Below are 121,896 nucleotides of genomic sequence, written 5' to 3' on the forward strand. Positions count from 1 at the left end.
GTTGTCACTTCTAAAACTCTGGTGAGGTGTTTAGGTTTATGGCTTGTTAGAGTAACATTTATTAGAAAAACAAGTTTGGGAAGTGCTGGAGGCTGAATAATATAAAAGTAGAATAAATAAACATGCAAATGATTCAAATTATATTGGCAGCGAAGTGTAAAAGCAAATGTAAAGTGTCATTGAATTGCGAGTGTATCCCAGTGTAACAGCTGTGTGCTGTATTGGTACATCAGCCTTTTCTTTCAGCCCTGCAGGCAAGCAGGTTGTTCACTGCAAATATTTTTTTAATTAATTTAACCACACGAAGGCCAAGCTAGGTGCCTCTTTCTTTGTTGTCAGCTGTGTTTCATGTTTTATCTGATGCCTTGATAATGGCTTTTTAACTGTGCCCTAACGCATGTTTCAACAAGCATAGTTGCCTTGTTGTCTGTTTTTGCTATTCCTGCCAAAAAACAAAAACAAAATAGAAATGTATGAGTGTGTGTATAAATACATATGTGGGTGTGGTCCTGATTGTCAGGAAGAGATTTGTTACAGGTCTGTGATGGGGAGTGTTGAAATCATTTTGAGCGTCGACTTGAACTGTGGCTGCATAAAAGTGGTATCGCTTGTCATCGGAAATCTTTGCATTAAGCGTGTTTCATCTTAATGGAGACGGTTGCAGTGAGGTTGGCATAATTTATTTCTGGTTTGTTACAGTCTGAGTGTCTATGTTTGAATGAGATAAGATGGAAAAAGAATCGCATATCAAAACACCACATTACTAATGTCTGTTGACTTTTTTGTTCCTTATATTTTCCTTTTGAATTTGAATTTTTTTTTTTTTTTTGTCACTCATGTAGTTTAATGTTGTTGTGATGATTGGTAGATGTTTTAGGAATGCATTCTCCTCTTGCATAATAACTTGTTAGTCATCTCAGGAAAGTCCTGGCTCCTCTCCTTGTCTTTATCTCCATGTTGGCTGTGTGTTATTATTATTTTTGGCTGCTTTCAATACTCTGTGCGGGCGGTAATTTGGTGAAAGTTTATTGTTTTTAAATGGGAATCATACTTAAATTGTTATTGACATTTGATAACAGTAGTAGACTCATGCATGTGGGTGTTTTCTCTCATTTTGGTGTTTTAGTGATGATTTTTCATCTCTCTTTGAGTTTCCGTCTGGGATTTATTTCGAAAGTTGACATAAAGTTGTTTAGAGCAAAGGTGTGATTTTTATCTTTATGATAAGTTTTCTTAACACCAGGAAGTGGCCACGGTGGGTGTTGTCTTTCTGTTTTCATTGTGTTTCGTGTTTTATTCCTGGAAATGACGTTCTTGTGTGTGTTTGTGTATTCCTGTTTGTCAGGAAGAGATGTATTACACTTGTTTAAAAGGAGCGGTATGATAGACTGATCATATATCCAGCATCGGAGCGAACTCTTCACCACAAGGTTTGTTCAGTCAGTTATTTTTATTTTTAACTAAACCCCTGTGATGGGGGGTGTTGAAATCATTTCCAGCATCGTCTTGAACTCTGGCTGCAAAAAGTGGTATCGCTGTCATCCCAAACAGTTTTGTTTGCGATTTGGAAATCTTTGCATTCTTTGCATTTGCATTCATCTTAATGGAGACGGTTGCAGTAACGTCGGCATCATTTATTTCTGGTTTGTTACAGTGTGTCTACGTTTGAATGAGATAAGATGGAAAAAGAATCGCATATTAAAACACCACCTCAGCATCTTTTCAATCCGCTGCACAGTCGTTGCACAAATTCACATTCTTTTCTTTCTGCCTCTACAGGGACAAACAGATCTGAAAGAAGCAGAGAAGCTCCGCTGGTAGTCGTGAAGATCCTGGTCGGCAGATTACCAGCATGTCGGCATCAAACTGTCTTCTGACTGAAGAGCAGCTTTTGTGCTGCGTCTGTCTGGATGTGTTCACCGATCCCGTCACTCTGCCATGTGGACACAACTTCTGCAAAAGCTGCATCATGGAGCACTTGAATTTTAACTCCCAGCGCCAGTGCCCCATGTGTAAAGAGCATGTGGAAAAGAAATACAAGCTGCGGGTGAATACTTTCATATCTGAGATGGCGGTTCAGTTCAGACAATCAGCTGGAAAGAAAGACAGAAAGATCCCCAAGCAACAGGCTGCAACACCAGCGAATGTTCCTCAGGATGTTCATGCTGGACCTAAATGGACATCCCTGAGGTCCTGCCTCTTCATAGCAGTTGGAATAACATGTTTAGTCTTCTTTATTATCAACCTGTACTGTCATCAAATCATTTCCAGCATAAAAATGTACCAGCTCTATGATTTTTTGCAGAAGGTGGTTGAAAATGTTAGTACTGAACAGGACAAACCTCTGGACTTGTCCTATGTGGGTCCGGGTGACAGATTTCACGAGGGGCTTTCTCTGAGAGAAGAATATGAACTAAAAAAGAAAGAAATTTGGGAAACAGAGGCTAAAATTCACAAGATGGTCCAGGAGAGACGGCGTCGCGTCCAGGAATTCAAACACTCTGTGAAAGTCGGAAAGGTAGGTGCAGATGGGGTGATGGAGGAAGGAGTTCAGGTCTTCACTGCTCTGATTAGGTCTCTGGAGAGAGCCCAGACAGAACTCGTCGAGATGATTGAACAGAAGCAGAAAGCAACGGAGAAAGAGGCCAACGCTAACATCCAAGAGCTGGAGCAGGAGATCTCCGGGCTAACAAAGAGGCGCGCTGAGGTGGAGCAGCTCTCCCGCTCCAAAGACCCCCTCCATTTCCTCCAGAGCTTCTCAGCCCTGAATTCTGCTCCTCCCACCAAAGACTGGACGGACGTGAGCATTTGTCCAGTTAGATATGATGGCATCACAAGGGCCGCGATAGTGAGAGCTTTGAATCAGCTGGCGGAGACGGTCAGGGAAGAGATGCAGAGGCTTGAAGACGCCCAGTTTAAAAACCTTCGGCAAAACGCAGCGGACGTGGCCTTGGATCCGGACACGGCACACCCTGCTCTCGTCCTGTCCGATGACGGGAAACAAGTGCACTGTGGTGACGTTTGGAGGAAGCTCCCAGACAACCCAAAAAGATTTCAACCTGCACTTAACGTCTTGGGAAAGCAGAGCTTCTCCTGTGGGCAGTTTCATTATGACGTCCAGGTTAAAGGGAAGACCAGGTGGACGTTAGGAGTGGCCAAAAGGTCCGCCAACAGGAAGGGAGACATTATGTTAAACCCAGAAAATGGCTACTGGACTATATGTCTGAAAAATATTAACGAGTACTTTGCACTCGCTAGCCAACCCGTCCCTCTCCCTGTGAACAATCACCCTGACAAGGTGAGAGTGTTTGTGGACTACGAGGAGGGCCTCGTCTCCTTTTATGACGTCGATGCTGCAGTTCTTCTTCACTCATTCACTGGAAACTCCTTCACAGAGGGTCTCTACCCATTCTTCAGTCCTGGGCCGAGTGACAGCGGCAGAAACTCTGCCCCTTTGATCATCTCATCTGTAAATCTCAGGTGAAGCTGAACATTGTTGTTACTCCCCTAACCAGTCACTGAGAGTTTCTAGACGGTTGCTATGGTATGTTGATCTTTATGTTCCTTATATTTGTCTTTCGTACTTGAATGCTTTTACAGTTGTGATGACTGGTAGATGTTATAGGAATGCATTCTCCTCTTGCACAATAACTTGTTACTCATGTCAGGCAAGTCACAACTTTCACCATCCTCTTCCTTATCCTTATCTTCATGGCGTCCGTGTGTTATTGCTTTTAATACTCTGTGTGGACGGTAATTTGGTCTATATATATTATTATAAAATGCGAATCATAATTAAATTGACATCGACATTTGATAACGGTAATAGACTCATGTTTCTGGGTGTTTTCTCTCATTTTGGTGTTTTAGTGATGATTTTCCATCTCTTTTGAGTTTCTGTCTGGGATTTATTTCGAAAGTTCTAACTCGCCAAACAAAAATTGTCTACAGGTTTGTACTAGTGTTCTTTTTGTCAAAGTCATGAGGAATTAAGGCCAGATAAAGGCAGGTAAGGAAGTGATGAAGTGATTACCAGATCACGGACTTCCAGTTATACTTTAGGCCCCTCCTGTCACCTGGCAACCTGACAACGACAAATGCTATTTTCTGATTGGTCGATGATTAATCAGAGCAGCCTGCCTTCGCTTCTTCTATTCGTAGATTATCTTTTAAAGTCTATGTGTGGCGAGTTTTATCTTTTTCACAATCCCAGTGCATCCCAGTCGTCACTTCCAAAAGACTGCTGAGGGGTCTAGGTTTATGGCTCGTTAGTTTACCGTTCATTAGAAAAAACGGTTGTGCTTCTATTTAAAGTCTAATCCCCCACCAGTCTTTTGGAACTCATTCCCTGAGTCCAGTTCTCCTGGTTTCAGCTCAGTTGCAGAGGTAAAATAACATAAAAGTAGAACAAATAAATGAGGAAATGTTTCAAAAAAAATATTGCCAGTGAAGAGTAAAACAAAGGCGTGATATTTTCATGATTAATGTTCTTAACACCTGGCAGTGGCCAAGGTGGGTGTTGTGTATCTTATCTAATGTCTCTGGTTGTCTAGCCGTCCTTTGACATATTTCAACCATGCGTAAGTTTTGCTGTAGGTGTAGTTGTCGCTGTGGTTTGGCATGCAGCCAGTAGAGTGATTTGAGATTATGGCCTTAGGGATATTTCACTAACCCACCGATCCTGTCATGCTGCAATATGGGAACAACGTCTGCAAAAACTGCAACATGGAACACTTTCATTTTAACTCCCAGACGGTTACTATGGTCTGTTGTAAGAGATTGCGTTTGTGATATTTTGTATCAACATTAGTGAGCCATAAGATTATGAATCCACTTCATCTTTGCTGTGGTAATTCTTCGACCCAAAGAAAGAGAAAGGGAATTTGATATCCTGATTTAAAATCGATAATAGGGGCTGGTAGTCAGCAGCATGAAGATGTTTATGTTTATCTGTGATCCATATGCTGAGGTATTTGAATTTTTTTTTACTGTTTTTAGTGGGAAGCAAATATAATGATGTTGCACCATTACTTGTGCCAACAGGCACCAGCTTTGCCAAATTCTGTTAACAAGATCATTTGGAACTCTCAAATGTGGTTGTGATATATATGTATGTATATATGGTAGCATGTCGTCTGCATAAAGAGAGATTTTTTGCTCCTCCCCCATTTGTTGCATTCCTTTGATATCAGTATTTTGCCTCTGAAGCTAGTGGTTCCATTGCAACCTCAAAAAGAGGCAGTGACATCATTTAGGTAAGGTACCACCACCATTAGGCTAATCACATGCTGTCCCATCTCAAGTCAAAATGTCTGCTGTGAAAAAGGTGTGTGGATTAGTAACCGGCCCAATAGGACTGCTCCTTTCTCACATTTCAGTGGACATTGACCTGGTGTCAAATCATTACACTTCATCCTCAGGGCATCGTAACTATCTGTACCAAACTCCACGGCGGTAGATTCAAGATATTCCAAACTGCGGCCCGTGGTACATTTTTAATGCTAGACGTATAATGATGTATGACCAACATGTGGAGCTTTGCACTTGACTTTAAGTTGCACTGTTTAGTTTTAACTGTCGGTGGCGCTAGCATCTTTAGCTTCTCCCTAAAATAGGATTAGTCAAAGAAGAGTTAGAAAGCATCGCAGAAATCAAGGGGAAGTGTGTCTGATTATTCATTCATTAATACACAGGATAAGATATAAGATAAGAAACAAGCAACCAACCAACATGTTTTCATCAGGCTAACCCAACAACGTCTTCTTATTTTTTAACTGTGTGGCAACTTTGATTCCTCCAGAACAAAACCACTTAGTGTGATTCTGCTTTCTGTGATAGAAACTTCAGGGTCTTTGCTTTTAAAAGAGACCAAGACCATGAATGAGCTCCGAGATGTTCATGAACACCATTCAATTTACTATGGCTATGTTCTGAATAGCCATTTTTCTGCAAAAGGCTGGACTAAGAGATTAATACCATTCGTTAATAACTTTTTATTTCTTGATAAATTGGTGTTGGTCTGTATTTTACATGTTTTAAACGACATGTTGCATGTGAAGCACTTCGGTGCAAATGCTTTAAAGGTGCTATGTAAATGAAAAAAACTTGGCTAAAGCTCTACAACTGTTTTTATCGATACTAACAAAACACAGGAAAATGCCACAATAGCCAGTTCAGAGGTTGTCAGCTCTTTCCCCGACATGTGAAACCTTTCTCAGATGGGAAAAGGTGGGAAAGGAGTTCCTCAGTAACTCAGGGTTAAATAGCATTCAACAATGTTAGCATGTCTAGAAACTCAGACACCACAGACACTAATGGGTGTCCCAAATCATTCTGGTCTCTTCATGAGGCTGATATCTGAGTCCCCAGAGGATGAACTACCTTTTCAAAAATATCTACAACCCCTTCAGAAATTATTCAAGGCCCTCCACAACTTTTCTACAGACTGCTGCTAATATCTCCTCAAGAAAAATGAAACCGAGTGAGAACATTTCTGTACGTTCCACTGAGACCTGAAGTTTAGGGCGACTTTCCTTCATTGTTTTCAGGTGAATCGAGCCACTTTCTTTTCTGTCGACGGCAAAAAACCGTGACTGAGCCTCACGGTGTTTCACTAAATGAGTTTTCAATTACAGAGAGACAGATGAGCGTATCAGCATTGTTGTTCCCGTCGTTCACCCCGCCAGCTTCATTAACTCCCTGTTCCTAAACCTCGTCTCTCATCTTCTTGACCGTGTCTGTTTAAATTAGCTGTCAATCAGCCAGCATGGGCCCCCCGAGCTGCAATTACCCCGACATTATTACCTCAGCGTATACGACTGAGGATTAAAAACACTCTGGGACTGTCGGGGTGCTGTGATGGGAGCGTGAGCTAAAAAAAAAATGATGACAGAGTTAAAGAAAAGCCCTGATATAACTGAAAGAGAGGCCGTGTTTATTGTAACAACTATTATTAAATGTACAAAAAAAAAAAACAAAAAACATCAAACTATGACTTCCTAACTTTGAAAACTACACAGAAGGAAGTATTTCATGGCCCTCTCCGAACTTTTCAAGGGCTTCTAAAACACCTCAACAACTTCTTTGAAGGCCCCCAGAGCATTTAGTATTTTCCTCGCAAACTCCTCAAGAATAATGTTCTCAAGTTCTGCCACAGGCGACTTAAAGGACAGTATCCTACGGGACCTAATACTTAGAGTCTCAGAGACTCCTTCAAACAACCATAGCACTTTTGACAAACATCTTATCGGTTCTTCACTCATCATCGTCTCTTCAAAGGACTTTTCCTCAAGAACCAGGTCAGTGATGTTGGTTTCCCTAAAATCCAGTGGTGGCCCTTCAATGCCCTCCAGCTTTATTCAGAACACCGCTTAATACGATAGTTATGAGAAGCCATCATATGGATACGCAATAAAACAGGATGTTGCATCGTAGCCAGGTATCTCATACAGAGAGATGAATGTCATTACTAAATCGAGAAGTCTCTTCTCCCTCACTGCAGACACATACGTCAAATCCAGCAGAAGCATCAATGTTGAGTCAATAAAATGGCAAAAATATGTATAAAAGATGTAAATATGATTAATTTTACTCACCAGATCTTGAGAAATAATTTTGAGTTTTCATGTGAGCCAGGGGTACTGCTCCTAGCTAGTGGAGTTAATGTCTGACAAATCTTTTTCTTTGACAGGTCCACTAGTTTCCGAGTTTCCCGACTTTTTGTAATGATGTCCAGCTTTTCTTGACAAGTCTGTCTTGAAAATGGTTTTGGTTCTTCTCCTCCTTCAGCCACTGTTTGGTGACAAACCAGCTATTAAATCGACGCAACTATATTTTTGCTTGTCCACCTCGATACTCTGGCTAACACTCTCTGGCTGCTAACAGGCCCTGGTGTCCTCAACTCAACATCTGATTGGTTAAAGCAACAGTCTGATGAAAATTTATTTTATGCTTCAGGACCTGAAGAACTGATTCTGAAGGCCTCTAGACAGATTTCTTTGAGCCTAGTGAGAAGTCATGGCTGAAATGTGATTGGATAAGAGCTTTTATATAAAGCAGCACAACCAGGGGGAAGGCTATAATTAGGTATACATGGAAAATTTAATTAACTGTCATTCAGATATTTTTATTTTATATTTGGTGAGTTCTAAAACACCAAGGACCTCTCAACTTCCTTAAGGACAATCCCGCCCTTTTCAAGGATGCCAAACACAAGCTCCAAGGATCAGAAGAAAAAGAGACTACTACTCGGTCTGCAGTTAGTTGCTGTTTTGTGAAGAACATGCATAATTTTCTCGAATAAATAAAAGCCCAAGTGTTATATGTCCATTTAATTGGTGTTGTTGATTGGGTTCCCTTTGTCTACTCAAGAGTTTTGTGTAAATCCGCTGATATTTTGAATAATTTCTTGTGCAGAAAGCTCTTTATACACATTCCCCGAGAGCTTCGACAGCCTCTTTAGTGAAACTCTCCCACAGGATCAACTCCTCAAGTCTTTCAGTGACTTCAACCACTATTAAAGAGAGAGCGGGAACCACCTCAAGGACGGTTACAACCTCTTTAAGGACACTTACAATCAATTCAAGCGCAATTACAGCCTCCACATGTTTATAGCCTCCCCAAGGAATTCCACTTAACAACTTAACCGGCATCATAGAGTAGAATCGTCTTCTTTATTAATCAGTCAATCAAACTTTATTTATAGAGCACTTTTCATACACAAGATGCAAATATAAAAACACAGAGGAAACACTATCCCACACTCACCACTATGAAGTTAAGGAAACACTAGATATATAGAACACTAGATGTATAAATTATAATTCAGTAAGTACCTAAGAGATTACAAAATAAATAGTGGAGGTTAATGGAAAGGTACTATAATATAATTTCGTTGTGCAGAGTTGTAAATTTATAATATGTTTGAGGATAATCTTTATATCCTCATTGTCTTATTCTTTATATTTCCTACATCAAGATACCCGGTCATTAGCTTACTGTGCATTAGCCTCTATGACCCCAACAGTTCCCTACACTTCCTATGTTGAATCTTTCAAACTGTGTGAGTCCATGTAAAAAAACACCCTTTTGTCACATTCACAAACTCAAGCTTTTTGATGAGGTCCAAGTTCACGAGCTGTGATGTCACCGTATGTCTGAAGATAATTTTGATATTCCCACTGGCCTCATCTTTTCAAATTTCTTACACTGAGTTACTCATTCTTAAAAAAATAAATAAATAACATTCAATTAAAAGCTATACTATTAGGGTAAAAATAATAAAATAAGTTAACGTGAGTTAAAATCCAGACTAAAAAAAAAAAAAAGTAAAATGGTGAAATAAATTAAATTCAATTAACAACCAGACTGAAATGTAAATAAATTAGTTGAAAGCAAGACTGAAAAGACTGAAAAGGGAGGTCTTTAGATTAATACCACAGAGCAGTTCATCTCTGTTCAGGTTTAGCTGCTGAATTAACTTCAAACACTTTTATTTCCACAATGGGCTCGAGTCTAAGTGATATTTTATGTTTTTAGGTTTAGGATGATGTTATTTTTCAACTTCAGTTGGATTGTAGTTCTGAGTCACGACCAGCAGATGGTGCCAAAATACCATGAACCCAACCTGGAGTGACTGTCTTCATATATTTATCTGACCTTTAGGTTTTTGTTGTTGTTGTTTTTATTCATTTGTTCAAAACAACAAACTGATAAAACATCCAGAAGAGGTAGATTATGCAGGTAAGATCAGAAAATCCGTCTGGGTTTTTAGAAAAACAATAATCCACGACATATAATAATAATAATAAAAATAATAATACACAAAATAACCAGTAGCCTTTAAATAGTTTACAGCATAAAATCAATATCCAGAAAATAGTAAGATGATTGAGTCATGGTGGGATATCTTCTTACTATAACTACCCATCTCTTAATTTCTTTTTAATCAGGATCTAAATCAGAATTAAAATAACTCACCAGAAGACAGGATGTCTGGAAACAGTTTGAAGCCTTAAAAATATTCGGTTTGTTTCCAAGAGAGTCAAGAGACGTGTGAACTGGTTCCATGTTATTTTTGGTGACAGTTGTTTGATTTATTAAAGAGTCAAAAATAACTGTGCTCAGAATTTTCCCAAAATGTCACATTTGCTTTTTTTAAACACTAGGGGGCGCCATAGAACAATTTATTAGATGCCATGCTGCCTTAACGTTGTGTTCCTATGGTGAAGAAACCAAACCGAACGAGTCGATTATAAGAACATAAGAGCGGATTTTTAAGCATTAATCAGTTGTTGTCGCTCTTTTAATCACTTCAGGTTCCCTCCAAACTTCATCAGGAACATTTGCAACCTTTTGAAATCTGCATCACCATCCATCCACCCGCAGCTTCCACAACGTAAAGTCTACAAAGGCTGCTACAGCTTCAAAGAACGCCCTTTATAACTTCTTTAAGGATTCCTGTATCTCCACAGAAACCTTCTCAGTGGTTCAGACGATACATACATGAAGTCTGCAGTTTACAATCTCTTCACAAAAACCTTCTTGTCATCTAAAACAAACTTCAGGACTACTGCATCCTTTAGGACCTGAGGAAATTCACATCATGTTCAGTGGTGCCTTTGACTCTACCGCAGAAACCTTACAACCTTGTCAACAAGGCCTACAACTTTATTAATGACCCATTCAGACTCTTTCTATTATTTCTGCTACAAAACCATCGCACTTCATCAAAGATACAAACTCCTAGACCCTTCTACTACATCCTCCAGGACTCAAACATCTTTGCAGCCTCCATCCTGTGCTACCTCCTCAACAACTTCTATGATCTCTTCGAGGACTTATGTTGGTGTCTACAGTCTACAACGTCCATTTACATAGCAGGAGTTAGCAGAAGGCATGCTAACAGGCTAAACTAAAATGGAATGGCTGAAATGGTTAAAACAGATTTATGTAGGTATCTACAACCTAAGCAAATATTAGCAAATGAAATGCTAACAGATTAAACTAAAACGGTAAACTAGACATACAGTCAAAAGTCCAGCTAGTGTTTGCTTAGATTGAATCAACAAAAAACTGGACTTGTGTAGGTATCTTCTTCTAATGTTTGTGTAGCTTGAATTAGCTGAACGCCAACAGGCTAAACTAAAATGGTTAAAACAGACATACAGTATGTGTCTTCAGCTAAAGTTTCCTTAGCACAAATTAGCAAATGAAATGCTAACAGGCTAAACTATATTAGTAAAAATAGACTTACCTAGGTACAGTATCTCCATCTGATGTTTGCTTCGCTTGAATTACTCATGCCAACAAGCTAAAGCCAAGAAACTAATGTTTCTTTAGCAAAAATTAGCAAATTAAATGCTAATTAAAATGTTAAACTAAAACTAGACATGTAGTCACAAATTGTGACTGGTAGTGTATGTGTCTTCAGCAAGTGTTTGCTTGGCTTGAATTAGCAAAAGGCATGCTAACAGGCTAAACCAAAATGGTTAAAACGAGACTTGTGTAGGTATCTTCTTCTTGTGAAGCTTGGTTTAGCCATGCTACGTGTCTTGTTGTAGGTGTCTTCACCTAAAATTTCCTTAGCACAAGTTAGCAAATGAAATGAAATGCTAACAGGTTAATAATAGTAAAAATAGACTTACGTAGGTATCTCCATCTAATGTCTGCTTAGCTCCAATTAGCCATACCAACAAGCTATACCAAAATAGTAAAAAAAAATAGACTTATGCATGTGTCTTCAGCTAATGTTTGCTTAGCTTGAAAACGCCATGCTAACAAACTAAAGTAAAATGTTCAAAAGAATAAAATAAATCTAAATTTAAATGCAAGCATTGTCAATGTGAGCGATGTTAGCATTTAGCTTAAAACACACATATCATGCTTTTTTCAATATCTAGCATTTTGCGTTATTTATTATTACTTAAAAATTCCACATTTAAGCCAAATATAATATTTATATATTTATTAGCCTAATAGCGTAATCATATTTGAACATTTTTGGAAAACAAGACAAAACTCAATTTTTAGCAAACACATTTTTACATATATGTTTTTTGATAATATAACTATAAGTTAAAAAAATGGCTCATGGTGTTAAGCTAACGAAAAATAAGAAAGAATCCATCTTTGTCTTCGGTTTACACGTTACACCCAAACTTTTCCTCGGAATAATTAATGAATAATTTTCACATTTAGATAAATAGATGGATAATAAACGTACATAGACATCAAAATAACATTAAAACAGTAAAACAACAAAAGTAATAAACTGAATCTGCAAAATGATGCAAAAACAGTAGAACCCATGAACTTCGGTCTGTTTGCACCGGATGAATCGTGGCTCTGTTTCATTCACAAACCTGTTGAATCCTCCCCAACACACACACACACACACACACACACACACACACGCACACACGCACACACACAGTCCTCTAAGCTCCGCCCCTCCCGCACGGAGCGGACGGAGAGCGGCTGGTGAATAAGTAACATGCCCTGAAAGAAGCGTCAGCCTCCGGGTTAAAGTGTCGCTCCTCGTCGTCGGTGCGCAGGTGTTTTGTTTCCTCTGCAGAGACACACTCACCAGGAACAGGTCAGTCTGTGTTGCTCTAACGGGCTTTTAGTTGCTGACAATCGATCAGCAACTATCGCTCATCTGCTCGATAGTTGCTCACATTTCTCTGAGTGTCCCCTCAGCATTTAATCATAGCTGAGCTGTTTTAATTTTCCTCACTTTGTGTTTGTTTCTGATGCTTCATTGTGCCTCAAGACATTTTAACATCTTCTTGAATAATAATATTATTTTTTGTAATTTCCCATTGTGTGATTCACAGATTCTCAATCTCTCCATAATATTCAGTAAAATATTTCTGTATATGTTGTTTTATTTGTTTACAGTATCAGTGACCTGAATTTTATGGTAAAACTTTAACTAGTACAATCGTAATATCTCAGTGATGCCAAAACATTAGTTAATCATTTATTAGCTTTCTTTTATTCTTAGCTTTTAAATTTAGATATTTAGTATAAAACATTTGGATCCAAAGTGAAATATTTAGTTTTCATTTGTATCTGCACAAATCGACGTTCTGCTCATGAGAGGATTTATTGGTCTCTAATTCAGAGTTCTGTGTCTAGAAATGAGGCTCAAAGAAATTAATCTCGACTAAATTCAAACGTGTGATGAGCAAAATAAATGTGTTCTGATTTTTATATGAACAAAAAAAAAAAAAAAAAACGTCCAGTTCTGGGTATGTTTTTGAATCAGTGGGCATCATGGAGGGACTTTTAGGCAATTAACCGCTGAATTCAACAAATCAGTGAAGTAAGCATAAACCTTGACAAACAAATAAGACGGAACAAAAGCTACCGAACCGGCTGAGGCCATTGAAGTCTCCTTGATGTGTCATTGACAGTGACAGTAACCTGTTTGTACACTCGTATATAATTGAAACCGCGTTCCTGAACGACGCCAGAGAACTGCAATTATGGTTTTACAGTTGAGACATTTAACCTGCGGTGCCCAACAGGACCTTCAAAAATGTCTCCAAGGATCTACCTAGAAACACCTCAAGAACATTCATAAAATCTACAGCCTATCTAAATATGCTTATGAACTCCTACATCTCTTCAACAACCTTCTCAAGGTTCAATGCAGTGCCCACCAGCATCTTCTCAAGCGTATTTGAAGAACCCAACACCTACAAATGCCTTAAGAATATAAGGATTAAAACCCAAAACCTTCCTGAAGACGCCAACATCTGTCTTAGGAGCTCCTACATCTATTCAGCAACCTTCTCATAAGCTCAGACAACCTCTCCATTGACTACAGTGCCAACCAGGACCCCAGAACCTTCTTAAAAGAACACCTAGAAACACATATGTCCTCCTTAGGATCTCTTCACCTCTTTAATAACCTTCTCAAGGTTCAATGCAGTGCCCACCAGGATCTTCTCAAATGTATTCAACGAGCCCAACACCTACAAACACCTTAATAATATGAGGTCTGGCTCCTGAAACCTTCCTAAAATCCCCTCCATCCTCCTCAGGAGCTCCTACATCTCTTTAATCTTATTAATCTTCTCAATGGCCTAGACAACCTCTTCATTGACTACAGTGCCACCCAGGACCCCATTACTGATTCAGTGACTTCTAAACCTTCTTCAAAGAACACCTAGAAACACCTCAAGGACTTTTAAATACGCCTATGTCCTCCTTAGGAACTCTTCACCTCTTTAACCACCTTCTCAAGGTTCAATACGGTGCCTACCAGGACCTTCTAAACGCCTCTAAGGAGCCCAACACCTTTGCCTACATCCGCCTTAAGAGCAACCACATCTCTTCAACAACCTTCTCAAGGGTCCAAGCAATCTCTTCATTGACTACAGTGCCCACCAGGATCTTCTAAACATCTTCAAGGATCTACCTAAAAGCACCTGAAGGACGTCCATTAACTCTGCTACCTACCACAGATGCCTCAATCTCTTCATTGGCTGTAGCGCCCACTAGGATCTTCTAAAACATCACCAAGGAGCCCAAAACCTCCAAATACCCGAAGGACCTAAGGTATGACTCCTGAAACCTTCCTAAAGATGCCAGCATCTGTCCTAGGAGCTCCTACGTCTCTTCCACAACCTTCTCAAGGGCCCAGACAACCTCTTCATTCACGTGTTAAACTTCTTCAAGGTTCTACCTAGAAGCACCTCACGGACATCCGTTCAGTCTGGAACCTACCTAAAGGCCTACATCCTACATCTCTTCGACAACATCCCCAAGGGGCCAGAGAACCACCTCTTTAACAACCCTGTTATTCCCAGTCTAGGGGTGTTTAGGACACAATTAGTGCCCCCATCCATCTTCCATAGGTCTCACGTAGGACACAAGGAGTTAAATATCAAGAAAAGTTGTTCATTTACAAAAATTAAACAAAATGAAAGTAAGTGAATGATCAAATAAATCAAAAATAACAAACAAAGAGAGAAAATGATAAAACTGGCAGTCCACGCTAACAGAACCGTTCGGGAGCGGTGCTGCCATCCCCGGCTCGCCGTCTTAGCTTCTTATTTACCCGATGGCTCCCTGTTGCAGCCAATCAGGATCCAGGACCGGGACCTCTCGCACCAATCACCTTCTGGAAACAGCACACACCTGAAACAATGCAAATTAAAACAAAGCAGCCAAACAAAACTCGTGGATATTTACGACCACAGTCATAACACGAAGTTAAATACATAATGCCAACCGAGATCTTCTAAAACGTCTTAAAGGAGCCCAACGCCAACAAAAACGTAAAGAATATGAGGTCTGACCCCTGAAACCTTCCTGAAGACCCGTACGTCCTTCTTACAGAGTCCTACTCCTCTATGATGCTGCTTTGAGATGCAGTAACAACTTTAAATCACGTCATATTTTTAACTATTTCCCTCATAGATTTTCTGTTTTTTGTCACTTCCACAGCCGCCGGTGCAGAGATGACAGTCCTCTTCCTCCTCGTCTTCCTCCTCCTCCTCCTCCCGAGTCCTGCCTCGATGCTGGAGTTTCGGTATCACAATAACCAGAACATAGAGCAGTACCTCCACCAGGTCAGCACCTCCAACCCGGACATCGCTCACCTGTACAGCATCGGCCAGTCGGTCCGAGGTGAGGACGCTCCTTCCTTCTGTCTTCTGATAAATGTCACTAACAGGTACTTCATGGTCCATGGTGTCAATTTTAAGATGCAGGTTTCTTAAATAAGATTCAGGTTTTATAATATGAGGGAATATACACTGATCAGCCGTAACATTATGACCACTTATTATCAGGTTGGGATATATAATAGAGAAGAAGATGAGAAGCAGGAAAAAGGTTCAATTGGAGAAATTTGAGAGACAAGAGAGAATGAGGTGGAAGAAGAGGATGATGAAGCGGAAAAGAAATAGTAGAGTATAATGAGGTGGAGGAGGAGGAAGAGGAGAAGAAGTGGAAGGTTTTCAAGGATGGAGAAGAATCAGAGACACGGTAAGAAAGAAACGAAAGAGGAAGACTCTCATGTTTGTGGAGGTTCTGGTGTTCAGCATTAGTTTCAGTGGATTCAACCTTTCATTTGTGGTTCGTGGAACCGTTGAACCAAAACATGATCCTAAAGTTTTGCCATGCTAAGCTAGCTAGGCTAACACAGAAGGACCGTGCATCCGATTCCCTGGTGTTTCCTAATGTTTCCTGCAGCAGCCCCCGTTCTGCATGTGGAGCGAACTTGAAAGGTGGACGCAAACGGGACAGGGAGGGTGACAATGAAGTGTCAGGTGTCAGGTCGCTATGGCAACCAGGACATTGACCGCGATCGTATGACGGGACAGTTAATTTAATCTGGGACGTCTTAATCTGACTCCACACACACAAACACAGAGCTAATCTGGGCTAATCAGAGACGCCAGCTGGCCCACGTCCAACCTGAGTCATCCCGTCTGTCGCCACCCAGGAGTCTGGGATGACTTCTACTGTTACTGTGTTAGTCTTAGTGCCCTGCTGAGGCCTGCAGAGCTTCATTCACTCATCCAGGCGCCTGGTCTGCACAATCGTACCTTTCCACTGCTGAGGGAATTCATTTCCCTGCATCCAAACCAGCTTTAGCCTCCAGTTAATAAATCTTTACTGAGAACTTAATCAAGAAGCAAAAGTAGCTGTGTTTTGTGTTTAGGCCATTAGTTTTTATCAAAATAAAAGCGGTATTTCTGAAATTGCTCGTACATGTTTCCATTTAAAAGTGTTTTTCAAATGAGCTTTAACTCTGGTAAAGTCTCCTCTTTACTCGATGTCCCATAATTCTCTTAAATTCTCGTCACTTTGAGGAAGATGGACTTCAGATGAACTGGTCACATGACCCCCTGCGTTATCTCTGGTGATTAGAAAAACGTGTTTCCGTTGCACTTCTGCGATAAACTTTTATATTGATACGTCTGAAAAAACCACCTCATGAGAGAGTGAAGATGTTTTAGCTTTAGGTATTTGAGAAGTTTTTAGAAATGTTTTCATCACCTGTTTTTTATTGAGATATTTATTTAAGATTTTCTGAGAAACACTTTTTGGTTTATTTGCAGACGAAATTCTATATTTTCTCTTGTGGTTGAACAATCCTGAGACAACTCATTTGACTAATGACTCATTTTCCTGTATCCAAACTTTGTCGAGAACCTGATTAAGAATAACAATCAAAGAAATTAATCTGGACTAATATAGAATTTATTTTTAGACAGTTAACCAAGACATAGCTGAATGGATTCAATGAATTAGTCTGTGAAGTGAATAAAAATCAGGACAGAGGCTGAATCAGAAAACGAAAAGCTGCAGGCTGTGGACACATTTTTAGAGTTTCTCTTGCAGCTGCACGTTTGTAGCTTTTACTCCAGAGAGAAATCATTTGAATACTGACTCATTTTCCTGCATCCAAACTAGAGGAATCCGCAGGCTCAGAAATCCCTGTAGAGAATGTTGTTGACTGAAAAAGCTGCAAAGAAAAATTTGTCCCAGTAAACTATAGTAAGATATTAAGATTAATATGAACAGCTGATGGTACTAACAGCACTAAAACATCTGACTCATCCGGCTCTACTTTGACTTTTAGACAATTAGGTTGACTTTAAGTCGTTAGACTGTGAAGTGAATATTGGATTAGATTCAGGTTTATTGTCATTACACATGTGCAGGTACAGAGCAGCGAAATGCACTTCAGCATCCAAGAAATGCAGTAAGCAGTAAGTGCATGTAGCATAAATAAAGTCGTGCAGCTCAACTACAAATCCTCTGCAGATTCTCTGAAAACAGACAAATCAGAAGTTTAGAGCTGCAGGCTGAAATATGTTGAGTACCTTTAGCAAATAAAATAAATGGGTAAATATTATCTATAAAATCTGTGGAAGACAGATGCAATAGAGCTAAACTCTTTCTAGAGAACAATTCCTCCTCAGCAACTGGATAGTCGTCCGACCGGTCAGAGATTATTAAGTCGTAAACTAATTACTACAGATGACGAGTATCACTACTGTTATACTCATTAAGCCCCGCCCCAAAATGATCAGATTGGCTACTTTCCACTATTCTGTTGGCATCCTATAAAACCCCAACTTTAAATAATAGACCTTCTCTAACCTCAAACTACTAACCGTTTACCCTAGGGTTAACGCTAATGCTTCACCCTAGGGTTAGAACTTTAACCTTTTAACCCTGGGGTTAGAGTTAAACCTTGGGTTAAAGTTCTAACCCTAGAGTTAACTCTAACCCTTCCCCCTAGGGTTAACCTTCTAACCTTAGGGTTAACGCTAACTCTGCGCCCTAAGGTTAACGCTTCACCCTAGGGTTAGAACTAACCCTAACCCTAACCCTAACCCCTAACCCTAACCTTCTAACCCTAGGGTTAAAGTTCTAACCCTAGAGTTAGGTCTAACCCTTCACCCTTGGGTTAACTCCACTCTTAGGGTTAAGCTTCTAACCCTCACAGAGAAGGAGTGAAGGGTTAAACCATAACCCTTCACTCCTTCATGACTGAGGCCTTTTAGTAACTTAAAACCTCAGTAGAAACATGTAAATCCAAACGTTTAAATTCTCCGTTTACTCCCTCAGGTCAGGAGCTGTGGGTGTTGGCTCTGGGCGTCAACCCTCGCCATCACGTCGTCGGCATCCCAGAGTTCAAATATGTGGCCAACATGCATGGAAATGAGGTGAGGTGCACACAAACACACCCATTGGGTATAATATTGTGTAGGTCTTCCTTGTGGTGACCCATCACAGAATGGACAGGCTTCTAGTTTGGGATCCAGTGAATATGATGTTCGTCATGTTGCTTTGAGTTGTTCCTAAAGTGTTTTTGTGGCTGCATCCTGCTGGGGATGGCTGCTGCCATCAAGGAGTGTCATTTCTATGGGGTGGGGGGGTCCTGGTCTGGTCTGGTCTGGTCTGGGTGCTACATGTCTAAATAACAGTCACACCAATGAATAACCAGGTCCAAAAGATTTCCAGCTGAACACTGAATTGTCACAAGATGAATTAAAGGTTATTTACTTACTGTCACTGGTCATAATGTTCTGGCTGATCAGTATATACATGAAATGCCGTCGCCACCCAACCCCAGTAGAGGACCTCTCCCCTTTAACAGGAAGCAAAGTCTAAAAAGAGACTAAAGAGTTCAACAAAAGCCTTTCAGGAGTCAAACACAGGGTTTTGTGTGCAGACGACAGAGTGTGTGGTGGCCAGTGTTACTCTCCATTATCCCCAGATGAACACACACAGTGAACACACACAGTGAACACACAGGGCGCTGAGTCAACAGTGAAAACATCTGTCGACATCAGGAAAGAACTTCAGCAAAAAAAAAAAAAAAAAAAACAGAAGGAGGAAATGATTTATCTGTTAAAAATTCATCAAACAGTCGCCACAGGAAAAGAAATAGTTTTTTTTTTAGTAGATGCTTTTCTGTGCACAAATAAAAATACATTTGCATATTTTAATATCTCTAGGAATATGTTGGTTAACCAAAACGTAAATAACTAAAATACAGACGTAATGATCAATATTTGTTTTGCAAAAAAACTAATGTTGGAGCTCATTCAACTCTCAGAATCTCTCTAAGTGGTTTAGTCCGGGAGGAATCAAAGTTGGAACACAGTTAAAAAATAAAAAGGTGTTTGGTTCGCCTGATGTAAAATGTGTTGGTTGAATCCTATAATGACTTTTATCAGTGAAACCGGAAGAAAATGACATTTTACATCATGCAGCATTTACTCAAACACACCTGGAGTCCAGAGCTCTGATTGGTTCAAAAAGACCCATAAACCACCCAGAGGAACGTTAAAGGGTTAAAAGTCTATTTACATCGATAGAAAAGTCCAAAATATGATAAATCACAAATATTAAAAGTTAAAAAGAAATAATGACGTTAAGTGCTCGAGTGTAATGGAAACTCTCGGCGGCTCCCGGTTGCCGCGGTGACTGTGGAGGTGCAGATGAGTGTGAAAGTCCAATGAAATGTCCTCAAATAGACAAGTCACGCTCGGACACACTCATTCACACACACAGCAGACGGCAAACAGGATCAGCGGAGTGTGTCGGTTCAGAAAGAAACCAGCGAGAAAAAAAAAAGAAGCCTTTTCACTGAATCCAGACACGAAAACGTCGGAAATTTTAAGCTCAATGAAAACGCTGAAAAGGTGTCGTGTAGCGTTTATTTGCTACTGTGGGTGTTTACGTGAATAGTCGTCAGCGAGGTTCCTGTATGATAAGAGTTTATATCCTGTGAGGTCGACAAACACTTTTAACGACTTTGTTTAAACTCACACAATTATGAGATTAGGTTTGATACAGAAGCCGGTTCTATTTTATGTCACTTCCCCATGGCAGTGGTTTAAAAACCCAGGATATTTGTACAAAGAGGGTTTTTCTGTGATCGGCCATGGGAGCGACTGTGCACAACTGATATAGAAACAGCAGTTTGATTATTAAATAGCCCACATGTGACAGAGAACACAGCGTGTAAACATGGAAACTAGTCGGACTGGTCTCAACAATGTTATAAAAACAGAATGAATGAACGATTAAAATCATTAGCTACAGGTTTCAGTTAGATTACGTTTAGTTTCAATTACGTGACATAGTCAAGAATAATTGGATGAAGTTACATTTGTTATTATTGTTATTGTTATTATTAATGATTATATTGATAGGAAGCAAAGTGTTCAGATATTATTAATCTATTAAGAATGAGCGGGATAAAATGAGTCTGTTCTTCCTCCCACTCCTTTGATTTTCAGATATATTGAATCTGTCATTTCCAGGTTGTTTATTTTTCATTGTGTGTTATTTATCCTCATTATGCCCATTTGAGGATGAATCAAACTAGACTAAACTAAAGTATGAACAAAAAACGACTAAACTAATTAAAGTAAAACCTAAACTAAACAAACTGAACTAAACAAACTAAAACCTAAAGTAAACTAAACATGAAACTAAATGAAACCACACAGAACTGAACTAAACTGATCTCAAAATTAAAGCTAAACTAGACTAAATTAAACCAAACTAAAAACTAAACTAGACCAAACTAAAACTTAAGTAAACTAAAAACGAAACTAAACGAAACTACACAAAACTAAACAAGCTAAAGTAAACTAGACTAGACTAGACTAGACAGATTAAACTAAGGCGGAGGCGTCAAACTCATGTTAGTTCAGGGTCCACGAACAGAACAACATGATCTCTTCAAATAATGACAACTTCAGATGTTTCCCTTTGTTTTAGCACAAACAAGTACATTACGAAAGTGTTTACATTTAATGAGCTGCACTGTTACAAAACCTTTTATGAACAACCAGATGTTTCTCAAGATGTGTCTCAATATTGAGTTACGTCCACAGCTCTTTACTAATATCGTGTGAAACCTGGGAGAAGTAGTTACTTTTATTGGAAAAGTTGCAGTTAATGTCTTCAATGTAATTTTTGCACTTTGCATATTCATCCCGCGGCCCAGATTGGACCCTCTGACGGGCCGCTTTTGGCCCCCGGGCCACATGTTTGACACCTGTGAACTAAGGAATAGGTAACTAAAGTAACTCATTCATGTCTGAATACCTATAGCATGGTACAAGTAATAGGTAACAGTTAGCTAGCTGGGCAGCTAAAATGAATGGAAAACTGACATAGCTACAGCAACAGTGAGACCGTTTGAAATAGCTATTTAAATATTTAGCCAAAAATTAAATATAATCAACAGCCATTTTTAATAGTAAGCAAAAAAACATAACCGCGGCTAAATGTTTAGCTAACTTTAAAAAGCTGCCTCAAAGCAACTCATTGACATAGCTAGCTAAAATCATAGCATTTAAAGTAGCTAGCTAAACGTAATTGATAACTAGGCCTGTTTGTAATGGTTAAAGCTGATGTATAATGGTTTGAAACGGCTAATTAAACCATTTGAAATAAATAGCTGGAATTAATGTTTGAAATAGGGAGAACTGTTTAAAATAGCTAGCTAAATTTAATAGCAAACTGATTTAAAGCGCTAACTAATGTACCCTTATTATAGTTCTTGATTATTTTTTTCTGACATGTACAAACTTTTGAAAACTACAATGAAGTAAAAGAACAAACGCAGACGTGATAAAACCCAGTTGTGTTCAACAGTTTGATAATCTCAGAGGAATCAAAGGCAGGTCGGAGCGTTGCTCAACTGTTAATGCAATTACTTAATTGCATAGTAACTGACATCGGTGATGACTTCCACGCCTACATTGTGCACGGCGTCGTGTTCAGTCAGCGAGCTCCATGCATTCCTGGCACATTACGAACTGTGTTGTGTTGCGCAGGAATTTCCAGTGTGCAGCGCGGGACATTCTCTGCCTGTCAGTAAACTAGAACCTGATGAGTGAGGACGTATCCTTCATCAGCGCCGATCAGTCAGTCGGGAGCAGGAATGCAGCGTTCCTGCCTGGAAGCTAAACCCTGCTGCTGCCTCAGCAACGTCAAGTCAAACAGACGACTCAGATTAAAAGAAATTCCTCCTGCATTTGACCTTTTCACTCATCTCCAGCTTCCTTAGAATCACACCCGTGTAGTTTCTCTTCTGTTGGACACATTGGTGTGAACGTTGGTACATGCATTAATAATCCCCAGAGGATGAATCCTGGTAACGTTGATCAGACCTTGACCTTTTCTTGTAGCACTGCCACTAGGGATGAGTACTGATACTCTGTACCGTGATGCTAACGGTGCTAACTCTAATGTCTCAGCCTCCTCAGCTCTATGGATGGATTCAACAACGTCTAAAACCAAACATCTGTCAAAACTTTGTCTGGTCTTCAGCTCTAAAGATGCAACAAGGAGGAAACACCTGGAATTAGATTCAACATCCGACCACACACAGCATTTTATTAAAAAAAGTCCCATCCCTACCAGTTTAGGATGAGTTAGCAAACACTGTCATTATCTTATGCAGCGGCCTTTTTGTTCTTCGATGGCAGCGACTCCGTTCATCCTGATCAAAGAGGCTCAAATGACAAAAGAATAAGAGGAGGAAATTCACAGATATCACCAGGAAGGACTATCATGGTCATGTTTCTGCAGAAAAACTTTCATATTGGATCATTTATTTCTTAGTCCTTCTGTATTTATAGTCTGTTCAACTTGCACGTCACAAAACGCCATAAAAACAAAAAGACACCTTTTTTTTGGGGCAAAGTTTGTATGTTTTCATTCTTTAAGCACCAGATAAAATCTGAACCACACCCCTCTGTAGCTGTGGGGGGATAGTTTTAATGTTGTGGCCGATCAGGTGATGTTGTCAGGGTTCATGTGACTCAGTTTTCCTTTGGCTTCTTCAGTTTATGTGACGCTTTGACTCGTCTCTACTTTCTAAACATCATCTTACATCTGCTAATACACAACAACAACAGCACGTACCCCATGAAGACCAATCACCCCGTCACTAATGAACCACGGAGGTGGTAGGAAGTTTGACAAATACATTAACGTGCTCAGTAAACATGTAAAAGCCAGTTTAGATCCGTTACAGACTCACGTCACTGGTTTTCCTTGTGGTTCAAGCCTCGGATTGACTCACAAACGCTTCTATTTACCAAAACAAATCCGCTGAATACCAGCAGGCGTGTTGTCGACGTAAAAAAAAAACAAAAAAAACAGGGCGTGTGAGGTAGTAAGGGAAGAGTTTAGGCAGCGATGGATGGAAGTGGAAAAGCAGAGCGATGGCCGGAGGCAGAGCCAGTCCTGACATGTGAGCGAGCAGCTTCCTATTCAAACCTTCCACCTCTCCCACCCTTCTCTCTTTCTCACTCCTGAGGCTTTCATTCATTCATTCATTCATTCATTCGTTCGTTCGTTCGTTGGTTGGATCGTGCCCTTGCCCTCTGGCTTCCAGTAACCGACTGTCTCAGGGAAAAAACAAACCTCGACTCATTTCCTGATGGCAGTTTGGTTCCTCACTTCCTCTCTGCAGCTTTTTAAAGCCTTCGGTTCTGTTTCCGTCTCATACATGAATATTTCCTTACTTTTTCTTATACTGTCGGGCATTTCTGTCGACGTGACAATAAACTCTTTGAGTCTTAGAGTTTCATCAAGAGAGAAAATAAAAATAAAAAGACGTTGGAATGAAATTTGTGCAAATGTAAAACCAAACAAAACAAAACAAGCAAAAAAATCAAGGACCTTAAAGTTTCTTGAAGACATTTTCTCCACCTAAACTTCTCCACGTCATTGTTTCTTTCATTCTGTTCCATCTTATCTTCCACTCTTTACCCTTGTTTTTCTGCTCCTTTACGCTGCTGCAAACTCCAATTCCCCCGTTACAGGACAAATAAAGGTTTTCTCATTCTAATTTGAAGTAGCTTCTTCAGTTCTGGGGGTGGAGGTGGAGGTGGTGGTGGGAGTTTGGGGGTTTGGGGGGGTCACACTGGTTTCCTCCTCCTTTACTGGCTGGTTAGAGCGTAATTAATTGGAGGAAACAGTCACTTAGAGCTGAAGACTTGGATGAAGCGACTGAAACGTGCTGATTGTCAACAGGCAACAAGGAAGCAGCGACGAGGCCGTTGAGTTCACATACTTCAAGGTTTTTAGTGAGTGTAGGAGACGGCGTTAAGACGCCCGACACAGCTCTGCACATTAAATCCCGGAAAGTGTCGAGTTCGTAACGTGACCATATAATTCAGAGTTAAGCGGAACTATCCCTCCGGGCATCAGGGAGGAAATAAAGCGTCGGCCTGTGATCTGTCTTTGACGTGTCCAGCTCCATCTTCCGTGACGTTCACCAGCGTCTACGGCCGAGTCACGTCTGCATCAGCGACTCGCTGTGGTCCGGTGGAAGCTACAGAAAACTACAGACTCTGACGCTGACGCTGGCGTTTCTTCCTTCTTGTCAGTTCAGGGCGGTTTGTTTTATCCTGATTTCTCAAACTACAGAACGTGTTCGGCTTTTAAATTCAGTTAAATTTCCTGCTGAGTTCAGTGATATAACGTGTTCAGTAACAGATCTTCTGGACATATTTTCTTATTATCAGGCACTAATATATATATTTTTATACATATGACTTGTTTTTTGTTGAGAAATGTTGAAGATGTCATTCAAAGAAAACATTTAACTAAGTGGGGAAATATTTTGGTGTGTGGTCTCGGCACAAAGCTTCAAGTTGTGGATTTAAATTTCTGTCACATGTTTAAACGATGAGACGTAACCATAGAAACACAAACCAAACACAGAACAGACACAGAAGCTAAAAACATCTTAAAATGCTGTTTTTCACTGAAAAGGAAAGAACATAATAAACCTTTTACATCTACTGGGCTTGAAAACCATCAATCTTCTGCTTGAGGTCAATCAGCAAAAAACCAGAGGAAAGAGAGGAGGAATACGTGTTAATAAATCACACATGTAGCAATCGAAATATTAATAAGAGCTCGATGCAAGAGAGAAGAAGAAATTAGAGGACAGGTGCTCAGCAGAGTCACCTCTAACTAGGAGTTTTATCATAAAGTGTAAAGTTTGAAGGCTAACGCTAACGCTAACGCTAACAGGATCTGCCTCCTGAATCCAGACATGAAGCTGGTTCCACCGAAGAGGCCACGGCTCTTCTTCTTCTTCTTCTCCTTCTTCTTCTTTTAACGTCTTAATTTCTTTTTTTTTTTTCATTTTCAGGTTCTCAGTCGGGAGCTGATGCTCCAGCTGATCGACTTCCTGGTGAGCGGTTACCGCAGCAACGAAACATGGCCGGTGCAGATGCTGAGAAACACCCGCATCCACATCCTGCCGACGATGAACCCCGACGGCTTCGACGACTCCGACACGGACTGTGTCTACAGCCAGGGCAGGTACACGAACGCACACCTCCGCACCGCCGGGCCCAGGACTCCTCCTCCTCCTCCTCTTCTTCTTCTTCTTCTTCTTCTTTTTATTAGTTACATACACACATGCTATAAACACGCACCAAGCGCACAATCTACCAAGAAAAAGCAGAGTAAAGAAAAGGAAGAAAACCAAACCCTAGTTTATCCCAGTTCACTGAGATGGGAAAGTAAAGGCCCCACAACTACACACAAAAAATTATAATAATAATAATAATTCTGACCATATTTCTTGTAATACAGAAGAAGATCAGGTCCGCTAACAAGACAAAAGTCAGAACTCCTCCTCCGTACTCTGTGCGAGTGTCTCTAAGGGAAAATAGTTTTAAGGTCGTCTACAAACAACTTAAACAGACAATAATTATTAGAAATCTGCATTTTTTTATTGTCTAAAAGGACATTTAATGGAGGAAATGAAAACACGGATTTGTTCTTCTCTCGTTTCTTCTTCTACTATTTTCTGCTTCTATGTTCTTCTTCTACTTCTTCTTTTTTTCGTCTTCTCTCGTTTCTTCTTCTACTATTTTCCGCTTCTGTGTTCTTCTTCTACTTCTTCTTCTACTATTTTCTGCTTCTATGTTCTTCTACTTCTACTTCTTCTTTTTTTCTTCTTCTCTTGTTTCTTCTTCTACGGCACAGGTGTCAAACATAAGCGTCCCACCAGAGGGTCTGATCTGACCCGCGAGATGAACTTGCAAAGTGCAAAAACTACATTGAAGACATTAACTGCGACTTTTCCAGTAAAAGCAGCTACTTTTCCTAAGTTTCACACAGTTTTAGTGAAGAGCTGTGGACGTAACACAACACTGAGAAACATCTTTAGAAACATCTGGTTGTTCATAAAAGGTTTTGTAACAGTGCAGCTCATTAAACCTTTGTGCTAAAACAAAGAGGAACATTTGAAGTTGTCATTGTTTGAAGGTCTGACTCCTGTGAGATCCTGAACCAACATGGGTTCAACGCCCCTGGTCTTATTCTCACTCTGCTTCGCGTTACTTGTATTTCTTCTTCTTCTTCTTGTGTGTCTTTAAGTGAATAATGAAGTGAAAGCAGAAGGTTTTAGAGCTCAGGAGAGAAGAAGAGTTACAGGAGAGTAAACAGAGACCTGTATGTGAATAACGGATGGAACGGTTCAGAGCTTTTATTTGCCGTACGCTCATAGAATATGTATGAGGGGAATCTCTCCTTCACGGCTCAGCTCTTTTTCCAGGGTCCAAATATTAAATAGTCGTGAGTCATGTGATCCGTGGAGGTTTGTGGAGGGACGTCTCCTTTCAGATCAAATACCCAGATAAAGACTCGGATAATTTAGCCAAGACTAAACCATTCAACGCCCAGAAACACTGTGATTAGCAGGAAGCCATGTTAGATCCCTATCGCACGAACACACCGTCACACTTTAAGCCTTTAATTGTCTAATTATGTGTGTTTTGGCTCCTTGTGTTTCTGTTTATGGGAGACTCTTGTGTTTTTGTGTTAATCTCGTCGTGTTATTGTGTTCAGCTTGGTTTGTGTGTGGTCTCTTTCCAAGAGGAAGGAAACAGAATCAGGAGGACAGTCATCCTGCACCACTCACATCTTCTTCTTCTGTTTTTTCCTCGTCTTCTTCTTCTTCTTCTGTTTTTTCCTCGTCTTCTTCTTCTTGACCTTTCACTTCTTCTTCTGGTTCTTCTGCTTTTCTTCTTGTTCATCTACTTTTCTTCATCTCTTTCTCCTTCTTGTTCTTCATCTCGCTCTTTCTTTTCTTCTTCTACTTTTTCTTCTATTGTGTCTTTTTCATTTTCTTCTTTGCCTGTTTCTGCTACTTTTTCCTCCTCGTTTCTTCTCTTTCTTCTTCTATCTCTTCTTTTATTCCTTCTTCTTCTTCTACTACTTTTCTGTGTATTCAAACTCAATCAAACTTTATTTATTGAACAGTTTTCGTCCAAAGGATGAAACCCAAAGTGTTTTACATAAAACAAATCAAAACCAACAGACCCAAGAGATATTATAACTGTAATAGATAAAATTCATTAAAAGGTAAAAATAATAAAATGAATATAAAATTAAAGTTAATTAAAGGGTCTAAAAAGATAAAATAGGGAATAATAATAAAAAGTTAAATTCAGTTTAAAAGTCTTTTTGCTCTTTTATTTTGTCTTCTGCTTCTTCTTCTACTGTATTTTTGTTGTATATCCTTCTTCTTCTGTTGTTTCTAATCCTGTTTCTACTTCTTCTATTGTATCTTCTCTTTTCTTCTTCTGCTCCTTTTTTAAGCATCTGCTTCTGTGTGTTCCTCTTTTTTTGTTTCCCCTCCATCTTCTACTACTACTTTTTCATTTTCTTCTTCTCTTGTTTCTTGTCTCTTCTTCTTGTACTCCTACTTTTCTGCATATTCTACTTCGTCTCCTTCTTCTATTCTTGTTTCTTCTTCTTCTTTCCAGTTTGGTTACGTTGTAATTGGCTAAATCTTGTTCTCAGACGTGTGATTTTTTTCTAACCAGGTCGTCTTCACCTGCTCGTTCCTCATTAACCCATGAGACTGAATGTTTGTCTAAATCCCAGCCGACACAAATAAAGTCGTGTTCATGCTGATGATGATGATCAGTTTTATTTTAGCAGCTGCTGTTTAAAAAAAGAGGCGCTCACTTCCTGGATGGACCGGGGGACCGTGGGAAAACGTTTCCAGAGAAGCTGCCTTGCTCAAGGGAGGCTTGGCAGCAGCTGGACACACAAACGCACAAAAAATAAATGACATTAAAGAGTTTCCCAGAGTCCCGGAGTGTTTCCTGCATCGTATCAGCTCCATGTTAAGATGCATGATAAACGTTCATTTATCCCACGTAGTGCAGAATTACGGAGCAACAAGTCTGCCACAATTAATAATAAATTTATAAAATTATACATAAATAAATACCTACAGATATATGCCATAAATAAATGAATATATTCCATAAATAAATAAATATATCCCATAAATAAATAAAAAAATATATGCCAGAGATGCTATTTATTTATTGTGTCAGTGTCGTGGAAAAATTGAACAAGTGAGGGGTTTGTTGAGAAGTTACTGTTTTGTCACAATTTTTCATAGTAAACATATTTATAAAGCTGATACTGACCAGGTGGTAACAGCCCAAGTAAACCAGACAAACCAGATGAACCAAAACAAATCAGTTCAGAAATTAAGTTATGTTTAATAATGTAAAATAAGAGAAGGAAAGAAGTATTGAAATATGAAAATATGTTTACTATTTCGTCCCCAGTTCACTTACACTGAACATTTTCACTGTAGTTTAGTTGTTAACATTCGTTTCTGTGCCACCGTGTTCTTTTATTGTATATTATATTGTGTTATTGTGTCTTTATAGCAGCTGTAGTTTAGTTTTATGTTTCTGTCCTTTCTGTTTTTATTGCTCATGAGTCAAAGAGCTGCAAAACTGGATGAGATTGTCTTTACTGGACAATAACAACTTCTTCTTCTTATGTTTTCTTCCATTTCTGTTAATTAGTTTCTAGTTTTTATTTAGTGACTCATTTTACTTTCTGTTGTTGCTTTTTTCAGCCTCTGGTGTTTCCACAGTTCTGCTGCTTTTATTTGTCGTTCTTAAGATTATTAAGTTGTGTGTCTAACCCTTCATTCCTTCCGTTGTTCTTAATTTTTGTTGTGTTAATTGTGGAAAGTTCTTAAAATAAGTGATTGGTGTTTTGTTTGTTGAGTTTGTTGTAAGTTGTTGTTGTTGATGTTGTTGGTTGGTTATGTAGTTGATTGGTTGGTTGTTGGTTGTTGGTTGGTTGTTAGTTTGGTTTGTTGTTGGTTTGTTGGTTGATTGGTTGGTTGGTTTGTTGGTTTGTTAGTTGGTTGGTTGGTTGTTGTTAGTTGTTTGGTTGGTGTTGGTTGGTTGGTTGGTGGTGTTGGTTTGTTTGGTTGTGTTGTTTGTTTGTTAGTTGGTTGGTTGGTTTGTTGGTGTTGGTTGATTGGTTTGTTAGTTGATTGATTGGTTGGTTGGTTTGTTGGTTTGTTGGTTGGTTGGTTGGTTGGTTGGTTTGTTGGTTGGTTGGTTGGTTGGTTGGTTTGTTGGTTGATTGGTTGGTTTGTTGGTTGGTTTGTTTGTTAGTTGGTTTGTTGGTTGGTTGGTTGGTTGGTTTGTTGGTTGATTGGTTGGTTTGTTGGTTGGTTGGTTTGTTAGTTGATTGGTTTGTTGGTTGGTTTGTTGGTTTGTTTGTTGGTTGGTTGGTTGGTTGGTTGGTTGGCTGGTTTGTTGGTTGATTGGTTGGTTGGTTTGTTGGTTTGTTAGTTGGTTGGTTGGTTTGTTGATTATAAATAAAGTTTGCTGTTTGTTGTGTCTGGTTTCTGTTTGTTGATATACCATAATAACGAGTACTCGTTGTTTCTGATCTCTCCAGGTTTAACCTCAACGTGCCTGAACAGGCTTCCCGCGCCTCGCGGTGTCCGAGGGCAACCTCGGCTGGACGAGGACGAGAGGGAACCAGAGGTGACGATTAACGCGTTAAAAAAACTAAACGATTAATCTGCTGCTCAAAGTGACGTATCTGGCATCCAACTATACGCGTTTTAGATGTTTGATGGAGCGTAGAGACGAGAAACTGATTATTAGAAATGTACAGTATGAGGAGTCTGACTCTTTTTTCCTTACGTCCTTCCTTCCTTCCTTCCTTCCTTCCTTCCTTCCTTCCTTCCTTCCTTCCTTCCTTCAGGTGAGAGCTGTGATTGGCTGGTTGAGGACAGAGACATTCGTTCTCTCTGCTAACCTCCATGGAGGAGCTGTGGTGGCCAGTTACCCGTACGACAACGGCAACGGAGGTAAACACACCCTGTTTGTTTGGCTATTTCTGTGGGGACACTCATTGGCATAAAGTGTTCCCTAGCCCCTAACCCCTAACCCCTAACCCCTAACCCCTAGCCCCTAACCCTCCTCCTAGCCATAACCTACAACTGAGTTTTAAACTTCAAACAGCCTCGTAGAGAATGTCCTCACTTTGCACAGATGTCCTCAATCTGATGGTGTAAAACACAGGCGTCAAACATAAGTGCAAAAATTACATTGAAGACATTAACTGCACCTTTTCCAATTAAAAGTAACTACTTCTCCCAGGTTTCACACGATATTAGTAAAGAGCTGTGGACGTAACTCAACATTGAGACACATCTTGAGAAACATCTGGTTGTTCATAAAAGGTTTTGTAACAGTGCAGCTCATTAAATGTAAACACTTTCGTAATGTTCTTGTTTGTGCTAAAACAAAGGGAAACATTTGAAGTTGTCATTATTTGAAGAGATCATGTTGTTCTGTACGTGGACCCTGAACTAACATGAGTTTGACGCCTCCGCCTTAGTTTAATCTGTCTAGTCTAGTCTAGTTTAGTTTAGTTTAGTTTACTTTAGCTTTAGTTTTGTGTAGTTTCGTTTAGTTTAGTTCTTAGTTTACTTAAGTTTTAGTTTGGTCTAGTTTAGTTTTTAGTTTGGTTTAATTTAGTCTAGTTTAGCTTTAATTTTGAGATCAGTTTAGTTCAGTTCTGTGTAGTTTCATTTAGTTTCATGTTTAGTTTACTTTAGGTTTTAGTTTGTTTAGTTCAGTTTGTTTAGTTTAGGTTTTACTTTAATTAGTTTAGTCGTTTTTTGTTCATACTTTAGTTTAGTCTAGTTTGATTCATCCTCAAATGGGCATAATGAGGATAAATAACACACAATGAAAAATAAACAACCTGGAAATGACAGATTCAACATATCTGAAAATCAAAGGAGTGGGAGGAAGAACAGACTCATTTTATCCTGCTCATTCTTAATAGATTAATAATATCTGAACACTTTGCTTCCTATCAATATAATCATTAATAATAACAATAACAATAATAACAAATATAACGATAACACAGTAATAAAACAAAGGGAAACATCTCAGGTTGTCATTATTTTTTAGATCCGTCCCATTAGAGATCATGTTGTTCTGTTCGTGAGTTTGACGCCTCTGGTGTAAAACTTAAACTGGTCCTCGGAAAGATATCAAAATACAAGTACACACACACACACACACACTTCCACGTCCACAGTCACAAGACAAGATGTTTTTTTTTGTTTTTTCTTTGATGAACAGTGACAGGAACCTGGTTTGTTGTGTCTCATAAATACACAACAGCAGCTGAGACCTCCTGAGACCTGGTCCAGGTCCTAGTGACCTCATTCATTGGACCTGGAGCTGTATTTGAATAAGTCTGTGTTGCTGCGCCCTCTGGTGGCAGCTAATGACACTGCAGATTAGAATGACATCAAATGTGTCCCAGTCTTTGATAAAACTGGTAGGAAAACGGGAGCAACAAGACCTTATTTACCGTTTGTGTTCTGATTTCAGGCAGTGAGCTGGTGGGCGGGGCCAGCGTTAGCCCCGACAACGACGTGTTCGTTCACCTGTCCAAGGTTTACTCTGAGAACCACGGCACCATGCACCAGGGGAACGTCTGCACAGACAGCGGGCCCTTCCCGGAGGGCATCACCAACGGGTACCAGTGGTACCCTCTCATAGGTCGGCATCCCCAGTTAGCAGCTGCTGTCTCTAACAGATGGTTTCTGCATTAGGGTCACAGTGCTAAGCTAAGCTATGATGTTCTCCTGAATATCCAGTCCTGTCAGAAACATTCCAGTCAGTTCTCGCCTGTCGGTTTGAGCTCATTATCTCTGACAGCAGTAATCATTTGCAGATTTTCAACGTGTCTCACAAAGATGAAGATGTTGTGAGGCTCTTGTTGACGTCTGTATGTTTTCGTGGTTGCAATATATTTGAGTCCATATTTAAACTGTTGATTTCTTTAAGACATTTTACGAACCGGAGTTGTGTTGTGTGTTTGCAGGCGGGATGCAGGACTACAACTATGTGTGGGCTCAGTGTTTGGAGGTGACTCTGGAGGTGTCCTGCTGCAAGTTTCCTCCAGAAAAAGAGCTTCCTGGTCTGTGGAACGACAACAAAGGGGCTCTGATGGCCTACATGGAGCAGGTCCACCTGGGTCAGTACCTGGTCTGACCCTGTCCTCTGTCTCCTCCTAGCTAACAGTAGCTAGCTTCCTAGCTTCATGGCTTCCCAGCTAATAGCAGCTCCTTCTAGCCTCCCAACTAATAGTAGGAAATCCTAAGGTTGTAGTTTCCCAGGTAATAGCAGCTCTTTCTAGCTAACAGTAGCTCTTCCTAGCTTCATAGCTTCCTAGCTAATAGAAGCCCTTCCTAGCTTACTAGCTATTAGTACCTCTTCCTAGCTTCATGGGTTCCCAGCTAATAGTAGCTCATCCTAGCCTTCCAGTTAATAATAATTCTTTCATAGTTTCCCAGCCGTCCAGCTATCAGTAGTTCTTCCTAGCTTCGTGGGTTCCCTGCTAACAGTAGCTTATCCTAGCCTTCCAGCTTTTCTAGCTCCTCAGCTCTTCCTAGCTTCTTCGCCTCCCAGCTAATAGTAACTCATCCTAGCCTCTCAGCTTATAGTAGCTCTTTCATAGCTTCCTAGCCATCCAGCTATTAGTAGCTCTTCCTAACTTCATGGCTTCCCAGCTAATAGTAGCTCATCCTAGCCTTCCAGCTAATAGTAATTCTTTCATAGCTTCCTAGCCGTCCAGCTATTAGTAGCTCTTCCTAGCTTCATGGCTTCCCAGCTAATAGTACCTCATCCTAGCCTTCCAGCTAATAGTAATTCTTTCATAGCTTCCTAGCCATCCAGCTATTAGTAGCTCTTCCTAGCTTCATGGGTTCCCAGCTAATAGTAGCTTATCCTAGCCTTCCAGTTAATAGTAGCTCTTTTATAGCTTCCTAGCTCCTCAGCTAATAGTAGCTCTTCCTAGCTTCTTCGCCTCTCAGCTAATAGTAGCTCTTTCATAGCTTCGTGCAACGACTTGGTCCAGATACAGAAGCCGTGAGGCGTTTTTTCTTGTCTCGCTCTGCACCTGTCTGTTCTGTTAGTCTCCTCGTACATCTACTGTTTATCTGTTTGTCTTACCTCTGCCACAATGTCCTGTGAATGTTTACTTTCAGGGGTCAAAGGCCGCGTGTTCGATGGCTCCGGTATGCCGGTGCAGAATGCAGTGGTGGAGGTCAAAGGTCGCAAAAACATGTGTCCATTCAGAACCGACCGACATGGAGAATACTACAGACTGCTGTTACCTGGAACCTACAGCTTTACAGTAAACACACGTTTGACTTTTTATACGGAAATGAACCCGTATACGACCTGCTATAAACCAGGTCTTAAACTTCAAACAGCCCAGATGAAAACGTGCTCATAGTGCAGAAGTCACCATCGATAGTGTCCAACACACAGTGATACAGTGACCTCTAGTGGCCGTAACTTCATATTCACTCAAAACATCTGCAGTTAAAATCAGACTTTTTTGTATATAAAAGGTTTAAACAATAGAAATAGTGTATAATAATTTCAGTAGCAGTCAATAAAGAAAACTTAATGAGTTAGATTTATGCTAACCCTAGCTAAAGTTAAAACCATATCCTCCAGAGTGATTTTTCTGTGACTGTAAGTTGTAATGAAAAAAACTGTAGAGCATAAATTAGACTTAAGGAAATAAAAAAAATGATAATAAAGGTCAAGAGCAGATATATAAAAAGGGTTTAATAGTAATAATAGCTCTTCCTAGCTTCATGGCTTCCCAGCTTATAGCAGCTCTTCCTAGTCTCCCAGCTAATAATAGCTCGTCCTGCTTTCCCAGCTAATAGTAGCACTCCCTATATTTCTAGCTCCCCTTCCTAGCTTCATAGTTTCCGAGCTAATACTAGCTCCTTCTAGCTTCATGGCTTCCCAGCTAATAGTAGCTCATCCTAGCCTCCCAGCTCTTTCATAGCTTCATAGCCTCTCAGCTAATTGTAGGTATTCCTAACTTTCTAAACTCAGCTAATTGTTCTCTTTCAGTTTCCCCTCTAGAATAATAAATACAGATGACTGCCACCTGCTGGTATGAAGCGTTATTTCCTCCAGAACCAACTGATTGTTGAGTGTAGTGTTTGTTCTGCGTTCAAGTGCAACGACTTGGTCCAGACACTCTTTGCAGTAAATCAAATGGAAAATGTCTGGAGTTGGTGTTAGGTTTATTTATAGGATATTAAGCTGTTGCGTTGAACTTAAAGTGCCCTTCGCTCTGATCTCTTTGATTGACAGGTGTCGTATCCAGGTCACGAGGTTTTGACGGAGGTTCTCAACATCACTGACGATCAAAGTCGCTTCTCCGCCATGAAGCACGACTTCCGGTTGCAACGCATCGCCACAACGACTGGTTCCACCCCGGATAACTTCAGCCCTAACCCCACACAAGCTCAAATCACACCTCCCTGCAACTACACCTTACACCAGGGGGTGGAGGGGGGCGTCTCCGGGCTGACGTGGAGCAGACTGGCTCTGGGGCTCAGTCTGGTGGCGGGTTCACGATTCCTGATCGACTGAAAGCTGAAGCCGGAGCTAAAACAAAACCTCCAATCAGACGTTTCTGAAGAGACAGTTTGACGTCAGGTTTGCCAAAAAAAAAAAAACTTAATCAAAGTCAGAGGGAGGAAACGAACCTCAGAGAGAGGCACATTGAACCTTAATGGGATGCAATCAAAGAATAAGATGTAAGAGATTATTTGCAGTTTTTTTTTTTTTTTTTATCACAGACGATACTTGATCCAGTAGCGAAAGCACAGCAGTAAATAACACAATGAATTATGTCTGGATTCTATTCAGCTGATTCAGTTTCAGGGTTTGTTCGTGCTTCCGTCCACAGTTAATTCATTTCTATCCTCAGCATTAGTTGTAGTAAAGCTACGAGTCGGTTTGTCGAGCTAAACGGCAGGAGGCGCTAATTTAGGTGCAATTAAACTATTCCAGAAGAGACGATGTCGTGGAGAGGGCTCCAAGTGTAGCTTAAACTGTGAAATTCATAAAAAATCGTGATGGATTAACTCCACACAGATCAGATGCTTTCAACATTTTTTTTTTTTTTTTTTTTTTGGAGGCTCTCTTATCGATATGCTATCTTTTCCTTTTCTTAGCTTCTTGTCATTTAAAACATTATTGACATCTTGGCTTTTCTTATTAGGACGATTCAAAATATCTGCTGCAGAAAAGCTCTACAGGCTACTAATGGCTAACGTTATAGCTAGCTGGTCACAATGGACAAACTAGCCAAATACAATGCTAATATACTGACGGCTAGCAATATGCTAACATGAATATATGTCACATTAGCAACGCTAGCTAGCTTTCTCACTCAGTTTTTAATAATTCTTCCATATTTTGTGACACACTTTATATTCAATTTGCAGAAGTATTCAAATATCTTCTTCGGTTCTTCTCGGGTTGAGCTGCTCTCTAAGCGATTTCACAGATGATTTTTTGCAGAATGTTTATGTGGCAGTAAAATATTTAAATACTGTTGTGACTGGGTTGAGAAACAAATGTAGAAATTACTCTTAAAACCATCCTCAGAAGTGGGGAAAAAAGTATTTTAGATGTTTATATTTGTAAAGAAAAGCCTGATTTTTAAGAATTTAGAACCAGTTTTAAATCTGGATTTGCCTTCTTTCAAAAAGACAGATGAGAGTTTGTTGTGTTTAAAAGCTCCACTGCTGGAAGTTTTTATTTTATTATTTTTTTTAGATGTTCCTGACAGTAAAGGAGCGAGAAGAAGATTTATTTTTTAGTGTCTGTAATTTTATATGTGAGGACGAGCACTTTAAAATTAGCACTTGCAGGGACGTGGAGACGTTTTTAGAAGAGACGACGACGCAGTGGAAGTTTACGGAGACGTGAGCTGTGAAATGAAGCGACTTACGAGTCCATGCATTCATCCTTTCTTCTTACTCAGCGGGTACCAACTTAATTTTCGTGGCTGAAATGATCTTAAAAAACTCCTTGGATGATTGTTACTTTTGACCTGTTTTGAATTAATTTGTTGAGAGTTTTACATCAGAAGTTAAATCTGTTTTCTTTTCACAATGCAATAACTTCTTCTTCTTCTTCTTCTTCTTCTTCTTCTTCTTCTTCCACTACTACTAATAACAGCAGCTTGCAATGCTAATTTTTTTATTATTATTAACCTTAAAAAGGGAAGAGATGGAAAGAGAAAATAATAAAAGATAAAATGTACTCAAAAGCACCATCTGCTGGTAGAAACTGATTTAAATTCAGTTGATGTCAGAATATATTATATATATATATATATATATTAGTATGAAATTATTATTTTACTTCCTGTTTCCAAAACGTGATGCTTCATTTAACTCGAGCTTTAAATGACGTCAGGAAACCAAACCTGTGACCTCCACCAGACGTGGATCCAGTTCAAACCTTCAGGACTGAAACTCAGACGTCTTCTTTACCCTGAACTTCTGCCAAATGTTTAATTTTTTTTTCTTTCTACTTTTGTACTCTTTGTGTTTTTTTAAATGTCAAATGCTTTATTGAAACAACCGTCTGTGCCACGTTGTGACTGCAGGCTTCGGTCGCATGTTTTTACCTTTCCACTGTTTCTGGTCTCGCTCTGTGATTCTGATCCTTGAAGGAAATATTCTCTGATTAAAGAACAGAATGAAACGTTGAGCTTTAATGGTTGTTTTGGTCGTTTATCATCATGAATGTCTCGTTTGGGTCTTTAATCCCAGAAATAATGAACAGTTGGATAATGATTTATTTATAAAGAACACAGACACAGATTATATTATTATTTATCATATATTTATAGAAAAATAAAGTGCATATTTTAAAAAGATTGGTGGTTAAAATTGTGGCTTCAGACTTACAGAGAATATGCATTTTTAAACATTTTTGGTGATTTATTTTTTAAATTTATATATTTATATTAAATGGAGGAACTTGTTTATATGTATTTATTTTTTGTAAATATGTTTATCTTCTAATATTTATTTATATTCATTAATGTTTTTGGTGCAAACGATCTTATGTATTACTATATCAATATAATTATAATCTTGAGTTTTTTTAATATATTCATCAGATGGTATAACACAGTTCTTAAATCATTTTAAGTCTTTAAAATTTTTCCATATATTTTCAGATTTCTAGATTTTCACATTTATTTATTTTTCCTTATTTTTGTAGATATGAGTAAAAATAGTTATCTTAGTTTTATTTTTTCTGCTTTGTTCCATGTGGCTCGTACCATAGATTATATAAAATGGATTGACGGTAAACAGTCTCCTCTTTGAGCCAATCGTGGAGCGCCCCTGGTGCCGCTGAGTATTATACTTAGATGGAGCGGAACAAATACCTCTAAATAATTTGTTTTTTCCCCATGGATGGTTTCTGTATTTCTGTATATGGAGTGATGAAAAACGGTCCAATGTTTTTTTTTTTATGGATAGTTTTAGTTTTCTGGAAAGTGACATTATGAACGAAGAGAGTTTGCCATTGACCAACCGACGAGGTGATACGCACATCGCGTTAAAAATAAATAAGTATAAGTATATTTGATTAATAAATAATCAAATATCTCTCTGTACCTGGTGGAGGTAGAGCAAAGCGTTATTTATTATTACACGAAACAAAAAAAACACGAGTGGGTTTGGAGGAAGTGTGGGCGGGGCATCGATAGTCGCCCTCTTACCGTACTGCGCAGACTCTGGATTCAAACTCGGAAGATGGCGGCGCCCGTATCGGCGGGAAAACAGTGTCGTTTGGCTAATGAGGAGAAGCGGATACAGCTGTTCTCCAGGTGAGCTAGCAGTCATTTATCAACTAAGAAGAAAGTTTGGCGCAACGAAGACAAATCCGCACTTTCAGCACAACTTAAAAACACGAAACGCCGTGACCTCAGCTACAGGTGAGAAACAGTTTCTATAAAATCTGTATCCGAACATTTAATCAAGCAGTGATTAGCTGAAGGAGCCGAACTAGCCGTTAGCATCAAATGTGGTCAAACGTAATTTTTGAACTGTGTTTTCCGACGTATTATTGGCGGATTTAAGGAGGTTTAATTAAACAAATATATACACACAATGGTTTTTAATATATTTATGATATATATGTGACCTACCTGTATCTGTGACTGCGGAATATTTTATCTGTGTTAAAGAATAAATAGAATAAATTTCTGTGTATCACTAATTTAAAGAGGAAAAACAAACTAACTGACCTGGTCTGTATTTATCTGCTCTGTAGAAATGATGATGATAATAATTTATAATCTAAACTACCAAAAACAATTTGTTTAAGTTTATTTACACAGAGAAATGATGATATCAGAGGTAAATCAGGAAAACACTGCCCCCATGTGTTCATGTGCTGGAATAAATCTCCTCTGTCTTCCTCACTCTTTCCTCTTTTCCTTGTTCTTCCTCCTTTTTTCTTCTTCCTCCTCTCTATTCTTTCTCCTTGATCTTCTTCTTTCTCCTCCCTCTTTTCCTTTCTCCTTGTCATCATTTCCCTTTTTCCTCATTCTGCTTCCTGGTCTAACAACATCTTTCTCCTCCTCCCTTCTCCTCTTCTTCATCCTTCCTTATCCTCCTTATTTCTTTTCTCCTTCTCCTTTTACCTTCTCCTCTTTGTGCTTGTTTTTCCACCCTCATCCTTCTCCTCCTCTTTGTCCTTCTTCATCTTCCTCCTCCTTTTTCCTTATCGTCCTCCATTCTACACGTTCTCCTTCCTCCTCTTCTCCTTATTTCTTTTCTCCTGCCTCCTTCTCATCTTGTTCCTCCACCTTTTAACTTCTCCTCTTTTCCTTTTCCTTCCTCCTCATTCATCTTCTTCACCCTCCTCCCTTCTTTCTCCTTCCACCTCTTTCTATTTCTTCTCCTCTTCCTCCTCCTCCTTCTTGTCCTTACTCCTCCTCCTCTTATTTCTCCTCTTTCTCCTCCATATTTTCAGACCTCGTGTACAGAAACATTAAAAACGTCCTGATCATCTTCTTCTTCTACTCAATCAATTCAGTCTTTTCTGTGAACGTAGATGAGCTTTTCTTCTTCTTCTTCTTCTTCTTCTTCTTTTATTTGATGTTGTTGAGCTTTAAATTTTCTTCTTCCGGTTCTTTTGTGGAGTCGTGGAGTCAGTTTGATGAGAACAGTGTGAGTCCTCCACTCATTTATTTCCACTTCCTGCTGAAACAACGAGCTCCATCGATTGTGTCCTGAGGTTTTTGGTTTAGTTGTGAGTCTGTGTCTTTGTGTGTTTTTGTCATTTTGGACAAAACTGGTGAATTTTCATTGTCATTTTTGTTGGTTTGTCATGTTTAGCTTTTGTAGCTGACGCAGTTTTATGGTTGTTGTGAGTTTATTTCTTATTTTGTTTGATGATTTGAATCCAGTTTGTCCGTGTTAAAAGTTCCTTTGTGTTATTTGTAGGTGTTTGCTGCCTTCGTTGTGCGTTTGTGGTGGTTTTGTGTGTCATTGTGGGTTGTTTTGCGCTCCTTTTGTATTTTTTTGTGCTTTTTGATTATTTGTTGAGGTTTTATTTCTATGTTTGGTCAATTTTTGTTGGTTTTGGATCCATTTTTTTATTTTTATCGGGTCATTTGCGGTGAGTTCTGGTGGTTTTGTGCGTCTTTGTTGTCATTGTGGGTTTTTATCACAGCACTCCAGCAAATAGACGCAAATACGCCCTAAAGAGCAGCTTCAAAACATTAAGGCCCTAAACACGACAACAAAGAGACACAAAAACTGACCAAAAATTATTAAAATAAGAAATGAAATCAGTTTTTGTGCGTCACTGTTGTGTTTTGGTTGTTTTTTTGTAGCTAATCTGTCTTTGTTGTGATTGTATTTCTATGTTGTTGGTCTGAACCCAGTTGTGGTTCTTTTTGGCGCCTTTGTGGTCATTTTATTTCTCCTTTGGGTCGTTTGTGGTGAGTTCTGGGGGTTTTGTGTGTCATTGTGTCCTGGTTTTATTCACCTTCAGACTCATTTTGTGAGTCGAGTTTATCTTTAACTGTTGTACTGGATTTTCATGTTTTTTTGTGGTGGTTTTGTGTATCTTTTTTGTTTTGTTGTTTCATGTGACTAATGTGTCTCTGTGGCTTTTGTGGTCAGTTTTTGTGTCTGTTTGTAGTTTTGTTCTTCTTGCCGATCTTTAGGGCTGTTTTGCGTCTCTAGTGTTGTGAGTCATTGTTGTTATTTGTAGCCAGGTTTTGATTGTGTTTGTAACTAATCTGTCTTTGTGACCATTTTGTGTACTTCCTCTGGTTCTTGTTTGGAGTCGTGTTGTGTGTTTGATGAAAACGCCGTCACTTTTATTTCACGTTGCAATCGTGTCAGATGTCTTTGTGTGGTTGTTTTGGGTCAGTTTGTGGCTTTTGTGTCTTTTAGTTAATTTTTTGTTTTGCCTTTGTGCTCATTTTGTGAGAATATGTGATGGTTTTGTCCTGATTTTGTGGTTTTTTGTGCGCTTTTAGAATCTGTTTTGGGTCAGTTTGTTGTGGGTTTGTTAAACTCACTGTGCTACAGATCAGACTGGAGCTGATTGAGCTTTATTTATCTTCAGCAGCTGTTTTTTATTTTATTTTATGTCCAGATGTTCCTGTTCCTGATTGTTCTCAAAATAAAACATTTAAAAATAGTAAAACGTTCTCGCTTCAGTTTCTGTCTTTGTAACAAGTGTTTTGATCTTAGTTAAACCATCAAAAGCAGCTGATTCGTCCTTTTTTTTTTTTTTTTAATTGAAAAATCTGCCGATTTTTTTTTTTTTTAACGCCCTGATATCAGAATCGGTATCGGCCCCAAAAAATCCATATCGGTCAGGCCCTGGTTTTAAGCCTCTTTGTCGAACGTTTTTTTTTTGTTTGTTTGTTTGTTTTACGTCTCTTCTAGATCGGGGGCGTCCTCCTCTGACTCCTCCTCCTCCTCCTCTGACTCCTCCCCCTCTGACTCCTCCCCCTCTGACTCCTCGGGGCCTTTTAGTCCCGTTTAGTCGTCTTTTCTTTTCCTTTTTTTAAATTTAAACAACAAACGTCTGAGGAAGGAACCAATTAACTGGTGTTTGGATTGAAACTGATGGAGGAGACGCTCTGGTCCCTGAACAGCAGGAGGGACCCTGCTCCTCCTCCTCCTCCTCCTCCTCCTCCTCCTCCTGCTCCTCCTCCTCCTCCTGTTTCTCCTCCTCCTCCTCCTCCTCCTCTCGTTTCTTCTCGCTGCTGTTTTGTGTTTTCTTTGCGTTTCCTCGGAGGCGTCTGATGAACGATGGGATGTGGAAATTCATCTCAAACCAACAACAGGAGCAGCAGCTCTGGAGGTGAGAGTCCAGCCCCAGGTTCATTCGTTCATTTATTCATTCATTTATTTATTCATTCGTTTGTTTGTTTGTTTGTTTGTTTGTTTATGGGGTTTTTATGTCGGATGTTCTTTGGTGAAACGACTCGTTTCCTCCTTTGATTCATCAGACACAGATTTGTGTCCCTGGAAATGTTTGTGCGTCTTTGTTCATTATTTGTCAGGTTTTGGGTCAAGTTGTGTGTTTTGTGTTAATTCTCAGCGTCTTTGTGGTTGTTTTGCTTCAGTTTGTCGTCATTTGTTGGTGGTTTTTGTGTCACTGTGGACGTCTTGTGTGTGTGTTTGTAGGTATTTTTTGTTAGATTTTGTGTCTCGTCCTGTCAGTCTGAGGCCGATTGTGTTGTGTTTGTGTTTGCTTCTTATTTTGTGTGTCATGGTTGTTGAGTCTTTGTGGTCGTTACTTGTCAGATTTGGATCATTGTGATTGTTTTTGTTGTTGTGCGTCGCACTGTCGTGTCTTTGTGTTGTAAAACAACTCGATAAGAGCAAAGTTGTTGTTTTGCACAAGTTTGTCGTCGTTTTGCTTCTTACTCTGGTTGTTGTGAGTCACATGTTTGTGCGTCAGTATTTGGTCCTTGTTTGTGTTATTGTTGTGATTTCGGGTTGAGGCTGATTTTCTTATGTTTTTTGTGCGTTTGTCAGTTTTGGACCATCTCATTATTTTGTGTCTCATTCTTGTTTGAGATCATTTTTGTGCGTCTTTGTCGTCATTATCTGTCAGATTTGGTTCTTTTAAATCATTTTGTGTCTCATTGTTGTCGTTTCCTATCGTTTTGTGTGTCTTTGTGGTTCTGTTTTGTCATTTCGTGGTTGTTGTTTTGTGTTTTGTCTGTTTGATTTGTCTTTTTTGTTGTTTTGTTGTGCGTTTGTGGTCCACTTTGGACAATTTGCTTCTTATTTTGTTCAACTTCTGTGTCTTAAGGTTGTTGTGTATCTGTTTGTGTTCATTATTGTGGTTTTTGTGTCACTATTTGTCAGGTTTTGGTTTGTTTGTGTCTTGTTGTTTCCTTTCAGTTTTTTGTGCGTGTTTGTGTCTCATTTTGGACGATTTCCTCTTTATTTTGTGTCTCATTCCTGTTTGAGATCATTTTTGTGTTCCTTTGTCGTCATTATCTGTCAGATTTGTATCATTTAGGTCATGTTGTGTGTCTTCGTGGTCGTTATTTGTCTTTTTTTGGTTCTTTTGCATCTCTGTAGGTTGTGAGAATGTTTTATTTTATTTTTGTGTCCCAGGTGTTGTGTTGTGGTAACGGTTTGTGTGTCTGTGTGCAGGTCGGGTGGAGTTCTCATCAAAGCCGTGAGTACAGTTTGATCCTCAGACGCGTCGTCGTCGTGTGACATTTCTCTGAAGCCGTTTGATGTTTTCAGGTCGGACGAGTCGCTGCCCGACGACGACGACGAGCGCAGGAAGTGAGTGGCCCTGGTTTCACTCTTTCACAATAAAAGTCTGATATTTTGTGGGAGGAAACGTTGACGTATCCGTTGTGTGTGTTTGTTTGTGTGTTTGTGTTGTGACGTCAGGAACTACGGAGGCGTCTACGTGGGACTTCCTCTGGACCTCAGCAACGTCCCTCAGGTCCAGATCGGATCCCTGAGAGGTAACGGCCCGTTACCATGGAGACACGATCAGGGGGGCGGGGCCACATTATTAATGAGGAAGTAGAACAGGAAGAGGAAGAAGGTTAAGGATGGAGGAAAGAAACAAAAGGAAGAAGGGAACGAGGAAAGAAACTAGTAAAGGAAGGAAAAGAAAGGATGAAGGAAGTTAAAGAAGGGAAGGAGAAGAGAGAAATTAGGAAGGAAAGATGAAAGGAAGAAGGAAATAAAAAGACGAGGGAGGAAAGGAACCTGGAAGGAAGGAATGTCCAGAGTCTTAGGAGACGTCCAACATGTCTCCATGTCTCTGATTAATTAGAGGTCGGTTTAAATCTGGTTTAGATTCTCGTATTGAACCCGTTGTGACACAAACCGTGTGATTTCTCTCTCAGGTCACGAGATCCTGGGACAGAGAAACCACACGGTTTGTGTTTGTTGTGTTTTCATGTGAAAGCAGCTCTGATGTTGTGTTGTCTGTTGTTGTGTGTCCTTGTTGTGTGTCCTCAGAGACCGACAGAGACTCTCCGTCCCTCAGGAAACCTCTGTGGGGGGGCGCGCTGTGATTTTAATTAAGAGTCTGGACTGAGCATGCTCAGTGTGAGTCACGACCTCCACTTCCTGTCTCAGTGCTGACATGGCTCCCATCATTAACGTACTGCACCCCCCCCCCCCCCCCCCACCCACACACACACACACACACACCCTCCTCCTCCGAGACAGTTTGTGTTTAAGGAATGAATGGATGAAATTCATCAAGCGTTAGTTGAAACTGTGAATGGGTGAATGAGTAAACGTTATGGATGAATCATCTGTTTAAACAGTCATGATGTCAACTCATCCCTCATTCATTCATTTTCTAATGAGTTAGTTTAAAGTGTGAATGACTGAATGTTAACAGTGTGGATGTTTATTATGAATGAATGAATGAATGAATTTTAACTATGTTTAAAGAGAGGATGGATTCATTTATGTTCACTGTGAATGAATGAGTTTAACATACCAGTGAATGATATGACTGGGGAATGGATGGATTAATGTATTTAGGGGTTGAATGAACCAATGAATGTATTTAACATCAAGTGATTGGTATGACTGTGAGGGATGAATGGATTATTGTATTTACAGGATGAATGAATGAATGACTGTGTTTAAAGGATGAATGAATGAATCCTCCAGATGTTTTGTTACAGACGTAAACACAGTTTAATTTATTTCTTTGTCTCTTGGAAGGAGTTCACCCACGTTCACACGTTCATCGGCTGCAGGACGTCTGAATATCTAGAGTAGAAGAAGAAAACGAAGAACCAAGACGTCTCCGTCCTTGTGGACGCCATCTTTGTTTTTTTCTTTGTTTTCCTTCCTGAAGTTTATTCTCAGATGTTTCAGCTCCAGTTTATTATTTAATCCACGTTTCAGATTCCTCTTGGTTTCCAAAGTGTCACTAATCAGAACATGAGGCGAGTTTCAACCGATGTTTGGATGAAACTCTTCCACTGTCGCTGCCCTCGTTTCAGCTTTTTTTTTATTTTGTGTTATATTTCCTCTCAGGTGCAGAACGTTTGTAACGTTCTGCAGTTTCTCTGTTGGAAACTGAATATTTGTTGTTGGGTTTGTTTTTTCTGGGGTCAGACGAAGTGTTTTAATTTAAACCAAATGTACAAACACATTTAAATTTATTTTATTTTTTTATTAATTTTTTTATTGATTTTTTTTTTACATAAATTTGATGCAACAACCCCAAAAAAATGTTGACTGACTGAATATCTTGAACATGTAAATATTATCTGTGTTAATTGTCTCAGATTCAAAAAGTGCCTGTAAATATTTTTTTCCTCTTATATAAATAGGAGCAGAATTTCAAGTCTATTGTAAGTTAACTTTTAATATGGAAGATTTTAGATTTTAATTTTTCCACTATGAATTTTTAATTTATTTTTTAAATTCTCATCCAGATGCAGATCGGTGAAATTTAGAGACGTCAAAGACCCGACACAAACTACAGGTATTTTTTTTTTTTTATCAGTTTCTTCCTGAACAGAAGCAGAATTAATCATCAGCTTCTCTTCTTTCCAGTTCATTAGTTTATTCACTGTTTAAACTGTGAAACTGAACAGATCTTAAAACGTGAGAATTCTCAATGAAGTTCTGAATGGAATTTTTCTTATTTTCATTTTCAGGTTTAAGTGGAGCTGAGCTGATGTCAGGAAATGTAAGTCAGTATCTTTACTAAACTCACCTCTGTAGCGCCCCCTGTTGAGCTCCTCGTGTAATTTTAATGTAATAATTTGCAGCTTTACCTATTTTTTTGTAATAAATCAAACACGTTTGAGTTTTGAGGCGTTTATTAGATTAAAAAAGCTTTAACATCACTTTAAGTTAGATGCATCAATAATGTGAAATATTATTAGTTGCATTTTATTTTAAATAAATATTTAATTTGAAACCTTTTGATACAAAAGTTGATCAGACGCAGGAAACAGAACAAACCACAAACTGTCGACTCTGAACTTCACAGCTGCATCAAAGCGTTTGAGGTCGAGACCGAAGCAGAAACTGAGACGTTGATCAGAATAATTCATCCTCGGAGGCTGTTTTCTGATTCTCACTGTAACGTTCTACTTATCTGCCACAACATTATGACCACCCACACGGGAAGGGAATAACGGACCTGTTCATTCATTCATGTGGACGTTACTGAGACATGTTGCCCCCACTTCTAAAACTTTTAAATCTTTTATGCTTTAAATTAAGGAAAATCTAAAACCCAGAATCATAACAGACCCAACTAAAAGACATATTTGCTCGTATTTAAAACTTTTTAACCTCTGAGACCTGACGTCCTCATATGGGGACACTTTTTATCTGCCATGTACTGATATGACATGGAAATTTGAAGTATTCGTTTTGAGGATTAAACTGTTTCTAATTCTGCTTTTGAATGTTTTTATTATGGTGCAGTTTAAGTGACTTAAATTTTAATATAAACACTGTAAATATAATTGTTTTCAAAAACTGTTTCCGGTTAAAAGATGTAACTTTTTTTTTTATACGTCTCATGTCATAATAATAACATGTCTCAGTAACATCCACATGAATGAATGAACTCCAGCTCCATTATTCCAATAAAACGGTTTAAACGTCTCCTGTGGGTGGTCATAATGTTGTGGCAGACAGAACCGGTCCCATCACTTCCAGGTCTTATAGCCTCCGTCTCTCCCACTCAGAGCCTCCACGTCCTCCCCTGACGCCAGCTTCCTGTACAGCTGTGACAGGTCTTCGGGTCTCGGCGCCGTCGACTCTGGCGTCGAGGGAACGTCGAAGTCCGATGACGCCTGAGACTCCGTCAGCTCGTCCGGCTCCGCCCGCGTCCTCGCGTTAGAGTCCGTGTTTTGAGACGAGTGACTGGACAGAGACAGCGTCAGGCTGAAGTTCTCGTTGCTGTCGGGAGTTTCTTCTTCTTCTGCGTCGCTGTTGAAGAGTTCGGTCGTCCTGGACGCCGCCGAGCAGCAGGACTGTGATTGGCTGTTCTGGCTGTCGGGCAGCGTCTCCGGGGTGAAGAAGTCCTCCCACTTAGGCTCCGCCTCCCCGCTAGCAACAACAACCTCCTCCTCCTCCTCCTCGTCTTCATCTTCTCCGTTGGACTCGGTGCAGTCGACGTAGTTTCGTGGAACGGAAGCGACGTCGGTGGAGGGCGGAGGTAAAGACGCCTCCACGGACGCAGGGGGCGCTGTGGCCTCAGGACGTTTCTCTGAAAGCAACAACAAGTAGTTTTTAAAAGTCAAAATACTGTAACGAAGGTTCTGCAACGAAATAATCTACTGCATCTTTACTTTCTGGCATGAAGCACTGAGCAGAAGCTCCGCCCACTTATTAATTAACATTAATTAAATCAAATTAAATTAACTTTATCATCTCTACCAGACAGGAAACGGCCGTAGTCTTGTTAGGAGCATTTTACGATCGTAAAAGAAAAGTGTAAATGTGCCAGAAAGGTGAGAACTGATCTTTAAATGATGAAATGTTTCCTGCACCTTCTTTCACTTCCTGGTTCAGACTCGTCTTCTTCCTGATTGGTTCCAGGTTCAGACCATCGAACAAATCGTCGTCGCTCTCAGAGTCTGAAACAAGTTTAAACAGAAACCTGTAAAATATACGTTCGTCTCTTTGTTGTGTTAATGAAAATAAAAAAATAAATGACATTTAAATGGTGTTTGTTAGTAATAATATGTGATGTCAGTCGGCCATGTTTGTAGTTTGTTAGAGTAATAAAATCAAACCACTAATTACCAACTAGATTTCTCCTGACACAGACGTCATCAGATAAAAAAAAATTCTCTGCAGTTTTAATTATTTTTAAGAGTTTTTTGCTTCTTTACATCTAATAATAATTAACGTCTTTGTCGCATCAGATTTTATTATTAAACTAAATCTGTCAGAAAGTAGATTATTAGAATAATATGATTCTAATCCTGATTTCTTTGACCTGGAGATAAAATATTAAACCTTTTGCTTTATTTATGTTGCAGGTTAATAATAATGAAACACATCTTACTCTTATAATTTATGGAGTTAAAGAAGTTTTTACAGAAATTATTGTATTGACTCCATTTTTTTGTATTATCATTTGTTTTCCTTGCTCATATTTACATGTTCAGAATAAATCAAACCTTCAGAAATTAATTTAGATTCTTTACACATCAGCATCCAGACTTTGATTTAAAACAACCTTTATGATCATTAAATGAAAAGAAGCTTCAGACTAAACCAAGTAACTCTTTATCTCAGGACATAATTATTATTATTCAGGTCATTTTAATCTTATATATATAAGAAGTCATGTTTAATATAAGTTAACTGAAGAGGGTGAGATTTAATATGGCAGCTCCTGTAACACACTGAATCATTTCAGAAGAAAAATTGTTCCTTTACGTCGTCTTTATTCTTATTTTTATTTATTTTTTCAGAAAGTTGAACTGTGCAGGGAAATAAAAAGCACCTTCTCCTTTAACCTCTGACTGGAGCCACATAAAGACGTTTTTTTTCTGAAGCATCTTTACCGTGTGGGATAATCTGAGCTGCAGGTGTTGTTGTGTTGCCGTTGCGTTACCGTATGTGGGTCGCTCCACTCTGCTGCGCTTCAGGACTCCCAGGGGTTTGTAGACGAACGCTGCCTCATCAGAACGACTCCTGCACATCAGCTGCAGCCTGAGCGAGAACCACGGGGACGTTAACACTTCATTCATTCATTCATTAATAAATTAATTTAATTTAGACTCACATCTGTGTGACCTCTGTCAGGCTCCGGCCGATGGGGACGACGCTCGGGTAGATGTTGACGGGTCGAAGGTACGACAGGAAATCTTTAATCTGGAAGTTGAGAGGAGCTTTATGAGGAACGATAAATAAAGAAGCGTTTACAAAGAATAAGACTGAGGAAGAGCATTAAATTATAGGAACCGGTAGCTAACGTTAGCTTCGTAGCCTCCCAGGTGTGATTTGTGTTTTTACCTCTGAGTAGGACGAGTGGAAGCTGAAACAGGCTCGGTACGAACTGGATCCTGTTCTGGGATAAAAACAAACGCATTAATAAACTAAGACTCTTCTATCTGTAGAGACGCTGCAGGTTCCTCTCTCTTTACTTTATGATGACGCTGGTCTTCTTGGTCCTCTCTCCGAACCACATGGTCGACGGTTTGATGCTGATGATGCGAAGTGGAGTCCCATCGGACGCTGTGCAGCCGCACGGGACCCGGTTACCCTGGAAATACTCCTCATCCTAAACACACACACACATAAAGATTAAAGACGTTCAGGTCTAAAAACGTTTCCCAACTAAACCCTGGACTGACACAAGGTCGGTTATTTACTTCTCCTGTTGGTGTTCATAATGTTGTGGCTGATTGGTGTATTTGTCTCAATCAAACATGCAGAGAACATCATAAATCAGTCAGTCTGATAAGAAACTAGTTAGCTTAGCGTAGCATAAAGACAGGATATAGGAGGGAAACAGCAGATACTTGTTTCAAATCTTTGTGCGAAGCTAAAAAAATGAGCCAAACATTTTCCCATTAGCATTGTTTAAAAAAATGAATGGAAGTCGACGGGACCTTTGGGTGTCGACAGGCGTGAATCTGTGTCCGTCGGTCGGTCGTCATGTAGCTCAGGATCTCAGGCATCTTCTTGAACATGGCCAAACTGTTGACGTGGATCTGAGTCATAAAAAAAAATTAAACAAACAAAGAAAAGTTGAAAAAGACGTCAAAGTGTTTGGAGAAATTTTAGCTTTTTTTTGCTAATTTGTGTTGTTTGGGTGGAGACTTTGTCTGAATGTAACCAACCAACCGCCACTAAAACAGAAGAAGAAGAAGAAGTTTTCATGCTACAGGGACGTGGTTTTGATTCATAGACAGAACTAAAACAAAGAACTACAAAGGATCAGGCTTAGTTGAAGCCTAGATTGAGTTTAAGTCCCGTTCTTTGAGACTATATTTGTCACATTCTGGTATTAAAAGTAGCCGAATTAGCCTTTAGCATCTCCTGTTTGACTCCCATTAAAAAATCTACAGACACTTTCTCTGGTTTATTACAAAACTGAAGAAAACATCATAATTTCTAAGCAAGTTCTGAACTGTATTTTCTATGACTTCAACGCCGTCGTCTGGAATCAGTTTTTGCTCCAGTTTTGTGTGTTTTTGTGTCACCTGTGTGTTGAACTCTTCTCCCAGGTTGGTGAACAAGTACTCGTATCCATACGCTGCTTTACAGTTGAGCCAAACCACGTGATACGAACTCTGGCAGATCCAGTTTCCAACCAGCTCTGAGATGCCGTTCAAACAGACCTCCTGAAACACACAACTCAGATTAGTCGGAGGCTGCAACCGAAAACCATGTTTGTTACAATGATATTAGCCGGGGAGCTAGGAAGAGCTAATGTTAGCTGGGAGGCTAGGAAGAGTTACTATTAGCTGAGAGGCCAGGACAAGACTAAGAAAACTTACTTTCAGCTGGAAGGCTAGGAAGAACTACTGTTAGCTGAGAGGCTAGGAAGAGCTGCTGTTAGCTTGGAGGCTAGAAAGACCTCCTATTAGATGAGAGGCTAGGAAGAGCTACTATTGGTGGGAGGCTAGGAAGAGATGGTGTTAGCTAGGAGGCTAGGAAGGGCTACTATTCAGTTGAGAGCCTTGAAAGAGCCAATATTATCTGGGAGGCTAGAAAGAGCTACTATAAGCTGGGAGGAGCTACCACTAGCTGGGAGGCCAGGGAGCTAGGAACGGCTGCTGTTAGCTGGGAGGCTAGTAAGAGCTACTATTAGTTGAGAGACTACGATCAGGCTATGAAGACTTACTTTTAGCTGGAAAGCTAAAAAGAGCTACTATTAGCTAGGAGGTCCGGAAGGCTAGAAAGAGCTACTGTTATCCTTTTAGGCTAGGAAGAGCTACTATTAGCTGAGAGGCTAGGAATAGCTTCTATTAGCTGAGAGGCTAGAAAGAGCTACTATTAGCTAGGAGGTCCGGAAGGCTAGAAAGAGCTACTGTTATCCTTTTAGGCTAGGAAGAACTACTATTAGCTGAGAGGCTAGGAAGAGCTTCTATTAGCTGAGAGGCTAGAAAGAGCTACTATTAGCTAGGAGGTCCGGAAGGCTAGAAAGAGCTACTGTTATCCTTTTAGGCTAGGAAGAACTACTATTAGCTGAGAGGCTAGGAAGAGCTACTATTAGCTGAGAGGCTAGGAAGAACTACTATTAGCTGAGAGGCTAGGAAGAGCTACTATTAGCTGAGAGGCTAGGAAGAGCTTCTATTAGCTGAGAGGCTAGGAAGAGCTACTCTTAACTTACCCGAGTGGGTATTTGGTAGAATCGTGGGTCGTAGAAAGTGGAGTCCAGGTAAACACTCTGAATGTCTTTAACCCTGGGAAACATCAATAAAGTAGAATAAAGTGATCTAGTGATCTATCTATCTATCTATCTATCTATCTATCTATCTATCTATCTATCTATCTATCTATCTATCTATCTGTCTATCTATCTATCTGTCTGTCTGTCTGTCTGTCTGTCTATCTATCTATCTACATATCTACATATCTACATATCTATCTGTCTGTCTATCTATCTAATAAAAGAGGAAATAAAGGAAATAAAAGATGAACGTGTCTGAGGTAAAGATGTAAAGATGTTCATCAGTGACCAACCTGCTGCCAGAGTGAAGATATTCTATCCTGGAGGCGTCTCCAGCCGCTAACCTGAAGTCTCCCGTGTACAACACGTTTCCCTGAGAACCTTCGAACAGGAACCTGCACAATAAACAACACAACTGACAACAGTGACGACTAAACTTAATGTTTTAGTCCTGGAGAAGCCTCTCAATAACATTAGCTGGGAGGCTACTACTAGCTGGGAAGGTATGAAGCTAGTTGGAGATACTATTAGCTTCGGAGGCAAGGACAAGCTGGGAGGCTAGTTGGAGCTACTATTAGCTTGGAAGGTAGGACGCTAGTTGGAGCTACTATTAGCTGTGAGGCTAGGAAGCTAGGACAAGCTGTCATTAGCTGGGAGGCTAGTTTGAGCTCTGATTGGCTGGGAACCTACACAATAAACAAGTCAACCATTATTTTCATCTTCCTCTGCACTTTATCTTACAGGAGAAATGAAAACATATCGATGCCCCGCCCACACGTCCTCCAGAGTCACTGGTGTTTTCATTTTATTAACACTAAACTCTTCTCTACGTCCATCAGCTACAAGGAAATGATGGATTATATACTGATTTATTTAAAAAAAAAAAGTTTTTAGAACCGTCACGCTAAAAGAGGAACCTCTCTATGGAGCGGTTGGCATAGCAACCATCAATGTTTCTATAGCGTCAAATACCTAAAACAAAAACTTATCCAAAAAAGTGACACTTAAATATTCATCAACGTTATATATTAACTACCTGAAATGACAGAAACCATCCTTGAAAATATTTAATCGACATCTATTTCAGTGTTTTAGTTCGACCCAAATCCCGCCCACTAACATGGAGGGGGCGGGGCTTATGACCCACACTGCATCCAGCCACCAGGGGGAGCTCTACTGTCTCTGGCTTCACTTTAAAGGAGCTGTTCCACCATTAATATTTATACTGTCTAAGGCTCTTTAGAAGCGAGAGCTACACAACAACTGAGTGACATTGAACGCCACATCACACAACCATAACATCAACCAAAAACACTGAACTCCCACAGTGCATTGCACCACACATACTCCTTGTTATCGAGTATTTAATTCAAACGTATTTTATGTTAGTTGTTTCGTTTTTTAAATACAATTTTAAATTGATGGTGATCTTCTAACATTAAAATAAAATGTGTTTAATGTTTTGTTGCTCAAAATACGTCACAACTGCCGACGTGCGACACCGGAGGTAAGAGAAACCACGGATAAATCCCTGTTATGTTGCATTAATACAATTTAATTTTCTCTACAGCTGTTCTTTCACTTCATAAATGCAACACACTAGTTTTTTATACACGGACCCAGAATAGAGGTAAAAACTATATATGCAGTGTTACGTTTGTGGCCAGTGTTTTCTTTTCTGCTGGAAACGGATCCTAACGGTTCTTTGATTGTTGAAAGTTGCTGACCCCTGATCTAAGGTTGATCTAAGGTTTTTAGTGTTTTTAGAGTGTCTTGACTCACATGACGGAGCCGGGACAATGACCTGCAGGAAGCAACGTCACCACAATCTCTTCTTTCTGCCACACAAACAAACAAAAACAAATATTAAAAACTGAAACCAGCTCTCACACATAATCATTAATTATTATAAATAAATAAAGAACAGGTGAAAATCAGCTGAGGATTCGACTTATTTTTATGCAGAAATGTCAAACTTTTAATAGTTCCTACTTCCTGACTGATGCGTTTAAAACCTGATGAGATCAGGAAATACCTCTCCAGACGCTTCATCCACCAGAGAAATCTGAGTCGGGCTCTCCAGCTCTAAAGGAACCTACACAGATTATTCATCACAAAAAAATAAAGACTGAACTTCCTTTAAATCCATAATGTGACTCTGGTTTAATTACTCAGAGCAGACTTACAATGTATTCCTCCCAGAACGAATACTTTGGGTTGTTCAGCAGCAGCTCTTTGGTCACGAAGGAGCAGTAAAGTCTGACGGTTCGACTGAAAACAAAAGAGAAAACAGTCAAATTGTTGCTTTGGGTCAAAGACCTGAAATATAAATAAATTAGACATATTTTACCAAAAAAACTGATTCTGCCTCCTTCATCCTTTATCATAATTGTATGTTTATAGTGTATATTTAGTTATATTCCTATTTCATGTACATATTCAAATTTTGTAAAAAAAAATAAAAAAATATTTACTTTATTATTGTATCTAATTTGTTGCATTTAATTTATCTGATCGGTTTTGTTGAGGGTTTTTAAAGTTTATCTAAGTGAAAGTCTCACAACTGATGGGTTTGATTTTAGAAACACAGTAAATATTCACATATTTCAATTTATGGTGTTTGGAGAAAATATCGCCACAAAAAATAAGCAAAAAGCATCTGCTGATTTAAAGAATAAATAAATAAATAGCAGAAACACAGTGACATGACATTTTATATTATTTAAAATAAAAAGAAACTTAAACTCAAGGTTGGTTTTAGTAATTGAGCCAAAATGAAACAAATGTTTTACAATAATGACTTAATGAACATGGAACATGTTATGACTTGTGAATTGTGACTTTTGTAAACTCCTCCTTTTGACTATTTAATTTAATTTTATAAATTAAAAAAGTAAATCCTGTGTCCGAATTTCAAACTTTTATTTCATAGTTGTAAATTTCGGCCTTTTACGGTTGTTTCAACCTTTTTTTAAAAAAATAAATAAATAAATAAAAAAACGGAAAAAAAAAACATTTTTTTTAATTATCAAAAAAGTAATGTTTATAATTCAGACAGTAAATTTTGTAGATTCCGAACTTTGAGCTCAATAAACGTTATTCCAAAGGTTTAAGCACTTTTATTTTAGTCTGTAATTATTTATTTTTAGTATTTTAAGTCCTTTATCTTAATTCGTAAATTCAGACTTTTAATAATTATTACAACTTTTTAAAAAATAATTCGGACAGTTTTCGTATTAAGAATTCAGATTTAGTCAGATTTAGTCATTGGAAACCCCATAATTTTATTATGTATGTATATTTTATTTCGTTGGCACTGACAGAACTCCATATATTTACCTTCATCAGCTGTTTTACATTATGACGCCGGCGTTGGCGAAAACTCTAGTTAAAATAAAACCAAACCGTCTTCACCTGAACTGCAGTTTTCTTTTGAGGTGAGGTCCTTTAAGTCCTTTCATGTGATCTGAGGGCGGAAAACATTAGATATTATAACATTAACACACATATTTACCGCTAGCATACAGAGGATGCTAACGTTAGCATACCGGCTTTACCTTTGTGGCAGTGGGAGAGGAAATATGCCCGGGCATGTAAGTTCTCCCGGTCGAACCGGTCCAGAGAAATAGTCGGATATTCCTTCATTCGACCCGCAAAAGAACTCATATTTAAACCGCTCGGTGATAAAACCTAAACGTTTTTAACAGAAACAACTACGGCTGCATCGTCTGTATTTGTTTGTTTGTCCCGCCGGCACAATTCGGTTCGTCTTCTTCTTCGCTTCTTCTTCGTGTAGTTTCTAGTTCGGTCTGTGGGTTGACGCGCCACCTACTGGCGACTCCAACTAGTGCCATTTACATTTATTCCGGTTATAAATAATGATTCAGTTATTTTAGATGATTTAATTAAGGCTTTAATCAATTACTTGCGCAGCAGAATTAAATATAATATTTAAATATATTCCTGTTAAAATGTTTTTTGTTGTTATCACATTATTTTGTTATTATTTGTATATGTTTAATTATAACTTGTATGTAATTTTATAATGTAATTTTCAAACATTTAACTTTATATCATAATTTTATAATTCACCCATAGTTTATTTAATAAATACATATAACTATATAAATATGAATGAGTTTTCAATATATATATTCACAAAAAACTTTTTTTTAGAGTAGTAAAAAATCATTCTGCTCCATGTTTGACGTTTTATCATTTTAAATATATTTTAACGTTTAAAATTGCATGTTTTTCTGGCACAATTTTGAGGTATAGAATAAAATAATTTTATTTAATAATAATTTAAACAAAAAATGTTTGAGAGAGAACCTGGAGGGAAGTTGAGGTCTGGATATAAACGACTGAAAACCTCCACAGACACAGAAACGTGAGTTTAAATAGTTTGAACAATAGAAAATAAACTTTTAACCACTTTGAAGACTGATTATTACTATTACTGTATTTTTATCAGTTTTTCAAACCATGACAATAAACACAATATATTTATGTTTTTTTTTATATTTATTTCTTTTGCCATTTTTATTATATTTTAAAGTTTAAAATCACATGCTTTTCTGGCGCCATCTTGTGGATAAAGATGTGAAAACATTTAGTTGTTGGTGCATGAAAAACACAACATTTACAACAATAAAAATACAAACAATGTGAGTAACATCCTGTTATACAAACAATGACCAGTGGTATTTTATTTCCTAATATAATGCGCAGATATTTGATCGATATGTGTTTAAAAAAAAGGCTCCTGGACCTGGAAGATGTTTCACGTGAGCAGCTTCTTCAGTTCTAAGAGACTGGAGGGAAGTTGAGGTTTAAATAGGAAACTCTGTGGGTAAAAACCATGAGAAAATTGCCCGACATGTTTCTGTAAAAACCAGAGACTGATGCCGCTGCCACGTCCCTGTGAATGTCGTCCTAATGTCCCTTTAACAAAGACCTGGTGGGGACAGAAACACGTCCTCAGGGTTTGTCTGATGTGTTTTTCCATCCCGTCTTGCAGATGCTGAAGGTTCTGACTCCTGGTCAGTGTGAGTGGGTTTCTTATATACGTTCTTCCACGTGCACCAGGCAGAGTTTTACCCACAGAGTTTATTCCTATTTAAACCTCAACTTCCCACCAGTCGCTTAGACCTGAAGAAGCTGCTCGGATGAAACGTCGTCCACTTGGATATAAACCGTGACCTGGATGAACGAGGAGCTTCACAGACATGCAGGAATGTGAGTTTAACTAATCTGTTAATCAATGGTCTGTCAGATAAAACAAACCATCTTTTACACAAACAAATCTGATAAATAAACATTAAAAGGGAACAAGAAATGACTGAATGTTTATCGAGGATTAAATCAGCTGTAATAACTCAAAGTGATGAGATGAATAAAGGCCCGGTTCAGTGAATCAGGCTGAGTTGTGCTTATTCGCTCATGACCTGTTGATTTCTTTTTGCTGGGATTAATCTCTGGGCTCGTCACACCCTCCTCATGTGATGCTAACACGAGGGTTGAGATTACTACGGACTTCACTGCACAACAGATTTACGCACATTAAAGTGCAATTAGAAAGAAAAGGTGAAGCCAGAAATGAGCAGACTGACGTGACTGGACCAGGGACGGGACAGCGACAGCAAAACGGGTGAGATATCTCATTAAAACACACGTTACTTAAAGTTATGTACAATATTTTCTGCAGAAAACAACTAAAATTTGAAATAGTGTAGAGAATGTCCAGCCTGAAATAAAACCCCTTTCAAAAGTTTTAGTTTTTAAGGTATTCTCCTAAATGATTTAAGCTGCTATACTTGTGGGCAAAACCCACATTATCAGATATGCACCAAAACAGAATCGGTTTATAAATAAAACATCAAATCTGCAAAAATTTTACTATAAATCTTAAACAACTTTCAATAAATTGCCTGTTGATAATTAATTTATTGAAATAGGAACAATGCAGACTCGTAGGGAGGAACGTGACATTTAAAAGCACTCTTTAATAAATCAATGTTCAACACTTGTGCCTGTTAATAACAACAAAAAACTTAAATTAGCTGTTTTGGACTGGGAGTTTGGCGTGCTTAAACAATCATTAAACCGACGATAACCGGATTAAAGGTGTGATTCATTTAAATCATTTTCATCCATTCTATAATATTTATTGCTTTCTGGTGACTACACTGTCGTTTAATTACTCAAAATGCGCTGAGAAGTGCTTTAAAAGATCACCCTGAATGATTCTGCCGCTGATAATCCGCCCTTAAATCGGCTGATTTATGAATGGAGTCCGGCGAGCTGCGCCAGTGCGCCTGCCCAGCTGAACCAAACTAAGCTAAGCTAAAGCTAAGCTAAACCAAGCTAAGTGACAGTAAAAACGCCGTTAACGGCTTGAACCGGAGCTACCGGGGTTATTCCCCTTCAACTTAAACCCGTTTTCTGGTCTTCGGCGAAGTTATGTTTTGGTCGCAGCCGACACAGGAACTCTGAGGCAAGTAGCTTTGAATTAAATCGAGCGGACACCGGCGTTTTATTAAAGGTGCGGATTCTATTAAAGCTCGTGTACAGTTAGCTTAGCTTCGTTAGCATCCCCTGACAGTTGGCCTCGTAAAGCTCCGTTCAGCTATAACATCACTAAATGTATCACTAAACCTCTAATATTATCACTTATCTCGGTATTTTACACGCATTTACGTATATTTGCGGTAGAATAAAGCAGGTATTTTGGGTTTAAGTCTCCTGTTTCGGTAGCATATGTCTCGGTAAGTTGACCCAGGTAAATGTTTGGGTAAAGTTCACTGTGTTTTCTTCGCTGTAACTAAATGGAAAAAATAGTTTTGATGTGTTAAACGTCGACAATTAGCTGTTTTATCTCTATTAATATTTTAAAAACATCAGTTTGTCTTTAAATGAACCCAAATCTGCATTGTTTACATTGTTTAATGGTGGGATCGATCGTTTTCTGGGTATTTATTGATCGGAAAAGCGGCTGAATCACACGAAAAAACACATTTTAAATGAAATTTTTACTCAAATACATGTAAAATACAAAATACATTTGTGTTTCACACTGAATCTTAATCCTTTAACACTTTGGAAATGGTTTAAACTGATTCAAAAGACATAAAAGTAGATTTAAAGTGAAATTATGTGTAGTTTTAAGACTTTTTAATAAAATATTTAGCTGATTATTTGTTAAATGTGCATGTTTATTAGTTTTGTTTGCCTTCTGTTACAGTAAACTCAATATTTCAAGACATAAAAGTGGGATTTGTTTGGATTTCCTGATCCCAGAAGTTGATAATCTACATCTTATTTAAACCACACATTTAAATCCACGCCCGTTTATTTAAAGGTCACCAGTGATTTAAAGCTGCCATGTGAACAGGATCCAGATATTTTTCCCGTCCGTGAAGTCGTGGGATTTTCTAAGGAGCCTAGTGAATCACAAGGCTGCGCAGGAATGTAGCTTAAGGCCAGTTTCTAACGGTTTATAATGACGCTGTTGTGTTTTTTTTTTGGGTGGAGGGGGGAGAGGTTTGCTGAGAAAGGGTTTTATTTCCTTCCCCGTCGCCTCCTCACCCAGATACTAAAGACTCAACCACAGCTGCCTCTGTGGAAATGGTTGTTTGTGTCAAACCTCGACTCGTACGTTCGCTATGATTCTTTGGTTTAATGTGTTTTTATTTCACGTGTCCAGGTGTGCAAACAGAAAAAGAGACTTAACTTCCCCTGTTCTTACTTACATAAAGGAAAATGTGCTTTCACAGCAGCAGGTGTTTTTTTTGCATCGCGGTGAAACTCGGAAATGATGCACCTGGTTTCTCAAGCTCAAATAACTCCAGTAAAAAAATCATTATTCGCCTCAAACGTCGATAAAAAAGAACCACAGCGACGAGTTGTTTGTGAAGAAAGTTGTGATTTGAGCTTCTTCTTTTCATCTGTCGCCATCTAAAACCGTCTGAGTGGAAGACGGAGGAGACTGTGGTTCGTTATCGCGTCCTGTGAAATAGAGGAAGAGGCCGAAGATACAGGAACTACAATGAAAAATCTGTTTTTATCTGCGTTTGATCGGCAGCAGCTGACCAGCGCTGAGAGGAAACCACTTCCTTCCTGTTTCAGCAAAAACTGTCAAGGGATAAGAAATATTTAATCATCGCAGTCTGTTGCTTAAGTTTCACAGTTAATGTCCGATTAACGCAAATTAAAAAAGAACGTGTCTAGTTTTTAATGTTTCCTCATCCAGACGTTAAACTTGTTTCTGCAGGTTTGAACGAGAGAAATTTAAAACGTTTTAAGACCATTATGGGTTAAATTTAGAACAAAACATTTATTGATATTCTCTCTGGATGTTTGAGCTTTTATTTATTTCAAATATATTCAAAAGAAAAGGATAAAAAATAGAAGAAAGAACAAAAAGTAGCAGGAGGAAGTAAAACTCATCTAGTTCCACTAATTCTCAGTTATTTAACTTAAATTTTATCACGATACTCGAGTCACGATACGATACGTATCACGATACTCGAGTCACGATACGATACGTATCACGATACTTGAGTCACGATACGATATGAGTCACGATACGATATGTATCACGATACTTGAGTCACGATACGATGCGTATCACGATACTTGAGTCACGATACGATATGTATCACGATACTTGAGTCACGATACGATACATATCACGATACTCGAGTCACGATACCATACGTATCACGATACTCGAGTCACGATACGATATTTATTGTGATATTACGATGTTGTGATATTCTTCATCGTTTGCTGAGAAGTTTTATATATTGTTTATCACTATATCGACATTTCTTTCCCACCACTAACTTAAATGTTTCCATGTTTTATGAAAGGAAAACAGTTTCTAGGCCAAACAGTTTTAATCTAACCACTAAAAAAAAGACTTTAGTCAGATCAGGTTCTATTTCATAAAGAATTACACGGAGCAAACTGTGATTTTAGATTTAGTAGAAACGCTGTTGATGCTGAGGGAGATGTTTAGATATTTATTATTTATTTGTTGCCCCTGTAACGTTGTGTGTTTTTGTGTTGCTGCGTTGTGCGCTGCCCCCTACAGGTGACCCAAACAGCCCACCTGGCCCGGGACCGTCCGTCCTCCACGATGTCCCCGGCGGCGGCGGCGGCGGCGTCGTCCTGTTCGCGCTGACGGCTTCGTCCCCGGAGCCGTGCAGAGGGAGGCGGCCGGCGGCGGCGGCGAGCTCGCTAGCATGCGGCACTGGCCCGGCGTTTCCAGGAGGGGGCGGAGCTACTGAGGCCGCCGAGGCGACCATGGACGACTTCTCCACGCGGACGTACGGCACCAGCGGCCTGGACAACAGACCCCTGTTCGGGGAGACGTCGGCTCGGGTGAGAGCTTCACCTCATCCTCGGCGTCCGGACTCTTTCATTTATTCATTCTAACTCGTGTCTTCGTCACAGGATCGATTCATCAACATTGCAGTGGGCGGGTTCACGTCTCTGGTCGTTCTGGTGAGATGACGTTTGTAAAGAGAAGCTCCTGGTTTATTTATTTATTTATTTGTTCGTTTCCGTTCTAAAAGGATTCGTGTCTTCGGTTTTTCCTCAGCTGACGCTGATCTGCTCGTTCCTGTTCCCGTCGCTGCCTCCGCGGCCGCTCAACGTCTTCTTCGCCGTGTGCATCCTGTTAGTCTGCGGCTCCACCATCGTACTGGTAACACCTCCTCCTCCTCCTCCTCCTCATGTACCTGCTGCTAGCAGCGGTTAGCGCCTCCTGCTAACTCTACACTTACTCTTCGTTCTCTTCTTCTTCTCCTCCCCTCAGATATTCTGGTACCGGCAGGGAGATCTGGAGCCTAAATTCAGGAACCTGATCTACTACATGCTGGCGTCCATCGTGCTGCTGTGTCTATGTGCCAACCTCTACTTCCACGATGTCAGGTGAAGACGACGAAGACGAGGAGGAGGAGGAGGAAGAGGAGGAGGAGGAGGAAGAAGGGACGACATGGCCTTGGTGAAAGGAAGGAGGACAATGCGTAGAGAGAGAGACACGGACCAACAGAGACGTTTGACCAAAAAAAAAAACACAAACTTTCCTTTTTCTTCTTTTTTTGTTTTTTAAACACGTTTCTCACACTAGCTTGAACCTTGCAAAGGATTGTGGGACGGAAACCGACCGGTGAGACTTGTTGAATCATCAAAAAATAATTGTGTATGAATCATGACGTCCTGGAAGCTTCTTTAAGCGAACGTCTTCTCAGAGGAGGAGGAGGAGGAGGAGGAACCGCGACAAAACCGGTTCAAAAAGACAAATTTAGGACAATTTGTTTCATCCAAACTCTAAAAAAAAAAAAAAAAAAAAAGGCCTCGTTCAGACGGGATCAACGCTGCAGACGGAGCCGAGACGTTAGCGTCAGGTCGGCGTTAAAAACCATGAACTGCTCAGAAGTTGCTTGAGATTTGTTTGTATTTTTAAGTTGGTGGTTGCGCTGCTAACGGCTAATTCTGCTACGTTTTAAAGGACGAAGATAAAGAAATGTTTCTGAATCCTCTGGAGACGCGAGTCGAGTCTGAGTGGATCTTACAAACGATGCGTTCAGGTGTCACGGGACGGAGCGGATTTTTCCTTCAAACTGGATTCAAAGAGCGAACTCACGGCTTCTGTTCACGTTTTCTTTCTTTGCTTCTTCCTGATTCTCTGGAATTTATCACGTTATAAATTTAAATGAATCCTTGGTTGCGTTAAAACCCCTAAAACGTTTGTTTTTTCCGGCTTTAGCACTTTTAATCCCGCTGCGTTCAGACCAGAGCTTCTAAGTTTGAGAAGAGGAAACACTATGAAACGTGTTTGGTGGAAATGATGAAGACGAGCTGACGAACTCTTCGTTGGTTAAAAGCCATTAAAACGACGTCGGGTCCTTTTTGGGGCCGAGAACAGAAACGTGACCGAACACCGAGCTTTTCTTTATCGTCCAGCTTCAAACTGTGAACTGCTTCTTTTATTTTTCTTTTTTATTTCTGCAGCTGTAGGTTTTTTTTTTCCCGTACTGTAACTGACACAAAGAAACAGTTTCTACGAAAAACCTCGCCACAACTTTAGGATTGTCAAAGCCATAAGTTTCTCTTTTCTTTTCTTTTTTTTTAATTTAATATTTTATGGAATAAATAATTGTGTACCCTCACTGACACCTGGACTCTCTGTTTTCTTTTCACCAGTGATATTTTTAATGAATAACATCTAGAATATTTAACAAATTTAAAATATATTAAATGTGAAAAATAAAGTTTTCATTTCTTCAGGGGAGTTTCTAATATTTAATAGTTGAAAAAAAAATTAAATAAAACTTTTAGCTTCCGTACTTCAACCACAGCCTAATTTAAATAAATGTATAATATTCAAATTATTTATTTGCTGATTACAGATATTTATATTTTATTTAAAGTTATAACCTTAACTTTTTATTTTTAGAGGAATTTCTAATATTTAACATTAAAATAAATTTAGAATATTCTATGAATTTGGTTCCTTCGCAGTGATGTTTCTATAATATTAATTAGATTTATTTCATTTTTTAAATTATTACTTAAATTATTTTAAATGTGAAAACTAAACCTTAAATTTTAATAATTTTTTTAGAAGGATTTGTAATATTTAAATGTTGAAAAATATAGGAAAAATAAATAAATAAAACCCTGACCTCCCATATTTCAACCACAATCCAATTTAAATAAATTAACATTTATTTATTTATTTCCTTTATTCTTTTTTTCCATCAGATATATTTTTAAATTTATATTATTTATCAGATTTGACAACAGTTGAAATTATTTTGAATGTGAAAAATAAGTATTTTTAATTAGTATTTTAAAGTTTACAGATTTTGAGAAAAACAAAAATAAAACCTTGAGTAAACACAACTTCTCTTAAAATAAGTCTATTTAAAATTATTTATTTTCTTTGCATAGTTTGGTTCATTCGCAGTGATATTTCTAGAGTATTATTAATATTATTAATTGGATTTATTTAAGTTATTTTAGAGGAGTTTGAGAAGGTGAATTTGTAATGTTTAAATGTTGAAAAATAAAAAAATAAAACTTTGGGCTTCCAAACATCAACTACATCCTCATTTAAATAAATGTATAATATTCATTTATTTCCTTTACAAAATCCTTTACAGATATATTTTTTAAATTAATATTATTCATCGTATTTGACAAAATTTAATTAATTTTAACTGTGAAAAACGTTTTTTTAGAGGAATATTTAATTTAAAAGTCTAAAATTTTAGATAAAAACTTTTCTTTTTAAAAATAAAAGTACCCACAACCTCTTTTAAATAAATTTATAATATTTATTTTTATAATTCATCAGATTTGACAAATTTTAAAAATGATTTTTACTTTTGCAAACTTTAACTACATTTAAATAAATTCACAATATTAATTTTTATCTATTTATTCCTTTAATCTTAATTGGATTTATTTAAATTATCTTAAAGCAATTCGTAATATTTAGTTAAAAAATTTAAAAAAAAGCCAATAAATCCTTGAGCTTCCAAACATCAACCACAACCTCATTTAAATAAAAGTGAAAAGTAATTGAAATAGTTTATTTTCATTATTTTATTCCACCAGTTACAAAAAGAAGCTCATTCATCCTGATCTCGTCACAGACGCTGCATCTGAAACTCAACCTCGTTACTAGAAAACTTCCTTTAGGTTCGGAAATGATGGAAGTGAACGGTTAATAGTTAATATATTATAATTTAGTCGTAAAAAAACAAACAAACATTATTTTACTCGTGCTAAGTGACTGATGCTAACGCCACGAGTTCCCTCTGAAGGCAGCAAAGAATGATTTAAATATGTTAACGATGCCACGTTCGTCCCAGATGTTCTGGCTTCACTCGTGTTCAGTCTGTTCACATTGTTCGGAGTCTCTTTGGCACCGTGGAGTTTACGAGGAGTTTCATCCGCCGGGCGTTCGGGGTGAAGCTTCAGCCCGTTTTTTAAAAAACAGAGTTCACATCCCGTTTTACTCACAGTCTCCTCCTCTTCTTCTGTTTCCTCCGTCTTCAGTCTTCAGTCCGAGACTTCCTGGTTCTCCAAGATGGGATCTGAAAGTCATTCCACTATTAGATCCTACAACATGCAGGTTATAATAATAATAATAATAATAATAATAATGATAAATGAAACAATGTGTGTGCAGAGATAAGATGTAAACATGATTAAATCATCTTTCACCTTTGTTCTCGTATTAAAATGAATAAATATGTTTAATCCTGGATGTAAATAAATAGAAATTTGTTTCTAATTATAATAAAAGATGAATCAAAAACTTTTAAAACAAAGAATTGATTTAAAAGTAATACCTGTCAAAGTGCTGCTGATGTTGGGGGGGGACACGATTAGCACGGCGCTGCCGCTCGGTATCCCAGAATGCACCACTGGCCCCTCGACGGAGGCGGAACTCAGCTCCTGAAACACGAGTCAAAGTTTTTAAGCTAATTGAGTTTAAGGAAACCACTAATCAGTGAGGACAACCGGGAAAAAAAAGGCTTTAATCTGTGAGGGAGCAGCACACAGATCTTATTGAAATGCTAATGCTAATGCTAATGCTGCTGGAGCTAAAAGCTAAAAGAGGCTGTAACCTTATCAGCGAAGCCTTCCGCCATCGCCTCCTGAGTCTCGGCGCGATCCGAACCCTCCAGGAGACTCGTGGCGTCGTCGAGGCCCTGGTCGTCCTGGCCCCGCCCCTCCGCCTCCACGACCAGCTGCGATTGGCCGAGCGGGTCGGAGGAGGCGGAGGCGGAGGCGGGGTCGGAGGTGACGGTCTGGATGATGACGCCGTCGCTGGAGCAGAGGGCGTCGGTCTGAGGAGGGTTAGAAACGGCGAGATGAAGCGAAAACACACGGGGAAACACGAGGAAAATAACATAAATAAAAAAATGAGGGAGAACCGACCGAGAGGCCGTGGAGGATGATGTGCTCATGGGATGAGGGGGAGGAGCCTGTCGTCAGGGTGACGGTGCTGTTGTTGGCTAAGCTGAGCGGGAGGCCCTGGTTGGACGTGGTCTGGAGGTAGTAGGTCCCCGGGGTCCCGGTCGGCTGGAGGTGGAAGGACTGGAGAGGAAAAACGAAACGTGAACTCAAAGCCAACGGAGGAAACAAAGGAAGAAGCGCTGGACTCACCGGTAGAATCTCGAAGGTCTGCAGGGCGCCGGTGTTCAGGGTGATGGTTTCACTGTCGCTGGAGGCGGCGGCAGAATCTGAGGCTGACACAGGAAAACTGGACGTTACTTTAAATGTTGAAAACAAAAGAACAAGAACAAAAACAAGAAGAAGAAGAAGAAGAAGGTCTGCTCCGTTTCATTCACCCAGGTGTGTGATCTGCAGAGGGATCTGAACGGGAATCTGCAGCGCCGCCACGGAGCTGGGGGCGGGGCTACTGCTGCTCTCCTCCAATCGGGTGAGTCGGATTTGCAGCGAGGAGGAGGCGGTGGTGGCGGAGGAGGCGGGGCTCCCGGGTCCGGAGGTGGACTGTGTGGACGCCATCAGCTCCTGGAGGCCCTTCAGGAGGACTGAGGAGAAAACAACACAAACGCACCCACGGGTGAGGAACCACAGAAGAAGAAGAAAAAGGAGGAAGGGAGTGATCAGGTTGACTTCCTGTCACAGTCGGCGTCTGATTGGTCATTGGTCGACTCCCTAATGGACCCGTGTTCAGGTTAAAGGCGTCTAAAGGCGGCCGGTACCGTTGAAGGGAATCTCCTTGTGATTGGCCACTTGTCTCTTGATGCTCCACCACTTGGACCGAAGCCACTGAGGCGACCGGACGCTGCTCCAGCCTCCGGCCAGATCCTCCCACTTGATCTCGTTCTCATCCTCCACCTCCAGCTCCGATATCCTGAAACGCACCATCAACAACCCTTCAAAAACTAAACAACTACTGTTTCCTCTAATAGTATTCGCTGAATTAGTTCGTTTTAACGTGTCAATTTGGCCAATAAATGGACCCAGAGTCCAAACTGATACATCTACTATGTTCTTTAACTGGTTCTGAAGATCTTATGAGGTTCTTTAAATGGTTCTGAAGATCTATGTTCTTTAACTGGTTCTGAAGACCTACCAGGTTGTTTAACTGGTTCTGAAGATCTTATGAGGTGCTTTAAATGGTTCTGAAGATCTTATGAGGTTCTTTAACTGGTTCTGAAGACCTACTATGTTCTTTAAATGGTTCTGAAGACCTACCAAGTCCTTTAAATGGTTCTGAAGATCTTATGAGGTTCTTTAACTGGTTCTGAAGATCTTATGAGGTGCTTTAAATGGTTCTGAAGATCTTATGAGGTTCTTTAACTGGTTCTGAAGACCTACTATGTTCTTTAAATGGTTCTGAAGATCTACCAGGTTCTTTAACTGGTTCTGAAGACCTACTATGTTCTTTAACTGGTTCTGAAGATCTACCAGGTCCTTTAACTGGTTCTGAAGACCTATTAAGTCCTTTAACTGGTTCTGAAGACCTACTATGTTCTTTAAATGGTTCTGAAGATCTACTATGTTCCTTAAATGGTTCTGAAGACCTACTATGTTCTTTAAATGGTTCTGAAGGTCTTATGAGGTTCTCTAACTGGTTCTGAAGACCTACCAAGTCCTTTAACTGGTTCTGAAGATCTACTATGTTCTTTAACTGGTTCTTAAGATCTTATGAGGTTCTTTAAATGGTTCTGAAGATCTTATGAGGTTCTTTACTGGTTCTGTTGCGTGTATAGTGAACCTTAATATATAGTGGAGCACATGATATGAAACTAATTAGAAATAAAGATGGATAAACATCGTTCCTCGTCTCTGTACCTGCGGATGAGGTTCAGGTCGTCCTCCTTCGTCCACTCCGTCCCTCCGCTGTGTTTCCAGTTGAGGTAGTTCAGCCACTTTGAGCGACACTGCTTCTCTGAGCGCGTGCGGACCTGATCCGCCACCGTCGCCCAGGAGACGCCCCCCGTGACCGCCGACCCCGGGGACGCGCCCGCCATCTCGTAGACGACCTCGGCGAGGCGCCGCTCCTCGTCCTCGCTCCATTTACCTGATCCACAAGAGCATAAAAGATATAAATACATAGAAAAGTCAATGATCAGCGTGTTCGTGGTTTCATTGAAGGTGGACGGGAGACGCTGGGGACACCTGTGTTGCAGGTGTCCTTCATGAGACGACATCGGTCTTTGACGGACGAGGCGCTGCGACCCAGAGCTGCTCCGATAGTCGCCCAGTCGTTCCCGTGTTTCTCCCTCAACCTGAACACAGACGTCAGACAAGACCTCATTAAGACCTTTTAAACCCAACAACAAGTCCTGAACCTTTTCAACATCGGGTACAAACGTGTCTAAACGTGTCCAAATCCATTAACGTTCTAAAATCAGTTTAAACGACCAAATCTAGTCTGAAACCAGTTTAAAACTCTTCCAAGCCGAAGCCCCAAATTAGTATAAACTCAGTTAAAAACCAAGACCAATATCACTCTAAACTCACAACCAATAAACCAAGTCCAAATCCAGTCTAAACCCAAAACTATTTCATAATCTGGTCAAATCTGGCCTAAAACTAGTCCAAGACAAAGTCCATATCTAGTCTAAACAGGTTTCAAATCAACACCAAGTCTGAAATCAAGTCAAAATCGAGTCTAAAACCAGATTAAACCAAATCATAAACCAGTTTTAATTCAGTTAAAACCCAAGAACACTATCACTCTGAAACCCATCCAACACCAAGTCCAAATCTGGTATGAATCCAGACTAAAACCAATCTTAGACCAAATCCAGTCAAATCAAGTCTAAATATAGTCTAACACCAGTTTAAACCTAATCAAAGCTCCAGTTTAGTCTGAACCCAGTTAAACACCAAAAACAACAAAATCCAGTCAAAATCTATTTCAAACTCTGGTATAAACTTCTCTTAAACTAATTTTAAATCTAAACCCAGTGTAAAACCAAAATCAGGTCAGAAACTCGTCCCAAATCAAGAAATCACCACTTTAAGACAATCTTAATTAACTATAACGTAACGCTAGAGATGTTTTACTCACGATTTTAGCTTCTCTATCTCGTCCGGTGTGTACCTTAAAGAAAACAATACAAGTTACTACTTCGTAACGAAGCTACAGTTTCCTTTTCCGACATCTTTTCGTCGTACACTCACTTGCCGACGTGGTTGCGGTTGTCGTACATTCGCAGGACTCGCCTGTAGACGGCGAACAGCGGCCGGTTTAACCCCAAAGCCACAGAGCGGTAGAAGTCCTTCCTCTCCTCTTTGGACATCTCAAAGATAATCTCTGCTGGGTCCTCGATGCCTCGGCCCTGAGAACATGTGTCCGGAAGGATCGGAAGGAGTCGATGAGTTTAGATGTCGTAAACGCAGATATGATGGAAGATACAGCAACAGGAAGTGACTGACCTTCACGTATCGTTCGATGTTGCTCATCAGAATGTCAATCTCCTCTTTAGACCACATGCCCTGTTTCCACTTGTGACCTAAAAAAGAAGAAATGTCGAATAAAACATTAGAACCAAGTCCTAACCTTGAAATTAGGTCTAAACATATTTCTGAAAATCCAACTGAAAACCAAACCACATCTAAAAACAAGTCCATATTTGATCTAAAACAGGAAAACCCACTTATAGCCCAAGGCCATGTCTAAAGCCAAGTAGATCAACAAAACACATCTGAAACCAGTTTATCTAACACCCAGTCAGAAAACGAGTCCAAACAGTCCAGTACCACTGCAGAATCAAAACCAGACCCAAGCTAAATTCTGTATAAATCAAGTTTAAACGTCAAATCATAAACTAGTTCAAAAGCGAATCCAAATCAAGTTTGAAGCCACATGAAAATGAAATGGTAAAACCAGTTTAAGCACAGTCCAATATAACTTTGAGGTCAAGCCCAAATCCAGCCTGGTACCGAGTTCAAATCAAGTATAAAAACTGGTTTAACATCAAGTTCTAAACCAAGTCAGAAACTAGTCTGACACCAAGTTCAAAACTAGCCCAAAACCAGTTCAAAGTCAGTCCAAGATTTAGTCTCAAATCCTTTCAAAGCCAAGCACTAAGCTGGTATAAATATGAACTACAACTGATCCAAGATTGAGTCAAACCAGTTCCAAACTGGATCCACATCAAGTTTGAAGCGTTGTGAAAATTACGTGGGAAAACTTGTCTAAACACAGTCCAATACAACTCTAAAATCAAGTCCAAAGCCAGTCTGAAACTGGTCTAACGTGAAATCCAACATCAACCTAAGTTCAAAAGCAAAGAGGAAACTAGTCTGACACCAAGTCTGTCTAAAACTAGTTCAAAGCTAGTCCAACCGCCTTTCACAACCAAGACCAAATCTGGTTTAAATACAGATTACAACTGGTCCAACACTGTGTCCCAAACTAGTCCAAGATCAAGTCAGAAACTAGTGCGAAATCAAATTCAAATCAAGTTTGAAGCAATATGAAAATGAAGCGGAAAACTAGTCTGATCACAGCCCAATACGACTCTAAGATCAAGTCCAAATTCAGTCTGGTTCTGTGTGCAAACCAAGTCCAAAACTGTCTGGAATTAGTGTAACGTCAAGATCAAAACCAATGTCAAGAAACTAGTCTGACATGAAGTCCAAATCTAGCCTGAAACCAGTTCAAAGCCAAGTCCAAGATCAGGTCCAAAATTAAGTCCAAATCTGGTGTAAACACAGACAGTAACTAGTGTAAAGATCAAGTCAGAAACTAGTGCAAAATCAAATCCAAATCAAGTCTGAAGCAATGTGAAAATGAAATGGAAAAAATAGTCTAAACACAGTCAAATATAAAACATTAAGTCCAAAACTATATGAAACCGGTCTAACATGAAGTCCAAAATCAAACTAAGGTCAAAACCAAGCAGAAACTAGTCAGTCTAAATCTAGCCTAAAACCAGGTCAACGCTAGTCCAACACCAAGTCACCTTTCAAAACCAAATCTGGTATGAATACAGAGCACAAAATCCAATCCAAATCAAGTCTGAAGCAATGTCAAAATGAAGTAGAAAACTAGTCTAAACACAGTTCAATATAACTCTAAAATCAAATCCAAAACTGTCCAAAACTGGTCCAACATCGAGTCCAAAATCAGAGCAAAAAAACAAGCAAAAAACATTCTGACATCAAGTCCAAATCCAGCTTAAAACCAGTTCAGAGCTAGTCCAAGATCAAGTTAATAAGTTAAAAACTTAAGCTTCTGTCTTCGTCTCCAGACGATTTTGTGTCTACCTTTGTTGGTCAGTGTGTCTTTGTCTTCTTTGGTGGTGAACCAGGCCTGACTGACAGGCGACACTTCCGTCTTCTGACTGGGCGACATAGAGTCCTCGTCCTCCTGCAGGATCTTCATCAGAATCACATAATCACACATCATTTCTTTAGTTTTAACCCAAATAAAAAAATTTTCTCATTGTTAAAAACCGGTGAGAACAAGATCTACCTGAATCTGAGCGACGCCGTCCTCTGAGAGATCTGCGTCCGCCGTGGCCGTCATCGTCACCTCGAAGCTCTCGTCGTTCTCCGAGACTGAGCAACGGGACAGAAAACCTTATTTTAATTCACAGTTTTTTTAGCCGACACTCTTGAAGTCGCACGGTTTAAGGATGCGGGCGCACTTTAGCCTCTGTTAGCGGTTCTGTACTTTCATTAACTGACAATATTCGCAATAACAGGTCATTTACAGAATCCTTGAACCATCTGGATTAATATTCATTCCTTCTGTGCATCGCTTAACTTAAAACCAAATTAACAAACTGTACGAGTCTGAAGCCAATGAAAGTCTTTCTACATGAAGGCAAGTGCTTTAGAAACTGAGATTTATCAGATTTTTCACATTTCTTCTGTATTTCTTTGGTCACTTCTAACGATACAACTGTTCCTCCTCTTTCTTATGAGTTCTGGCATTTTCTAAAATACTGGGACGGAACTGCAAAACCATCCCAAATCCAGTCTACACAAACCATGTCCATCAGAAACTAGTTTTAAGTCCAAATGTCGTCTAAAACCAGTTTGAAACCAGCCTTAAACCAAACACATGTGAAGTTTAAAACTGTCTGTAACCAGTCTACCATCACGTCTAAAATCAAGTCCAACACCAAGTCCCAATTTACATCAAATACAAACAAAAACCCAAACACGAACACAACCACACACACAACCATGTCAAAAATCCAAAAATCAAATGCAGATCTAGTTTAAAACAGCCTGAAAATGAAGTTAAAAACTTGTCTAACTGGGGTAAACACAGTCCGACACCAAATCAGAACAATCCAAGACCACGTTAAATACAAATCTGGCATGAATCCAGTTTAAAACTGCCACAGCCGTCGTGGTGAAGCTTTAGATTTACCAGTCGAACCAACCCTCACCTATGATCATGAACTTTGGGTTAGTGACCAACAACAGCCTCAGGCCTCAGCCTCAGAGACCGGGCGAGGAGCTCGGAGCTTGAGGTTCGGGAGGTTTACGGGACTCGGCCGACTGGGAGGTGAACCCAGAGGCAGGATTATAAACCTCAACAGGCCGGGGAACGCCGAGGGATTCCTGAAGCCTGTTGACCAGACTGTGGATGAATGGATGAAAATGGACGAGAACAAAATCCAGACGGACGATTACGAATGCAAAGATGTCTCACTGGGTAAAGTGACGACGGAGAACTGAGGCGTCTCCGAGTCTTCTGGGTCTTCTGTCGAGAGTCGAAGCTTCTTCTGAAGAGGCTCCGAGTCATCATCTAAATAAACACACACAGTTGTTCATCTTTATTTTTATTTCACGCAAGTTTAAGAAGCAACAAGAAATTTAGTGTTTTTTCTGCTTGAAGTGTCTTTAAATAAAACTCTTGGAAGTTCTCTGCAAGTTTGCACATACATGCACATGGAAAACCCACATGATCTGATTTAAAAACTCAGCTAATGGAGTTTATTATGTCTTATACGACTTAAACTTCATAAAACTAAATGTTTGTAGATCGAAAAAGAACCTGCAGAACCTTCAGAAATCTTATTAATCGTGTACAGTGCCTTGTTAAGTCAATTTTAAATGGAATAAAAGCCAGAAATGAAGATTTTCTTAGCGCTTTAACCCACCGTTGTGTGGACAGTGCAGTATGATGCTTCCATCACTGTCCTGAGTGAGCGTGACCGACTCGACGGTTTCCAGCGCTTCAGCTTCGTCGTCATCTGCAGCTAAACTCATCCTACACCTGCAGGAAAATATTCTTTTTATTATAAATTAATCGTTTGGTTCAAGTAGCTTCAGAAAATAGTGTAAAGTATCTCACTTTTTCACCATATCTCTTGTTATTATGATCAACAGTCCAAAAATAAACCTAAAATGTGTAATTTACATTGATATGAAACAGGAAAAGCAAACACAGACTGTCAGTTTGTTGAGTTTTAGTTTAAAACTGGTTATTTCTACTATTGCAGTATCTGTCATGGAGATTTTAATTCATTTATTCAACTTTAAGAGGTTTATATCAGTGCCCCACACTTAATTTGATAAAAATAATTTAATTAATTGGTATTTTTTGCCAAGAAAACAAATGTTTCTGCTTGTAGGAGAAAACAAAAATTACTTCACTGAAAGAAAAGTGTCTTATTTTGTTGAGTCTTAGTGGGAAAACAGCAGAAAAAGACATAAATATAACTAATGCCAACATCTAGTCAGAGCTCCCTTTAAAACTTTAAACTTTAAACTTAATTAAACCATATTAGTGAACCTTCAAAAAAAATTACCAAACTCCATTGCAAAATGTGCACATTTAAAGCCAAACTGCGCATCAGCGTGGATATTAAATTCCCACGCCAGTATTTAAGACATTTTTACTAAATATTAAATGAATCGGTAAACTCGGCTGAGAACTGATCCATCGATAAGTTTCTATTAAGTAAAAATTAATAAATGTACACTGATCTTCCACTGCTCGCTGCCGCCCTCCATCTCTGTCGGGTGGTAACACAGTTGTCAATAATAAGTAATAAGTTTTGGCATAATTTGTTCAAATGGGAGGTTAATGTTGGCCAGTATGTATGCCGAATTGCATGTTTAACGTGTTTATGGCTGTTTTAGTCCTAATTAAAATAAAAAATGTTTTTACTGAGCGACAATCAGCAATATTAAGTAAAAGTGTGTTTTTTAAACAGAGTTTGGCGTACGGACTGGAGGACGGGTGACAACACTAGGATTCTGCGCAAAGATGGACGCGTCATTTCTTCTTAATTAAACTGATAGTACAATACACTAAAATGTGTTTATCTATAGTCTCGTTTTGATTCACCAAACTGTTGTGTTATTTGTGGAGGGAAACTGATGTTAGTGCAGCTCGGGGGTCGTGCGAGCATCTAGCAAGCTACGAGCTAAATGAAAGAGAAAAGATGTCCGGCGCCATGTTAGTGGACAAGGTGAAGCTTATGGCGTCTGTGCGGTTTGCCTTTCTTTTACCGGCAGCTCGGTGGAGGTTTCTCTCCCTCCGAGCTTTTTTCCGCGCCGCTCACCGGCTTCCACTACCAAACAGAAAGTGAATTTTACTTTTGATTTGGCTACTTACTTCCTGTTTTTGGTCCGGGGACTTGCGAGTTACCAGGATGAAGGAAAGTGCCAGGATGGAGGCTCAGGCTGCGCGAGGGCCGGGCGGATCGATCCAGACACACCGATACCACCGACACCAACAACTCTGGCATCTGTATTGATCGATACCAACGTAATGAAATTTGAACTTAAGTTTCAGTATCTCTCTTATTAAAAGTCAAACTGAAACGGGGCAGGTTGTACTTTTTGTAAAAACCGTATAAGATACTGTGGTTACAGAACAAACGTGTATAATCATGTGAAAACTCATGGTAACGGATTTTTTATTATAAATTTTGTCTGTATTTGATTTAAACTGATTTATAATCCCAAAGTCAAAACATAAAAAAACCTTTAAAGGTCTTGAAAACTCATCCTAGTTTAAATTGATTCAGACTGATAATGGATATCTGCATCGGCGATACTGGCTCTGTGTTTACTTGGTATCGGATCAATATCAGCTTTGGCGGTCTCGCACAGGTTGCCAGGTTTGACCGATATCCGTAAACTGGAAGATTGTACGTATTCAGTATTATTTAAATTATAAAATGATTTCAAGAACAAAATAGAATAACACAGTGAAGTATTAATGAATTATTTTATTATTCCATAGCTCAGTGTGGTGGATTCAGATTCTTCAATTTATTTATTCAACCAAAAGTCCAAAAACAATCAAATTAAGTATTTCATCAGCAAGGTTTTATTTATCAAATGCGCAGTTATACATAGTACAGAGCACAGTGAAATGTAATGTATAACTGAGCAAAAACCAAACAAAAAAAATGAATAAACTAAAATATAAACTATAAACTTAATAATATAAACTAAACTAGAGGTGTTAGCTTGTATATTCATGAATTTACAATATTTAAAAGCAGCTGTGTGAAAAATCTCATCTCATCTTATTAATTCAGTTTCTTACCACGTGTGAACGCAAAACAAGAGCCTCAGGATTGAAAAGATTAACTCAATCAATCTTACCAAAGCAAATTTCTAATTTTGTACAGTGTAATTAGCTTTACACGGAACATAAGGTGGAAAGTATGCACATATTAAATTCTCAAATCTTAAATATAATTGTAAAACCACCCCAGACATTTATTTATACATATACACATTTTCTAGTTTTGAGTTGTTACTTAAATATAAAAAAAAAATACTAATAATACATAAAATGTTGTTAGTGACATTTTATTCTATAATAGGATAAAACAACGTTTAATATTCGTTTAATTTAATATATATAATCCAAGGCTAAAACTGTTTATCGTGTGTAATTTTGACTAAGTTTGTTTTTAATTGATTAAAGATGATTAAATTGCGTGTGTCACGTCTAAAACAGTCATAGATATAGATACATGTAAAACAGTTCCGGGAAAAAACAAACAAACCTGGCAACCACCCTGTCCGCTCTGAAGTGTGACTGGGTAAAAAATTAAATGTATTTATTCTCTAAATAACCACAGAAAGGGCTTAAAGAAGCAAAAAGTGACATTTCTGTTAAATAAAAGTTTAAATCTTACCTTTTATAATTACGTTTTGTACGTAAATAGAGCGGGATTCGTTGAAAGTAAATAGTTCCGCTTGTTGTTTCTACCCGTCTGTTATTGAGCAACGGACCCAACGTTGAAGCTGCAAAAATCGAATTCACACATTTTTGCCTTTTTTACACTTTGAGCAAAAATCCTGTCCAAGAGATGGGAGATCAACCTGTGAGAGTGTAAGTTCATCTTCATAAATACTTAATCTGAGGCTTTAATACAGTTTTATGTCTTTAAAAGCCGAAATGAAACGTTAGTTTATGTTGTTCAAGCGTAATTTGTTGTGATTACAAATGTCACAACAGATAAATAAAGTAACTAATGGATTTACTCCACAATAGAAGATGGATTTAAAACAGTGATTTCAAGTAATTCCGTCAACTTGCTCCTGTTGTTACTCGGTTTTTGAACTGACTGCGTACAAACCGCAAACGTCTTCACTGAACTTCATTGAAAATGTAGATAATTTAAAGGTTTTCTTAGACATTACTTATTTATATTTGTGATAACTCGTGATCTAAGGTCATTATCGATAATTATTGATGGCAATGAAAAATTCGGCTTAGGTTTAATTAGTCAAAATGCAAAATTCTTTTTTAAATTAAATTTAAGTAATAATGCAGCATTCTGTTAGAAATAAAAGGAAAATCTTGGGCCTGTCATTCTAGTACAAATTAAATTGTTTAATTCTAACTTTTCTTTTTTGTTGTTTTGTTTAGTTTGTTTGCTCATAAAATTATTAAATTAAAATGTTATTATGACATTTTATCAATGAAATCCTGATCAAAATAATTAGTTTTGTTCTTTTAACACAGAATATTAACCCAAAAAACCTCATGACTCTTAAGTTAAAACAAATTTGTACAAGCTAATGTGATTTAATTAAAAATATATTATGTGAAATAAGTGATTGCGTAAGATTAACACCCTTTAAATTGACTTACATGAACAGAGCTCCAGCCAGTTGGTGCCATTAGTCTCACAATATTTTATCTTTCACGTCAAAAAGTCGATTAAAGAAAAACAAATTAATATTTTTAAACGAGGAATGGACAAAGCAGCAGTTGCCACAAACATTTAGTTGCCGTTATTGTTGCATCGGATGCTCAAATTGCCCTTTGGGGATAAATAAAGTTAAATTTATGATTCTGATTCTAGTCTTAATGTACTTTTTGTAAGTTCAGATATGGAATATTGTGTCATTATCTTGAATAAATAAAGTATAATATAGTATAATATTTTTGTTTCAGTTGTTTGATTAGGTTCTTTTTGTTTACCTTCAGTCATTTTGTGAGTAATTTTTACGCAGAAAGATATAAATGAAGACTTCCAGGGTGAAATTAATAAACTGCCATGATTGTATTTATAAAAAGAGTTAAAACATATTTTTGTCCGTGTGCAGCTTGGCATGTGGAGACGTCGAAGGCAGATTGAACGCTCTGTTCAGTCGAGTCCAGGCCATCCAGAAGAAGACGGGACAGTTCGACGTGAGTAATACGACTAATAAATAACTACATAACATGGCTACGTATTATTACGCCGTGGATCATCGGTGCGAGTGATGTTTTCTTGTCCTGCAGCTGTTGCTGTGCGTCGGGGAGTTTTTTGGGACGACGGCGGAGGCTGAAGTCGAGTGGCAACAGTACAAAACGGGAGCGAAGAAAGGTACAAACACATTTTCATCGCTCACACTTCACTTCGGAATATGTTCATTCTTACAGTGTTTTGTGCTTTGTGTTCTGTGACCATGGATAAAAACTTATTTATTTAATCTCTAGTCTTTAAAATAGATCAAAAAAAGTTGAAGTACCTGTAGATAATTAGAAGCTGTTTAGAATTTGCTTCTGTCGATATTCCCATTGAATTCAGTAAGTAACAGGATTAAGAGAAGTTTTGAAGCTCAAAACTGTCGCTTTGGTAGTCGCCATCTTGGTAGTGACTCCACTTAACTAACTCCACTTAGCTAATTTAGGAATTATTAAAGATGTGGAGCTGCCAGGCTTCACTAATCTAGCTATAGATATGAAGAGATGTGAGCTGATTGAAGCTCAAAACAGATAAGAGAAGTTTTGAGCTCAAACTGTCGGTCGCCGCCATCATTGGAGTGACTCCACCTAAGTCGTTGCTCCTAGCTAATTTAGGAATTATGAAAGTGGTGGAACATGATTGGAGTTGAGGCTTAAGACACGATGAAGAGAAGTTTTGAAGCTCAAAACAGTCTCTCTGGTAGTCGCCATCTTGGGAGTGCCTCTACCTAACTCCTAGCTACTTTAGAAATGATGAAAGAGGCAGAGCATCATTGGAGCTGAGCTTTAAGACAGTATGAAGAGGCAGTGTGAAGCTCAGTGTGGTTCGCTGGTAGTCGCCATCTTGGGAGTGACTCCACCTAACTCTTAGCTCACTCAAAACTGGTCCAGGAGGTGGCGACCTGTGAGGGCACCCAATAACAGGATTGTTTTGTGCTCTAAAGTTGGACATTTGAACATGGAGGTCTGTGGGGATTGACACTTTTGATCCTCCTCAGCTCCCATCCACACCTACATCCTCGGAGCGGCGAGCCAGGAGATGGTGAAGAACTTCCCCAACGCCGACGGCAGCGAGTTGGCTGAAAACATCACGTATCTGGGTAAGACTGCAGCGTAGCTACGTCCCTTTAGCACCAGAGAGAGTTGTTAACGTCCTCCATGATGGCGAGCTGCAACGATGCGTGTGCGTTTCAGGTCGGCGAGGCGTCTTTACGGGCGTCTCCGGGCTGCAGATCGCGTACGTCAGCGGTCGGGAGGCGCCGCAGGAGCCGGCGCCGTCTCACTGCTTCACGCCCAAAGACCTGTCGGACCTCGTGACGCCGCTCACCAGCAGCTCCAAGTTCAGAGGAGTCGACATCCTGTTGACGTCGCAGTGGCCCCGGGGAGTTTGGCACTTTGGAAACAACCCGGTAACGAAGAGTTTAAGATGCAAACCTTTAAAAATGCTGCTGCTGCTGCTCATACATGAAGCTGAGTTCAGTCTTTGTTTTTATTCTGGCAGGAAGTGAACACTAAGTTTTGTGGAAGCAGCTCCATCGCCAACCTCGCAGACAAACTGAAACCACGCTACCACTTTGCCGCACTAGAGGGCGCTCACTATGAAAGACTCCCATACAGGTAACGCATGGATCCATCGCTGTATTAATTGTATTGTGTTGTTCTTAGAGCTGTTTTTATATCGGACTTGTTTTGTTTTCATGTATTAGCATAGAAATGACAACAAAGTAACATTTACCTTTACGGATGTTCCAGTTCAAAGCTGATCTTAAATAGTTTGAACTATTTCCAAGTTAGAAGTTGGACATCTCATTTTGAACCGTTTAACCTTTCAAAGTAAAGTACAAAAATTAAGACACGTGAAAGACGACAAACGAGATGAATATTGAGGAAAAACATTGGTTTTGTGAAAATTTCTTTCACAACTATGTTAAACCAAAATATCCTCTAAATTAATTGGACTCAGGAAATCAATGGACGGTTGTGTTGTCTTGTCTTTGTCTTCAGGAACCACGTCATCCTCCAGGAAAACGCTCAACACGTCAGTCGCTTCATCGCCCTCGCAGCCGTCAACAACCCGGCCAAGAAGAAGGTGGGAAGGTTTACTCTGCTATCGCCAACGTTCCTTCCATTAATCTGCTTTAAAATAGCAATGGGCTGAAAAAAAATTATGATTCACCAACTGAAGACATTTTATCAGCTATTTCAAAAGTCTTAAAAAGTCTTAAAATTTGATTATCACAATTTAGGGCGTTAAAAAGTCTTAAATATGAGCAAATATTTTACATTGTAGGTCATAAATTTTCAGGGATGTCCTGAGTTGATAGTTGAATGGCATTAAATTTTGTCATTTTGAAAGTAATTCTGGGTTCTGATTCCTCTTATTTTTCATTCTTTGTGTACGTCTTAAATTTAACCCATAAAGACCTTAAAAAGATCTTAAAAGTCTTAAATTTAACCCATAAAGGTCTTAAAAAGTCTTAAATTTAACGCGTATTGCTCTTAAAAAGTCTTAAATTTCACTTGTTCAAACCTGCAGAAACCCTGTGTGAGCAGTTTTGAAGCTCAAAACGATGTCTCTGGTTGTCGCCATCTTGGGTGGGACTCCTCCTAGCTCATAGCTAAAGTTAGAAGTGGTAAAAGCTGAGGCTAAGGACGGCTAGCAACATGTCTCCAGGGTGTAAACATGTTTGTTTCTGCTGTAAAGTTGGAGTTTTTAACATGGAGGTCAATGGGGATCGACTCAGGCTTTTTAAGCCCTAGTGGACATCAGAGGAACTGCAGTTTTTTGCTATTCCTGTGTTAGCTTCAGGTTTTAGCCTCAGATGTTGGTGCTTGAAGACAATGACAGTGTTTTCTGTCTGCAGTATCTCTACGCCTTCAACATCGTCCCCATGAAGACGATGGATCCTGCGGAGCTGGTGAAGCAGCCGCAGGACGTGACGGAAAACCCGTACCGACGCCCCAAAGACAAGGCGGACGCGAAGAAGAACGTTCAGGCCTTCGGCGCCGCAGAGGAGGAGGTACGACGACGCAACCTTTGGGTTTTTTGTTTCAGACTTTTAAATGCGCTACATGGATCTTCGTCTTGTCGTCACGCTCAGGAACCGTCTCAGCAGTTCTTCTTCGACCTGGGCAGTAACCGGGGAGGGGGCGGTCCTCGGGGTCGCGGCAGGAAGAGGCCGTCGGACGGAGACGGGCGAGGACGGGACGAGCGGTTCAAACAGCAGCGCCGACATCGTAAGAATGAGACAAACGGCCTCAGCTCTCAGGAACGAGCTTTTAACTTTTAACTAAGACATGAAAGCCTCCACAAGGGGGCGCCAGTTATTTCAGTAACAATGTGACTATAAACAGATTCTTAAAGGAGTAGTTTTAACATTTTGATTAGATTAGCGGTTAGCTTAGCATAAACACTGATCACTTATTTTAGATTTCTTATTTTGTTTAATTTGTTTAATCTTCAGCATTTGTTTGTTGGGTTTCTTGCCTTTACATAATGCTAGGCTAGCTAAAAAGCAAGTGTAGCTCCCCCTGGTGTCCGGCTGCAGTATAGGCCATAAGCCCCGCCCCCTCCATGTTAGTGGGTGGGGCTTGGGCCAAAGTTAAACACTAAAATACATGTCAAATATTATTTTTCAAGGATGGTTTTTGTCGTTTTAGGTAATTAATGCTAATGTTGACGAATTATCTAGTGTCAGTTTTTGGGGATAAGTTTAGTTGTAGTTATTTGTCGCCATGCCAACCACACCATAAAGTGTGAGAGGACCTACACAAAGAACAAAAAATTTGATAAATCAGAGACCCAGAATTAAGTTCAGTGTATAATCCAACATTTCGTTGTAGCTGGTGGAGCTAGAACACAGCGTAATATTAATTGAACCAAAACGCGAGTCAGGATGAAGTGTGGGCGGGGCATCGATATCGTGGCTCCGCCCCTCGGACCTTACCGATGAGACTCTGGCTCCAAAGTCGCAAGATGGCGCCGCCCGTGTCCCCGGGAAAATAGCTTCAGTTTGGATAAATGGGAGGAAGTGGAAACGTGTTTAGTCCATATTTATATACAGTCTATGCTTTGAATGATTTTAAACGGAATTATATTTGCGACTAAAGACGTTTATTCCTGTGTAGCTCAGCCGACCGGACCCTGCTGGTTCTGTCTGGCCAGTCCTCAGGTGGAGAAACATCTCGTCATCAGCATAGGAAGCCATGTGAGTTCATCATCATCATCTTCATCATCGTAGCATCGTAGCATCGTAGCATGTTACAGCGGCGCTGAGTGACGTCCGGTTTCGTTTCAGTGCTACCTGGCTCTGGCTAAAGGCGGCTTGACCCCGCGCCACATGCTCATCCTGCCCATCGGCCACTACCAGTCGGTGGTGGAGTTGGGCTCGGAGGTGGTGGAGGAGATGGAGAAGTACAAGTCGGCTCTGAGGAGCTTCTACAAGAGCAGAGGGGAACGATGTGTCCTGTTCGAGAGGAACTACAGGAGTCAACATCTGCAGCTGCAGGTAATAAAAACAAAAAAGAGACGAGTTTTTAATTTCTGTTGCAGGATTTTGACATTTTGACATCCTGATTATTTATCTGTGGGTTCAGGATAAAACGTGTTGGAGGGTAATAAAATAATACGTTTTGTTTTACTTCCTGTTTCCGTTGAGGTGGTGCCGGTGCCGCTGGACCGATGCACCACCGACGACATCAAGGAGGCGTTCACGGTCCAGGCTCAGGAGCAACAGATGGAGCTGATGGAGATTCCTCAACACACCGACCTCAAACAGGTGCACGAGTATTTTTCAGGTGTTTACAGGTGTGATCTCGACCTGTTGAGCGTCGTTCGTTAATGTGAAATCTTTTTTTTCTCTTTGCGTTCAGATCGCTCCTCCAGGAACTCCCTACTTCTACGTGGAGCTGGACTCCGGGGAGAAACTCTTCTATCGCATCCAGAAACATTTTCCTCTGCAGTTCGGACGGTGAGAGTTCGACAAGACGTGAATGAGATCAGAAAAAAACACCACGCGGCTAATGGTAGCTCCTCCTAGCTAACATTAGCTCCTCCTAGCTAACAGCAGCTCCTCTAAGCTAACATTAGCTCCTCCTAGCTAACGGTAGCTCCTCCTAGCTAGCAGTAGCTCCTCTCAGCTCACAGTAGCTCCTCCTAACTACTCCTCTCAGCTAACGGTAGCTCCTCCCAGCCTTCCAGCTAACAGTAGCTCTTCCTAGCTCCTCCTCTCCGCTAACAGTAGCTCCTCCTAACTAATCCTCTCAGCTAACGGTAGCTCCTCCTAGCTAACAGTAGCTCCTCCTATCTCCTCCTAGCTCCTCCTCTCAACTAACAGTAGCTCCTCCTACCTAACAGTAGCTCCTTCTAGCTAGCAGTAGCTCCTCCTACCTAACGGTAGCTCCTCCTCCTAGCTAACAGTAGCTCCTCCTAGCTAACATTAGCTCCTTCTAGCTAGCAGTAGCTCCTCCTCCTAGCTAACGGTAGCTCCTCCTCCTAGCTAACAGTAGATCCTCTAAGCTAACGGTAGCTCCTCCTAGCTCCTCCTCCTAGCTAACAGTAGCTCCTCCCAGCTAACGGTAGCTCCTCCTAGCTTGCTATCCTTCCAGCTAACAGTAGCTCCTGCTAGCTTGCTATCCTTCCAGCTAACAGTAGCTCTTGCTAGCCTCTTGTTTGTGTGATCGTTGTTGTGAACCTGGCGTTGTGTGCAGGGAGGTTCTGGCCAGCGAAGCGTTGCTGAACATCCCGACTCGAGCCGACTGGAAGGAGTGTAAACAGAGCAGAGAGGAGGAGGAGGAGAGCAGCAAACAGCTGAGGGACGACTTCCAGCCGTTCGACTTCGCCTGGGAGGAGGACTAACAAACACACACACAAACAACCACACAAACACACACACACACACTAACAAACACACACCAACAAACAAACACACACACACAGTTTGTGTGTCCAGTAAACAACGTGAGGTTCAGTTTGAGGACCTCACGTTAACATCAGGAATTCTTTCACCAAAGCTAAATCAGACTTTTTCTGAAGCGACAAAACTAATAAATATGATATTTTCCCTACGAAGTGTTTTTCTCTTTAACTGGTAACTGGTGTCAAATATACGGCCCGAGGGCCCAAACGTGGCCCAAACGTGGGTCTAACCGGGTCTAACCTGTAGAATCAATTTGCAAAGTGTGAAATTTACATAGTAAACAAAGGCAGTTTTTTAGTCAAAGTAACAGATCGTCCTAAATTAAATTAAACTCAGAACAAAACAGTCAAATTTTACTTTTAAATGTAAATGTGATATTCTAATTTTTTCTTCTTTGCACTAAAGCAAATGGAAAACGCTGGTTACTTCTCGGTTACTGTGCTGTTGTGTTACTGGTCCATGAGATAAACTGAACTGAAACAACTAAAATGAATTTGACGCCAGTGGATTAAAGGAAAAGTTCAACATTTTGTGTGAATTGTGTTGAATATAAAGATAAATCCTAATTATCTCTTTGCTCCAGGTCTAATATCTGTGGCCTTTTCTTTTTCTCTAAAATCGATGCATTCCTTTAATTTGGTGTTTTATAAAGTGTTTCCTCTTAAATCTTTAGTTTTCGCTGGTTGGTTTTATGGGATTACTGCAAACAGGAAGCGCTGTTCGCTAATTCAGATGGAAAAAAGGATGAATCCTCTGAAATCGTTAAAGGTATAGTTCAACATTTTCGGGGATAATGTGCAAATATGAAGCTAGCTGCCAGTTTAGCACTTATTTAATCTGTTAGCTGTAGCTTAGCATAGAGCTAGGCTAGCTGCGGCTAAGCTAACTGGCTGCTGCAAATATTCCCTCGTTTCCACCGAATGTTGAGGTTTTTCCTTTAATCAGATTTTGGTGTTTTATCAACAGCCTTTACTTTTATATGTTGAGTTAATTATGATGAATTTTATAAAGATTTCAATTATTTTTGTTTCTCACGTTCTGAAAACAATTGATTTTCAGATTAACATCAGGAGTGAGTCTGTGCGAGTCTTGTATTTTATTTTTTTCAAAAAACAAAATAAAAGTTTTTTTGTCCAGACTGTGCAGCTGCTGGAGAAACATATTTCAAAGTAAAAGTCAGAAAACAACTTGGAGTTGAACTGTTTTTAAATGTTTTTCTCGTATTTTGTAAATGAACAATTATTAAACTCTTATTTTTAGGTTCCTGGTGTCATGTTTCATTCATTTTTAGGGGTAAAATTGCTTTATTTTCCATCACTAATGGCTCAAGGAAATATTTACAAATCCACTTAATAAATCAGATGATTCAGACTCTGCTACATGAAAATCTGTCACAGTTAAATCTTTGAAAGGAGAAAATATCAAGTTGAATTAACGAACTTTTGAACTGTGTTTATAACACGTATGACAGATTAAACTGTTCATATATAATTTTTTCCAACTTTTGTAACAACAAACGCATTTAACACAGATTTGTGTTTATTAGTTTATTTATTTGGCATCTTAAGACACAAATCGTAATTGCTTTAATCCAAAAAAAACAAAAAACAAAAATGTGCATAAAACGCGACAGTTCAGATTTGATTTAATATAAAAAAAAATTTAAAAAAGTAAAAAATAAAATGTGACCTTCGTTAGCTGCAGAAAACCTGTTAAACTACAGCTCAGTTAATAAAACAAGATTTCCACCAGAGGGCAGCAGAGACGTAATGAAAGTCTTTACCCTGAAGACGATCAACCGATGATTTTATTTTATTTTGATGCTTCCTGTCATTATAAACGTCCTGTTTGTTCTGTTTACTCCTGTTTGAACATTTAATCTCCTGCAGCAGAGACGAGCGAGTGGAAAAAGCTAAAGAGGCGTCGGTGAACGGATCCGTACTCTCACAGGTCGATTAGTCCATCCTGCACGGATCCAGACGGTCAGAGCACGGCCGTTATTAAAATGGTTTAGACTCTAAAAGTAATAACAGACAACGGGAGGAGAGTTAACGTGGAGGAGGAGGAGGAGGAGGAGGAGGAGGAGGTGGAGGTGGAGGAGTCCTGGCGTTTACACAAAGTCTCTGGATTTCTTGATGGCGCAGCAGAGCATCATACTGAAGATCATCCCAAAGATCTGGAGACACAGACAATAAATACATGTAAATATATTTATACAAAACTTTATTAACAAAGACAGAAGAAGAGAGAGGAGGAGGAGGAGAAAAAGCAAAGAAAGCAGGGATGAAGAGAAGATGACAATGGAAAAGGAGGAAGGGGAGAAAGAAAAAAGAAAAGCAATGAGAAGGAGAAAAATACAAGATGAAAAATTTGGAAAGTAAGACAAAGGGAAACAGAAGAGAAGAAGAAAACGGGAAAAATGAGAAGACGACGAAGGCAAAAAGAACCCAGACGAAGAAGAGGAGGCAAAAAGACAGAAAGGCAGGAAAGAGGAGAATAATAAATAAAATGACAATGGAAAAGGAGGTGGAAGAGGATAAAAAAAGGAGGATGAAGGAAAAGAAGATGATAATGGGGAAAGGAAGAAGAGGAGAAGAAGGAAAGAAGGAGAACAGGAAGGAGAAGAAGACTAAAAGAAAGAAAACAGGAGGAGAATGAAAAGGAGAAAGAAAATTAGGAGAATAAAGGAGAAAACAGATAAAAAAGGAGGAAGTTTGTTCTTCATCCTCAGTCCTGAATCAACAGATGAACAAACCATTTATTTGCTATGAATTCTGGGTAAATAGTGATGAGCTAAGCTAACGCTAGCCTCAGGTCTTTAAAACCAGACTCACCATGATGACTCCGATGCCGATACCGACTCCTCCGATGATGTGCAGCTTGTTGTTGAACATCTCCTCGATGGCGGCCGGACAACTCTGACCGGGGGGGGATTATTTTTAATACACAACAACAACAACAGTCTGAGCTCAGTCAGGTTTAAAGAGCTGAGATGAACGATACCACGATTCTTCGCTCCGATACCAAATAATACCGAGGCCAATATCCCGATACCTTTAGACGTTTGTATTTTATACGACACTTTTTACTATTTTTAGAATTAATTACAGATTCTGTGTCATAAAAGTATCAATATTTCTTGTGAAAGAAAAAAATAAATAAAAAAAATCGGACTTGGTATCGATATTTTGCCTCAGTGGCTTTTAAATTACTTTTAGTTTGTTAATATATATAAAATATAATATCATTTTTTAATTTTATTATTAGTTTAAGATTTTCCATTAATAATAAAAGACGCCAACGATCTGAATTATGACGTCCACACGTTTGAGAAACAGTTTTTCTACTTTTGAAAACGCGTTTAACTCGTTACCGTGGTGATGAGGACCTCCAGCCCCTCCTTCTTGGGGCAGATATCTTTGGCGGCGTCGATCACGGTTCCCGTTGGGCCGCAGCAGTCCAGCTACGAAGAGGAAAATCAAGTCAAGCCTCTGAACTAATTTAACTCAGACGCCTGAGAAAAGGCTGGTGTTCTCACCCCGAAGTGGATGAGGCGAAGCGTCTCCTTCAGAGCTTCCTGCTTGGTTTCCTTGTAGTTGGCGTAGGTTTGCTTGTAGAACTCAGTAACGTCGTTCACCACCTGGACACAAGAGGAAGGAGTTCAAACCCGAGGCCCCGAGCAGCCGCCGACATCGATCAGGAAAAGTTTGTTGGTTACCTGGTCCTTGTTGGAGAGACCCCAGATCCCAGCGGCCACTTCCACAGCGAAGATGATGAGCAGGAAGAGGAAGAACTACAACAAAAACAAAATAGTTTAACCACCGAGTGCTTCCTTCAGGGACTTTATGAAGAAAGAAAGAAAGAAAGACGGGAGGACTCACCAATCCCAGCATGCACGGCGACTCTTTGATGGCTCCGCAGCATCCCAGGAAGCCCACGACCATCATCAGGGCGCCGGCCGCGATCAGGATGTAGACGCCTGCAACCAGGGAACCAGTTTATTCTCAGGTTCGGAGGAGAAAACTTTAAGGTGAGGTTTGCTGTAGCATATAAAGTCTGGGGCCTCCATGGATCCGACTAGTTTCTGGACCGGATAAAGATCTTAAACATCATCCGGCTGAAAGACGCCATCGGGGAATATCATCGTCTCCAACATAAACCTAAACCTGACACCATCCAGGCCTGGTCTGATAACGAAGACGTTACCCACAGATCTACCTTTAAGTTCTGGTTTAAGTTGGATCCGGACTCGTTTGTCTAGAAGGTTCCACAGATTTCCATGAACCTGAACCTGAACCAGGGAGCATCATCCTGCTGGAAGTTGGAGCGTTTGATGTAAAAAGGAATAAAGTTTAAAAGTGGGTGGCACATGATGCACAAACTGACCCATTTCCCTGCTTCTAACATCAACTCTTAACGAATCCGACCCAATGACGGGAGCCGTCCGAGTCAACAACTCATGAACTGGACTCTCTAGACAACGTCCTGTTTGGAGGTTACGATTACACCAAGAAAGGTTGTCTGCATGGAGTTTACTCATGAACGTGACAAACACAACATTACGCAAAGGCAGCTTGAGTTTGAGGAAGCTGATGGTGGAAAGTCCGGACTGACGTAGTCGAGGTTTTCTCGGACACTTTGGTGAGAAGGAGCCCAGACGAACTTCCAGCCACAGCGGACCATCGTCCACGAACGGTGATCTCCGGCAGGAAGACGCCACAATCAGCCGATCTGTACCGTAAACTCGTCTTTCCTGTTTATTTTTGTATATGTAAACTCAGTTATTTGCATGTTGCGTCACATGATAGTCGCCATAAACCCCGGTTGTGCGTTCAACTAATGTTATAAGAACAAGGGAAACGTTTTAAAGCCGTGATTTGATTCTTTATCGTCTCTTTTCATGAGGATGAGTCACAGCAAGTCGTGCACACACACACACAAATATTCCTCCTCCTCCTCCGAAGTGATTATTAAGATGTTTGTCGCTTCGAGGCCCGGCCTCCGTCGCCCTTCGCTGCCCACCTCCCTCATCAGTTTGATGGAAGCGACAACACAAAGAGGCGAGGGAGGCGGCCAGTCCGTCGTTCTGTGACAGTTCCTTTGGAGAATACAAAAGTCCGGGAACAAAGACGCCCCTGTCCGACGGCGAAGAATGGAAGCTATGTGTGCGGCGCTGGAGGAGTTGCCTCAGCCGCCCTCTGGATGGCCCGCATCAGGTCACAACAACAGACCAACACCGAGTCAACCAGCTTTTAAAGTCACAGATCGCTTTCTTTCCAGGAGGCTGTTTTTCATGAGTAATGGTTCAGGTTGGGTTGATGAATAAGAACCAAGAATGAGGCACAGCTTTTTAATGTACCAGTCGATATATGTCACCGGTGGTTCATAAACTTTGAGTGATGACAAAAATAATGGCGCCAAACCCCTTTGACTCATCTCAGTCTCAGTTCCTGTATAAAAGCCAGTCACGCTGGGATGGAAAACCCTGAATACATCCACTCCAGCTCTTACATCACCACAGATTTTTATGCATTGCATAATCTTCCAGGTCATTTTGACTCACGTATAGTAATTACACCAGAGTGACGCATCTTCAGACTGTTTTGGCTATTGTGTGCATGAAGGTGAGGACTTGACGGGACATGTCTCACCGGTGAAGAAGACGGAGGGTGATCCCTCCCCTTCAAACAGCCCCTCTGTCCTGGAGTCGAAGCGAAGCCAGAGTCCCACAGCGAGGACTCCGGTCCCGGCGAGCTGCAGGAGGGAAAAACACAAACGTCTTTACTGACATGGTTTAAAAAAAAAAAAAAAAAACATTCTTTATCTGTGTGGAAATCAAAGCAAAGCTAAAGCAAAGGGACTTTATCCAGAGGACATTTATCAGCCTTAAATCTGAGATCTCTGGTCATTGATGGGTTGTTGGAAAACCACTAACAGCAATAAAACAACTTATATCCTTTTGTCTAACGTTGCAACAACAACAGCAAGTTTGAACTCAACAACGTTGTTGTAAAATATGCAGAAAGTGAAAGAGACCAGGTCACCGCTAGTTTTTTTGTTGCTAGGTTATGCATCATGCAGAGGTCCGTCCCCATAGAAAAACTTTGAAAGTCAAATCTTTGTTTGTTGCTGTTGCTGCCAGGTTACACAGACAATGGCCATGCTGTAGTCAGTTCCCTTAAACGATAAACACCTGTAAGATTGTAGAGATAATGTGGAGGCAGAGGCGGCTAACGTTAGCAACCGTGCTAATGCTGGTGGTAATTTTTCACCAGGTTTTTTTTTTTTTTTTAATGTTTGATTATTTCCTGTGTACACTTTGTTAGCATTAAAAGTTAAAATTGTTAAAAAAATTTCCATTGTCTGAAAACGTTGTTAGCACAGTTGCTAACATTAGCTGTTAAGACCATAGACCGTATATAAATATGGACTAAACACGTCTCCTTGCACTGGCCAAACTGATGAGATCTTCCTGGGATACGAGCGGCGCCATCTTCCGACTAAGGAGCAAGAGTCCGATCTGTACGGGGGCGGAGCTGAAATATTGATGCCCCACCCACACTTCCTCCTGTCTCACTCGAGTTTTTGTTCGATTACGCTCTGATCTACCTCCTTCAGTTACAAGGAAATGTTGAATTGTATTCGGGACTTATCTTTGAGGAGTGGTTGGCATGACAACTGGTGGTCGCCATTATGTCACATCCTCTTTTTTTTTTTTTTTTTAATAGCGTCGACAACTAACTCCAACAAAACTTATAAAAAAAATTAAAAAAAAGACACTTGAACATTAACTACTTAACTACTTAAGATGACAGAAACCATCCTTGAAGAAAAATTAGATGTGTATTTTAGTTCAGCCCAAGTCCCGCCCACTAGAACGGAGGAGGCGGGGCTTATGACCTACACCGCAGCCAGACACCAGGGGGCGCTCTACTCGCTTTGGCTTCACTTTAGAGGAGCAGTTCTATCATCCATCTTTTTAACAGTCTATATCAAGACAAAACAATGTGGGCGTCAATTCCGCTTAAAAAATGTGAACGCTAACATTAGCAATCATGCTAACATGCATTCACCAGTTTGGTTATTTACTCTACTATACCCACACCTGTATGTTTTTTCACAAATTACAAGAAAATGTGAAATTACAAACAAGTTTTAATGCTAATGAAGTCTACACATTAACTTTTTGTTTTTTGGTTACTGATTTTCTAACCTAGTAACAGAAACACAGGAAGTGGGGACTTAAAAGGGTAGAAGCCTCTGATTGGTGGAGAGCAGACCAGCAAGTAGGACAAACAGTTCATAACATATCTGGTCTTTAAGAGGCTCTAGTCATGCAAGATTCAGGTGTGCACCACCCACAAATGCTCCGAATAAAAACCTAATCTAACACCAGTCATTTGGAACTGAAGACGCAACTAGAATGAAACATCGTTATAGAAACGCAAGTGGCCTTTACGTGCTTTTATTTCTTGCAAATTTTCTCTATTCATGCCCTTGTTTACAGAACAGACGCTGGTCCAAGTGGAGGACCAATCAGACGAGGAGGTTGCATAAGTTGCTCTTAGGGAAAGCAAACAGCTGGGGAATGAAGTTTAACCTGCTGAATGTTCAACCCACACACAGAAAAATGCTCAAACTTGTCAGATTCTCATCTAGTTCACAAATTCACCTCTGGACGTAAATGTAAAGAATGTCGTGTCTCTTTACTCAAATATTATCCAGAAGCCTGTTGTGTTTCCGTCACTTGACTATGAATCACACACAAAACATCCGTCCACCCACAACAACATGAACCAAACCGTCAACAGCTATAATTTTGGTTTTAAGCCGTCTGTGCTGGAGGAACATGAACGCAAAACATTTTCAAAACGAAACCCTGCGGCTCAGCTTATCTTATCAGCCTCATCCTATCAGGCACATGGAAAGTTTCTATGATAAGAGCTGATGTAACGTGGAGACTGAGGACTTTCTAATGCACAAACATGGAGCGGTGACATCGGCTTGACTCATCAACAAAACAACAAAATATAATCACCAGAGAAACTTTCAACGCTGATTCATTTTTGTTTTAGAACCAGATTTTTAAAAAATACTTTAACAGCGTTTTAAACAGAAACCTTTACATCACTTGTCACCATTGTTTCACATTCTCTCGAGTTACGACACGAGGTGACTGAGTCATTGCTTCCATTTCAGAGATTCCTGTAGAGTTAACGCTTCCTAAAGCTTTTATTTTCATCCTGTCCTGGTTGAAATAACGTCTAACGAAGCTGAAACAAGGAGCTAATTTAGGAAAAGCTAAAAATCTGTTAAACTGAGACGTCCACTAGTGGCTGAGTCCCGAGCTGGGACAGTAACGCTACCACTTCAACAAGAATCTGGGTCTGAACCAAGCAGCAACGTTTGGTGCTAATACATGAAGCTAACACAGAAATGATAAAGACTGCAAGATATTTTAGCTGCAATACCACAAGCGGCCACTAGGAAAATCGGTAGCTAGAGTGGGCGACACAAATAACAACATACCACGGTGTAGATTAATAATCAAGCGAACTTGGACACGATTTATTTTTGATGAGAAACAAAATTAATATCAAATCATCATAAAATAAGAAGAAACTATAAAAGCATTAAAAACAAAGCCTTAAGTCTTGTGCTCGTCCGCTGTGAGTCATGGGAAAGTGAATTGCCCATAATTATTGTCTGACATACGGCACCAGTGACAAGGTAAACATCCACACGCCTAAGAATCTGTCGGCGCATGACGTTAAGTTGCCCTGATTAATGAGGGTTAAACACAGAAGCCGGACACACCCTCCAAACATGAAGCCCCCACATGTTCAGGACGTCGCATCCGTTAATGTGCACAACTAATTCAGAACTAGTTCATCCTCCCTCTGCGTTAAAACCTTAGAAATGGAGGAAGCTGAGCCTGAACGTCCCGGTTTGTTGGGAGGATTATGGACGTAGAATGAAAAGGCTCAGGAGAGTTGGGATGTTTGTGTGGAGGAAACCATGAGACGTCCTCCCATGAAAACAGTGATTTTCCCCCCGAGGTTCCTGTTTAATGCTCATTAACCACAGAGTTAGAGAGAAATGTGACGTTGGACGCACGTCCTGTGGGACGTGGTTTTCATGGAAGTGGTGAAATCCATTAGAAATGTCCACATACCCGAAGATCAAACAAAGCTTTAAGAGATGAACCACTGACTGTATGTTAAGTTTCTTTAACTGTGTATAACTTGATGCTTGTATATAATGTAAACAGGTCCAAAAATGACCTAGAAGTCTAAACCGTCTCTATGTCCCAATGTTGGAGCCTCTAGTGGACATTAGAGGAACTGCAGCTTCAATCACATGGTGTGTGGGCTTCATTTTTCTAAAAGGTCACGAATAAACCATTTAAACATGTGTCCTGTGTGGTTGTCTTCAAATCAGGTCCAGACACCAAAGTTGTGTTTGTACCTGGCTGTAAACATGTTTATTAATCTTCAACTCTATGAAGACTGACCTACATTCAAAAGGGTCATTAGAGGAAGTTTTTACCACTTCCACATCGTCTGCGCTTCTTCTGATAGTTATAGATCCCATTTCAAGAACTTTAAAGAGACAAATTTACCAACAAATAAAATCATTCGTAGCCTGTGTGTGTGTGTGTGAGAACAGTTTAACACCTACTTCTGGATTATTTCTCAAGAAAACCCACAGAACATGGCGACTCTCAGGGAAGTTATGGAATTTGTTATGGAATTGGAGTAAGAAATCAATTATCTTTATAGTTCTTAGTTTCGTCACAGAAACAGTTCAGAAGTCAAAACTTATTTAACTTAGAGCCATGGAAACAATCAGAAAACCCTCTGCTTTTAAAATGTGGGTTGAAAAATGTTTGATTAATCACAGAACAAGTAAAGGACCAAATAAAAAGTTCTGTGAAGTATTGAAACATCCTGATTTAGATCCTCAGCACAACTTACAAAGCAGTTTAAACATATTTATTTGAATGTTGCTGCAGTAGTTTTTGATTTTTATAAGTTTCACAAGGTTCGTTTTTTCCCCCCAAGAGAAATAAAGTCAAATCAGAGCTGCCCTCAAACTAAAGCAGTTGTGTAATCAAAGAAACCGACCAAATCACTCAGAGGCTCATGAATCAAACGCCACCGACACCGTGTGAGTGACTCTACGTACCCAGAAGAGAAAGTTGAAGACGAACACCAGGTATTTGATGCACTGCAGTCCACTCATGACGCTCAGCTGGAGATTTAAACCGTCTTAAGAAAGAAAAGGGAAGCGTCCTCTGGCCAGACGGCGGGAACAAGTAAAGAACAGTGTGGGAAGAAGAGAAGTAGCTGCCTTTTTTTCCTGTGTGTGAACCACACCCTTGTATGTGAATTCACCTGTGTGTGGATGTTAGGGGGAGGGGAGTGGGTGGAGGGAACAGACGATAGGTCGGACCGGGTGGGAGGAGCTAAACAAACCAGGTGAAAACAATCCAGAAGCTGGAGACACTGATTCACACTCCCTGGCCAGTTTATTCGGTACTCGTGACCACATTCCACTGCCCTGTTTCTAATGTGGAGCCTGGAATCAAGTCTAGATTAAAGTTGAGACAGAATCTGGTCCAAAACCAAGTCTAAACTGGTCTAAAACTAGCCTCAGACCAGGCCTAAACCCAGTCTAAACCGGTTAAAAACTAAACCCAATATTAATCCACAGTCAAGACCAAATCTGAAACCACTTCAAAGTTAAGTCCAAATCTAATCTAAATCTTTTCTGAAACACGTCCAATGTGAAGCACAAATCCAGTCAAAGACCAGGACCAGAATTACTCAAAAATAAAGTCCAACTTCAAGCCAGAAACTGGCCAAAGACCAAGTCTAAATCCAGTCTAAACCCAGTTATTAATCCTACTAATACTAACTATTACTCAAGTCCAACATCAAGTAAGAAACCGTCCTATACCAAGTCTGAAACCACTTCAAAATCAAGTCCAAATCTGGTATAAAATCATTCTAATAATAATAATAACGTTCAAAGGTGGTTAAAAAACAAACCACATATATCACTAATCTAACTATAACTTAACGTTGACCCAGTCCAATATCAGTTTCAGGTCCAACATTAAGTCACAAACTGGTCAAATCCAAATCTGATATAAATCTGGTCTTAAACTCCGTCTAAAACCAAAGCTAATATCACTCTAAACCGTTTAATTCAGTCCAGATTAACGGCACAAACCAAGTCATCCACAATGATCATCCAGATGAATCGTTCTGATTCTGGTTCTGAGTCATGAAGGTGGATCTTAGTGTGTATTAACTACTGAACCTAATGATTGTACGTATGAGTGTACGGGAGGTTTGACAATGTCCTCTCTGTTAAAGATTAAATAGAACTTCTTCATTTAGTCGTTTATTTGATTGAAATCTAATCTCAACCACTGGTTAAAAATAAATCAGACATGTTTTCTTATATCCTAAACACTGGTCTTAATATTAGCATGAGGCCTAATGCACCAATGTTCAATCCAATAAATAAATAAATACTTCTTATATTATTCCTTGACTTATTGCACCAAACACAGAGACAATACATCGACAGGTCGGTCTGAATTATTTCCTGACGTTTGTGGGTTGTCACACAACCACGTCTTCCTGTTTTTAGTTGCTATAGAAACAAAAACACACAAAGAAAAGACATCTAGACAACTTGTTTCAGTCCAAACTATATTCTCCTTCACACACACACGCACACACACACACACACACACACACACACACACACACAGACACACACAGACACACACACCTCCAGGGACCGGAAGGTAAATCGAACCCTTCTAGTCCCACCGCACGCCAACGAAACCAACAACAGCAGCTTTGTTTAGAAGCTGCCGAGGCCTCGGTTTGCTTGTCTCTCTTCACTTTATGCTTTTTAAAAATGCCTTCAGTGACAAAGGTGTTTGTATAAATCGTCATGTTCGGTGCCACGGTTCAGGTTTAAAGAAGAAGCAGCGCTTCCGTCTCTGCTGGATCGTTTGGTTGCTCCTGTTGTCACCTACTGATATGTGACACCTCAGGATTCCTGCTCCCAAGTCACCTGTAAAACCTCCACTTTAATAAATTACTGAACTTCCCGTCGGCCTGGACGTCTTTTCTGATCTCATCTCCTAAAAAATAATAATAATAAAAACTACCTGCTAACAGCTAATCAGAATTAGAATTAGAATTCCTTTAATTGTCCCATGATGGGGAAATTGCAACTTCCAACAAAATGCACAGGGGCAGAAAAATAACAAGAATAAAGAGTGGACTGTATAAATGATAAATAATAAGATTAATTAGAGTAGAATAAAAAAAATAGTATTGGTATATATGCAAAAAGTATTGAGTTGCACAGATAATAATTGTCGGATGTTGCACACAGGACATATCTTTTCTCTGTTATCTGATTCTTTACAGGAGATAAAATCTCCTTCTCATGTTAAATATTTGACAAAAAACACATTAAATTAGCCGCTAATAATAGCAAAAGCTAACACCTGTGTTAGCGTTAGGCTTAACAAATGTTGTTGTCATTTTAAGTCATGAAATTCAGAAGCTATTTCTTGTTTACAACCTAATCAGGTCGCTCTGTTCTTAAGATGTGACTTGATTATTCAAACCACAGCGAGCAGCAATTTGACTAAACCTCCACCCACTGGTTCTGTGGCTCTGTTGTTACCTCCTAGCTAACAGTGGCTAGTCCTAGCATCACAGCTAATAATAGCTAGTCCTACCCTCCCAGCTAACGGTAGCTCTTCCTAATTTTCTAGCCTCCCAACTAATAGTGGCTCGTCCTAATTTGCTAACCTCCTGGTTAAGAGCAATTCTTCATAGCCTCCCAGCTAACAGCAGCGCTTCCTAGCCACCTAGCCTCCCAGTTAATAGTAGCTAGTCCGAGCCTACCAGCTAACAGCAGCGCTTCCTAGCCACCTAGCCTCCCAGTTAATAGTAGCTAGTCCGAGCCACCCAGCTAACAGCAGCTCTTCCTAGCGTCCCAGCTAATGGTGGCCGGCCGACTAGCTAAAGTTCCTAGCCTATCAGTTAATAGTAGCTGTCCTAGCCACCCAGCTAACAGAGCGCTTCTACCCTAGCCTCCCAGGTAACTAGTGGCCACCACTTCCTAGCGTCCCAGCTAGTGGTAGCGCTTCCTAATTTCTAGCCTAACAGCTAATAGTGGGTCTTCCTAGCCTCGTAGCTAATAGTAGTTTGTCCTAATTTTCTAGCATCGCAACTGATAGTAGCTCTTCCTTATTTGCTTGCCTGCCAGCTAATAGTAGTTCTTCCTAGCTTCATTATTTAAACATTTATTAGCCTCTTACCTAATATTAGCTCTTCCCTTTCCCCCGTTTGAATGAGAAATGCAGACTACTGCCACCTGCTGGAGGGAAGAGTTATTTCCTCTCAGGTGCGAAGTGTAACACTGGTTACACTGGTTGTAGTCTTTTCAAATTCAACTTTTTTGGTTCAGTCACAGTTGATATTTGTTGTAGCTCCTCGTGTCTGTTTGTTGTGTCTCTATTAGTTTTGTTTCAATTTGGCAGAAACGAAGTGAGTCAACACCACCCTGGTGTTAGTCATGCTAATAAGATCTGGCATAGTCTGAAAAAAAAAATGATGCTAGACATTTTAGGTTGTATTAAAAATATATATATATATATATATATAATAAAATATATTTTTATTTACGTGAAGATATTGAGAAAATATTATTTTAATTCACTAAACTCAGGTCAGATGTTTTACTATGTAGAAACTGAAATAGTCAGACGTGGTTATTCTGCCACAGACACGTATTTGTATTATTTCCACTTCCACATAACACACACGATCACACTGTTTATAAAAAAGATCACTTCTGTCACTGAGTGGGGAGACAATCCACACCTGAAACGCTTCATGCACCGCACCCTGTTTAAAAATATAAACATTTTGTGTTTCTTTCATTACTAAACAAAATATATTCAATGAATAATATTCCTAAATACTCAAATAAAACGGAGCAGATCAGGTCTTAAATTCGGCTTAAATTAAACCGTGGCACAAATAATCTTAACACAGTTAATAATATCACGAAAAGTTGTATAAATAAATATTTGTACGCCGTTTGTCAAGTTTGACTGTTAGTGTTGTTTTTAGGAAAATGTTAGCGAGACTTACAGTGAAATATAAACGTGAACATTTGTGTTATTATTTTAAATTCTGACTCTTACCCAGAAGACGAAGTTGAAGATGAATAGAGCGTATTTGACACACAGCTCCCAGCTGGTCAGAGCCGTCATCCTTGTCTTTTTGTTGTTTATCAGCTATTAAACTATGAAACGTCTCCGTTAATCTGTCGCCGTCGCTTCAGCTCGGAGCGGTTCGGTTCTGTTCGGTGATTTCCGGCGGAGCTCGGAGGAGGACGGACAGCACCGACCCGCCGCTCACATAAAGAGGCAGAAATAGAGAGATTTCAGTCGTTTTTTTCCCCTCCTCCTTTCTCTCTCTCTTGTTTCTTTGTCTTTTGTTTGGACTTTCTGTTCTTTTTCCAGTCAAGCACGAATCATTTGATCAAGATTAAATGTCCGAACTATAGTCTATTGTGAGGGAACAACTACAGAAGCTGTGAACATCCTGACATCATAAATTATGCGCAAAGAACTAGGAAATAAACAACAACAACACAGAAACATATTTTTCATAAGTATAAAAATTAACAGTAGTGGCAAAACAAGAAAGGTTAAAGATGGTAATAACATCCAGTACTTTATAAACATCACTAGCATTACTAGTTAACAATGTATGCAAATAACCAGCATTTCCAGTCTAGTCACCAATGCTATGCAATGCTATGCTAGCTACTTACTTCCCCAGGCTAGTCATTAGCATCCCTACAATAGCAGCTAACATCCATAGCTTGTGACCAACCTTTAACGCAAATCACAGACAATGCTAGGTCAGTCATTAGCATACCCCTAGCATAGTCACTTGGCTAGCAGCTACTTCAAGGACAGTCTTGGTTAGTTATTAGCCTTAATTAGTCACTAGCATTGTAGGAATAGCAACTAGCATCTTTGGACTATTTTCATTTCTAGTTTAGTTTATAATATAGGCAAATAACTAGCATTTTCAGTCTAGTCACAAATGCTATGCAATGCTATGCTAGCTACTTACTTCCCCAGGCTAGTCATTAGCATTCTTAGGCTAGCGACTAGGACATGTAGATCAGTTATTAGCATCCCTACATTAGCGGCTAACATCCATAGCTAGTGACCAACCTTTAACGCAAATCACAGACAATGCTAGGTCAGTCATTAGCACCCCTAGCATAGCCACTTGGCTAGCAGCTACTTCAAGGACAGTCTTGGTTAGTTATTAGCCTCAATTAGTCACTAGCATTGTAGGAATAGCAACTAGCATCTTTGGACTAGTTTCATTTTTTAGGTTAGTTTATAATATAGGCAAATAACTAGCATTCTCCATCTAGTCACCAGCAATGCTATGCTAGTCACAAAGCTTTGGATGCTAGCTGCTAACATGTGAATACTAGTGAACAGCCTTAGACTGCTAGTGACTGCGAACGTTTGTCTTAGTGGCTATGACAGGGATGCTAATGACTAGCACTAGCAAATTAGTCACTCGCCTAGGGATTCTAACCTTGGGACGCTAGTGGCTATGCTATGGACGCTTAGCGACTAACCTTGACATAGTTGCTAGTCTAGAGATGCTAGTGGCTGTTCTAGGGACTCTTAATGACTAACCTTGAAATAGTTGCTAACAAGAGATGCTAGTGCTAATACTAGGGATGCTAATGACTGACCTAAGGATGCCAGTAACCGACCCAGATATATGCTAATCGCTATCACAGGGATGCTCGTGATTAGCCCAGGATTGCTAGTGACTAAAAATGCTTGTCAGAAGCATCAGGTCACCAGTGACAGACCTGAGAACTTTAGTAGCTAGCTTAGTGTTGCCTACGCTAATGATTTGCCTACAAATTCTTCTCAGGAGATGTTATTTGAATGCCTGTTTATTATTAAAACTATTGCAGCCCTGTGTAAATATACTAGTATTTACCTGTAGCATCTTTTTATTTAATTTCGTTATAAAACACCAGTGAAATGAACAAAAAATACCAAGAGTTAGATTTCTGAACTTTAAACCTCCAACCTTCAGCCTCCGAGGAGCCGCGAAGGTCAACGGCGGCCGAAAGCCAGTGTGTCATGAGGTTATATTCTCCATCTCTGCTGCTGTTTACTCCTTCTTCCCCAGAACAAAGGCCTCAGTGTGAGCGGTCAGCCCACACTGGCCGCTCGTTGTGTTATTGCACACAAACACACACAGTGATGGCGAGGACGATGAAGACGATGATGGTGATGGAGGAGTACAGTGAGGCCCAGCTGACCAGAACCACAGAGTTCTGACCCGCACTCATTGAAATACTTCTACATTTCAACCCTAGACTCAGAAAATTGTTTTACTTTTGTGAAATTGTTTCTATTTTGTTTTTATTTATTTTTTTTATATGCTGCAATATTCAAGATTTACTGATCCATGCAGGGAAATTAGTGTTTTATTTTATTTTTATTTTAAATATTACCAAAATAGCCAAAAAGCAATAATAGAAATTTTAATTAGGGAAATTATTAGATGACGAATATTTGGTAATATGGCAAAAGAGTCAGTCCAAGACTAAAGAAACTGCATCATTAGATCAGTGTTTAAATCGGTTCCTTATCGTCCTTGTGGAATATTTTTAAAACTTTTGGTTTTTGTTCCTTATTTATTTATTTTTTTATTCCAAACTGAACAATCAGCAGTTTCAGATCAGTTGAAGCTTTTTCTCTGTCCCTTCAGCGTCTCGGTTTTTCTCGCCGTGCTGCATAAAAGACCGACTCTGAGGCCTCTGAGACAACACGGCCTTCATCTACTTCTACTTCACGGTGTGTGTGTGTGTGTGTTTTGTGCGACATCTTTTCACGCCGTTACAAAGCTCCCCTTCAAAGCTGCAGCCAGATTCGCCTCCATGTGGGAGACTGGAGAGGACGGGTCACACAGAGGAGGACGGACGACACATTAGCTTGTTTTTTCTGGTTCATATGAACCTAAGATGAGAGTAAATTTATTAATTACTTAAAAATGTTTGAATATATTTAGTAAGATGACCAACAAGAACATGAATTAACTATAAAATGTGAAATTGTCAAGATTAAAATATTTAAAAGGGAACTGTGATTATCTGCTGTATACTGGCCTCTAGTGGTGAGATCAAGGAAGCACAACAACACTTATTTGAATATTAATAAGTTTTTAGTTATTTAGTTTAGTTACTTTTAGTTAATTTGTCAGATAATAAGATGATGGTTAAAATATAAGTGAATATATTACAATATCTGAACAGAAGTCAAACACAAACAGATGTTCAGGTTATTATTGGGAAAAGTAGAAAATATGTGTTTTTCAGAGGCTGGAACAAGTGTTTGTAGCTGGACTCTGAATAAGTTATGCCTGTTTTTCTTTATCTTTTTTTTTATAAATTATAAAATAGATTTGAATTAGTTTTACATTTTTTTCACATTGTTCTCATTCATTCACACCTGTAAATAACTTAATATTATAATTAATATGTATATTTTGATTGTATATTCTGCAGAAAATACTTTAGTTTCTCATCTAAGTTAATTGTTTTATTCTTCTTTATTTTATTTTATTTTAATTTTTTTTTTTTTTAGCATTTTTAACAATTAAACAAAAATTGCATGTTAGGTTAGGAGCTACATGGCAATGTTTGAAAAGTTATTTTATTTATTTATTTATTTATTTATTTATTTATGCATTACGTTTAAGAATTGTTTCTACTCTACAGTTTTAAAAAAATATTGTATAAGTGTTATTTTTATTAAATAAAAAAATGTGTGCAATAATCTAAGGCTTTAATCTATTTTTATTGTATTTATTTTATTAGAATGTATTCTAAAATATATTTGTATTTTATTTTAACAATATTTTAAAAATATAATATTTATTGTGCAATAGACTCAGATTGAGGTCTGTTTATTTATTTATTTTTATTTATTTATTTGTAAATCGTTGAGTAATATATAATAACTTTTGTTTGTTTTAATAAAACTTTGTATTTGTTGCGTGTCTCAGATTGAAAGGTCAAAGGTCGGAGGGAGGGGGCGGAGCTGGGGGCGACCAGGAAATGTCATCCCAGGTTAATCCGAACCAAGCATGCGCAGTAGAAATTACTCCTGAAATAGCCACTTATCATCCAGCCAATTAGAAGCGTCCACTGCGCGGACCAATCAGGGACCAGTGTGTGTGATGGAGCGAGCCAGCGGCGGTTTACCTGCTCACTCCGTGTCGGTACCGGCGTCCGTTACCTCCCCGGTGGCTTTAAAGCGTCGAGTTCAAACTCACCGGATGGAAAGTGACACTAGACCGCCAGCCTCGCACCAGAGCGGAGGTTAAACTTCCCCAAAGTTCCGGTTCCGTCATGGCCCGGACCGGCTCCGGCACCGGCAGCGGCTCCGGGACGCTGCTGTGCCGCCGTAACGCGAAGCTGGACTCGTTCCTGAAGCGGAACACGGAGCGGGCGGTGTACGAGCGGATCCGAACCCACGAACCGTGCGTGGTGGTGTCGGAGACCGTCAACAAGGTGTATATGTACGCGGTCCTCACCGACGAGCGCGTGTACCTCACCGAATACCCGCCGCGCACGCTCACCACGGCCGTTAGCTTCGGGCGCGTGCGCGACATCGAGCTGGTGAGTTTAAAAAAAAAAGAAGAAGAAGAAAAAGAAAATGTAAAGAAGAAGAATATTAATTTAAAATAATAATAAATACATTTCTACTGTTTTTATCTATAGAGAAAGTTCAAAAAATTAAGTTTTAATTTACTTAAAAAAGTTTTACATTTTAAATTAATAAAATAACATCAAACTGGGAAATACAAATATAAATCAATTAAATATTGATTAATCAGTGACTTTTTAGAGTTTAAATTTATCAGTTATTAATCAAATCCTTTATTAATTTGTCAAGAGAAATGTCAAAAGAAAATTTCATTTTAATAAAAAATACATGGAAAATACAGATATAGAGGAATTGACTATTGATTAATTAATAAAATACAGTATTTACGGGCAGTGATAATGTAGTAAAGATGTTATATTCATTCATAATAATATTCTGCTTAAAAAAATATCCACAGCATCTTCCATAAAAGCCTCAGCCAGGACTTCAGTGTCTTATTTGGTCCAATAACCAAAGAAATGTTTATTTTATTTATCATGTAAATACGATCTTTAAGTTTACCTTTCAAGTTCACAGTTTAGATTTTATGTTATTCAATTTTATTTATTTATTTTTTGTCAGTTATGCATTGATATCTACATTTTGTACCTTGTGCTGTGTGGATTCATTAATGTTTTTATTTACTACTGGCTGCAGGTACAACAGTAAATTTCACTGCGCATCATGTTATGTAGAACTGTGACCTGACGTGATCTTATTGCTCTTATCTTATCTCAGGCTTTTAAAAGTGAGTCTCTGAAGTGGAAATTAGTAGATGTACAGTTATTAATCTTTTTTTATTAAATGATCATTGTCACCAAGTTTAAAATGCAGTAACTATTCTCTTATAAAATGATTCGGTGGTTTTATCCTTAAAAGTTTTATGAATAGCAGAATTTTATTTAAAAGAAAATCCTGAACATCTTCCATAAAAGCCTCGGCCTCTGATGTTCCTGTTTCACTATTTTATTAGTCCTGTACTGACAGAAGAAGAAGGAAAAGGAAGGAGAATGATTATTTTAACTGTTTTTGTGTAATATTTTGTCTTATCTGCGCTTTAATCTGAATTTTAGAAGATATTTTACATGTTTATCATATATCGTGATCATATTTCCTGGTTAAAGATGCTGAAATGTGATGATTTGAAGCTTTTTCTTTTACGTGTATGAAGGAAAATGAAACATTTACAGGTTTTAAATCAAATGAGAAACAGTTTTCTCATTAATTAGCAGATTAATTAATAATGTAAGAAATCATTAGTAGCAGCAGACTGTGAATTATTTAGGGTTTTCATTAATTTGCCATCATTCCTTCTTTATTTCCAGAGCTTTTCTCCTTTGTCCTGTAGTAAACTGAATATTTTCAGTTACGCTTGAAGGCACCAAACAACGTGATGACTGATCTGACATGAGCCGATTAATCGATAATAAGATCAACTTTAGTCACGACCTCATCTGTGAACAAAGCCAGTGAAAATACCTGCGCGTCACACTGTGTCCTCATTAACTAACAGTCTCCTGCTGTTCGATCGGTGTTAAATTCTTCAGATTACACATCAACTTCGGTTTCACTGCACGGCTATTTTTACTGAGGGAACTGATTCAGAGCTCGTAAATAACACTTAAGACCGTCTCATGTTTACGCTGTGTTTACTTCATTCTTACTAGAGTTTGAAATGTGAAAGAAAAGCTGCTTTAAAATACTTTGTGATGTCGTATTTGAAGTGTTATTAGATCCAGGTCCAGACAACGTCATTATCTATTTCTATTATCTATCTATTTCAAATAAAAGTCCAGAAATCCTGCTACGCTCAAGCACTTTTATACTTTTATGACTGAACCTGCCTGTAAATAATCAGGTTTTCAGGTTTTATGGAGGTAATGCAGAGACGTGTGTGTCTCTCTTACCAGTTTAACTCATATTGATCTTTACTGAACGTATTTAATCTTTTTCATTTCACAATCAGACAAATAAAAACAGAAAAAGCAAAACAAATGAACTCAATTAGTCAAGTTAGGAGTTAAAAGAGAAAGAACTTGCACTTGGATTCACTTGTTTGATGCTGACACAACTCAGAATGAAAGGAAACCAGAAGAGAAACATCATATTTAGATCATTATTATTATTATTATTATTATTATTATTATTTTTATTTCCAGTCTGCACCAGCACAAGCTTAAAATAGGTTGAGCGCTGCGTAACCTGCAGGATCCCGGAGGGAGGGAATCCCAACGTGCGACGGCTGAGCCTCTAATTTAGACCTGATCTCGTTATGTCAGCGGTTCAGCCTCTAATCCGGTCTGTGTTAAACGGTGAGTTTACTACCGGAGCTGATCTCTTCACAGCTTCAGCCGCTTCCATAACACGACCGAGTAAATAAAGCTGCACAACGTCCGCATCACCTGCACCGAGGAGCCGTCTTCTTCTGTGGTGTTGATATATATAAATATGTCTGTGTGCACGGCTACGTTCTATTCATATTTACATACAGATTACATCTTTAAAATGGCTTTAAGTTGCATTTTATGAAGATTTGGCTCCGATTTGTTCTTTGTTTGGATGTAAACCTGTTAAAAATACAAAACTAAACAGAGAAAATGATTAAATTCAAACAAAAACCATTGTATGTAAACAGGAAAGTGAAAGTATATGTGTTTCCATTTATACTAGAGAATAAATATTGTTTTTTTGTGATGCTAAATACGTCCTTTTACACAGAATCTTCTTTTCCGTTTGGTCTCCACAGGTGAACGACCTCCCAGATTTCCTGAGGGGGAAGGACAGAGAACGCTGCCAACACGTGCGAATCACCTACGTCGCCGAAAAGCCCGCGAGGAAGGGCCGCGATTGGTTGAGGAGAGACAAGGGGGCGGGGCTTCCTCCGGCGGGTCCTTCGTCCCGGAGAAACAGCCACTGTGCAGCGATAACGCCCACGTCAGAAGGTAGAGACGAAGGTTTTTACACCAACAATATTAATAACAATTAGTCAAAGGCTGGAGTCAAAATTGGCTGAATGTTGCCGCAAAGTGTTGGTTAAAAAAATGAATTTACAATCATGCAAAACAGAGAAAAGCAGCATTTGTCTGGTTAAATGTCAGATATTTCTTTCACCAGGTGGTGGAGACCAAAAATGGAGCTAAAATATAATATATAACATTTTTTTTAAAGACGTCCTGAAAGCAGCGAGTGTTAATGAACAATTAGTCGAAGGCTGGAGGTGGTGGAGACCAAAAATGAGGCTAAAAGAGGCTGAATGTTGAACTGACGCATCTAAACAAACTCCGCCTCCATTAAATGTTCCGCGTTTTTGGCCAAAGTTAGTGTAAAAATTAAATTTACAATCATAGAAAACAGAGAAAAGCAGCGTTTGTCCAGTAAATCGTGGGATAAATGTGGGATATTTGTTTCAGCCGCTGGTGGAGACTCAACACGGAGCGAAAAGACACAAAACGTTCAGTCATTTGTGAAACAAAACGAACTCTGTCATCAAAAGTCACGTGTTTCCTGTTAAAAATAAAGGGAAAGATAATAAACGAGTTCACTGACTCAACCAAGTCTTTTGCTGTTATTGTTTTTGGTGCCGATTTTCTCATCGTTCAGCGTCTAAAACATTTAATCTGAATGTGTAACTCAGATTTCAGTGTTTGTTCTTGAATCTGAGCTGGTTTTAAATTTGCTTTTATGTTTGAAAAAAAGAAAATGTCGAGACATAAATTCAGTGAATCTCCTTTTAAATCTCCATCAGTGTTTCAGCTTTAGTTTCGGCTCACGTTTATTTCTTTAACCGTGTCGTTTGTTTCTTATTCACTGTAAAATCTTAGCGTGAAGGTTTGTGAGTCGCTTTGTTCGGGATTAAATCAGGGTGGAAATCAGTCTGAGACCTGAGTGCAGCTCATGTTTCCTTTTATTTCTTTCCTGTAACTCTAACCTGCATCTCTCTCTGCTTCCTCCACAGGACGTCCTGCAGAGAGGTGAGCGCCCACACACACCTGTACTCACACACACCTGTGCTCACACACACCTGTACTCACACACACCTGTACTCACCTGTGTGTTAGAGGTATCTGGTGTCTGGAAGCTGAGCTCTGGCTCTTACTTTTCAGTTCCTCTATGAAACGTTTGCTGCTTCTCTGCGTCTCGGTCCCGAGTTCTTCAGCTTTATGAGTTTGTTCAGGGGTTTAGTTTGTTTCCTGGAGTCACGACGACAGACAAACTCTGTAAAGAGCAATGAACAGCTTTACAGGAAAAGAGAAAAATAAGATGCTGTGTTAAATGAAAGCTGTGTAGCTGCCTGAGTGTATAATGAGCCTCATCAGTGTCTCAGGTAACTTCATGACTTATTCACTGCGTTCGCTGAGTGGAGCTTCACTGGGTTAAACTCATCCGACCGTCACACGTTTAATTATTAGTTCATTTCTTCAGGTTAAAGATCAAACAGGTTTTTATTCTGAGCCTCGTTAGAATTAGAAAGTTCAGCCAATAATGTATGTGTTAATGTTCAAAGTCTGGATTAAGCTCCATCCTGATCTAAACACCACTTTAAAATCTCTAAACTATATATGAGGTGAACGTTCGTAGAGATTCACACCTGAATTTGACCCTGTTAAATAAAAACAGACGTTATAATAAGTGATTCTATGCGTCTACGTCCTCGTTATATAAACAGTTCGTCCTAATAAACGTTTATTTCTGCTGCGTCTCCTGAGCGTCGGCCCGTTGCCTGGTAACCAGGCTGCTGTAAAGCCGCTGGGCGTGAAGTAAACGCCGTCTCACACTCGGCTGCTCCGTTCACCGCTGAGACCTCATTAAAGCGTCGCCTCTAACCTCAGTAAACCTGAGAGTGACGAGTAAAAAACTTATTTAAAATGGTTCAGAAACAAACGGAATCAAACTTTTCTTTCTTCTGTCTCCGTCAGCAGCGACGTTCGCTGGATGAAGGACGAGCTGCAGCCGGTTCTGAAGCCGGGACGCTCGGCTTCCTGCCCCAACCCCGAGACTCTGGGCCTCCTGAGGGTCCCCCGTCCCCCCCCCCAGCCTCCCTCCTCCTCCTCCTCCTCCCCCACCTCCCCCACCTCACCCACCTCACCCACCTCCCCCTCAGACACCAGCCTGAAGACCCGCGAGTTAGTTCAGGTACGACGGTGGTTTCCATCCTCAGGTTATTCAGCTTAAACTTAAACTTTAACTTAAACTTCTGGTCTGAATTAAACTCTAAACCAAACACAAACTTTAGCAGCAGAACAAACGATTTAAATCAAACACAGCAACGTAGCGACTAGTTTTCAGGATGTTTGGAGACAAGAAGCTGCTATAAAATGTCCCGTCTGGTGTTTTTCTTCATCTACGTGCACAGATTCTTTAATGAAACAATCAGATTCCACTGTTTTATTGATGTGCATTAATTACAGAGGCTCTGAGCTCGTCCTAAAGCGTAGCATTTATGTTTTATATATATTCTGTTTTTGCACTGAAGCCTCATTACGTTAAAGGACTTAATGAGTAACTACGTTAAACACTAAAGCTGCAGGATTTTGCATCGTTGCATCTTTGCATCGTTGCGTCAGGACACTTGAAACGTGTGAGATGAGTTTGGGTCTGACCTGGTTTTTCTGTGCTGGTGCTGATGGTCCAGGTACCGTGGAGGCTCGGCTCGGTCCTGTCCCGCCTGCTGAGGCGAGACGGGGCGGCGGTCGCCGTGGAGACGGAGCGGGAGGCCCAGCTGCATCTTTACGCCGTCTCGCCCGCGTCCCGGCTTTACCTCCACCTGCAGAGCTGCTGGAACAGCTTCATCATCGTGAGCGTTAGAGCCTCAGGGATGATTAAAAAACAGATTCAGACGCTCGGGTTTAGGTTTAAACGTCTGCATCTGTCTCGTGTTTGCTTGTGTTTGTTTGTGTCCAGAGGTCCACGCTGATGTTAGACCCTCGCTACAGGACCAGGCTCCTGGTTTCAGCCGATCCCTCTGCTCCTCACATCAGGTACCAGCAGCAATAACAACTTCACAGCGTCTGCACACAAACTAAACTCATGTCTTTCATGTGAAATATCACCGTGTCACTCTTTAATTTCATTTAATCCACACTTTATTTATTTCATATTCCTACTGTTCACCTCTTATAGACACTTCTGCCTCATTATCTCCAGAGCAGCTACTCACACGACCTTTTTCCTCCTCACGCATCAACACGTTTCTGTCTGATTCTGATCAGTATAGTTGTAAACACACGTCTTTTTTATGCAGAGCATCAGATATTTCATTCTAGAGGAGGAGGAGACACGACTCAACAGACTCCGCCTCCATCAGCAGCTCAGTGATGATTAGTTAATCGATAGAAAACAGAGATAATTCCCTTTGAGTTTCTTCTTCTCTTTGACAGTTGAAAACAGAGATAATTTAGAGTGAACTCTCTGATCCGTGTTGTTGTTCCACGTCGGCCTGTTTTTAAGATGCTGTGGCTGTGGCTGTGAATGTGGATGAATCGCTGGCAGCCTGTGTGTCGTTGCAGCTGGGAGAGGACGTCTCACCTGTTCAGTCAGCTGAGCCGTGAGCTGCTGCAGGACGGGATCAGCGTGGAGACGTTGTACCTGCTGCTGCAGGAGCTGAGAACGGCCGCTCACAGAAACGTCATGCTGCGCCGCCTCTTCTGGAGGGTGAGACGCTCAACGTGTGCAAACACCTGGAATAAAAAGCAAACGTAAATCAAACTGACTGTTTCTCTCTGGTGTGTTCCAGGCCAGCGACGTGTGCGTCTTCATGGTTCAGACTCTGGAGACGTGTCTTCACGGTTCTCAGAGTCCCAGCGGAGTCTACACCTCAGATCAGCTCCTGTAAGACTCACTTCCACCAGAGGATGGAGACCTGCTCGGTTTACAGGAAGACACGTTTAAGTTCGGGTTCAGATTAGTTAGTGGAGTAGAGTAGAGCTCCCCCTGGTGGCTGGAGGCTGATCACAACCAGAAACAGATCTGATCTGTTTACAATCCTTAACTTCAACAGGCAAATATCTAGACGTTAAAGGAACAAGTCAGTCAAGTTTCTGATGCTTTTTACCTTCTTATTTAAACCTCAAACTTCCCTCCAGTGCCTTAGGACTAAAGAAGCCTTATAAATGTTTTTCTGTATCTACCTAAAACCTTCACACACATATAGTATTTGTAGTGTTTTTAGTGGATTAACAGACCCTGTTTGTCTCCAGACTGAGCTCCCTGATCGTCCAGACTCTCACCATCATGTTCAGGGAGACGGAGGTGGAAGCTGCCAGAATCAACCTGCTCTCAGCCAAGAAGTAAACGCCTCAGCTGTGTGTGTTTAGGATCAGCAGTGACCGGTGTGTGTGTTATCCTGTGTGTTCACGTTATTGTGTCTCTGCAGAGGAGCTCTGGCCTCCAGGATGCTGCTGGCTTTAATATGTGATCCACAGCCAGAGACCCAGAGCCCGGAGTCTGAGGCGGAGTCTGAGGTGAGCTGCTGTCTGACAACTTTAATAAAACCACAATAAAAACCTCATTTTAATATTTACATCATCATCACCACCTGCTGCTTCCAGCTCCAGACCTTACGAGCCGAGTACCTGGACGCCGCCTGCTCTCTGCTCTTTGAGCTGCTGCTTCTGGGCCACGAGGTATTTATCGCTGTGGGGGGGTTTCAATTATGCAAAACCATGTCTTCTTCTTCTTCTTCTTCTTCTTTTATTCAGACCAACAGGTGTTTCTCTGCTGATAACTTCCTCTGTGTCGGCTGGATTCTCCGAGTCCTGCAGCCTCATCCTCACCTGGTAAACATCACTGTTTCATTCATACTAATACTAATACTACTACTAATACTACTAATACTACGCCGCTCCCTGTAGTTGTCCTTCATCGGTTACCAGGCCCAGCAGGTGGCGCTGGCCCTGTCGGGTCTCGGCGGCTCGGCTCTGAGTCCGGTCCAGTCCGTCCTGCTCTTCCAGCGCTGTCGCCTCCTGCTGGTGTGTCTGCAGTACAACAACCAGCTGGCTCAACACCTGCGCACACACTTCAGAGAGGAGTTCAGGTTTGGCTCTTTAAATTTTAAACCCAGTTAAGCTTTGTGACCTGAGAGAAACCAGAAATAAACACAGTGTCTGTGTGTTAGTGATGATCTGCCACCGTGTAGAAGGAATAAAAACATCTTTACCGTCCTCTCCTCAGGTACTTTGTGAAGCCGTCGTGTGCGGAGGAGAATCTCCCGCCTCAGTATCCGATCAGCCGCCCGACGCTGCGACTGGTGCAGCACATCCTCCATCTGATGCTCAACAGATGATCCGGTGTTTGTTTTATAACCCCGGGCTGAAGGAAACTGTGCCTTTAACCATTTCTTTACCCGCTCTGGGCTCGGACGGGGCAGGTTTCAGAGAACATGAACAAACGTTAAATGTAATCTGAGTCTGTTTAACCTGTGAAGTGTGTGAAAAGCCTCTGAGTGCACTCGAAATAAACTCAAACCATCTCAGTCCTCGTCGTCCTTTTCTCACATTTAAGTAAACGAGCTGCTTCAAGTTACGAGCAAAAGTAAAAGATGAAGTTTTCCTTCAACACACTGAGAAAACCAGATGCTATAAAGAGGAAACGGTCATTAATCAACAGGGTTTTATTCAAACAACATCTGGTAAAATACGATTAAAAGTTTTACACATTCTAAGACTAGTAGACTTATCTCTTTTTTTATCATTAGCAGTAGTAACCCCCCAAAACCAACTCAACACCTGTATAAATTTGTATTTAAATAACAATAAATGCTTCATTTGTTGGAGCAGGGATTCGATCTCAGTCCGTCCTCGTGTCCTCGTTTCCTCGTGTCCTCGTGTCCTCGCGTCCTCGCTCACATCTTGGCTCTGACACTCGGGGAACAGTAAAGATGCTGCTCCAGGAAACACAGGATCTTCTGCCATGAGTCCTCCTGGGCGTCCGAGTGGGGTTTGGTTTCCCCCCCCCACTTTAAAATTACTGCAAAACACAAACACGAGACCTTAAATGAAGCATGAAAGCGTTCGGAGTTTCATGTTCTGTGGGTATAAATTAAAAAGAAACACGCTAAACACTAGTTCCTTGGATATTTAACCGATATCTGAACATATTTTATATCAATGACCTTGTGTAGGCTAACATAGCAGCTAGTGCTAACATGTTTAGGCTAACATAGTGATTTAAATTATTGCTGTGGTAGCCTGTCTTGTTTATGTTAGCATAGGAGCTAACTGATGTAGAAGTGCGACCCACCTTTCTCGTTCTGGGTGTGAAGCATAAAGTTAGTGGCTCTGAAATGAGGCGAGTACGGAGGCTCGATCAGGTGCCCGGCGCCGGGGTAGTCGACCCGGGTCAGCAGCCGGTCCTTCCCGACCGAACGCATCGTCCGGCTGATCTGAAAGTGACGGGAGGAAAAAAAAACGATAGTAAACTGTGGATGATTTATATAGACGACAAACTAGTTTTTATCAATGAGTTATAGAAGAAACAGTAAAAAAGACATCGAGGGGAAACGACTATAGACTAAAAATTAACATAAAATAAGATGAACGTGCATCAAAAGAGCAGAAATGTGGTAAAGAGAGAAGTTTTTAGCTTGAATTTTGAAACATTTCACACTTGGAGCTCGACTCAGGATCAGGACTGAGGTTGATTAAGGAAGAAACTGTTAAAAAAAATATATTTTCATTGTTTTAAAGGATTAAACTAGCACTACAGCTAACAGACAGCTATCAGTGTCTTGTTTAACCCTTTATGGGGCAAGGAACCATATTTGGTAAATCCATTCATCTCCATTTTCTCCAGGAAAATTCAGTTTTCTGACGTCCTATAATAAATATCTCTATTTTAATGAGCGCATGTAAAGGGTTAAGCTAACGGCCTTTTATTTTGGTTAGCAGCAGCTAACAGCATCTTGTTTTGTCTAAGCTAGGTAGTAGCGGTATTCAGGCTTGTTTGAGCTATTTCTGCAGCTATCTTATTTTCTCTAGTGCTAAAGTTTAGGCTAACTCAGCTAGCCGTGGTAGCTAACTCAAAATATGCTATGGGGTTAGCATATTTTAGGCTAATGCTACAGCTACAGACGTGTGTGAGCTCACATCCTCGACCGTCTCCACTGCCGGCCAGTTCTGATCATCACACCCACTGATCAACAGCATCGGACAGTTAATTTTCCCGACCTAGAAGAAAAAAAAAAAACTGTTAAAATCGACATTTTGATAATAAATGAAACTGATGTTGTTGTTTGTAGAAACGCAACTTACGTCCACCTTGGTTGGCTCGTTGAACAGAGCCATGCCGATACCTTTCCAGATGTGATGGTTGTTCTCATCCACCCGTACTTTGTCATAATAACTGTCGACAAACGCGTTTATTTATTCACGTCGCTGCAGATGTTAAACTTTATAAAAATACATTGAGAACGAACGCAGCACCGACTTTATCAGATCGTCGTGGAACCCGGGGATCGTCTTCGTCCGTGATAACGAGTAGTTGCTGCTAACGGCGACGATGCAGGTCGGCTGAAACACAACGGTGACACACACACACACACACTTTACCGGGGAAACATGGCGGCTTCAGGTGGAATCACGAGAGGACGTCGGGTGTTTACCTTCACCGTGGAGCTTTCAGCCGCCAGGTAGAAGGAGACCAGGGAGCCGAGGGAAAGGCCCAGGAGTCCGACTCGGTCCGGCAGCACCAGAGGATGCTCCTGGATGATGCTAAAGGCCGTCTGCCAGAAAATGAGTTATTATCACGATTAAAGCTGGGTTCGTCCGTTAGAGCAGGTTCAGGATCCACCACCAACCTCTTAACGACTAAAAGCTACGAAACAAAGAAAATGTTCAACTTCTCAAATTTACTGAATGAAAAGATTGAGACGTTTGAACCTGAGACAAAAAAACTAATGATGAACCAGAACAGAGGATCTGTTCCCTTTTATCCTCAATCAGCTGCATTTAAATTAAAAAAACTAAACAGAGTCTTCACTTCAGTTTCTTCAGACTCAACATGAACAAAACACCAAATAAAAAAAGTCCAACTACTCAGAAACTGGAGCTTCACCCACTGAATATAGAACAGAGCATTTCACTAACACATTTTAACAGACTCACTTGGTGTTTTCATGCAACTACAGAGAAATAAATATATTAAATAATAAGCATATAAAAATAATATATATATATAAAAATTAAAAATCTAATTCTCTTTCTTTAGCTGAGAATCTGTGACAACCAACACTTCACCATGAAAACATTCAGTTTCTTCAGTTTTTATCCACAAACACAAAACAAATTAAACAATTCAGACTTTTCCTCTGATTCTCTTCTCAGGAGGTAAAAACCGAAAGAACAACCACCTCATTTGTCCTCAACAGAACAAAATTATCTGAGTCTATCTCTTAATAAAATACAGTAAATTACACTTGTAATGTAATTAGTTCAGGTGGATAAAGGTCTCAGACACATCTGAGTACAATAACCCTATTTCTATAAATATCAAAAGGATATTTTATTTTCATGGACTCGTTGCAGTTACACCAAGAACCACTAGGGGCCCTCAGACTGAATTAGCAGGATCTTCTTCTATGGTGTCGTTAACCTTCTGTTTAAGGTGTGAATCTTTGACGCCATGATTAGTGACGATCTGCACCAGATGTGACCGACCTCAAAGTAGGTGAACTCCAGATCCGCAGACCGGACCTTCTCAGGAGAGAGATACTCCAGCGCCAGAGAAGCAAAACCTCGAGACGCCAGGAGGGCGGAGCGGTACTCCACCAGGCCTCCGCCGCCCCCCCACATGTCCAGTATCCCGGGGAACGGTCCAGGTCCTGAGGCGTGGACGAACAGGAGACATTCATTTCATCTCCAAAGAAAAGCAGAGGAGTTTCCAGATGAAGCTGCAGATTCATTAAAGCAGTAGAAGTACCTGGAGGTATGAAGAGCGTCCCTCGCACTCCTCTCTCCTTGACGACGACCCTCTTGACGCCTGGAGCCATGTACCATCTCTCTGTGAGCGTGGACGCTAGGGGGCGCTGGTCCCTGAATCCCTCGTGTCCCATGTAGACGGAGATGGTGACCAGCATTGGGGCGCAGACGTTCATCTTCCTCAGCCTGATCCAGACGGAAAAAAATTGCATGTGAACGTCTTCGTATCTCCGGCGCCCCCTTGTGGCTACGAGATGTTTTTACCTGAGGCCCTTGCGGCTGCCTGGGACCGGACGCAAGCTCCACAACAAACCCATGGACTCTTTCCCAGAGTACGTTCCTCCAAAACTCAGGTCTTCTGATACTGAACGACAAGGAAGTAAAAACATGGAGGTTATTTATTTTCAGACTTTCTGTCTAAACGTGTCGCTGTGGTTTGGACATTTATAAAAACATATGCACCTATAGACCTTAAATGATTAATGGGACAGAACTCATTTACTTTTGTTTGTTTTTTGCTCCGTTTTTGGTCTCCACCTCCTCCAGGAGGAAACATCTGGATTTCTTTGGCTTCTTTTAAGATTTTTTCCACTAAAAAAACAGCTGAAAAGTTTCTTCACATTTAAAAGACTTCAATTAAACTGCCTCCAAATGTGGTTTAGAGCAGGACTGAATTTTCTTGAATGTTCTTGGAAGCAATTTCCAAATATCTGAAGGTTCATCTGTGCAAAGACGTCTTCATCCATCTAGAGTTGGACGAACTTTGGTAAAAGACACAAAAATCGACCCCAGAACAACAACAGAAAATCTAATTCCTACATGTTCTCACTTTTTACTCCATTTTTGGTCTCCACCACCTCCTGAGGGTAACATTTAGCTGCTAAATGCCAAATATTTAGATTTTAATTTCTCTAAAAAAGAGTTTCCTGCTTCGATAAAATAGAAAGTAGAAAAACAATTCACAGAAACTTAAATTTGGATTCTCTAACCACCAACAAAGATTAGAGTCGACACAGTTCACTGAGGAACAAACCTCCTCATGTCCCTTCTTAAGAAGTGTTTCATGACATTAAAGCCTTAATTTTACATAAATAATTTTCACTACTACTCAATGACCTAGAAAAAACCACCACAGGTTCAGACCAAACACAAAGAGGACCCACCGGAGACGGTCCCCCTCTGGTTGCTGACGTAGTGTCCGTAGGCCTCCCAGTAGTCGTTGTCCTCCGACTGGTGGAGCGAGTGGACGGTCACGGGACATCCCGGAGGAAGGTTCTCCACCAACACCTGGAACTTCTCGTCCACCAGCGCCCGGCTCGGGTGGACGGAGAGAAGGGGAGGAGCTCGCTGGGACATGACGGACGATTGTCTCTGGAGGAAAAAAAGTCAATGATTTACTGAGGAAAACGTCTCCTTGGTTTGACCAACGGCCCCTAAACACAACACGACGCCAACGGGGTTCGACGTCAGAAGACACGGAGACATTTTAGCAACAAATGTGTTTATTAGACTATGATTTAACTTGAAGTCGTATGCGAAAGTCAATGAACCAAAGAAAACACAGTTAGAAACACAAGAAACTATGATAAAAGACAAGTGTGTCATAAAAACCATTGATTTTACTTGAATGCTTCAGTTTAAATAACGTCCCTTAGACAAACACTCCTACAGATCAATGAAGTTTGGTGGGAAAAGAAACACAACCTTGTGTTGACAGTGCAGGAAATAACTCACATATATTGACATAACCTGAGAGGCTGTTCAGCAAAGAAGAAGCTCCAACACATAAAATCTAAAATAAAAACCCTCCTCTGGTGGAGTCTGGACTGTCGGAGCATGGAGGTGGTAGCATCATGCTGTGGAGGGGATTTGTAGAAGGAACGACTGGTGAGCTTCAGAAAACAGTCGGCATCGTGAGGAAGGAGGATTATGAGGAAAAACTGAAGGAACATGGACGATGACGCCAAGAAAAACTCCAGAGTTGTGGCATAAACTTGATCCTTGACCTTTAATCCGTTAATTCGTGGGCAGTCGTACAAACCCAACTCAGTTCTACCATTTTTCTAAAGAGCAATGGACTAAAAAATCCTGAAACTTATCGTAAGAAGTTTGACAAATATTTGAAGTTAAACAGTTTAAACAACGGATGTGAAACTTCCGTTTGACAGCCAGAGTATGAATTTATACAAAAAAAATGCAATTTTTCAATTAAAAAAAAAAACAAACAAACAAGTCAGAGAAGTGGACTGAGACTCAGGACTAAACAACAGACAGTAATGAACCTAAATTGGACTTATTTTTGTTAATAAATGTCAACAGGATATCTTATTAAATGTAAACATTCTCTTAATTTAAATAAATGATTAAAGTGGCAAAGAGTCGAATTCCTTGTTATGTGCGCACATACTTTGCCAATGAAGCTGATTCTGACATAATCCAAAACACAAATAAATCGTTTATTATTCTTAAAGTGTGACATTTGATTAGCTGGTGAAAGACTGGATCAAAACTGGAAGAATCAGACCTGAGCGAGTTCAATCATTCACCTGAAATAAAGGTGCGTCCTGCGCATGCGTCGATCCCGTTCGCGTTGACAGTAATTGAAAAAGGGGGAAAGTCTCCCAAGTTAAGCTACACTTTAATATTTTTGTGTTTTATCGCCTCAGCAGCAGCGTTAGCTTAGCCGAACTTAGCCGAATGCTAGCGAAGGAGCTTAAAGGCGTAAGTCGCCCCACTCCGGGTTTATTCGGTCATATTAGTGCACGTAAGAGAAAAAAACTACAAAAAACAGCACTACATTTAACTCACCGAAGCGTCGGTCCTCGAAGGAGTCACAGAGATGACGCAAGGGACAAACTGATGTCGCGCTGCGTTCACGAGTCGCTTGGAAAAACCGTTAAGGACACGAACTCCTAAATAAATACATAATAAATATGTAAAACTGTTTCCGGCGAAGGACGAACAAGGTCGTTGCGATTAAGCGAGCGCGCTCACGACAGTTGTGTGAACGCGCCTCCGAGAACACGTTGAAGAAAAATAGTAAATCTTCAACTTTAAAGTAAAAAAAAAGAAAGAAACTTTATCACGTGACTTCCTGTGTGGCAAAGGTCGGGTTCAAGTGCGCAGACAAGAAATAATAATTATTTACCACTACAAGTTTATTACTGTAGTGTAGTTACAAAATCAGCTGAGATTAGTGTCTACATTTTATAAATATATCAACATAAATAAAAACTGTGGTGGTGTTTGTGGAGCTGATGCTGTGAAGAAGAATTTTCACAAAGGAATAAAGTCTAAGAGCTGAAAGAGGAATTCTGCACGAAACACAACCCCCCCGGGAATATGAAGAGGGAGATCAGGTGGACAAAACAATGCAAAGTGAGCATAAACACATGCAAACCAGACACAAATAAACCTAAAATAGCATCAGACTGACGCACAATCATAGAAGACAACTGTTGTCAGGTATGCAACACAACAAAAAGACACAACGGGACACAAAACGTGGACAAAATAATGCAAAAATGAGCATAAACAACCACAGAGACATGTAGAAATAAGTTGAGATCTGACGTGCAGCGACTACAAACAGACAAAACGCGACGGCGGAGACACAAGAGATAGAATAAACAATGCAAAACGAAGAAACACAACCACAGAGAGATGTAAAATAAGTTTAGATGGACACACAAAAGACATGCAACAACTATAAAGAGACACAAAACAACTGAAGAAACGAAAGTAATGGACAAAATAATGCAAAACGAGTTTAAACACACGCAAAATAACCACAAATAAAAGTAAAACGGCTGCAGACAGACACAAAATGATAGAGGACGAACTGTAAGAGACACAAAATGACTGCAGACACACAACATGTAGAAAACTTACAGTAAAAATGATGTAAAATAACCACAAAATGAATACATACACAAAATAAGACAGGAGAATAACACAATGGAGGGATAAAACTAAGCATCATGAACATAAACAACCACAAAGTGACGTAAAATAACTGGTGAGGGACAGAAAATGACACAAATCTACTGAAGACAGACGCACAACAACTACAAAGACAAAACTAATGAGCAAAATAATGCAAAACAATCATAAACACACTCAGGACAAACTCAGACTAATGAACAAAATGATGTAAAACAGCTACAGAGAGACACAAACTGACAGCAGACGCACAACAGATAGAAAAAACAATGTAAAACGAGCAAAAACAGACACAAAACAAGCTCAGAGAAAGAACAAATACACCACAAAGAATACAGAGAGACGCAAACAAACTGCAGGGACACAAGAGAAATGTAAAAACAACACAAAATGAAGAGAAATAAATAGAAAATGAGTGTAAAGTATCTTTAATGTTGCAGGTTAAAGATAAATAGTGTGCGACCTCCGCTCAGAAGTGAAGGCTGCAGATCCACGATGGACTTTAAACATTTACACCATGTGTGAACACAACACAGCATCTTAAACCGGTTCAGGGTCAGAGTGCACAAGCATTTAATCTAGTTTGTGACATAATTTTTGACTTAAGCTTCACCTTTTAGTGGCTTAAATAAGAAAAACAAAACCCTGACGTGTTGTTGAAATAAAGAATGTTCATGATTCATGCAACAAAATGACAACGTTTCATATAAAGAAATATTAAGAATAAAAGATACAGAAAATATTAAATGATGCAGTTTCCTCATTCAGCCAATAGAGGGCGATATTCTCCACATAATCCTTTACACAGAAACTAATATAACTTTTAGCCTTAAGCAGCAACATAGCTCCACCTTTTATTTATTATTTGCTTAAATCCAAATGTTTCAATAGATCTGAGCGCTACATGTGAAATTAAATTCCCTCTCTGCGCAACGATATTATCATTCTGTGATAATAAACTTTTAATTCAATATAATTTAATGCAAATTATTTCCTTTTATTGTGCTCATATATTGCTTTTGCTCATAAAAAGCCCAGTAATCCATCACGTGCTCCTTAAATCTAAGCGTTATTATCATTATTATTTATTGTCTGAACACAGGAGCCTCCTCTTGTGCAGAACATGACTTTCTCTGATTTGTTTAGTCAATTTTAGATCAAACATGCACAATATTTTACCATTTATCACCTACTTTTTATTAGTTAAAGCAATAGGGGACAAATTTTCATTTTTAATATGTTAAGTATTAAACAATTCATCCAGTTTATCAGTTGATCCGTGCCGCTAGCGCTGTACGTGGATATACTCCAGTTTATTTTGTCTTTGAGATGATATAACCACAGACGGCTGCAGATAAGTTCCCTGCACATACACCTACACCTGGAAAGTATTGATCTGCACCTTTGAGCTTCAACGTGACCTGAGCCGCTGAAATGAATGATGCAGATCCTAAATGAATAAGTGACCCTGCGCCCACACAGGATGCCGCAGACTCGGATCTCTTGGGTCTGATCAGATTATGTGGGCTTCTTTCCACCGAGCTGTTTACTGTCAGATAAGGGTCACGTCGCCGGCTGACATCAAGAACAATATGATGGAACTGGATTTTCCACTGGCCGATTCATAAAGGGATAAGCTGACATTTGGTCCTTCGCTAACATGCTTCAGCTTTGATGATGGAACGGTGTTTTAGTCTGATGTTGACTCTCTAATATGTCAAAATACACTTTTTGTTAGCTAAGATATAAAAGTTGTGATAATGTCTTTATAGGTCTCGTGTGTGGGAGTTGATGCTTTATGTTCACATTACGTCGCTATTTTAGCAGCACATTAGCTATCACAAACGTATCATGACATGCCCCTATATATTTGCTTGTTAGCATGCTAACAGGAGCTAATTAGCCGTCGTTGTAGGTTTGGTTTTAGGGAGTTTATGTTTTACGCTCACGTTGACAATGCTAACAACTGTAGCAGTGTTTAACACGTTCACCATAGTTATGTAGCATATAGAATAATAGCATGCTAATGTGCTCAATTCAATCAATGCTAAATTTGACCTTTTACTTTAGCTAATTGGTATGCTAATTAACATAAAGCACACACTTTGTCTGCCATTTTATCAACAGATTAGCATGCTGACATTTGGTGCTAGACACAAACAAATCACGACAACATGCCCCTATATTTACTTGTTAGCATGCTAACATGAGCTAATTAGCCGTCGTTTGTAGGTTTGGTTTCAGGGAGTTTATGTTTTACGCTCGCATTGACAATGCTAACAGGTGTAGCAGGTGTTCACCACATTCACCATAGTTTAGCACACGCAAAACAACTACAAAAACACAACAAGACATAGAACAACTACAAAGAGACACAAAACAACTACAAAGAGACGCAAAACAACTACAAATACACATAGAACAACTCCAAAGAGATGTAAAGAGACAAAGAAGATGCTTTGGTGAGATTGCAGATGCTTTTGAGTCACAGCCTAAAACTAATGAACGCTTGTTTGTGTTTTGTTGTTTCTGTATCTATAGCTACAGTGTTTTTTTTTCCTCTTCTTGCTTCACCACCTGCAAAACAAAAACAAGATAAAAACTCAGAGTATCTTTAACATCTCGAAAAACCAAACCACGGAGAAACAGAAGAGGCAGAAACAAATCCAGTGATTACATCTTATCAGCTTTTTTGAGTTAAACCGTGTAAAAACCTCCAGGAATCCGACGGAAGACATTAAATCTTTCATGTTCCTCCGACGAAGGTTCAGCGTTGTGTGATTTACTGTGACTCTTGGTCTCCTGCTGGTGGTTCTGATTATCCTCCCGTCAGTCATGCTTCACAGGAACCTCATCAGTCAAACTAACAGTGACACGCTCACGCACGATATCGTCATTATCGCCTCCAAACACATCAACCGGGACGTCTCGCAGATGTTAGAGTCTTACTCAACATCCGCATCAGTCTGTGGTGCTGGAGCCTTTTCTAATTCATCTTGGCATTTTCAGCTTCACTCTTTTAAGTGTGCACCTGTGAACGAGCACCTCACGTATAACTTAACCTTTCAGGGACCGTGCACATCCCTGGGGATTAATATCGCTTGGAGACATGACTGATGTGAGCACAAATGTTTTTAATGGAGGGAAAGGAACCATATTTGGTAACTTCATCATAGTTTAAATTGCGTCCCTGTTCCTCTCAGTGAGATTTATTGTCACAGGGTTTTCATTCAGCCAATCAGAGAAGATCAAGGAAACATTCTCAGGTCTAATCAGGGTCTAATGTGGTCTACAAGGTCCCCCTCTGCATGAAGTCTGATTTATTAGGTACCATGAAGAAGAAGTGTCCTAATGTTGTCTAATGTTCTCATCTTCTAATGCTCTAAATACGTGTTTACATTTGTTTATGGACCAAGGAACCATATATGGGAAATTCATTCATCTGGATTTACGACATGTAAAACTTAACAAAATCAAAAATGTCTGCTGGAATAACACTCCAGGGTTGAAATTTAAAATTTCCAAGTATTTCAACGAGTGCAGTTTTTTTTTCAATGTTTGCAGTTTTTGTTTAGCCTATTAACATGGTAACATGTTTTGCAGATTAAATGTTTACTATGTTTACCATTTTAATTTAGCATGTTAACCAAGCTAACTGGCCCTTAGCACAAACATGTTACCATGCTAACATGTTTCTGTTTTGCAGATTAAATGTTTACTATGTTTACCATTTTAATTTAACATGTCAACGAAGCTAACTGGCGCATAACACAAGCATGTTATCATGCTAACGTGTTTCTGTTTTGCAAATTAAATATTTACTATGTTTACCATTTTAATTAAACATGTTAACAAAGCTAACTGGCCCTTAGCACAAACATGTTATCATGCTAACATGTTTCTGTTTTGCAGATAAAATGTTTACTATGTTTACCATTTTAATTTAGCATGTTAACCAAGCTAACTGGCACTTAGCACAAACATGTTACCATGCTAACATGTTTCTCTTTTG

General features: G+C 39.8%; 9 protein-coding genes across 17 annotated transcripts in view; 5 read left to right on the plus strand and 4 right to left on the minus strand.

Moving 5' to 3' along the window:
• LOC124999745 (nuclear factor 7, brain-like) overlaps nucleotides 1-3,856 on the plus strand; it is a 6,576-nt gene extending 2,720 nt beyond the window's left edge. Inside the window, exons 2-3 of one of the 3 annotated variants that reach the window (XM_047574751.1) lie at nucleotides 1,346-1,430; nucleotides 1,780-3,856. In XM_047574751.1, coding sequence (XP_047430707.1) covers nucleotides 1,853-3,484 — 1,632 coding nt within the window. In that variant the 5' untranslated portion in view covers nucleotides 1,346-1,430; nucleotides 1,780-1,852 and the 3' untranslated portion in view covers nucleotides 3,485-3,856. Of the gene's footprint in view, nucleotides 1,431-1,779 lie in introns of all 3 variants that reach the window. The other 2 variants (XM_047574750.1, XM_047574749.1) reach the window with 2 other exon arrangements.
• An 8,777-nt stretch (nucleotides 3,857-12,633) lies between these two features.
• cpm (carboxypeptidase M) lies at nucleotides 12,634-37,442 on the plus strand. Its single transcript, XM_047575957.1, has 9 exons — nucleotides 12,634-15,642; nucleotides 18,601-18,698; nucleotides 25,673-26,054; nucleotides 30,265-30,353; nucleotides 30,577-30,682; nucleotides 32,229-32,399; nucleotides 32,725-32,877; nucleotides 33,890-34,038; nucleotides 35,025-37,442. Exons 1-9 carry the CDS (start codon nucleotides 15,474-15,476, stop codon nucleotides 35,304-35,306), a joined length of 1,599 nt encoding a protein of 532 aa, XP_047431913.1. The 5' UTR covers nucleotides 12,634-15,473; the 3' UTR covers nucleotides 35,307-37,442.
• Nucleotides 37,443-46,038: 8,596 nt separating this feature from the next.
• On the minus strand, nucleotides 46,039-55,392 carry dclre1c (DNA cross-link repair 1C, PSO2 homolog (S. cerevisiae)). 2 transcript variants are annotated; one of them, XM_047574650.1, is made up of 15 exons: nucleotides 55,166-55,392; nucleotides 55,023-55,074; nucleotides 53,795-53,879; nucleotides 53,644-53,703; nucleotides 53,391-53,446; nucleotides 51,902-52,003; nucleotides 51,549-51,621; nucleotides 50,416-50,556; nucleotides 49,822-49,923; nucleotides 49,354-49,490; nucleotides 49,223-49,277; nucleotides 48,993-49,081; nucleotides 48,822-48,919; nucleotides 47,746-47,832; nucleotides 46,039-47,462 (listed from the first exon to the last, which is right to left on the minus strand). In XM_047574650.1, exons 1-15 carry the CDS (start codon nucleotides 55,272-55,274, stop codon nucleotides 46,900-46,902), a joined length of 1,809 nt encoding a protein of 602 aa, XP_047430606.1. In that variant the 5' UTR covers nucleotides 55,275-55,392; the 3' UTR covers nucleotides 46,039-46,899. The 2 variants fall into 2 exon arrangements, with proteins under 2 accessions (XP_047430606.1, XP_047430607.1); XM_047574651.1 differs by lacking the exon at nucleotides 55,166-55,392 and having other exon boundaries at nucleotides 54,948-55,029.
• A 1,738-nt stretch (nucleotides 55,393-57,130) lies between these two features.
• Nucleotides 57,131-62,792, plus strand: tmem243b (transmembrane protein 243, mitochondrial b). The gene is made up of 5 exons (XM_047575944.1): nucleotides 57,131-57,258; nucleotides 60,706-60,995; nucleotides 61,068-61,118; nucleotides 61,216-61,320; nucleotides 61,432-62,792. Exons 2-5 carry the CDS (start codon nucleotides 60,918-60,920, stop codon nucleotides 61,549-61,551), a joined length of 354 nt encoding a protein of 117 aa, XP_047431900.1. The 5' UTR covers nucleotides 57,131-57,258; nucleotides 60,706-60,917; the 3' UTR covers nucleotides 61,552-62,792.
• A 1,391-nt stretch (nucleotides 62,793-64,183) lies between these two features.
• Nucleotides 64,184-74,359, minus strand: dmtf1 (cyclin D binding myb-like transcription factor 1). Of its 2 annotated transcripts, XM_047575477.1 has the most exons (17): nucleotides 74,206-74,359; nucleotides 72,743-72,858; nucleotides 72,292-72,387; nucleotides 71,098-71,183; nucleotides 70,890-71,001; nucleotides 69,054-69,130; nucleotides 68,799-68,956; nucleotides 68,686-68,718; nucleotides 67,788-67,897; nucleotides 67,461-67,689; nucleotides 66,365-66,516; nucleotides 65,987-66,190; nucleotides 65,802-65,884; nucleotides 65,574-65,732; nucleotides 65,261-65,482; nucleotides 64,982-65,087; nucleotides 64,184-64,723 (listed from the first exon to the last, which is right to left on the minus strand). In XM_047575477.1, the coding sequence occupies exons 2-17, from the start codon at nucleotides 72,849-72,851 to the stop codon at nucleotides 64,689-64,691; spliced, it is 1,971 nt and encodes a 656-aa protein (XP_047431433.1). In that variant the 5' UTR covers nucleotides 72,852-72,858; nucleotides 74,206-74,359; the 3' UTR covers nucleotides 64,184-64,688. The 2 variants fall into 2 exon arrangements, with proteins under 2 accessions (XP_047431433.1, XP_047431434.1); XM_047575478.1 differs by lacking the exons at nucleotides 72,743-72,858; nucleotides 74,206-74,359 and adding an exon at nucleotides 72,026-72,207 and having other exon boundaries at nucleotides 72,292-72,370.
• A 1,450-nt stretch (nucleotides 74,360-75,809) lies between these two features.
• Nucleotides 75,810-83,471, plus strand: cwf19l1 (CWF19 like cell cycle control factor 1). Its single transcript, XM_047575396.1, has 14 exons — nucleotides 75,810-75,945; nucleotides 77,169-77,253; nucleotides 77,347-77,431; nucleotides 78,291-78,392; nucleotides 78,487-78,701; nucleotides 78,794-78,909; nucleotides 79,297-79,381; nucleotides 80,157-80,312; nucleotides 80,394-80,529; nucleotides 81,421-81,500; nucleotides 81,591-81,800; nucleotides 81,951-82,070; nucleotides 82,165-82,262; nucleotides 83,002-83,471. The coding sequence occupies exons 1-14, from the start codon at nucleotides 75,923-75,925 to the stop codon at nucleotides 83,147-83,149; spliced, it is 1,659 nt and encodes a 552-aa protein (XP_047431352.1). The 5' UTR covers nucleotides 75,810-75,922; the 3' UTR covers nucleotides 83,150-83,471.
• A 1,271-nt stretch (nucleotides 83,472-84,742) lies between these two features.
• Nucleotides 84,743-97,696, minus strand: LOC125000058 (CD9 antigen-like). 3 transcript variants are annotated; one of them, XM_047575398.1, is made up of 9 exons: nucleotides 97,465-97,696; nucleotides 88,862-88,964; nucleotides 87,092-87,189; nucleotides 86,929-87,003; nucleotides 86,749-86,850; nucleotides 86,584-86,673; nucleotides 86,045-86,128; nucleotides 85,312-85,386; nucleotides 84,743-85,281 (listed from the first exon to the last, which is right to left on the minus strand). In XM_047575398.1, the coding sequence occupies exons 1-8, from the start codon at nucleotides 97,531-97,533 to the stop codon at nucleotides 85,321-85,323; spliced, it is 687 nt and encodes a 228-aa protein (XP_047431354.1). In that variant the 5' UTR covers nucleotides 97,534-97,696; the 3' UTR covers nucleotides 84,743-85,281; nucleotides 85,312-85,320. The 3 variants fall into 3 exon arrangements, with proteins under 3 accessions (XP_047431354.1, XP_047431353.1, XP_047431355.1); XM_047575397.1 differs by having other exon boundaries at nucleotides 84,743-85,386; nucleotides 97,465-97,693; XM_047575399.1 differs by lacking the exon at nucleotides 97,465-97,696 and adding an exon at nucleotides 93,399-93,578 and having other exon boundaries at nucleotides 84,743-85,386.
• A 3,548-nt stretch (nucleotides 97,697-101,244) lies between these two features.
• On the plus strand, nucleotides 101,245-110,458 carry c22h12orf56 (chromosome 22 C12orf56 homolog). The gene is made up of 14 exons (XM_047575845.1): nucleotides 101,245-102,002; nucleotides 104,777-104,972; nucleotides 105,986-106,001; nucleotides 106,947-107,163; nucleotides 107,663-107,824; nucleotides 107,932-108,008; nucleotides 108,537-108,681; nucleotides 108,764-108,858; nucleotides 109,227-109,316; nucleotides 109,403-109,490; nucleotides 109,578-109,652; nucleotides 109,728-109,805; nucleotides 109,881-110,062; nucleotides 110,200-110,458. Exons 1-14 carry the CDS (start codon nucleotides 101,733-101,735, stop codon nucleotides 110,309-110,311), a joined length of 1,803 nt encoding a protein of 600 aa, XP_047431801.1. The 5' UTR covers nucleotides 101,245-101,732; the 3' UTR covers nucleotides 110,312-110,458.
• A 223-nt stretch (nucleotides 110,459-110,681) lies between these two features.
• LOC125000348 (peroxisomal succinyl-coenzyme A thioesterase-like) lies at nucleotides 110,682-116,991 on the minus strand. 3 transcript variants are annotated; one of them, XM_047575846.1, is made up of 11 exons: nucleotides 115,677-115,971; nucleotides 115,106-115,313; nucleotides 114,207-114,306; nucleotides 113,944-114,128; nucleotides 113,682-113,845; nucleotides 112,628-112,747; nucleotides 112,453-112,535; nucleotides 112,278-112,368; nucleotides 112,113-112,193; nucleotides 111,268-111,409; nucleotides 110,682-110,994 (listed from the first exon to the last, which is right to left on the minus strand). In XM_047575846.1, the coding sequence occupies exons 1-11, from the start codon at nucleotides 115,686-115,688 to the stop codon at nucleotides 110,870-110,872; spliced, it is 1,311 nt and encodes a 436-aa protein (XP_047431802.1). In that variant the 5' UTR covers nucleotides 115,689-115,971; the 3' UTR covers nucleotides 110,682-110,869. The 3 variants fall into 3 exon arrangements, with proteins under 3 accessions (XP_047431802.1, XP_047431804.1, XP_047431803.1); XM_047575848.1 differs by lacking the exon at nucleotides 115,677-115,971 and adding an exon at nucleotides 116,489-116,714 and having other exon boundaries at nucleotides 110,683-110,994; XM_047575847.1 differs by lacking the exon at nucleotides 115,677-115,971 and adding an exon at nucleotides 116,751-116,991 and having other exon boundaries at nucleotides 110,685-110,994.
• Nucleotides 116,992-121,896: the final 4,905 nt, after the last annotated feature.

The sequence above is a fragment of the Mugil cephalus genome, chromosome 22, assembly GCF_022458985.1.
Source record: "Mugil cephalus isolate CIBA_MC_2020 chromosome 22, CIBA_Mcephalus_1.1, whole genome shotgun sequence".
Taxonomy (NCBI): Eukaryota; Metazoa; Chordata; class Actinopteri; order Mugiliformes; family Mugilidae; genus Mugil; species Mugil cephalus.

Coding starts and splice junctions, on each gene's coding strand:
- cpm (XM_047575957.1), top strand. CDS start 15,474: ATGACAGTCCTCTTCCTCCTCGTCTTCCTCCTCCTCCTCCTCCCGAGT. Junction 30,354..30,576: donor AGGACGAGAGGGAACCAGAG/GTGACGATTAAC, acceptor TCCTTCCTTCAG/GTGAGAGCTGTGATTGGCTG. Junction 32,878..33,889: donor CATGGAGCAGGTCCACCTGG/GTCAGTACCTGG, acceptor GTTTACTTTCAG/GGGTCAAAGGCCGCGTGTTC.
- dclre1c (XM_047574650.1), bottom strand. CDS start 55,274: ATGAGTTCTTTTGCGGGTCGAATGAAGGAATATCCGACTATTTCTCTG. Junction 53,704..53,794: donor CGTTCTGGGAGGAATACATT/GTAAGTCTGCTC, acceptor TAATCTGTGTAG/GTTCCTTTAGAGCTGGAGAG. Junction 47,833..48,821: donor AGTGGAGCGACCCACATACG/GTAACGCAACGG, acceptor AACTTGTTTCAG/ACTCTGAGAGCGACGACGAT.
- tmem243b (XM_047575944.1), top strand. CDS start 60,918: ATGGACGACTTCTCCACGCGGACGTACGGCACCAGCGGCCTGGACAAC. Junction 60,996..61,067: donor TCGGGGAGACGTCGGCTCGG/GTGAGAGCTTCA, acceptor TCTTCGTCACAG/GATCGATTCATCAACATTGC. Junction 61,321..61,431: donor GCGGCTCCACCATCGTACTG/GTAACACCTCCT, acceptor TCCTCCCCTCAG/ATATTCTGGTACCGGCAGGG.
- dmtf1 (XM_047575477.1), bottom strand. CDS start 72,851: ATGAGTTTAGCTGCAGATGACGACGAAGCTGAAGCGCTGGAAACCGTC. Junction 72,388..72,742: donor ACTGCACTGTCCACACAACG/GTGGGTTAAAGC, acceptor GTGTTTATTTAG/ATGATGACTCGGAGCCTCTT. Junction 67,690..67,787: donor GAAGGACACCTGCAACACAG/GTGTCCCCAGCG, acceptor CTTGTGGATCAG/GTAAATGGAGCGAGGACGAG.
- cwf19l1 (XM_047575396.1), top strand. CDS start 75,923: ATGGGAGATCAACCTGTGAGAGT. Junction 78,702..78,793: donor GGCACTTTGGAAACAACCCG/GTAACGAAGAGT, acceptor TTATTCTGGCAG/GAAGTGAACACTAAGTTTTG. Junction 80,313..80,393: donor TCGGCGCCGCAGAGGAGGAG/GTACGACGACGC, acceptor CGTCACGCTCAG/GAACCGTCTCAGCAGTTCTT.
- LOC125000058 (XM_047575398.1), bottom strand. CDS start 97,533: ATGACGGCTCTGACCAGCTGGGAGCTGTGTGTCAAATACGCTCTATTC. Junction 87,190..88,861: donor ACCCTCCGTCTTCTTCACCG/GTGAGACATGTC, acceptor CCCTGGTTGCAG/GCGTCTACATCCTGATCGCG. Junction 86,851..86,928: donor GTCTCTCCAACAAGGACCAG/GTAACCAACAAA, acceptor TCTTGTGTCCAG/GTGGTGAACGACGTTACTGA.
- c22h12orf56 (XM_047575845.1), top strand. CDS start 101,733: ATGGCCCGGACCGGCTCCGGCACCGGCAGCGGCTCCGGGACGCTGCTG. Junction 107,164..107,662: donor AGACCCGCGAGTTAGTTCAG/GTACGACGGTGG, acceptor CTGATGGTCCAG/GTACCGTGGAGGCTCGGCTC. Junction 110,063..110,199: donor CACTTCAGAGAGGAGTTCAG/GTTTGGCTCTTT, acceptor TCCTCTCCTCAG/GTACTTTGTGAAGCCGTCGT.
- LOC125000348 (XM_047575846.1), bottom strand. Junction 112,536..112,627: donor CTGAAAGCTCCACGGTGAAG/GTAAACACCCGA, acceptor GTTGTGTTTCAG/CCGACCTGCATCGTCGCCGT. Junction 111,410..112,112: donor CAGTGGAGACGGTCGAGGAT/GTGAGCTCACAC, acceptor CGTCACTTTCAG/ATCAGCCGGACGATGCGTTC.